Source organism: Nelumbo lutea, chromosome 3 (assembly GCF_056320005.1).
Source record: "Nelumbo lutea isolate HS-2025 chromosome 3, American lotus-T2T, whole genome shotgun sequence".
Lineage (NCBI taxonomy): Eukaryota > Viridiplantae > Streptophyta > Magnoliopsida > Proteales > Nelumbonaceae > Nelumbo > Nelumbo lutea.
In genome coordinates this window covers 30,756,005-30,881,046 of record NC_142686.1, presented here as the reverse complement: position 1 = coordinate 30,881,046, position 125,042 = coordinate 30,756,005, and the positions used below count along the sequence as shown (strand labels likewise).

Here is a 125,042-nt window from a genome sequence, read left to right as displayed (position 1 = left end):
TTGAATTATCTATCTCCTCTACTGATCATGGTGCAGCATCTGGAATGGATGCCTATTGGGGATCAGACCACCTTCTTATGTAAATCCCATGTGTGTACATGTGCATAAGCTCTCCAGTAGGCCTGTTTATAGGCCGGATTTCGGAGCTGACTTACACTCTATTAGGCTCGGACTTTGGGATGGGCCCATTTAAAAGTTGGTAAAAGTCAAGCCCAAGCCCAGCCCATGAACAGAATTACTCTCCGATTATAGTAACTTCCTCTCTATTTGGGACTTTCCTCTTGGTAGAATGTTTTAGATGAGAGAAGTTGATGAGTGGTTTGCAAGTTGTTTGTGTATATATATATATATATATATCCCACGATTCCATCCATTATGGCGAGTGCTCGGATAGATGAGAAATTGTTGCTTCTTGTTGTTGTGAGTAAGGGTGGCTAATTATTCATATTATTTATCAAATCATAGAATTAATCTGCCATAAACCACATCCTGCCCGTGAATTTAACATCAATTCACGGACTGGATTCAGTCAGTCCTTAGAAATCCTAGCTCCACCTAAAGTTGGACTGAACGAATAAAACCCCTATTTTTTTCACTTTGGCCCCATATTCCGAAACAACCAAATCATATGTCTGGTTTGATATAAAACAAGAGACAAAAGTTAGGGAAATTCTAATGAATGTTCAATCACAAAGTTAACTTCTTTAGCCATGTAAACTAGATATATTATGGATTAGAATGCACCATAGGGCTACTCTACTTTGATTACGGATCAAGTGGCTGAATTGAATGTCTTAATAATTTGGATGAAATATTCATTTTAACAAAGTATTTAGGGACATAGCAATCAACCCAACATGTCATTCATCCATGAAGGAGCTCATATATAATCTCTTAATAACTTTTACTAAAAGACAAATGAATGAATCATTCAATTGCATTCAGCTCAATTTTGTATTGTATTTTGATAGAGGATCAGTGATTAAGTTGAGCTCCAAGGTTTTTCATTTGGGTTCATGAATTTCTTTTGTAGCAAAGGAAAACAAATAAAAAATAAACCATTCCAAGCCAAAGAAGCTATGTCTTTAGAATTATTTTTATTTTTTATTTTGGTTGGAGTTATTCAACCTAGAATGACAACTGCAGTATGTAACCAAACGCGCTCTAACAGAAGAAGGGAATAACTACCTGATGATATATAATCCCATCAAGCCCGGCCCAAGCATCATCACAAACACTCTCTTTGCACAGAAGGTTGTGTGGGGAATGAAGCCTGGTCCGAGAATCCGTCCGTAATTATTCTACTACGCAGCTTCTCGAGCCAGACAACACTCCCCACACACCTTAATTGATATCAACAGATTAGGCCGGAGTCTTGCCGGAAACTCGAACTTGCCGGAGAGTTTTAACCTTGGAGATCATGGAATCATCGGAAAATGACGCCCTTGCTTTCTCGGAGGTCATCGGAGAATGACATCCTCGAATTCTTGGAATCTCATGTTCTTTGTTTCGGTCTAAGAAGTCACGGGCAAAGGCTTTTTATGGGTTCTCGTCTCATATGATCATGCTACCCTAGTTTATTGACGTCTTGGCTTCTGAACTTGCCACGTGGCATCTGGCTGTCTTTATCGTTAAGGCTTGGATTTGTCTTTCACGGAATTCTCACGTTATTTGCTATACAGCCACCGAATTTAACCTATTAGAAGATCCAACCTTGATTCTGTAGAAATTAATCATTAGGAATCTGAAATGACCGCGAGTCACCGAGTCAGAGAGGCCATTCTTTTATCCTACTGAAGGCTTGATGGGAGAGCGAGAGGGCTTGTGACTTGATAATATATATGTACAGACCCAACTCGGCTTGATACTTATTCTAACTAAGGCTGGTGAGTCTGGGAAAAATCGTCCCATTAATGGACATTCCTTGTTCTACCACAAGAATATATATGCCTGTTGGATTCACTTGAGGAGGTCGATTTGCAGATAATCAATTCACATAAGCTGTATTTGTTTTGTTAGTATGTGTGATAATCAAAGTGATCTGATTTCTTCTTCTTCTTCTTTACATCAAAACATGCTATATATAAAAAAAAGGAGAAAAACAAAATTTGAACTGTAAATAAAAGGGCAGAAAAAATAGCTAAAATATATATTTCATTTTGAGAAGTTTTAAACCCATTTTAAGGAGGAAAAAATGCAGCTAGTCTTAGGAATCTTTTCCTTTCTATTTATTTTTTCTTTTTCTGTTTTTTCATTTACCCTTATTAGTAAATTTCCTCTATTATTTTTATTAATTGTTTCTGCATTGATTCGGAGTTAACTCAGACAAGTAAACTATCTGCCCAACTCAGTCTAAGTCAATTTACTTAAAGTAATGACTCTGTTTGTCTGAATCAAGATAACACCCACAGCGTAAAATTGCTGCTGACAAAGGTCAAGAATCAAGATTCATGAATCCACCCAAGCGTGAAGGCTTTGCTTTGGAGCAAAGTTGAAATGATGGGAACCAAAATTTTACCAAGTGAGTGAAGCCCTGCTGGACGGGTCCCACACCAGAAGCCAACATGAATCTAGGGTTGCACTTACACATACATCTTCCAGAAGTAACAAATTTGGTGAAACAATTTTAACCCAGGATGGTGGGGGCGACCACATTATATTGGATGATGTCATCACAGATTCATAGATGATGTAAAGGGGTATGATTCTTCAAAATCATTTGAGTGTTTGCTTGAGAATTTTGAAATATGTGAGAAATGAAAACACTTCAAAATCTTCATTGAAAAACAGCCAAAACAAGGAGCAATGAAAATCTTAGAATGAGCTCCTCTGTGTACTATATATTTGTGTTTATTTGGGGTTGTGACTGTAAATGGTTTTGGAATCTTGCTAACCACTTGAGCTGTTGGATGAATTGGAGATTGGAGTTTTGTTGGACTAATGAACTGAATGTGATTATAATTAGGAGTCAAAAACTGGGCTTTAAATGGACTAGTTTTTCCAAAGTTTTAATTGTTTTGAACAAAAAAAAAAAACCCAAAAAGCAATGTTTTATAGAGATAAAGATGCTTTGAAGCATCTCAAACTCCTCCAACTTCTCAATTCTTTTTGTCTGGTTGGAGTGGGGGTTGTTCTTTCTTTGTGGCAAGGAACCCTCACGTGCCTTTAGTCCAAGAGCAACCTCAAAGCACAGCAGCTTGATTATTGTATCTAGACCCTCATTAATCCTCTTTTAATGAGTGTAAAATGATTAACTTTATCTTTTTAAGCTTTCGCCATTTATGGTAGACAAAAGATTTTAATACTTGAATTTTAAGCTTAGAAAATGTTTATAAACAAAAATGAACTATGAGAGCAAGACAATCGGATGACTTTGATATATATCTCTCTAGAAGCCCTTATTTTCAGGCTAGTCTCAAATCCAAACTTTCACTCTTTTAGAGATGAAACCCAGAAAAAAAAATGTCAGTGTAGAAAGATCAAGGGCATGTTTGATGAAATTTTCTTTTTCTTTTTTGAGAAAATGCTTGATGAGATTCATCGTGGGGGTACTTCGATCCAGTTCTTGCTCATGAAGAATTTGAGAAAAAATACTTTGAAAATTTTAATTTCTTTTGGAATATATCAAAGAAAGTAATGATGAGGTTGTTTGGTTTATGTGAGACTCAAAGGATTCCCTAATTGATTGTACTATAGAATCACTATACATATACAGCTCTATGAAGGTAGAAGATTTCTGTATGATTGTAGTAGTACCAGAAATGTTTGAAGCCACTTTCATCTCAGTTTCAAGGGCCAAAGGTTTCATCTGAAATGCAACATACCAATTAAATGTTTGTGTATTAATCTTTCCACATAAATGTATACCTAGGGAAAAACTTATTCTCTTTAGGCATAAATGTATGTCTCAAAACCATTTTGAAAATAATTTCAAAATACATGATATATACATATATATGATACAGTTTCCAAATCAAATTGATTAACTATTTTATTAATCATCCACTAATAAGAACTTTATATTCATTTGATTGAAGACGTTTCAAAACATTCTCTCCAACTCTTAAGGGCGGATCCCTTCATAATAATAATCACCATCTATCCATTATTAAATAATAAAATTATTACTATTTTAATAATAAATGTTATTATTTCAATAAATAAAAACATATTTTTATACTATTTTATTTGTATTTAAATAATATTTAACATTATTATTTATAAAGTTTTATATAGTAACAGTATGTTACTTAAAATAAATAGTGAATAAAATGAGTGAAGGATATTTGAGGGACAAATAATAAAAATGTCAGGCCTGATGTTTGAAGTATGAAAAATATGAGGTATTATTAAAACAAAAACGTTATGTCTAAAAAGTTTTGTTTTTAAGACTTTAGAGGCCGAAACCAAACCAAATTAAAAAGAACAAGGCCCAAATAAATTGGACCTTGTGCATGTCACAACTTTCACTAAGGCCACAACCATTCAATCCAAGCCAGCCTAACTGCCATTTCCCTCCTTTTTATTCTTTTTTTTTTTTTCTTTTTCAACCTCTTCTCCTTTTTTTTTTCCTTCACTCACTCACTCACTTTATCTCTCTTCCCACTTTCTTCTGCAAACCCCCCTCTTCTTTCTTCATTTCTCCATTCAACTAACATTCAACGAGAAATTATGAAGTTCGATTTATTTATGGTTAAATTAAACCTGAACTCGCGTAGTCATTGGTAGGCGTTTATCTCTATGGCTGCAAGTGCTAGGATCCCCCATCCCAACCTAAACCAATATCATATGCTTCTTATTGATTAAAATTAAGCTATGGACCGTGTGGATTTAAAGGCTGGGATTCTGATGTTCTTTGTTTCAGAAAGAACCTTGGCCTGTGTGCTTGTGCGTGTGTGATGGGTTTAGAGACCTGCTTTCTCAAGTGGGTGAAGACGACTATTAAAATTAGTTTTCTTTAGACCTCGCTGTTTTCAATGATCAGTCCATTGTGTGCGCAGTTAAATTAAATGGGTTGTTTCACACCCGTTTTTAGTAAACCGTGTAGAATACGATACTCACTTACAAGTTAAACCGTGTCTTGTACAGGTTTCAAACAATATTAAATATTAGTTGTTGATAATAATTATATAAACTCCACATAATTAATATTAATTAATAACATTAGGACTTGATATAATAATTAATTATAATATTATTAATAAATTTTAAATCAAATAGAACTTGGGTAAATCAACTAATATTAAATTATTAATTAACACATTTTAAAATTAATTAAATTTTGATTTTTTTATAGTCACATTTTAGAATTTGGATCGAAGGTAGAGTTTCCTCTCTTTTCTTATTTTTTATCATTGAGTGATGACACCAAAGAGTCTCTATTGATGTGAACGTAGTTTTTTTTTCTTTTTCTTTTTCCTTTTTTTTTCTTTGAAAGGGGTGGGGTATTGAGCAAAAACAAGAGAAGATTATATTAAAATAGAGAAAGTATTTACATCTAGACCCTCAGAAGGGAGTTGGAAAAACAAGTCAACTCCCTTCTTGCATGCTGTGGTAGCTAAACTATGAGCTATATCATTATATACTGTCTTTTTACATAGCATATTTGACATATATCAAAACACAAAGGTAAGCCTATAATCATATCCCTGTACATCTTTTCAATCCAGTTGGATTTTGTATCAAGGTTGTTTATACTATTAACAATAATTAGAGCATCACAAATACAGTAGTTTTCTTGATATTCAACTTCCTTACTTCCTCTAGTCCCAAAATGATAGCTTTCCATTTTGCTTCGGGTTGTTGCACTTGTATCATATTGATGTAGGTACATTTGGTCAACTTACCAGACCCTGACACATGGCATCGGTCGGGTACGGGTACTTCCATCAGTTGGCAATCCACCAAAGGGTAGCGGGGTATTCCTGCCTTGACTGGTTGCAAAGAATTTAATGCGGGTGTACGGTCCTGGCACATTTACTTCTGGGTTGTTAATTAAGGGATTGTGGTCGGCCGATGCCTCTCTAGCTCCCCCTACATGATTGCAAAGGTAAGACACACATACTTGAGTTGTGGTGACCTTAGCTTACTCTGAGCCCTTGGCTAACTTGACCGTCGGAATCCTTGCTCCTAGAAACACTCCCGGATCTCTAACATATTTTCACTCTTAGCAGGTGAGACCCACAGCCCTCGGACATCGAAAATTACCTCACTACCCTCAGCTCCAGATTTGGCAGCAACACCTATGGCCTGCTGCTGCAATCACCTTGCATCGGTGTTTTTGGGTATTTGTCTTAATCACAATGTGTGTACCTGCGAACAGCCCTTTTTGTGCTTGGTGTAGAAGGGACTGGAAGGTCCGAGTGGGCTATTGTTGAAGCCGTGCGACTCTTGTTGTAGTTAGTTACAGCATAGTTGGTGTGCTTAAGAACCGTTATTGGTTCAGGTTTAGCATTCAGGGTGAACAAGAATTAATTTTTTGGTGGTGTTTCTAATTGGTACTTCAGTTTAGTAGTGGTGTAGCCTTGTTTCTTGGTGAGAAGGTGCTGCAAATGAAGAGGTATCTCGGCTGTTGTGACAAACCTATTAAGCTTCCATTTTTGTGACTTGGCCGCCTTGTGTATGGTGTGGTTTGCCCTTGAAGATTCATGCAAATGTTGATTTAAGTGTTTTAGAGTTTTGTTGGGCTGTTGGGTTAGTTTATTGGTGCTGTCTTGCCTTTGTGAAGTGGTTTGATGGCTAATAAAGATTTAGCCTCTTTAGCTCTCCAGATGGTTTAAACCACCTTGAATGGCCCAAGAGCGTGCAGTTATTTGTTAGTGGATAGGGAAAAACAGGTTATCTAACTAGTAGTCCTGAACCTTAGGTGAAGGCGTTTGCTTATGATAAAATCAGACTAAAACAAAACTGCATGGTGCTGTCTTGGCTTATATCATTGATACATCCCTTCCTCAGGAAGAACTTTATGTGGACTGAAATTGCCAAAGAAGTATGGGATCAAGCTATGGCTACCTACTCTAAACAGCAACGTTATGCTAGGGTGTATTAGTTACAGGTGGAATCATTTCCTTGTAAAAGGGATAAGAGTTTGTCAACCTGCTAGTTTGCTTTAACTTCCATGATGAAGGAGCTTGACTATCATCAGTCTATAGATTGGAAGGACAAAGAGGATGCAAAAGCTTATAAGAAGCTTCTTTCCCAATAGTGTGTTTTTTCTTTCCTTGTTGGAATTAATCCTATATATTAACCTATTAGAGTTAACATATTGGGTAGTAAGAATTTACCTAACTTGCAGAAGGTGTATACTCTCATTCAATCAGATGAGAGTGGAAGGCAGGCCATGAATCTTTCAAAGGGAGAGCAGATTACCTTGGTGGGAAGGGGAGTTATGAAAAAAGGTGATCAATCTAAGAGGTTGAGGTGAACGATAAGGAGTTATGGTAGACAAAGACATACTGGGGAGAATTTCTGGGACTTGGTGGATAAGCCCAAGAAATTCCAGAAGAAGTCAGAAAAAAAAAAAAAGAAAATCGTAGACAAAGACATACTGAAGAGAATTTCTGGGACTTGGTGGATAAGCCCAAGAAATTCCAGAAGAAGTCAGAAAAAAAAAAAAAAGAAAATCGTAGACAAAGACATACTGAAGAGAATTTCTGGGACTTGGTGGATAAGCCCAAGAAATTCCAGAAGTCAGGGAGAAAAACACTTCAGCTAACCTACTCAGAATGATCAATTAGAGTAGTTTGAGGTTGGCTACCATAACAGGACTACTACCATAACTCCTTATCCTCCACCTCAATCTAAGGGAGAGCAGATTACCTTGGCGGGAAGGGGAGTTACGGTAGACAGACATACTGAGTAGAATTTCTGGGACCTGGTGGAAAAGCCCAAGAAATTCCAGGAGAAGTCAGAAAGAAAGGAAAAAAAACACTTTGGCTAATGTTACGACTAGTAGTCCTGTTCATGATGATCAAACTATTCAAACTCTTATATTACCTATTCAGGATGATTAATTAGAGTAGTTTGGTGGGGCTCTTAATCATTTAGAGGGAAGTTCTAGTGGTCCATGTACTTCATTTGTAGCCAACTTAGGTAACTAGGCTATTGCTTTTCATGCTACCTCTTTTCCTAATGATTCTTGGGTTATTGACTTCAGGGCTTCCAACCATATGATTGGAAAGCCTATTCCTTCTTCATACCAGTTTTTCTTTGGAAGGGATAAGGTGAGACTATCATATGGTTCATTCTCCTCTATTATGAGTCAAGGAACCATATCCCTTCCTGTTGGCATTGTTCTATCTCATGTTCGCCATGTCTCTAAATTATCCATTAATTTGCTTTTTATCAGTAGTCTTATAAAACTCCTGAATTTTCATGTATTTTTTATTCCCAATTCTTGACTATGAGGACGATTGATAAGGGGGTCACATGGTCAATGGCCTTTATATCTTAAACGGCGGTGCTTGTCTAAAGGCTCCTTCCTCGATTGTTTACATGAAGCATGATGAAGGTCATGTTGAGAGCTAGATCTATTTGTGGCATTATCATTTGGGTCATTCATTTTTTGATGAATTAAAGTGCCTTTTTCCTTGTTTAAGTTTATGTCTATGCCATACAATGTCCTATATGTCAATTTAGAGGTGCTCAAGGTTTGGTTGGGCTATTTTTTGAAACTGAACCAGTACTACCAGTTTTTCCAATTCCCCAAACCGGTATCACTGGTTAATCAGTTGACCAGTTTGGTTCTTTGGTTTTTATATTTATAGCACATATTATTAATATGCATATCATATTATAAATACTATAAATATATAATATATAATATACAATATATTACATACTATAAATAGATAACTATAAATATATGTTTATATAATGCTAGATATTTATATATTATATATAGATAATATGTGTCATTAAAATATGGATGCTCATAAAACTTATTTTTTGAGTCTCAGTCCTATTTCCCCACCTCTCCTTAAGGGGAGACATGTAATGATGAGAGGCAAGTTTGGACAGGGCTGTCACTGGGTCGGTTCTACCCAATTGCCTGAACCATTTATGTCAATTCTGGTTCCTTGATTTTGTCCTGATTAATGATCAGGTCAGTTCTAATTCTTGCTTGTCCCAAATCGATTAGGACCCGAACCAATTACTTTATTAAACAATATAACATTTCCCTAATTTCATTATAATTTTCATTCTATTTTATGTTTGAAATGGTACATTTGATAGATAATATGTGATAATATTAGTTAAAAATATTTAGTTTATTAACATATAAACAATTTAGTATTTTACTATCATTTTTATTAAGATTATATTACCAAAAATGAATGTTTTAAGTTATTATTTTAAAAAATAAATAAATTTTCCAGAATAATCAGATCTATCGGGTAAGACCCAATAAGACCCGACTATTAATCAGGATGGTTCTAAGTTCACTATTTTGTCCCAATTAATAATCAATTTGGGATTGGTTCTACCTAGACCCAACCCAAACCCGACACGTTAACAAACCTAAGTTGAGCTTCCTTTGTCTCTTTTGGTCTTTAAGCCTCTACAAGTTTCTTCTTGCTTCTCTTGCCACCACCAAAAGGTCCAACATGCATCTCAAGGTGTGTGTAGCAACCAAAAGTTGTACAATCTATGCGAACAAACTCTTAGGAGCCAGGTCCAAATTTCAGTCCACCTTCTCAATTAGCTTCTATTTCTTTGCCTACTCCCTTTGCAATTAATGACCTTGTTATGCCTATTTCCCATCATAAAGGGTGTTGGATCTTGCACCACTAAGCACCCTATTGCTCGTTATACTTCATGTGATTCATTGTCTCCTATATGTCGTGCTTTCTTTTCTATTGTTTCTGGTGTTTCTATTCCTAAAACTCTTATAGAAGCCTTGGAATCTTCTAAGTAGACCAATGCTATGCTAAAAGAGATCAATGCCCACATAAAATTAGCATGTGGGAACTGGTTGATCTTCTTGAAGGGAATGGACTTGTTGAATGTAAGTGAATGCTCTCTGTGAAGCATACAGTTGATAGATCTATGTAGGGAAGGCTGGTTTCCAAAGGTTTCACTCAAATGCATGGTGTGGATTATATGGAGACCATTGTTCATGTAACCAAAATGAACTACATATGGGTTCTATTTATCTTAGCAACTAATTTGGGATAGCATCTTCATCAACTTGATGTGAAGAATGCCCTTCTGGAATAAAGACTTGGACGAAGAGGTGTATAAGAAGCCAACTAGATTTCATGCAAAAAGAAGTGAAAGTAAAGTTTTTCCACCTTAAGAAATCTCTGTACAGGATGAAAGAATTACCAAGGGCTTGGTTTGTAGGTTTAACAAGATTGTCCAATAAATAGGGTTCAAACAATGCTAGTCTAATCACACCATGTTTGTGAAGAGGGAGAGGAAGAAATTGATTGTTCCTATCATCTATATAGATGACAATGTTATAATAGGGGACTGGGAAATAGAGATTCAATAGCTAAAAGAGTATCTTGCTTCTGAATTCAAGGTGAAAGATCTAGGCCCATTTAAGTACTTTGGATCAAGGTTGCTAGGTCCAAGAAAAGCATCTTCATTTCCCAAAGAAAATACATCCTAAATCTCTTACAGGATATTAGCAAGCTAGGGTGCAAACTAGATGACACTCAAATTGACCCTAACCATAGGTTGGGTGATTATAATGGAGAAACTGTTGGTTTTGTAAAATAGTTCCAAAGACTAGTGGGTGGTTGCTTTACTTGTCTATTACCAGACCAAACATCACTTTTTCTGCAAGTGTTCTTAGTTAGCACATGCATACACCCAAAGCTATTCATGTTTCAAGTGTACTTGAAGAGATATCCTGGAGGCATCTCGTTTGCTAATAATGGGCATTTGAAGGTTAGAACCTATAACAATGCCAATTAGACTGAATCTGTAACAAATAAGACTACAAGAGGTAAACCTCTAGTTACTGTACTTTTGTGGGAGGTAATCTTGTCACATGTAGAAGCAAAAAACAATCTGTAGTTGTCCAATCAAATACAGAAACTAAATATTGTGCCATGGATCATAATGTTACTAAGATGTTGTGGGTGAAGAATTTGCTTTTTAAGTTTGGCTTTCTTGTAACCAGACCCATATCTCTCTCTATCGTAATAACAAGATAATGATAATCATCAACACTGCACATAACCCCATTCTTCATGATAGGACAAAGCACATCGAAATGGACAAAATTTTCATTAGATAGAAGTTGGAAGTGGGTGATATATGTACTTCCTATGCTAGTTCTTTAAATCAGTTGGTCAACATTCTTTCTAAGGAGTAACTACTCCACATCATATTGAGTTGTGTAACAAGTTGGAAATGATTGACATTTATGACCCAACTTGGGGAAAATGTTATCTATGTAATGTTTTTTTGTATATGTAATGTCTTACCGGTAGTTTTGTCCTTCCACTTGTAATTATGTTCTGGCTAATATAACAAGGCTTGAGCCTCCAAATATTCTGTCTTCTCTCTCTCTTCTCCCAAGGAACTTACTTTCAGAGAATATCCTTCAATACTTCCCATTCATTTGCCAAAATAACTACTTCGGTTAAGAATGTTTTCTAATATTTTATGCTACTTTTAATACCATAATATTTTCTAATGGGTGAAGTGGCAAAATAAATTTCTTCATTCTGACCTTATGCTTGGGGAATTAATTCTGACTATTCATGCAGCCTGAGGAACACTTTTCCTGATTCCAATCTGGTTTTGGGTTATTAATCTTTCCCAAGAAGAAATGGCATTATCATTAGTTTGGTGCTGAGCTGTATGTACAAGTATTGAAACGGATTTTTCCCGTAAATTAGGCAACTCTAATAATTTCTGACACTGCTGCTCAGAGGACAAAATAAAATATACATGTTTTATGTGCGCATGGAAGGAAAGATTTCACTTTTTTACCCCCAAAGAGCGATATTCCTTTTTACTTTAGATTCTTGTGCTGTGCAAGAAAATGTACCAATAATATATTTAGCCATGCATTTAGAAATATGTGTTTTAGTATGAGCCAAGAAATGCAGAAAAACGACATTTTCTGAAGCATGTAAGATCAATGATGTAGGAGATTATACAACAGGAAACACACTGGCCTAAAAAGTAAATTACGGAGGACATATTTATTATGTTATTTGTTTTTCTTCTCAGTAAAAAACATTGGTCTTTGACATACAAAATACAGCTTCTGACCATCATATATCATGTCTATATCATGTACTTTACCTGCATCTTCTGTTAAAAAGCAAGAGCCATCAGAGCATTTTAGCTGCTCTGCTGCTGTCTTGCTGAGCTCTTCCATGGTGTGGGGGACCCACAAGACCACTCCCTCCCTTCTGTTGTCCTGTGGATCCCATGGGTGGAAAGGGAACACCGTGCATTTCCTTCTGTGCATTTTATCTGTGTTTTTTTTCAAGCAACATAAACACCCGTCAACAACTTTCTCAAACAGATGGTTGGAACAAGAAAGATAATTACCAATAACTGTGGTACTATTTTACAAAGAAAATTTCTAGAAATACAATACCACCTTTGTTAGGATTGTAAGATGATGATGATAAAGATGATCATGATGATGATGGTCAAATCCTTTCTGGTGGTCTTTTCTTTTTGTTTTTATTTTCCTTTTTACTGTTTATGTGCCACTTTAAATGACCCTCAAAATATTGCCTACCAAAAACTTTCGGAAATATGAAAAACTTAATACCTCGGATTTCATGGGAGTAACCATGGAACTCGGACAACTGAGCAGCCTTTGCATCTTCCAGTAGATTAATCAAATTCTTATTTCCACAGATATGGCTCTCATCTAGTGGTGTATTTCCCCATCTGCGAAGTTCATATGACCCAACAATGATATTATTGGCAAAATTATTTAGCAAAATGAGCTATGTTGGAAATTTAATAGTTGAAAATACAAACACCAAGAATACTGAATGATAATGGTCAATAAATGAGGATCTTTCTGGCAAAAGTTATGTTACCTGGATGCCTAACATTCCTACCAAGTGGAGTTGGACAGAATACTTGCCAATATGAACAACTCTATAGCATCGACACTTTTAAAATTATGCTTAAAAAAATCAGTGTATCTTCAAATATTTTATTATTTTATTAATTCATCCACTAAAATACAAAGCAATATGCCATTCAGTCCAGCCACTTCAGCCATTATCAAATAGCCCCTTAGTTTCAAAAGTTAGATAAAAAGTATGATATAAGCATATTAAATGGGATGCTATGCCAGTAATTAGTCCAGGGTCTTAGGAGTCATATCCCCATTCCATTTATGTGTCAGAATCCATGAGCAAAAGAATAAGTAGTAACAACAAAAAGTGCATGCACAAGAAAGATGCATGTATTCTATATTGAAGTACATAGATACATGCACCAGAATATCGAGATCAACATTTGCCTTTTTATACATGCAAAACCAACATACAGACCTCAGAAAAAACAATTAAAGAATAACCATATTTAGGAAAACCTTTTCATCAATATGCAAAATCAAATATAATCTCAAAGTTGAAAAAAGAACATATTTAACCTATCTTGCTTCTATAATATTTAAAATGAGCATAATTCAGAAATGTGAAATTGAAACAAAGCCAAAACACGACTTTGAGAACGACTCCTTCTGTCTATATAACCTATGTAAAACAAGGGTTAGCTCACCTACCACCTTTCATAATGTTCTGCCAAACAGTCCTTTTTCTTGTAACAAAATAATATAATTCTAATTACATCCTCACAACTTATGAAACAATGTATGAATGTAATTTCAATTTTAACCTCCCAACATCAAGCTTTTATCTGATTACGTTTCCTTCTTTTTCCATTTTAAAGACCACACTGTCAGTATCAAACTAAAAAAAAACTGAAATGTATCACGATCCTCAACACCTGTTTTCATATGAACACCAAGTTACAAACGTTGTTTGTGAAGATTAAAGAGAAAGAAGGGAGATAAATAGGAAATAAGAGAGTTAGATTTAAGGTGAAAGTATTGAGTTGGTTAGTATACCCGCTCAATCATATTTTTAGGTTGGTAAAACATGCATATCAAGGAAATTACATAAATACTCATTGAAACAACCCACACCCACTAAATTACAAGGAAAATTACCAAAAAGGTATGATTTCAATTTCCTACACTAGCGATAGTGAACTCTTTGCACTAATTTCACATGCTTCTGAAGCTATGCTCACTAAGTCCTTAATCTAGTACAAATCCATTTTTGTGCTCAATATTTTATTAATTATGAAAAAAATAAAAAGAACATACATTTATATTCTTTCTCCCTGTTTGTTAGAAATAAAGCCTAATCTTTAGAATTATATCATTACATGTTGTCCATAACACAAACAGGTAATAATTAATTAAATAAAATAAACAAAATATAAAAATAAAAAATTATATTTCTAGTTACATTAAAAAGAGAAATATGAAGGAAAATAAAACAAAAACTATTTAATTTTTTTTGTTAAGTTCTCCTAAACAATAATAACAATCAAAAGTGTTGGTTCGGCTGTTATTAGTGTTTAAGTTAGTCTTCTTTGTGTCTTATGTTCTTAGTTATTGGGCCCAAACATGTTTAATGTTTTAATTGTTTTATTTGTCTAGGTGTCCCATCACTAATCAAGGGCATTCTAGTCTGTTCATGTAATTATTTTATAATCATCTATATAAACTTGTTAGATCAGCTGAAGAGTTTAAGCCGCCTCTCTCAGATCTTCTTCTCTTCTTCTTCTTCTCCCTCTTCTTCAACTGCTGTAATCCAACAAACACGGTATCAGAGCCAGGTTCGTTTGTCTGATTACAGCAGCAACCTTTTGACCCTCCTTTTCTTCCTTCTTTTCCTTTCTCTTTTCTGTCTTGGTCGCTGTGAAGAAACCCTAGGGCTGACCGTAGAGCACAGCAAGGTCTGTATCTAGGGTTTCCCTTGGTTGTAGAGCCCAAGGGGAGTTTGCTCCAGAAATCGATGCCCTACTAGACACCTTACAGCAGGTAGTAACCATTCGGCTGCTAAGAGAGATCTATGTGGGACAGGTCTAGGTGGAAGGGCTGACTTCGACAGTCCTAGTTCGGTTCGTACAGTTGGTCACAGTCTACTACAGCAGAAATCAAAGTCCAGTCCAGTCCAGAAGAGTTCAGCACTGTACAGAAGTGGAGTGTTCTTGGTTTCAGTTCTGTTACAAGGGTTTTTCAGGCCTGCAACAGCTTCGGTAAGTCTAAAATTGTGCTCTTTGTACTGAGTTTTTCAATTGTAACCACTGTAAGAGGAAGGAGATGTCTTCAATATCGAGAGAAGTGTCTTCTAGGGATAATAGACCTGGTGGGAGGTCTCCTAATCTGGAAAATCCAAATCTGCATAGCTTGCAGATTACCAGTGTGCTGTTAGATGAATATAATTTCAGAGAATGGTCTGTTTCAGCCATGCTCTTCATTACTTCCTGGGATCTTACGGGTTATCTAGATGGACAGAAGAAGGAACTTGCAGTGGGTAGTGCGGAGTATGCAGTGTGGCGTAGGGAAAATGCTACTGTTATGTCCTGGCTGCTTGCTTCGATGACTTCAAGAGTGGCCAAGACTGTTCAACACTTTCCGACTGCTGCTAAGATTTGGGAGAAAGTCTGCAAAACTTATGGACAGAGAAAAAACAATGCCAGAATTTATAGGCTGAACCAAGACATTGCTGCATTGAGACAAATAGACATGACAGTTGCAACATATTTTGCAACCCTAGAAGGATTATGGGAAGAACTCGATCACCATCTTATTCTTGATTGGGAAAATGCAAAAGACAAGGAGAGGCATGATAAACAGATTGAGGAGGGTAGAGCCTTTAAGTTCTTGGTTGGCTTAGACCCAATGTTTGAGAGCATAAGATCTCAAATTTTGGGAAGGGATGAACTGCCAGATTTACATCATGTCTATTACCTAGTAAGGAATGAAGAGGTTAGGAGGAAAGAGATGCAAGTTGACACTCAAACACAGCCAACAAAACAGCCTGTTGAACATTCAGCCCTAATTTCTTCAAACCAAAAGGAGAGCAAGCATTCAAACAAGAGGCATCTTATGTGCTCTCATTGTGGTGGTGAAAGGCATGTAAAAGATACTTGTTGGGTTTTTCATCCCCATCTGAAACCAGCTGCTTTAAGGAAAGACAAGAAGCCCCAGAAGAATCAAACAGCAAGTGGGAATCATGTTACTAGTCACAGTGGTGATGGCTCGAAGAACACATCTATAGTTGCATCTTCTCCCATGGGACAGACAGTTAATTTCCCCACATCCGAATCATTGGGTTTCACTACTGATGAGGTAGAGGTTCTTAGCCGGGCCTTAACCCATCTAAGGACTAATTCTCTTGCTTCCACCTCTCTTGCCAAATCAGGTATTGTCTCTGCTTATAGTACAACTAGTTCTATTGACTCTACTTCTTGGATTATTGATTCTGGTGCCACTGACCACATGACACACATGTCCTCTTTATTTTCTTCTTACCAATTGATGTCTGGCCAAGATAAGATGAGGGTTGCTGACGGTTCCCTCTCCACCATCTCGGGGAAAGGGGGAGTTGACCTAAGCAAGAACCTCTCTTAAATTTGTTCTACATGTTCCAAATCTTACTTCCAATCTCTTATTTGTTTCGAAGCTTACTAAGAATTTAAACTGTAGTGTAACTTTCTTTCCTACTCATTGTGTCTTTTAGAACAAATTGACGAAGAGAACGATTGGGAGTGGTCATGAGTGTGGAGTTCTCTACCATTTTGATGCAGACATAAGTTCGGCCTTACAATCATCTGCAACCAGTAGTCATAATAATGTGGAGTCGATAGCTAGGTTACACTTGTGGCATGCTAGGCTAGGTCATTTACCTTTTTGTTTCCTGAATTATTTAAGGGTATTTCGAGTCAAAGTTTAGTTTGTGAAGTGTGTCAGTTGTCAAAACAATGTAAAACCCTTTATCCAATTTCTAGTAATGAAATTCAAGCTCCTTTTGATTTGGTCCATTCTGATATTCGGGGCCCTTCACCCCTTGTTTCTGTGGATGGCTTTCATTACTTTATCAGTTTTATTGATCATAATTCACGATGCACATGGATCTACTTGTTAAAAGAACGTGATGAAGTGCCACGTATAACCATGGCATTTTGTAAAATGATTGAGACTCAATTTGACAAGAAGATTAAGCAATTTCATTCAGACAATGCTGCGGAATATTTTGAAAGATCCTTGAACCTATTCATGGAGGATGTTGGCATGATACATCAGTCGTCTTGTGCTAGTACCCCTCAATAGAATGGGGTTGTTGAGCGCAAAAATCGACACTTATTGGAGACCAATCGAGCTTTATTATTTCAGCACAAAGTGCCCAAGCACTACTAGTCTCAAGCTGTCCTTACCGCATCATATCTGATAAATCGGATGCCATCCAAGGTGGTGGGGATGAAAACTCCTTTCTCTGTCCTTTGCCCTAATCTTCCAAATTTTCCTCTTCCACCTAGAGTCTTTGGTTGTGTATGCTTTATACATGTTAAGGATCCGAAGATGTCCAAGTTGGATCCTAGGGCTACGAAAGGAATCTTTCTTGGGTACTCTCCTACCCAGAAAGGTAACAAGTGTAATGATCCCATCACCAAGAAGAAGTATGTCACAAAAGATGTGATATTTTTTGAATCTCACTCCTATTTTCATTCTTCCCAGAATCCTCTTCAGGGGGAGACTAGTGGGATGGAAGAGGGTTCTTCTTTGGATTCTCCTTCCCCCTCCTGTTCTGTGCCTCTCTACCTCGGGTCTTCCATCCTCTCCTCCTGAACCTCTAGTTGTAGCATCCCGGGTGAACCTAGTGAGGCTCCCATTCCTCCTGTTACCACTCTTGATGTTGCAGATGTAACTGGAGACACCAGTAAGCAACAGAAAGATATAAGAATCACCTACAACAGAAGGAACAAAGACCCTCTAACTCATGGCAGCAATCAATCAGACTCGGATCAATCTGCCTCAACAACTTCAGGTAACCCCATTCCTCATACTTCTGATTTGGATCTCTTTATTGCTCTTCGTAAGTCTACCCGCTCTTGTACTATTCGACACCCCATTGCTGAATTTGTCTCTTACTCATGTTTATCTCCTCGTTACTATTCCTTTGTGTCTGCTCTCTCCTCAGTGCATGTTCCTACTAGGTACTCAAAAGCAGTGTCTGATCCAAGATGGAAAGAGGCTATGAATGAGGAAATGAAAGCCCTAATGAAAGCAAAGACTTGGGAATTAGTGGATCTACCAGAAGGGAAGTGCACTGTAGGATGCAAGTGGGTGTTCACTGTAAAGCATAGGGAGGATGGATCCATTGAAAGATTAAAGGCCAGACTTGTGGCAAAGAGGTTTACTCAAAAGGAAGGGATTGACTACAAAGAGACCTTTGCTCCGATCGCGAAGCTCAACACAATCCGGGTCTTGTTGTCATTGGCTGCAAATTTCTCATGGGAGTTACATCAGTTGGATGTAAAAAATTCTTTTCTAAATGGTGATCTACGTGAAGAAGTATTTATGGATCCTCCACCAGGTTATGGCTTTGATGGGAAAGTATGTAAACTGAGGAAAGCATTATATGGCCTTAAGTAGTCTCCTCGGGCTTGGTTTCAGAGACTTTGTGGGGCCATGAAATGAGTGGGATACACTCAAAGTGGAGTAGATCATACTTTGTTCATGAGGAAACAAAATAGCCGACTTACAGTGTTAATCGTCTATGTGGATGATATGGTGATTACAGGGGATGATCTGGAAGAGATAAAAAGATTAAAGGAATTCTTGGCTTCTGAATTTGAGATCAAAGACTTGGGCCATATGAGATACTTCCTTGGAATTGAAGTTGCTAGATCAAAAGAGGGCATCTATATATGTCAGTGGAAGTATGTCCTTGACCTACTAGGAGACACAAGTATGATGGGGTGTAGACCAGCAGATACTCCAATAGAGCAAAACCATGGTCTACAGGAATCAGTTGGAGAGGACTACATTGATAGAGAAAGATACCAAAAACTGGTAGGCAAGCTGATATGTTTGTCTCTCACTCGACCAGATATTGCTTATGTTGTACATGTAGTCAGCCAGTTCATGCACTCTCCAAAGATTCCTCATATGAGAGCAGTGGAAAGAATTCTTAGGTACATGAAGACTTGCCTAGGAAAATGAATTCTGTTCAAAAAACACAACAAAATTGAAATTGAAGCATATACTGATGCTGATTGGGCTGGCTCTATTGGGGACATGAAGTCTATTTCTGGGTATTGCACGTTTGTTGGAGGGAATCTGGTCACATGGCGAAGTAAAAAGCAGAATGTGGTTGCCAGATCGAGTGCAGAGGCTGAATATCGGGCTATGGCCCATGGTGTTGCAGAACTACTGTGGCTTAGAACCCTTCTTGGTGAGCTTGGGGTAAAAGTCGAGTGTCCTCTCAGGCTGTACTTTGACAACAAGGCTGCCATCAACATTGCAAATAATCCAGTACAAAATGATAGGACGAAGCACATTGAGATTGACCGGCACTTCGTTAGAGAAAGAATTGTCTCAGGAGAACTCTGCATTCCTTATACTCCTTCCGAGATGCAGATTGCAGACGTATTAACTAAAGGACTAGCTTCAACGAAGTTCTCAGACTTACTTGGCAAGCTAAACATGATTGACATCCATGCTTAGCTTGAGGGGGAGTGTTGGTCCGGCTGTTATTAGTGTTTAAGTTAGTCTTATTTGTGTCTTATGTTCTTAGTTATTGGGCCTTTAATTATTGGGCCCAAACATGGTTAATGTTTTAATTGTTTTATTTGTCTAGGTGTCCCATCACTAATCAGGGGCATTCTAGTATATTCATGTAATTATTTTATAATCATCTATATAAACTTGTTAGGTCGGCTGAAGAGTTTAAGCCGCCTTTCTTAGATCTTCTTCTCTTCTTCTTCTTCTCCCTCTTCTTCGACTATTGTAATCCAACAAACAAAAAGAATGCCACTGCATGTCTAAAAAGCCCTTTTAGGAATAAATGGGACCTAGATTTATATTTCTCTATACTCCCCTCAAGTGGAGCATAGATATTGATCATGCTCAACCTCCCATGAATTTCAACTAATTATTCTTTTACAACTCATTTTGTTTAGAAATCAGCAAGCAAGTTATTAGCCTTTATAAAAGGTAGACAAACTTCTTGAACCTCAACTTTCTATTTGATAAAATGTCAATCCACTTCAATATGCTTGGTTCTATCATGTTGAACTTGCAATATTAATTGTTGATTCTTTTTTTTGGAAAGTAAGACTTTGTATTAAAAAAACGACAATATTAATTGCTGCTTTATTATCAAATATAATCTCATAGGATGAATAGTATAGTTGATTCGTAAAATAGATAATAATAAAAGAAAAAATAGCAAGAATTAAGAGTATGAATTTAACAAGAATATGAGAAGGGAGAGAAAGAATGAAAGAATAATGGGTGGCTCAAAAAGTGTAACTGTTGCTCTCTTCATCTCTATTTATATCAAAGGCCACTATCAAGTACTATGACTATAATACCCTTGTCTACCCAAACAATAAAAGATAAGGAAAAGAGCTGCCTAGAAAATAAATGCAGCAACCATAAACTAACAAAATAAATAAAGAAAAGTGAGAATGATATGAACCACATGCCACATACTGACAGCCCAAGCCCATTCCAGGTGCTCGCCAAGCCCAGACCTCCCATCGAGTTAGTCTATGGACGTAAGAAGAAGAGGATGGGGCATCCGCATGCATCTGTTATCAATCAAGCCACATCAGCCATGCCCAACACCTAAGGGGAGCAGCTCGTACCAATAGTCCGTTAGAATATTTGATCCTGAAATAGTTAGTTAGAATAATCTATAAAAGCTGCCACCCTCTCTCTCTCTCTTAGGAGGTTGAGCCCCTCGAAGATGCTCCTGAGATGAGCAGAACTCGCCATTTTTGGTATTAGAGCCTTCAAGGTCCTCGTTGAAGATGCCTAACACCCATTCCGCCGCCATGGGTGAGAGGGTGGATAGGCTAGAGATCGGACTACACCAAGTAGCCACGGATATGAAGGAGGTGAAGGAGGCGTTGACCGTCCTATCCCAGAGGGACCGTTCGATTAAAGGTGAGAAGGATGAAGACCAGGAGGAGTCCAGTTAAGGCGGTCAGCGACAGGGAAGACCATGGCTAGGATGGACAACTAAGATCGATTTCCTTTCTTATGTAGGAGCGAACCCGATTCCTTGAATATTCAAGGACGAATAGTACTTTGAATACCACGAGGTCCCTAGTCACCAGAGAGTCGTTGTAGCCTCCATCCACTTGGATGGGGATGCCATACTCTGGTATCAGTGGTTCTGGTAGACTCACTCACAAGTTGCATGGTCAGACTTCATTTATGCCCTATGTGTTCGCTTTGGACCAACTAGGTATGAAAATTACGATGAAATCCTTTCCAAGCTTAAGTGGACAGAGGTGGTGCAAGAGTACTAGGCAGAGTTTGAGAAGCTAGCAACCCGGGTTCATGCATGGCCAGATAACGCTCTGGTCGACAGCTTCAACAGGGGTTTGCGGGATGACATTCGCTTGGAGGTCAAGGCACTATGTCCCATGACCCTGTTAGCGGCAATAGGATTGACCACTCCTAAAGACCCCTCCCCAAACTGATGGGTTATTACCTCAACCCATTGGGGAGGAAAGCACCAATCGGCCCACGAAAGGTATAGGAAGAAATTCGACCACCAAAAGCATTGTCCCCTTCAAACATCTCTCCTGGGCTTAGATACAAGCCCAACGAGAGAAGGGGTTATGCTACAATTGTGACGAGAAGTTCAGGTCGGGCCACCGATGTAAAGCACAACAGTTCATCCTATTGCACACAGATGAGACAGAAGGGAAGCTAGAAGAGGTGGATATAGCAGGAGCGGTTCAAGGTGATGGTGAGGCTGAAGACGAAGCTCCGAAGATATCCTTACAGACCCTCACCAATAAAGCCTCGGTTCATTCCATGAAAGTCACCAGGAAGCTTCGGAGAAGAATCATATCCATCCTCATCGACAATGGCAGCTCCCTCAACTTCATCACTCAGGTGCTCTTTCGTCAGCTAGGGGTGTCCACAATTCGGTTAACCGAACCATGGGCAATTTTTGCAAACCGAACCAGTGGTACCAGTTTTTCCATTTCTCCAAACCAAAACCAAAACAGTACCACCGATTAACTGGTCCGCCGGTTTCAGTTCTTTGATTTTTCAGTTTTTTATATTTATAATATATATTATATAAATATATGTATAATATTATATTATAAATAGTAAATTATATGTAATATATTATAAATATTTTTTAAATATATAATATATATAATATATTTATAAATAGATTATTATAAATATAATATAAGTATATATTTATATATAATATATAGAAAGTATGTGACATATTAAAAATATATATAAAATATACATATAAATATATACCAATCGGTTCGGTTAACCACCAGTCTTTTTGTAGGTTAACCGAAAATCGAACCAGCCCTTCGGTTTTTCAAAAAATCCAAACCGAAACTGAACCGATCGGTTTGGTTAACTACATTTTGCAGTTCGGTTTTCTCAGTTCGGTTCGGTTTTTGGTTTTTTAGATTTTCATGGACACCCCTATCGCCATCTAGGTATGGCCATTCAATACACCCACCCCTTTGATGTCCATGTGGCAAATGGTAAAAAAATCAACTATGAAGGAGTTTGCAAGAATGAGACCTTACACATACAAGGACACAACTTCATCTTGGACCTTCACCCCTTGGATTTTAGTGGGGCCGATGTAGGCCTTAGAATCCAATGGCTACGACAATTGGGCCCCGCCCTATGTGATTGGATGACTATGACCATGGATTTCCATGTGGACAAAAAGTTGTGCCACTTGCAAGGAAACAATCCCAACGGGCCTACATACAAAGGAGTTTAGGCATTTCTGAAGTTGTGTGACCCCACGACTCACCCCATATTGCTACAAATGGGCCTAGAACCCATACACCCCACCCTCACAAGCAGCGAGGACTAGCAACCCAGCGCAGGCCCTTAACAAGATTTTGGACCAGTACTCCATGGTCTTTGGTGAACCTCAGCAGTTGCCCCCAAACCGAAGCCAAGAACATCGCATTCCCTTGTTACTCGGGTCTGACCCTACCAACGTTCAACCCTACCGTTACCCTCATTACTAGAAGACGGAAATAGACAAAATAGTGGGGGAGCTTTTGGGGGAAAGGACTCATTCAGCCCAACACCAATCCATTCTCTTCCCCAATCCTCTTGATTAAAAAGAAATATGGGTCTTGGAGATTTTTTGTGGACTATCAGGCTTTAAATCAAATCACTGTCAAGGACTAATTCCCCATTCCGATGATTGATGAATTGCTGGATGAGTTGGTCCATGCCAGAATATTTTCCAAAATGGACCTAATATCCGGATATCACTAGATACGGGTCCATAGGGATGATGTGCACAAGAACGCTTTCCGAACCCATGACATGCACTATGAGTTCACTATCATGCCATTCGAGTTATCCAAGCCATCATGAACGACCCCTTTTGTCCCTATTTGCGACGATTCATTCTGGTTTTCTTCAACAACATATTTGTTTACAGTTAGAACTGGGATTCTCACCTTAATCACCTAATGATAACACTAAAATCTTGAGGGTCAACCAATTTTTTGCAAAACGATCTAAATGCACTTTTGGGCAGACCAAGATCCATTATTTGGGCATGTAGTTTCAGCTGGACTGATTAAAGTAGACCCAGACAAGATCAAAAGTATGCAAGACTGGCCCACCCCAAGTTCAATGCAAGCTCTAAGGGGATTTTTGGGCCTAACAAACTATTACCGGAGATTTATAGTAGGATACGGGTTGCTGGCAACCCCCTAATCCAACAGTTGGAGTCATTCTTTTGGACCCCGGAAGCCCAACAGGCCTTTTGAGGCCCTTAAACAAGTCATGTCCACTGCCCCAATTCTAGCCTTACCCAACTTCAATGGCATCTTCATACTTGAGTATAACGCTTCTGGTACCGGGTTGGATGTTGTCCTGATGCAGAAGGGGCAACCTATCTCTTATTTTAGCAAAGCCTTGTCGGCACATGCCCAAGCCCAGTCCACTTATATTAAGGAGCTCATGGCTATTGTATTTGCAGTTCAAAAATGGTGGGCCTATCTTCTAGGCCGACAATTTATAATCAAAATGTACCAATGTATCCTGAAGTATCTTCTAGAGCAGCGAGTCCGCACAATTGATCAGCAAAAATGGATCTCCAAGTTATTGGGCTATGATTACATCATAGAATATAAACCGGGCCCAACAAACAAGGCCGCAGATGCTTTGTCTAGGGTGGCGGAACTAAACTAGTTGGTAAGCTCCCAACCCAATTACCCCCTCTTTGAAGCAATCTGACAAGAAGCTCATGAATCTAAATGGTTGGAACCCCCAAGGGAGAAATGTCATCAGGACCCTACCTCAGTTAAAGAGTATACAGTGCACAGCCCAACCTTATTCTACAAGGGACGGTTTGTTCAACCGGCTTCTTCGACCCACATCCCTGCCTTACTCTAGCTCTTCCATGACTCAGCCCAGGGCGGGCACTCAGGGGTGCTGTGAACCTACAAAATGTTGGCAGCCCACTACTACTGGACTGGCATGAAGGAGAGGGTTTGACAACATGTAGCCTCTTGCTCAGTCTATCAACAACACAAGTACGATTCTCAAGCACCACTAAGGTTGATGCAGCCACTGAAGATCCTAGAGCTGGTCTAGGAGGAAGCCTCCATGGACTTTATCACCGATTTTCCGAAATCCGGGAGGAAATCAGTCATCATGGTCGTGGTGGACCAGCTAAGCAAATACGGACATTTTTCGACATTTCCCCACCCATATACCGCAGAAATGGTAGCCGATTTGTTTGTTAGGGATGTACCTAAACTTCGCAGAACACCCAAAGCTATCGTCTCTGACCGTGACCCAACTTTCTTAAGCAAGTTTTGGAAGGAGTATTTCCACCTCCAAGGATCAAAATTAAGCCACTCCACAAGCTATCACCCCCAGTTCGACATCCAGATAGAGGTAGTGAACAGATGTCTCGAGGCCTACTTGCGGTGCTTCGCCAACAACAAACCCAAGCAATGGCCCAAATGGCTTCTATGGGCCAAGTATTGGTATAATTCTACCTTCCGACCAACTGCTAGAATGTCCCCCTTCAAGGCTTTGTATGGTTGGGAACCACCATCCATATTTCTGTACGAACCCGGCTCCACCATTGTACTAGCGATCAAAGCTCAGTTGACAGCCAGGGATGACATATTAAAGCTACTACAGGAGAACCTTCATCGAGCCCAACAAAGGATGAAAAGGCACTATGACAAGAAGCACGATTCGTGGAATACCAAGTAGGAGATTTTGTCTATCTTAAGATACAGCCCTACCGATAGGTGACCCTGGCCCAAACTCTCTCCCAGGTATTTCGGACCCTACAAAATACTGGAAAGAATCGGCCCTCTCGCCTACCGTTTGGATTTGCCCACTTCCACCTAACTGCACCTAGTGTTCCACGTGCAATGCTCTAAAGGTCTGTCAGATCTGACGCCATCACCAGCCCCAGCTTACCAGAGTTCATAGAAGATGGCAGCCTAGTCACCGAACATCTGCTCATCATCGATTCAGATGGGTAAAGACGAGAAAGAGGTTCACCCAACAAGCACTGGTCTAGTGGGCTGGCCTGCCCGTGGAGGATGCTACTTGGGAGCCCTATTGGCAGCTCCAGAACCAGTTTCCTAATCTCCTAGGCTCATTCCAAGTGCTCACCAAGCCCAGACCTCCCATCGAGTTAGTCTATGAACATAAGAAGAAGAGGATGGGACGTTTGCATGCATCTGTTATCAATCAAGACATGCCATGCCCAACACCTGAAGGGAGCAGCTCGTACCGGTAATCCGTTAGAATATTCGATCCTGAAATAGTTAGTAAGAATAATCTGTAAAAGCTGCCACCCACTCTATAAAAAGGGGGGAGCTCGATGGTTTTAGGGCATGAATGAGAATTCTCTCTCTCGCTCTCTCTCTCTCAGCTGCCACCCACTAGAGAACAAGTTAGGACACCATTGGATGGAGGATCAAGAGACAAATCGATCATATAGAAAGTTTATTCTAGATGGAAAAAAGACAGCCACATCAGCATATGCTAGTTAGCAAGTTAACAAGTTCTCAAGAGTCGGTTAAGAAAGTTAACAAGGAAATTGAAGAATTTGTTGAGATTACAACTAATCAAGAATGAACTCTATTGTAACCAATCAAGAGTCAAGTCGATATAAGTGAAAGATAGAAGAAATAAGATCCAAATTCATGCATCATCATCTTCACTTTCAGCCATCTTCTTCTTGCCCTATCTTGAATCCTCTCTGTAACATACCTATTCTCAGAACCTGGACAAGTCTAACAAAAGTGGTATTAGAGCTTGACTGCAACAAGCTTTGCTGATCAGAATGCCTAGCACGAGGTCAAAGATGGTGGACAAATGGATCAATCGACTAGAAGTAGGGCAACATAAAGTTTCAAATGACATTCAGGAGTTAAAGGAAACCTTGTCAATGGTAGTGGTGCAGTTGCAAAAGGGGGTGACAACCAGTAATCGTGATGGTGAACAAGAAGGAACTAGTGGAGATGGTGGTTGTGAAGGCAATACTAGAAGAAACAAACCATTTATAGCGCAACTGGAGTTCCCAACTTTGATCGGCAGCGATCCCATTTCGTGGATTTTTAAAGCTAAGAGATATTTTGAATTCCACGATACTCCCAATAATCAAAGAGTCCTTATTGCTTTGTTTCACTTAAGAGGGGAAAGCCATTTTATGGTTCCAATGGTTCCAACAATCCCACCCCCAAGTAGATTGGGCTGATTTGACTAAAGCCCTATGTGTTCATTTTGAGTCATCGGGATTTGAGGATTTTGACGAAGCCCTATCGGAATTCCAGCAATAGGGCTCAGTCAGGGATTATTATCTGGGATTTGAAACACTGGTGACTAAGGTGCAAGGGTGGCAGGAAAAAAACTCTATTAGGATGCTTTATCAAAGGGCTTAGGGACGAAATTTGTGTGAAGATGAAGGCAATGTAGCCTACCTCCATGTTAGCTGTTGTGGGTCTCGCACGGTTACAAGAACAGTTCAGTCATTTAAGAAGGGTAAGGTTTTACAGAATTGAACCCACAACCTTCTGGTTGAACCACTGGCACCCAAGATTGAACCTCTCCCAAGCCCAATTTTAAAACACCACCAAGAATTGAGGTAGAGTCACCTAAGAACCCAACTAATACCACACAGGCCATAATAACCTATGAACAACTTTCGTGGGCTGAGATACAGGCTCAATGAGATTACAGGTTGTGTTATAACTATGATGAACGATTTGGACCAGGCCATCGCTGTAAGACCCAACAAATCTTCTTGTTATGGGCGGAGGATGGAATAGATGCAAAACCCTCTAGTCTTGTATTAAAGGGTTATGAAGGAGAAAACCTCATGGAGTTATCGATCCCAAAGGTATCCTTACAAGTCGTAGGAGGTCAAGGGTCATCCCAAACCATGTGAGTAGCTGTGCTGCTAATGGGCCAGCAAGTTTCTATATTAGTGGAAGTGGCAGTACTTTAAATTTTGTGACCCTAGCCCTTACCAAGTAGTTGGGCCTTGAACCACATTCTTTCTCTTCATTCAAAGTACATGTAGTAGATGGAAACCACCTGAGGTGTGAAGAAGTCTGCAAGATGTTGCAAAAATGTACCAATTCAAATTCAGGACTACATGGTGAGAGCCGACTTATACCCCTTCCAAATTAGTGGTGTGGATATTGTACTGGGGGTGCATTTGTTCAAACAATTGGGCCCAATACTATGTGACTAGCAAAAACAAAAATGACAATGGAATTCTCCTTGGGAGGGAATAGTATCATATACAAGGGTTGCAACCAGCTCCAATGCAAGCCCAAGGCCTGAAAACAATCATGAGAAGCCTACATAAAGCTTAGCCAAATGTATTCATGCAGATGGGGCTTGAGCCACTAGCCTAGTTCTTAGATCCAATCACCCAAAACTCATACTTGACTTCGGCCAGCAACAGTGGAAGTAAGTGTTAGCTGAATTTGCTGATGTGTTTGAGGAACCACAACAGCTTCCTCCACACAGGGTGAAGGACCATCACATAGAAATTATGTTGGGTGCAGCTCCAGCAAATGTCAGACCTTACCATTACCCTCACTCACAAAAAAACTGAAATCGAGAAAGAAGTCCAGAGAATCCTCCAAAAGCAGTTCATTTGACCTAGCTCCAGCCCTTTTTCTTCACCGGTGCTCCTCATTGAGAAAAAAGGTGGCACATGGAGATTTTGCATCAATTATAGAGCGCTCAACAAAATAACAGTTAAAGATCACTTTCCAATTCCACTCATTGTTGAGCTATTTGGTGAGTTGCAATTGGCCACTATATTCTCAATGTTAGACCTAAGGTCCAGATATCATCAAGTTCACATGAACCCAGCTGATGGTCATTATGAATTTCTGGTCATGAGTGGATGCATTTGAAAGAGGCTTAAATTGGCAGTATAGACGAACAAAAATGGGTATACAAAATAATGGGATTTGATTATGTCATTAAATACAAGCCCTTAGATTCTGATAGAGTGGTTCATGCTCTCTCTCGGGTCCATGAACTTCACATGACCACCATATCCAAACTAGTCTATTCCCTAGTGGAGCTTATAAAACATGAAGCCTCAGCTGATTCCAAGTTACAGACCATTTGTGACAAATAGGCTCCACAACTGTCAAGGTGATGCCTAGGTGGGTGCCTAGGCAACAAGGCGCCCTTTGACTTCGCCTAATCACCAAGCAGTTTTGTACTATGTATTATAAAATACTTCTTTATTCTTTATTTTTTGACATTATAGTTATAAAATAGGCACTATTAAACTAAAATATTCATTTTGTGTGTTTATATACTAATTTCTTTTTATTATTATCTTATTTGTTAGGGTTTAATCAATACAGACATTGCTAAATGTTGTATTGAACCCTCAAAGACTTTAAAACCTGAACCAATCGGCATCTGTATAAGCCTCTAACTTCAAATGTCCATGATCAACAAACAATATGCCTCTACCTGGGCGTCCCTTCAAATAGGTAAGTATCCTGTCAATAGCCTCCCAATGCTGAACTTGTGGAACATGCATGTATTAACTCACCACACTCACTGCATAAGAGATATTGGGTCGTGTCAGGCATAAGTACAGCAACCAGCCCACCAATTTCCGGTACCTTCCAGCATCCTTTACTAGCTCACCGTCTAAAGCATTCATTCTGTGATTCAGATCAATAGGAGTATCAGCTGCCCTCACCCCTAGTTTCATGTCTCCCATAGTAAGTCCAAAACATACTTCCTCTATGAAATGAAGATCCCATGCTTGGACCTTGCCACCTCAATGCCCAAGAAATACTTCAGCTCCCCAAGGTCTTTGATCTCAAACTCCTCGTCCGGGTTCCACTTCAAGGTATCAATCTTACTCGGATCATTTCCTATGACTACAATGTAATCCACATACACTATCAACATGGACACCAATGATCCCCTCCATTTCACAAGTAGAGTATGATCAAATTGAGTTTGAGTATAGCCAAATACAGTTAATGCACTTCTAAACCTGTCAAACCAAGCTCTACGTGACTGCTTCTAACCATGTAAAGTCTTCTTTAATCTACATACCATTCCTTTAGCTACATCATTATAAAAACCAGCTGGAAGATCCATGTACACCTCCTCTTGCAGGTCTCCATTAAAAAAAGCACTCTTCACATCAAGTTGGAAGAAGAGCCAAGAGTAGATAGCTACTAGTGATGGGAAAATCTGAACTGAACTCATCGTTGCCACTAGTGCAAAAGTCTAGAAGTAATCTATCCCATAAGTCTAAGTGCACCCTTTTGCAACCAGCCTCGCCTTGTACCTTTCTATGATTTCATTAGCCTTGTACTTCTTTATCTTTTACCAATAACAGTGCATTTTATTAAATATTTTTTTGATGAATTGCATTTTATTAAATATTGAGAAATTACATAGCAAAGGAGCTAAAAAATCTCAACTCCCTAATACATCAATGCACACCCAAACCGTAAACTAATTACAAAACAGCTCATTGGCCCTGTACTTCACTGTATAAACCCATCTACATCCAATTGTCTCATTGCCATCAGGTAAATCCACAATCTCCCATGTCTCATTTTTAATTAATGCTTTCATTTCCTCCTGCATAGTTGTCTTCCACTCAGGTTTGGAGAGAACCTCACTAACACTCCTGAGTATAAACACAGTCAAGGGAAGAAAGGAAGGCCCGATAGGAGGGAGATAATCCACTGTAGGAAAGATAGTGCGAGATGCAATGAGCAATACACTTCCAGGAGGAAGATAACCCAATGTATAAACAGGGCAATACATTGGCTAAAGACCTTGGAAATCTTTCATCAATTCTCCTTTAATGACATTTGGAGAAATTGGTCAGCAGTAGCAAGGTGTTCATCTTTAAAGGCCAAATCAATTACAAGCTGGTCTCCTCCACCCGAAGGTTCAATTAAGTTGAACTTTGATAGAAGCAGCATGGGTAATCCAGGATTATCCAGAGTGGAGGGTGCTTTGAGAAATGAGAAGGGAGAGATTTTGTTGCTCTACTCAGGTTCTTTGGGAATTGGGAAGTCCATCAGGGCAGAACTTTTAGCTGCTGTACAAGGGATCCAATTTGCAAACCAGTTGGGGGTACAACACCTAATAATCGAGGGGGATTCCAAAGTGGTGGTGGGTTGGTTGAAAAATTCTGAAGAGGCTATGTGGCGATACAAGAATGAAATGAAGAAATTTAGTTGGTTGACAAGGAATATGTTGGTCACTGTACAGTGTGTGGGGAGATCAGCAAATACCTTGTCAGATGTGTTAGCTAAGCAAGGGGTAAATAGGGAAGAATTATTTTGGGCTCAGTTGTGATTCTTGTTTTTCTTTCCTAGTTTACTTGTAAGTTTCAAGGAGGGGCTGCAGCTCGCGCCTCTCACTGGGATGATGTATGAACTCACTCTAATTTGCTTCTGAATCAATAAACTTATTATTATTCATCAAAAAAAAATACACTTCCTCTTCCCTTTCCGGAGTGCAATAGGAAGATTTAAGTCATATGCAACAATGTTAGGAACAAGGGTGGTAGTATCAACAGGAACTAAACCAATAGAGGAAACAAGTGGTATTGGTTTGTGTCAATCAATCCTAGAATCTCCAATGAGCCGATAAGTAGACATGTTCATGGGTCGGGTACCCCGAACAGGCTTGAGCATGTGTTTTAGCCCGCGGGCTTGACCTCAGGCCTAAAAGCCCGAGCCCGACTATTTTACGGGCCGAGCTCGGGATTTGTTAAAAAAGCCCGGCCCGAGCCCAACTCGGCCCAACTTTTCCTAAACTGCCTAACCCTAACCCTAAATACTTAAAAATTTTCTTTTCATTCTACTTTCTCACTCTCACTCTCAAAAGCGACTCTCATTTCTCCCTCTCAACTCTCAAAACCGGCGAACCCAGCTGCACCTGCGAACTCAGTCACCGACGGCCAACACCACCAGAAGTAATCTCTCTCTTCGGCGGTGATCTCTCTCTCTCTCCAACCAGCACCGTTTTCATCTTCTTCTCATTCTCAGTTCTCTCTCTTCTTAGAACTAGATCTTCTATCTTCTCAGTTCTCTCTCCAACTGGCGCCACCAGAACCCAGGAGCACCGTTTTCATTCTGCGAACTAAGGCACCGGCGGCTAGCACCACCAAATCTAGATCGTCTCTCTCTCTCGAGCGGTGAGTTCTCTTTTTCTCTCTCTCTCTGGCCGGCATTGTTGTCATCTTCTATCTTCTCACTTTCTCAGTTTCTATTCTCACTCTCGGACTCCCAGGAATCGGCGAACTCAGCAGGCACCATTCTCTCAATCCTCAGAGGGCATTGGCGCTCAGACTCCCAGGTCGGGCTTCGGGATTTTTATGAGGGCCGGGCTTGGGCTCGGACCTGAAAAATTTATGTTAATAAAGAGCAAAAACCCGGCCCGGCCTAGCCCATGAACAGGTCTACCGATAAGGAATGACATGGGTTCCTTTGTTGTGGAATCAACCTCCCTATGTTGTCATATGCACTGTCATGTAAGACACAGAGAGACCAGACGCAATGGAGGTGGCAAAGTGGGTGGTGTAGGTGAGTCTGACACTAGAGTGGGCAAAGGAGCTGGAACAGGAAGTGGTATAGATTGCTCACTTCCTTCCCCAAAATATTCCCCCTAAGAAAAACCTCCCAAGAAAAAATATGTGAACCCAAAAAAAATTGACACCCATAGTAACATACCGACTCCCTAAAATTTGATCATAACAACAATTCCCCTTATAATTTCCTACATACCCAAGGAAGACACGTTTCTTCGCCTTAGGGTCCAACTTTGAGCGGTGAGGGCCAAGAATATGGACAAAGAATGCACATCCAAACACCCTTAAAGGAACATGGAACATCTCCCCTTCAGGAAAACAAAGGCTAAATGAAGTACTATATCCAAGAACACGAGAGGGTACCCTGGTTAATCAAGAAAACTGTTGTAAGGACTACGTCACCCCAAAAACAAACTAGAACTGTAGAGCTCACCATCATACCTCTTGCTACTTTTTTTTGATAAATCATACTTCTTGCTACTTCCACAATATGTTTGTTCTTCCTTTCTGCTACATCAATCTATTGTGGAATGTACATACAACTGCTCTAGTGGACTACTCCATGCTCCAACAAGTATGATGCCAGGTTTTTCTCAAAGTATTCCTTGGCATTGTCTGATTTAAACAATTTCACACGTACCCCAAACTGCGTCAATACCATCTGATGGAACTGTTGTACCAAAGAACATACCTCATCACAGGATGTCATCAAATATATCCAAGAGTATCAAGAATAATCATCTATAAACAAAAGAAAATACCAATAGAGACCTATAGAAGAGATATGATATGTTCATCACTCATCAGCATGAACAATATCTAAAAACGAAGAACATCCTTTCTTACTTGCTTTAAATGAATGTCTACAACGCTTTCCAAGTTGGCAACCCTCACACTCTAAGCTGGACAAACTGACAGACTCCGACTCATTATCCCTACTGACACGATGACTCTGATGACTAGGAAGCACATCAAGAAGATAGATTCCATTCACCATACAACCACTCTCAATCGTCCTCTTTGATTCTAGATCCTACAAAACACAATGACTAGGAGAAAAAATCACTGAACAATTCAAATTCTTTGTTAAACTACTAACAGATAAAAGATTAGTGCTCAGTCTAGGGACATGAAGTACAGAAGGCAAAGTAATTGTATCGGTTATCTTGATAGACCATTTCCCAGCAATGGGAACATGTGATGCATCAACTATGGAAACTCTATCTCTACTAGAGCAGAAGTGGTATGAGGAGAAGATAATTAAAACATTGGTCATATGTTATGATGCTCCTCAGTCTATAATCCAAGGAAGTCCCCCCCTTCCTTGTAGTGGATGCATAATTTGCAATGGCATGTGAACTACCTATATGTGCAAACGAGGTAGAATAACTACCTCCTGATCCACCTACACCTTGTTGTCCACCTAATGATGAGCTGGAGCTGGTTGTATCCCCGACTCAAAAACTGCTCATATCTCTCTAACTTGGCCCTAACTGCAATTGCTGCAACAAACTCTAGAGAAGTTGTAGTAGGTGGTCCCAATAAATCACTAGTCACTACCATATTAACATTTCCCTTCTTGTTTCTGAGCCGGCTCGATATAAGGTATGGGTAAAGTTTCTACCAGGTGTCTCTAGTATGCTTAGGTTTTTTTTACAGTAGTCATAAATCAAGTCCTTCTTGTCCTCCTTCCTAGATTCATTGCCAACCTTATCCCCACTCGACTTAGACTTCACTATGCTAACTATGGCCGATTGCTCAACGCCTGGGTTTCTCATAACCACATTCTTCTTGCTTTCCTCTCCAGACACAAAGGCAAATGCTTGATAGAGTGTTACACTGTCTCGAGAAAGAATATGTTGTTGTGCAATGTCATATTCAGGTTTGAGTCCTGCTAGAAACGCAAATACCCTATTCTTCTCTACTAACTTCAATAAGTTGGTGCATCTTTGCTACTCTCCCAAACCACAGTCTCCAAATGATCTATCTCCTACCATAAGGTTTTGAGGCATGAAAAATAAACTGCAATAGACTTATCTCCCTGCCTAGTAGCAATCAACTGATTTCTCATCTAATAGCCTCTAGCAACATTCTCACTCTGTGACCAAGCTGGTAATGGGGTGGATACAAGCTGGAAACCTGAGAGTGTAGTCTCTTAGACAGCCTCTAAGAGAGATTATTAGCTTAGGAAGGGAGATTGGGGTGCATTTTAAATGGGTAAGAAGGTCAGAAAATGGAATGGCCGACACTAGCTAAGCAAGGAGTTACTAGGGAGGCATTGTTTTGGGCCTGTTTATAAGTTTTTGTTTTTCTTTTTCCATCCATTTTGTGGGTGGTAAGCCTGTAATCTTTTCAATTCTCTAATGAAAGTTACCGTTTCCTATCAAAAATAAAGAAAAAAACATTTTCACTCTATGACTGTGAATAAATTTCTGCTACTTGTATGGGGTAACACGAAATTGCACAACCAAGTCATCACCATGTAGTTCTCCTGTACCCACCGGGAGTAGTTAGTCAGATTTCTTCTCTTCACCGATGACACCCCAATTTCCCACAAGCTCCAATGGCCATCTTTGCATATTGTGATCATTCTAAGTAGTTTGTACCATCCAACTTGACTACAGTGATGGTCCCTGCCCCGAAGGGGTCACTAGCACCACTTCCACCTGGTTTCATTTCACCTGTAGATTTATATTCAACATCACAACCCTCCATAACTCCCAAAACAGATTAGGAAATCAATTGGATATGAAAAAAGAAAAAAAATATATCCCCTTTAGAAGCCTCAAACACGAAGATTCCCTTCTTCGTGGGAGTAGGTAAAGAGAAGAGGCTGTCACTCCCTCTAGAGACCTCCAAAAATCTTGGGACTTGAACCACCCTCAGAAAACACCTAGAAACCTAAAAAACTGGTGTGTCACTTCCTAGGTCAAAATTGAAGAGTACTACTGCAATCAGGATTCTTCTCCTTTATCCAGTTCTTCCTGATTTTGGTGACAAACCCTAGACCTGCTACAAGGGATTGTAGATCCACCAAAAAATCCAAAAATCAGGCACTCTTGAAGTCCTCTATCAGCTCTTTAACTCATCATGCAATCGACTGATCTAGAGCTGCATGATGGAACAGCTCAAAAAATTACTAAAGTTGCTCTGATACCGAGTTGAAAGTACAATAAATCTGATCTGGTTTGAAGTCTGTGAAAAAAAAACAAGAAAAGGAAAATTTGTGAAGAGAAGAGAAGAAGAGAATGGGGAGAAACCAAAAAAAAAAAAAAAAAATCATTTGGCCACCCCTTTCATATCTTATATACTCATAATTAAAAATGAATAGAATGACAAGTACCCTTAGTAAATCAGCTATTACTAAAGACACAAGTAAACACTCTTAACTAAACATAAACTAATAGGCCTTAGGTCCAATAACTCTAGCTAAACTTTAAAAATAAAAAACAAATATTATCAGCCCAATCTCAAGGTGATATGCCAAAGGAGTATACAAAGCTACGGCATACAATGTTGCAGATTTATTATGGATGAAAATTCTAAGTGAATTAGGTACCATGTTTAAGGATCTTTGGCTGTATTTGTTAAATTGGGAAACAATTAATATTATCTCAAAATACAGTATAATATTAAAGAACCAAGCATATCAATGTGGATCAGCATTTCATTCAGGAAAAAGATTCTAATAGAGAAGTCTGCCTACTTTTTGAGAAATCCAAAAAACAGCTGACTGATAATTTCTTAAAGGAGTTGCTAAACCTTGGTTTGATGATAATCTCAGCCAGTTGAGCATGATTAGCATCTACACTCAACTTGAGGGGGACTGTATAGAATAAATTAGTTACTCTTCAATTTCTGATACTGATTTGGTAGTATGGTATTTTACCTTTCTTTTATCCGGCATATAAGTCATTTCTTAGTAAGATTAGTTAGGGCTTTTGTTATGTGTCAATGAAGGGAAGACTAGTAATTCTATCGGTGATTGTAACCACACATATGATTATGAATAAAAGAAAGAGGATAGTCAATAACTGTCTGAATGTTCTCTTTTTGACTCACAAACCTCTCTCCCTTCTTTATATTTTCTCTCATTCATTTTTTTCCTAGGGTTTTCTCTCATTTATTATTCTTCCTCTAATATCGGTTTTCTGCTTAGTACTTCAAAATTTAATTGAGTAGATTAAACAAGAGATGCTTAGGCTAAGAGTTTGAAACCCAAGTCAAAGAAATAAAATAAATGAGAATCCTAGCAACAAATAGAAGATCAGATATATTTAGAATGAGTATTCCAATATGTAAATGAATGGAGGTAGATAATAGAGTAGTTTAACTATTTGAAACCATCATCTCTAGCCTATTATGCTTTTAAATGGCATGCTAAAATAAGGTGCATATAAACATGGGTTTTTCATGTCTTAATGGTTGGATATGTCAATAATACCTGTCCTTGGAGAAAACACTTGCCCCAGCCTCTATCAATATTTTTGCCATCGAATATAATCCCTCTGCAGCAGCTACATGAAGTGGTGTTCGATGATCATAATCTTTGGAGTTTGGATCGAGGCCATTGGATAAAACTCTTTTCAGGAAATCTGAGTCCCCTCTTATAACTGCCTGACAGAGATAACTACTAGCATCAGCAATATTTAGTGATGCCCCTTCCTTGACAAGTAAAGAAGCCACTCGATCATGTCCATTCTTGATGGCTTCTAGTAAGGGCGTAATTCCAAATTTATCTATTTGACAATGATTTTCATAAAATATATTGGTAAGACAAAATGCCAAAGAGAATATAAAAAAGCCAAGGCAGTGCAAGAATGTAAAGCATAAGAAGGATACCTGAATTGTTGATGTTGACCCCTTTTTGAATAAGGAAAAATGTAATATCTTCATATCCTCTTGATGCTGCAAGATGCTGTCAAAAGAAGCCCTTTCGAATCAAGAAAATGAATATTTCTTTGGTTATGTATGAAACACTTAACAAATTTAATACAGAACCTTTCCAATATATGATGCATAAATAATCATTATTTAAGGCCCCATTTGTTTTTTCAGATTCTAAAGGGGGGAGTCAGTCAATGGGATTGTGCTTCTCATTGACAGCTTTTCCCAAATTTGTCTTTCATGTTCATGTAGGACTCAAGGAAAAATCACTTTTCCTAGGTATCACTTACCCAGGTAGGTGATACCCATCTCCCAGGTGGGGTAAGTAACTTTCCCACCTAAGGGAAAAGTTGACACAATATTCTGAGACAATTTTTCCCATTCTGACAATGACTTTTTATGGATAAAAGAGTCATTTTATAATTTTAATTTACCTGAGAACCAAAAGAACACAGGTAAGTTCACTTACCTGGGTATGTGAACTTACCCAAGTAAATAGCTTTTCGAAAAACAAACAAGGCCTAACAGTTTCAAACTTCTAGAGTAACGACCATATAAACCTACACAAGAACTACAATAATGTTTATGTCCATATATAAAATGCTACAATATTTCACTTCCTCTTTGGTGAACGAACCATGATCTCATGGTTGCCAAGCAAGAGTTTCAATTGAGTTACAAGGTCAACCCAAAAAAAAACATGTTAAAAGTCTTAGAAAAATGAAAAAGAAGAATGAGGAGATAATTTATAGTCTTAATCAATAATTAAGACAAGATTAAATATATCTTACATGTAATGTCATATATACTAATGCTACCATGACAGTAAAAGGGCTAACCTAGTGATACAGTCTAATATGCACAAACCAAAGAATGTTCAAAACTTTATAGACAAGGACAAAGCTACACGGTTGCTATTTCTTCAAAATGAAGTAATAGAGGACCTATATATAATGAAGAAGAAAATATCTACAACACAACAATAGCTTCAGCAACAGGTATTAACAAACAAATAAAGAAGAGAAAATAAAGAGGTATCAAGAATAACTTCTACCATAGCTATTGGCTATGGTAAAAACAGGAAATTAAGTCGTTCTTCACTCCTTAGCAAGACCAATAAGATGGAATTGAACAGAATACAATGCTCTCTACAATACCTGCTGACACTCTTTTCTAGACCAGAAAACAACTACTTTCAACTTGCACTTAGATTCAAACTTCAGAATAAGTAGAAACTTCTTTTTCAAACTATGACACTTAATTTTTTATTTCTAATAAAAGAAAATTTATATAAAGAACCAGGATTTACAAAAAATAGTAATTCTGAAACTTACCATAAATCACAACCATGGAAATTATTATAAATGCCAGTAGGTCCACAGGTCAACATGTTGACTTTGATGTTGACCACAGCTTGAAGAATCCAAAAATCAGTCATCTTGAAGCCTTTAGTTAGGACACTTCCACATGCTAGATTGAACTGAAAATCTACAGTATTTGAGCACTATAAGGGTACTTTGCCACCGACAATTCAACCAAACTAAACAAGGTTTGACCCTTCTTCAATCAGTCTACTCTTTCTGGTTGACATTCTGCAGGTCTAATATCTGACCCTTTTTCTTCAATTTCTTTCTTTGAGACTTGCTCAAAATTATCTTTATAGTCACTTGTATCAATATACCTCTTGCAATAGTACCTTGAAATGGATCCTCAGACAGCTAAGTGGGGCACCACAAAAGGATTCATGGTCTACATAAATAAATGTGAACTTTAAAATAACTGCCTGTGGATGGAATAGCAACTTAATATATTAGCAAGATACCAATATTTCTATCTGCTATTATAATTGAAAGCTGAGAAAAAATTGTATAATATAGATAATATAGCCAAACTCCTAGTATATCTCCATAGATTCAATTAGAATGTGTGTGTTTGCCTATATATACACATACATATATATATTGCTGTGGTTTGTTCTGAGACATGGGGTTCAATTCCCAGATTGTACCAACTTGGCTAGCTGGGACACTCATCAAAAAAGGAACAATAGAAATACTAAACTGAATGTACTTCAGGTGGGACAACCAAGGCATATCTTATTTTCCTTTGAGAAGTAAAGAAGAGGAAAGTGGTAAGTCAGATAATCACCTCTTCATCTATTACACATTCAGTAGTGAGATCTGATAAGCAACTTCAAACCCGTCTCCAAGCATACAGAAAGTATTTAGAATAAAAAATAAGAAGAATTCAGTCACTTACATCTGGCCATGACTGCGAGAATGACCGGTATGTATGTAAGTGTATGGCCTTCATCAACAAGTTGTCCAACAGAAATCAGATTAGCAGTAAGATTAGGAACAAAAAAGGTTTCAGAAAGGGGAAAGGAAGCATTAGGTGAAAGCTCAAGGAACAGGTCATTACAACCAATGATATTCAATTTTTCACCATTAGCCATAATGATGTCTATGGTTGGTCATAGAAGTGTTATTTGGGGGTTTAAGGTAGGCACCAATCATAGGATTAGTTGTTCCTGCAAAAATGATCCAAATATGAAACTGAGAATAACAGTAACCAGAAAACTCACCAGACAAGCCGATAGCAGAAAAGGCAAAGGAAATAATAGTGGATACCAGTTATCGAATTTTTTCCTCATCCATGGATGTAGACGGTTCACCCTTAGTAAAAGAGATGTCAGTGGTTTGCCCCTCAGGTTCTTGATATGCACGTGGCTGGTTCTTTTTCTAAATACCCTTAGATGGCCTAACCGGGCAGTTCGGAATTATGTGACCATGTTGTTTGCAATAGGTGCAAACATTCCTCTTGTTGCAATGAGAAGCAATGTGTCCAAATCCTTTACATTCGTAACACTGAGTTTTTGAAAGGTCCTTAACACCAGATTTCTTACTCCCTTGCAGTAGTAAGTAGCTGAGTCTCTTCCCTCAAAAGTTCACCCATCACTGAATCTAAATCTAGAAGAGTTCCTCTACTCAATTTGTTAGACCTGATTATTCAGGTCTCAATCTCATAAGAAAGTGGTTCACCTTCCTTTTCTAAAATTGCTTTTGAAGATACTTGACATTTTCTGCGGAGTCTAAGGATTCTATGTGGACAACTTCATATTCTGCCCACAAGTCAAGGAAACCAGCATAATATTCTTGGATCTTCCTACCTCCTTGACAATAAGCGAAAATCTCAGACTCAATCTGATATTGTCTTGGCATATTGGATTGATAATACACTTTCTCCAAGTATGCATACATCTTTTAGGCAGTATGCATTCTTCTCATGGGTACTGCAATATGAGATACTATCAAACTGAGTATCCAAGAGACAGTTTTCCCATTATCAAGCTTCCACTGTGAATAGGCCTCCACATCTGCCTCACCTGGCATAGTGACCTTACGATTCAAATATCCCCCCAAACCTTTTCCCTCAACAAAGAAATCGAAATGGAACTTCCACATGTTGCAGTTAGTTCTATCAAACTTTATGGGAATAATATCAGCCTTCTCAGCCATTCCAGATTACAACCACAGTTCAAAACAAGTTTCACAGTACTGAAATCGATACTAAATAGAAAACCTAGTAATTAATCACCCAAATAAACTCAGATATTGTTCAAAACAATTGCTGAAGAAATATCTCACAAAACAAATTGTGATTACACTGCAGAAATCCTACTAAGGAGAGTTTAAGTCAAAGACAGTCCAGAAAAGGAATGTTTCAGGACTGTTACACACCAGATGGGATCAAAACCCTAGCAAAAACAACTCAGACTTCAAATCAGATAAAACCCACAATGAGAGATGTCTAGGGTGACACTAACTATAGAGTCTTGGGCTGATAGAACCAGCCAATTTGAAGAAATCAAATAAACACTGACCTATTGGGCGTCTTTTCCAGAGAAAACTTATCACCTTCGGCTGATTAGAATAGTCCTCAAACAATCTCCAAAGTCCAAACTGAGTTCAATAAAGGCCAAACAATCGTCAAATATCCAGGAAATAAAACATGTCCACAACTGGTAGGCACGACCTGCTCTGATGCCATGTCACCAAACCAGTCCGAAGGAGAAGAGCAAGAGTTTTCAAGGGTGTCTAAACAGGTTACTTGACCCCTACCTCAAAGAGCCATATATATTAAGTAATATCAAGAATTACATGAGAGTCCTTGGAGGACTAAAAGATAAAAAGAAGAAAATACAAAAGAGCCCTTAGAGGGGCTGAAATAGAAATACAAAGAATATGAAAAGGACAAGACTATGTACAGCAGGGACTACAGTAATACAATACATTAGGATTCTTCACAATGATAGGCCGTTGATGTTGTATTGTGATAATCAGGCTGCCATCATTGATCATAACCCGATTCAGCATGACAAAACCAAACACATTAAGGTCAACAGACACTTCATACAAGAGAGAGTGGCCTCAAGGGAAGTGTACCCCCCTTTCATCTCTTTAGAGGAACAACTAGAAGACATCTTGACCAAGGGAGTACCTAAGGTAAAGCTCCAACACTATGTAAGCAAGCTGGGCATGATTAACATCTATGCCCAACATGAGGGGGAGTGTAGAGAGATTAGGCCGAATGGGCCTTAGTTTGGTTCAGTTATTTACTGTTTTATTTCTGCTGTAATGGGCTATCTCGATAGGCCCTTAACATCTTTATTTCTTATGGTTTTTGGGTTAGCACCTAACCAGGGGCACCCATGTAATTTCTCTTATACTTATTCCAGCACATATATAAAGGGATTAAGGAAGTGAGAGATACAATTTCTTCTCTCCTCTTCTTTTCTTCCAATTTCTTCTTCTTTCTCCTGAACAGCTCTTTCCCTCTTCTTCTTCCTTATTTTTCTTATTATACAATTAAGAAATTGTTGGACTCGTTTTCTTCTTATATAAAACAAAAGGATGCTTCAGTTTTCATTTTCAATTGCACAATGAAAAAAAAAATACTAAATGGATGAATTATTAAGAATATCCATAGATGAAATTCTTACCAAAGGTGACCTTCCATCATAATCTGTCTTATTGGGATTTGCTCCTGCATGGATTAAACTCCTCAGCTGGTACAAGTCTCCATGATAAACAGCATTATTCACCCTCAAAGCAAGCTCAGCTTCTTGCCTTCCAATGTGAAATGTTATGTCAGATTTAATTTGCTTCATCCGAAGATTGGATTCTTTTCCCTATCAATTGACATGCTGTTAGAAATATAATATATAGTTACTTCTATCAATGAGAATATTATAAATGAAAAAAATCTTATTTGCAATAAAAATAATTCTGTAAATAAATAATAAACAGATAGAATAGATTTAACAATGCATTACATATATATTGCCAAATGCATTGTATGCATTTCTAAGAACTTCAACTACATAGGAAGTGCTAAAAAGTACTAAAAGGAAAATGGGATTAACTACAATTATACATGGCTAACCTCAACAAGGTTGTTCAAAATTGTCCGCCCGTCAAAAAAGTATATCTGTAGAATATTCATGAATGATTGTTTATCAAGTCGCAGGAGCCTACAGAGTTCACACACTCTAACTATGTAAGGCTGAGGAATGTTGCAAAGAATCGAAACCTCCCCAAATGTGCTATTAGGTTTTAGAATCGAAATGGTGTCTTCTGTTCCATTTTCCCCTATGCCTACCTCCTCCTGTACATGGAAACATCTTGCATCAGTACAAACTGTTGAAAAATGCAGAAACGCATATACAGTGAGGTTGACAAATGGAGATAAATCACAAATATACTGTGAACAGAATAGATATAGTGAAAAAATGTCCTCATATATGATCATTTATTCTATGATACCAAGATACCAGTACATGCCAAGCGTACTGGTGTTGGACATGACATACCCCATACAACAACAGGTATCACATGGTCATTTCTAGGTATATTTTGTAGCGTTGATGCTTTTAAAATGCGTAAAACATCTGTTTTAACAAATCATACTAAAATGGAATCTATATAGGTTAAAATTTTAATTAAATATGGAAAGACCTGAGTTTTGAGAAGAAAAGACCAAGTTCAAAAAACCGGACCGGACATAGAACCGGAAGGGAGAGGTTCACAGGTCAGAGGTTCAACTGGGGTCGAACCGTGATGATGTAGCATATATGTTTATATACTACAGGTCAAATAAATACAATATATAATATATTTTACAACTTTTATTATACTTAAATATGATGGATGGATAGCAAGTTTCTTAATTTTTAATGCAAATGACCAGGGTTCAAGTCTCTTACTTTACATTTTTTTAAAATACATATATAATAGAGTAATATATATACAATAAAGTGTCATTAATTAACACAAAGTGGTGGACTAATGATAAATTAAGCAAAACATGAAAAGAGGTCATGGGTTCAAGTCTTGTTGCACATTTTAAAATTTCAATAACTCAATCACCCAGACAGTTTAATGAAACCAGGACCAGTTCACCAGTTTTCTAGTTAAATCGGTTGGTCAGTGATATGACCCAGAAATTTGACACGCAGTTCACAGACTTACAGCAGCGTTCACACACTCGAACATCAACAAAAGAAACTAGTATTCATTCAGCAGAAAACATTAACAGTTGGTCGGTTCTTCGAGAGACCGTCGGCTCTCCCAAACACTCACAATATTCTTTACTCAAAGAAAACATACCCCCCCTATCCCCCAAAGCCACTTCTTATACTCTTCTGATAGCATAACTGACTCCCTCTATAAATGCCCACCTGGCCTAGTTGTAAATGCCCAAAACTCTTCTTTTTTCATAATTGACATAGCTATAAATGCCCCAAGACTCTCCTTATTCCCTCCAACTATAATTGCCCTCATGTGATTAATTGTTCAATTATTCCCCCCCCCCTTAGCTGATTGTTGACCTTTCCTCTTCCTGGCATACGTAAGGTAAATTGGGGCCTATCATTACCCGCCGCCAAAGTCTAACCTTGTCCTCAAGGTTAAAATGAAGAAACTGGTCTCGAAGCAAATCAAAAGGCTCCCAAGAATCTTCAACATCAGGCAGGTCCTGCCAATGAATAAGCACTTCCAACCAGTTGAAGAATGGTAGAATCCATCTTATGGACGCCAAAAAGATAGCGGAATGGGTGGGCGAATTTCAAAAATTTTCCTACCTTCTCCCAACTGAGAATCGCATTCCCTAAATTTAGAATACAATTTTCAATGATCCTACTTGAACCATAATCGAGCCAGATCTGAACCAAAAGGAAAATGGAGGATTATACCTGATCCGGAGAAGCAATATCTCCCAAAGTTAGTTTCACGCCCAAAGAGGACACCAAGATCCGCTCCTGTTGAAGATGACACAGTTGTGGGTGGAACGGAACCAGCAGAGTGCGTCCTACACACTGGATCCTTCTCAAGAACCCTCTGGAAACTCTGAGCACCAAATCTTTTTTAGTCTTTTCTGCAAAACTGATGTCAAGAAATGATTTCTTGATTTCTTTCTTCTGCAAAGATCAAATCTTGCAAGAAGTAATGGCGGCGGCTGAAAGAGAACTCCTGGGACAAAGATGGCTGAATTGCTTCTCTTCTCTTTGGAGTGTGAATGAGATCTAATCTCAATTCGCAGGATGCTTTCTTGCTTACAACCCTTGGTTCGAAATCTGATATTTTTCCCCTAGGGTTTTTCCTCTTTTCTTCTTGATTAAGAAACCTCCTAATTAGGAGTTATCCCAATCCAAATCAGTATTTGGATAGGGGATGATCTTAATCCTATCTGCAGATTAAGTTAGCTTACTCCTAATCTTATCAGGAGTTTACCAGATTCAAATCTGATTTGAATTTGGTCTCCCAGAGTGGATAAGGTTAAAGGCCCAATCCTTTTGCTAACATTAATCTCAGATTCGCCCCATAGATGGGTGATCATATAAGCCCAACTTGAAATGGGCTTTTGGCCCATTAAATGTTCAGTGCTTTAACTAGTTTCCAATCTGCTGCCCAGTTGGGCTTCTTTGTATGGCGTGGGACCCAAGCACTGATCTACACACCAGCCATATGGGTTCGGCCCAGCGTTTACAAGGCCCAGCCGAATTCACTGAAAAAGCTCAGTGAACCCCTGAGCCCATCACATGGACCCTATGGGCCCAACACTTACATTAGGTGGTCCCTAAGCCAAGTCATCTTATAAAAACCCAGGGACTGTGTGCAGGTGCAAGATTAGCCCATCAGGTACTATCCTAAATGGTCTTACACTTAACCTCTCAACCCTTAATGATCAAGCACTGCCCGACAAGAGAGGACCTCTCCCTCGGCTGCAAGGAACATGTCGCACTCTCCACTCACATGGATCCCATGAATTAAAACCATTTGCAAACACTTTGAAACCGTACAAATATATATGTATATATTAATTTTGCAAAACAAAATTCCAACGATTGAAATCAACTGCCGGCAATTTGGTTTCCATCAGAGAGAGTGCATTCCCGATCATTACCTTTGTCCGACAAAGGGGTTGATCCTGTCACTATGATCACTCACTCAGATGAATTCTCAGACTGTCCCAACATACCCAAGTTTTGATCCCCGTTGAGGATCTCACTAATTGGCATATCAAAGATAGCCCGATCCGACACCTAGTGGTGTCATAATCGAGTCTAGGGGTCAAGTGAAACTTTCCAATTTTGTCCATTTGTCTCCAAGGTACAGGGCAATACTGGAAATCTGGTCTGGTTCAAGGATTCGAATAATCCCATACTGCATGTGACTTGGGTCTTACCCTGGTGGCCGAGACAGGCCATCCCAACACTTGGTGGCACACCAATATCAACCTTGGCAGGATAAATCTCCCCAAACTTATCCAATCGGCTGTGAACATTTAAAACTAGCACGAGTCTCTCTAAGTGTCCAGTTTTAGGGTCTTACACAGAATTATACCAAACAACATGAATCAAACATTCACTTTATTTATTTACACTAAATAACAAAAGTACATCAAATCGGATTGAAGCTAAGGGCATACAAAACTGTCTAACACCAGTAACTCCAGGCATAGTGGATGGACGCACACCGCGCACGACAGCAGGATAATGGAGCTTTGCAACTCTTCCAGTCTCTAAATAAAATTCCTTCTTTCTTTGAAAGCTAGACCTTTTCAATCTCTTGACTGCTACCCTTGTTCCATCAGGTAAAAGCCCTCTATATGTGCCACCAATCTTGGCATTTCCAACAAGACGGTTACCTTCACTGAAATTCTTTGTAATTGGCATCAGCTCCTCATTGCTGAAGACTTTCCATGATGGGGTAACTGATGCAGATGTTGATGGATTAGATGCTTTGCGAGACCTTCTGCGCCTCTTGCTCCTCCTGTATGCAAGCAACCAAATTACAACAGCCAAAGTTGTGCAAAGGATCATCCCACTAACAGTTGCTAGGATGATAAGATACTCCTTGTGGCGGCGTAGGTGGTAGCATTTGTTCTCTATATCAAGCATACAAATGAACTCATGAGAGTTGTTGCATCTCTCACCCACAAGGGTTGGCTGGCCATTAGTCACCGATGTACAGGTATTGATTAGATTAATGCCTTTGCATGATGAATTGGAGCCATTGGAGTGAAATGGTGCCCCAGGGAGATGGACTCATTCCCATGTGTTGCATTGTTAGACCACTTCCAACTAAAACCACCTATAGAATTGAAGCCTCTTCCTCCAACCCAACAGCCTCTTGCTGTATTAGTGAATAGTTTTCCAGCAAAACTTAGTTCCTTGGCTGATGTCAGTGCTGCCAAGTGCCCATTATAATCCCTACATCAGGACTCTGATTCATCCCAATAACTGGAGTTTTCTATCAGCCCAAAACACTTGCTCTCATTCGGACTGATTACCGGCAGGTCTCATAGGGGAGCAGAGAGCACCTCGAATTGGCAACGATATTCCTTAACAATAGAAGACTGATGTAACGAGAAGAGATGCTCCTATAAATTACCCTCCTGAGTCGATCGAAAGCGTTCAAGGAGGAGCTCTTTGAATTCTGTCCAACCACGAAAAGGTCGCCGACCATCTTCCTAGTAATACCATGCCAATGCATCGCCCTCTAAACAGACAACTGCAGCTCACAGTCGCTCTACCGGAAGCAAGCCAATACTCTCAAAATAGCATTCCACGCGGAAAAACCAACCGTCAGGATTTTCCCCATCAAAGATAGGTAACTCCAACTTCCGAGGAAGTGAAGCAGAAGTATGTTCCGGGACTGACATTGAAGAAGACGTCCGGAAAGCTGCACTCTTCCCTTTGTCAGCCGCACGACTCGATGCGACTAAAGGAGAAGCCATGTCAGTTGTAGACAAAGGAGCTGAATAGGCCTATTGCTGAAGCAACAAATCAAATCGTCTCACCAGATCTTGAACACCTCTTTCCAAAGATTGTATCGAGTTCTCTAGGGACGAGATCTTCGAAAGTCCAGTAGCTACCTTATCTGGATCGAGTCATTGAAACTCATTGCATAATCCATCCATCTCCAAACGAAATCCAGAATGCAGAGAAGACAGGCGTTCTTCGAAACCCTCCACCTGCGATGTCACTTCCTTAGCTGTCACCATGGCCGAGGAAAGACGTGCTCTGATACCATTGATATGACCCAGAAATTTGACATGCAGTTCACAAACTTACAGCAGCGCTCACACACTCGAACATCAACAAAAGAAACTAGTATTCATTCAGCAGAAAACATTAACAGTTGGCCGGTTCTTCGAGAGACCGTCGGCTCTCCCAAACACTCACAGTATTCTTTACTCGAAGAAAAACATAACCCCCCTATCCCCCAAAGCCCCTTCTTATACTCTTCTGATAGCATAACTGACTCCCTCTATAAATGCCCAGCTGGCCTAGTTATAAATGCCCAAAAACTCTTCTTTTTTCATAACTGACATAACTATAAATGCCCCAAGACTCTCCTTATTCCCTCCAGCTATAATTGCCCTCATGTGATTAATTGTTCAATTATTCCCCCCCCCCCTTAGCTGATTGTTGACCTTTCGTAAGGTTAATTGGGGCCTATCAGTCAGCTGGTTTTCATGGGGTTTTTAACAATTAGATTTCTTGGTGTGTGTGACTGAACCAGCCAAGGCCCCAGTCATGGTTCAACTGGTTCAACCACCCAGTCCAGTTTCCAAAACATTGGAAAAGGCTCAAATTTTGTTTGATATGAACATCCATTTTACATAATTTTGCATGTGCAAATGATGAAATAATTTTGTTTATTTATACTATTGAGGGTGATTCTAGGTAAAAGATATGCCATATAACTTATGGAAGACAGACATCATCCAGTTGTTTATAAAACAACCAAAAAAAGCTGAACATAAATGAATGAATTTTAAGACTTGAGCTGTTGGTTACGTAAAATGATAAATGTAGCAGTTGTTATAAGATAGTGATTTATACCAGCACACCATGGCAGACAAAATAAAGTTGATCTACTACATTTCCTTGATCCAAAATGACTTCTCCTGGAAGAAAGAACTCCTCATGAAGCTTGGTTACCTGTTACAGAAGAAATTTAAACTCTAAAAACTGGAACTTAGGCTGCTTATTCTACCATATCTATGAGTATACCGTAAGTAGAAGTGGTGTGAAAATATAGGCTTGAAATCAAAATTTTCAGAATCAGATAGATGGTCAGCCATCTCATACAAGTGATCAGTAAACCAACTCAAGATGGAAAATGAGACAAGTTATGCACACTAAAAGCACCTATTCTACTATTCAAATTACATTTCATGAAAAGGAAGCAGCATTAAAATTATCATAAAATTTCATAAGACCACTAGACATCAGTGCCTAGAACCCTGGGGGGTTGTTTTACTCAAGTAACAATTCAAGCCATTCCAACATGGAATTGAATTTGAAGTTGAATCATGATTCAAGCAATCTCTCTTTCTCCACCCTTCTATAGTTAATTACCCATTCCACTTCTTCCACCTCTGTCATGTCAATAAATTCACATAGAATGGATGTCTTCACCTTTGAATTGCAACCCAAGAGATTCTATTGTTGAGAGAGCAGTTACTTCTGTTTTCTTTTTCTTTATTTTTTTTTTGATGAATTTTTTTATTTTATTTACACCAAGGCAACTCTCAGCTTCATCAGAAGAATCATCATCTTCCTAGGTTTTTCTTCCTCAATAAAGGTCATGTTCGATAAGGTCTCTTCCTTTAGTAAACCTTGGAAGAAGAGATACCCATCCTTTCTCTCCACCCCAATCTACAAGTTCAGGGCTAAACATCACAGAGTGAAACCCCTCATCTAATTTTCCCTCTGTCCTTTCTGAGCTTGAGGGGTGGAGCCCCTCTTCTATTCTTCCCCCATCATCATCAGGAATCAAAGCTAGAGTCTGGCCTGTACACAACGTCATGGTAAGAGCATCCCCCGACTTCTTCGATTGTTTATTCTCAAAACTCTTCCCCTTATCAAACTCTGAGAACAAGAAGGAATCGGTGAAGCCTACCTCCATCATAGCGGACTGGTATTCTGAGGTACTATGGTTGAAGGATATGTCATCAATAAGCTCTTTCTCTACCCCTAAACACAAAATCAAAACTTCCTCAACCTTACCAAGATGAGAATAGGAGGAAACAGCTCTTAGACTTTCATTAGTTCTAGGGTCTACACTCAATTTCTCCAGAATCGAATGAGCTCTTAGATTTTCTTGGATAGAATCATGTCAGATCCCAAATCCCAAAACACTCCCCATTAGCATAGGTGTATTTTGTTATGTATCGTTTGTACTCACCCCTCCCAAAAACATTTGTAGTCTTTCCCAGGAATCGTTTTGAACCTTCTTCAGCATCCTCTGAAATTTTTAACACCTTGCTTGAAGCATAAGTAACTCCATTCATAAGGTCAAATTTCTTAAAGTACCCCTATGGTTTAGGAAATTGACTAACTCTATCCTTACTGTTTTTTTATCAGCAAAATGAGTTATTTATTAATGCTTGAAAAAAGTTTACAGATCCTTGCTACACAGTATCCCAAATACAGCATGTTGTGAAGCTTATTTATTTGTTACTCTGCAGTTGTTGTTAGTATGCTGTCAGCTAGTTTCTTTTCTTTCTTTTTTATTTGTTTGTTATTAGGAGTGCCGCCAGGGGCATACTTGTAACTTCTTATCCTTTTATATTAAGTGAATATAAATAACAAGCTGGGTGCCGCCAGCTATAGTTTTTGACCCCCAATTGGATCTCTCTCTCCCTTCTCTTCTCCTCTCTCTTCTCTTCTCTCTCATCTCTCTCTCTCTCCAGGAGAGAATATGGTATCAGAGCATAATTCTGGTCTAGAAAGGACCTTTTTTTATATAAATAACACCAATTCCATTAAAATAATGAATAGAAACAAGAAGATCCCCTTAGAGGCGCAAGAAGCAGCCTCTCCAAACAGCAAATACACAAACTACAACAGAGAAAAGATGAATGTTGAAATTAAAACAATAGTTACAATTGTGCCCAGAACAATGTTTCCCTATTTATCCCTTGTTTTGCCAAGACATCAGTAAAAGCATTAACTGATCTCCCAACCCATTGTACTGTTATAGACATATTTCTTGTCAGTCATTTGAATTTCTGTAACTCATTTTTGTAGCCCCAAGTGACATCCTTCGGATTATTTAACCAGTCCACCACTGTCTTAGAGTCTCCTTCAATCAGAAGCTGCTCCACGCCCACTTCTTTTGCAAGAAGTATTCCTTGTATTGCAGCTAGCAGTTCTGCCCGGGTAGAGTTCCCAACTCCTAAAGGGCCAGAGTAGATTAAGACAACCCCTCCAGCCTCGTTCCTCAGTACACCTCCCATCCCAGAGGGACCCGGGTTACCCTGGCTACTCCCATCAAAATTCAGCTTCAAAGAACCAAGAGGAGGGGGGACCCAGCTAGTCACTGCCCTTCCCTTGTAGGAGGAACAGCTTGCTACCAACTTCCAATCCTTCCAACAATCAGCAAAAGTAAAATGGTTAAATAATTCTAGAGTCTTTAACCAATGTAAAGACCTGGACAAAATGCAGTCCTTTAAGGTTTGACTGCTTCTTCTTTTTTCTTGGAAGATTCTGGCATTCCTTTCTTCCCATACTGTCCATAATAATGCTGCTCGTGAGCATCTCCACTTTTTCCTTCCTCTTTTATGGGGCCAAGAGAAGAAAGAAGGGTTAAAGATTGTGCTTACTTCTGCTGGCATATCCCAACTAGACCCAAACAAAGATAGAAGCCAAGCCCAGAGCTCTGCAGTGACACTACAAGATAAAAATAGATGATTACAATCCTCACCATGAGATCTGCAAAGAATGCACCAGTTTGGTGAAATACAAAGGACGGGTCTTCTCTTTTGTATGTTGTCCATCGTGTTTACTTTACCATGCCACACTTCCCAACACAAAGCCATAACCTTGGGGGGACCGGCCTACACCAGACTTCTTTGAAAGGGAAACTCTGATGAGAGGCATAGAAGAGTAGACAAACACTCAATTCCCTCATCCCTTAATCCTCTACAGAAACCAAAATCCCAAGACAAAGTTGGTAAGGATAAATTCGACGGAAAGAATTTTGAGATCACCTCATTTTTATACAAGGAAACAGAGTACAATGAAGGAAAAAGGTCTTTCAAAGGGAGATCTCCAACCCAAATGTCCTCCCAAAACCGAATAGAATTACCTAAACAAGCATCATACCTGACACAGTTAAGGAACTGCGGAAGAACTTTGTGAATTGCTTTCCAAGGTGTGGCTAGGTTAGCCCTCCTTGATGCACCAGCATCCCAACCACTCTCTGAACATCCATGAATACTCTTCACTACTTCGTGCCAGAGTCTATCCCACTCCAAACGCCATCTCCACAACCACTTCCCTAACAAAGCTGAGTTCTTTTTAAGCACATTCCTGAGCCCTAATCCTCCCTCCTCTTTGCTTCTACCCACAACCCCCCACTTAATTAAATGGTCTTTTTTACCTTCTCCCGGTTCCCACAGAAAATTTCTCATCAATTTTTCCAACTTCTTCGCTTCCCTAGACAGTATCCTAAAGACAGAGAGATAATAGGTAGGTAGATTCATAAGGGTAGCTTTTATCAAAGTGATCCCCCCACCCAAAGAGATAATTTTTCTCCCAAACAGCTAGTCTCTTTTCTAGCTTCTCCAAGACTGGGGTCCAGAACCTACTCTCCCTAGGGTTTTCTCCCAACGGAAGCCCTAAGTAAGACAAAGGCCAAGAGGAAATGGAGCACTCAAGACGGCCTATAATCGCCTCAACCTCCTCAAAAACTAAATTTACTCTGGCTATGCAGCTTTTTCCTAGATTGATTTTCAAATTAGAAACTCCTTCAAAAACTGTGATCAATTCTTTCAAATTTTCCACCTTCTCACCGAAAACTCCCTCACAGAAGATCATCAAGTCATCTGCAAACTAAAGGTGAGTGACTGGAATTTGGTTTGTGCCTACTCTCCAAACCCATATCACATTTTCCCTATCATCCCTAGTGATAATTCAACTAAACACATCAGCTACCAAGGTAAAGAGGAAGGGTGAAAGTGGGTTCCCCTGAATGATTCCCCTACTAGTTGAAAAAAAAATCCCTCACCACCCCGTTTACTAGGATGGAATAGTGACAAGAGCTAACACAACCAATCATCCAACTACACCATCTTTCCCCAAACCCACACTTCCTCAAAACCTCTAGTAGGAACTGCCAGTCCACCAAAGGCATTATGCCAAGATTTACCAGTTGCAAGCTGAATCCTCAACCTGTAAACAGGGGAATCGTAGTTTGTCTGCCTATTACTCAGCCCTTACTTCAGTATGGAAAGAATTGGATCACTATCAGGCTATAGAATGGAAACATGATGATGATGCTAAGGCCTATAAGAAGTTAGTTTCTCAGCAATAGGTTATTGCATTCTTGTTGAGACTAAACCCTGCTTATGAACCATTGAGAGTTCAGACCTTAGGAAGCAAAGAGTGTCCTTCGGTTAAAGAGGTATATGCCATTGTTCAATCTGAAGAAAGTAGGCAGAGTGTGACGGTTACAACTAAGGGGGAAAAATAGGTGGCATTGGCTGCAATGGGTAGTAACAATATGGGAAAGAAAAGTGACTCCAAGAAGGTTGATGATAAAGACAAGTTGTTTTGTACCCACTGTTGGCGCACGAGACATACACATGTTGGGACATTCACGAGAAGCCCAAGTGGGCAGTGAAGAACCAAGAACAAGGTAAAGTGCAAGGTCAGAAGAAGTCGAATACAGCACATGTGGCAACCCAAGATACTCAGTTTGTTGGTACTACACGTGACCACTTTACTAGTTCTGACCCCAAGGAAGATATCATGAATTCCTTCAGAGATCACTTGGAGTCATATGGTAGGACTTTGCGACAGATGGATAGTTCAGTTACTAGTACTACTTCATTTGCATCTACATTAAGTAATGCGGCTCTACATTCCATGTCACCACTACCACTGATTCCCCTTAGATCATTGACTCAGGGGCCTCTAACCACATGACCGGTGAGCCAAACTTGTCTCAAACTTAGAGCCTTTTGTTAAGAAGGGATAAAGTGAGGCTTGCAGATGAATCATTCTCCTCCATTGTAGGCCAAGAATCAATATCCCTTCCCCATGGCCTTAACTTGAATAGTATGTTGCATGTCCCCCAACTTCCTATAAATTTGCTTTCAATCAATAGTATTACAAACTCTTTAAACTATAGTGTAACATTTTTTCCTGGTTCATGTGTTTTTCAGGATCTAATTTCTGGAAGGACAATTGGTAGAGGAATCCTAGAGGATGGTCTCTACATTCTCGACAATAAAGATGGTCTCTCGGTGTCGTCCTCGAATTCATATAGTCAGTCAAATAAGAGTCAAATTTTTTGTGGCATAGTAGGTTAGGTCATGTTTCATTTGAAATAGTGAAGTCTTTGTTTCCGATTTTATTTAAGTCATGTTCAGTGTCAGATTTCCAGTGTCAAACATGTCAATTGAGCAAACAATGTAAAACAACTTTTCATTCAAGTAATAAAAGATCCAGTTTTCCTTTTCATATTGTGTATTTTGATGTATGGGGGGCCTACTATTATAATCTCTAAGGGCGGGTATAAGTACTTGATCACATTGATCGATGATTTCTCCCGCTATACATGGGTATTCCCCATGCGTAGCAAAGATGAAGTTCCAAAGATTGTGAATGACTTCCAGAGGATGGTGTTTACACAGTTCCATGTTGAAATACAGATCTTTCAATCAAATAATGCGAAGGAATATTTCCATGGTGAGCTCAATGAGTTCTTTGCCTCCAATAGATCTATTCAATGAGTTCTTTGCCTCCAATCAGAAAGAAAAAACAGACACCTCCTTGAGGTAACTTGAGGGATGATGTTACACATGAATGTTCCAAAAATGATTTGGATGGATGCTATACTTGGAATTGCTTATGTCATCAATCACATGCCCTCTAGAGTGCTGAACTACATGGCCCCTCATCAGTTGTTGCTCCCTCAGTCCCCTTTATTTTCCATTCCCTTGAGAGTCTTTGGTTTTTGTGCCTTTGTCAATGATTTGTCTTCATCTCGGGGTAAGTTAGACCCTTGGTCCATTCCTTGTATCTTTCTAGGGTATCCCTCCTCTCAAAAGGGGTACCGGTGCTTTGATCCCGTTAATCATAAGTTTTTTGTCTCTATGGATGTGTCCTTCTTTGAGTCTGAACCGTTCTTTCTTGCTTCTCCTCAGGGGGAGAGTAGTGTGGAAGAGGATAAGCAAGTTCAAGTCCTCCAAGTCTCTCTTCCTTCTATTCCAGACCTTTCCCCCTTTCGTGTCTTCCAACATACACGTCGTAGAAATCAGCAATGTGACAGAGATGTGGAGCTACCAAACATTGAGCATCCGACACCGTCAGACTCCCAAGAGGTAAGTCCAAACCCTATTGCACCTATTGATACCCTTGTTCCTATTGTGGATGACCTTGACATTCCTATTGCTCAAAGAAAGGGAGTCAGGTCAAGCACTACCAAACACCCTATTACCCATTATGCTTCCTATGATCACATTTCCCCCTCATACCGAACCTTCCTATCTGTAGTTGATTGCATCCCTATACCCAGAAATGTTGCAGAAACCTTAAAATACCCTGAATGAACAGATGCTATGAAGGAGGAGATTAATGCCCTCCATAAAAATCAAACTTGGGAATTGGTGGATCTTCTAAGGGGGAAAGACCCAATGGGGTGTAAGTGGGTGTTTACAGTTAAACACAAGGCGGACGGGATACCTGAAAGGTACAAAGCAAGATTAGTATCCAAGGGGTACAATCAAGTTGACGGGGTTGACTATGATGAGACATTTGCTCCAATAGCTAAGATGAACTCGATTCAAGTTCTTCTATCATTAGCTGCTAACCTTGACTGGGAATTGCATCAATTGGACATTAAGAATGCCTTTTTAAATGGTGACCAAGAGGAGGAAGTGTACATGGTTCAACTCCAGGGATTTTATGCCAAGGGAAGTGAAAATAAGGTGTGCAAGCTGAGAAAGTCTCTTTATGGTTTAAAACAATCTCCTAGAGATTGGTTCAGTAAGTTTCATATGGCAGTTCAGCAAGTAGGGTTCAAGCAATGTTAGTCCGATCACACACTCTTTGTGAAGAGATGTCAGGAACAAGTTGTTGTTTTGATAGTGTATGTGGATGATATCATCATTACAGGAAATTAGAGTTCAGAAATACAATAGTTGAAACAATTCCTTGCATCTAAATTTCAAGTGAAAGATCTAGGCCCTCTAAAGTATGTTCTTGGAATTGAAGTTGCCTGCTCAAAAAGAGGCATCTTCATTTCTCAAAGGAAGTACACCATTGATCTGTTACAAGACACAGGCAAGTTAGGTGCAAGGCCAACAAATATTCCTATGGATGTTGATCATAAATTGGTAACTATGATAGTGAACCTCTGAAAGATGTGAAACAATTCCAAAGGTTAGTGGGGAAGTTGATTTATTTGTCCATGACCCATCCAAACATTGCCTATTCAACTGGGGTCCTGAGCCAATTCATGCACTCTCCTAAGAAACCTCACATGGAGGCAGCAGAAAGAGTTCTTAGATACTTAAAAAAGTATAAAGGAATAGGTCTACTATTCAGTAAATATAATCATCTAAAGGTGGAAGTCTTTACAGATGCTGATTGGGCAAGTGTTGTGGATGACAGAAAATCCACAAGTGGGTATTGCACATCTATGGGAGGAAACCTAGTGACCTGGAAAAGCAAAAAACAAAGTGTGGTATCAAGGTAAGTGTTGAAGCGGAATACAAAGCTATGGCACATGGGGTGGTTGAAGTTCTTTGGCTAAAAAACCTTCTAGGGGAGCTTGAAATTGTTGTTCATAATCCTATGTCTCTTTACTGTGACAACAAGGCAGCCATAAACATCGCCAGCAATCATGTCCTACATGAGAGGACCAAGCACACTGAAGTGGACAAACACTTCATAAGGGAAAAATTGGAAAAAAGAGAAATTTGCATCCCTTATGTCAACTCCAAGGAATAACTTGTTGATGTCCTCACAAAAGGACTTCCATACTAGTGGCACAATGAGTTGTGTGACAAGTTGGGCATGATAGACATATACAGCCCAACTTGAAGGGGAGTGTTGTGAAGCTTATTTATTTGCTACTCTGCAGTTATTGTTAGTATGTTGTCAGCTAGTTTCTTTTCTTTCTTTTTTATTTCTTTGTTATTAGGAAGTGCCACCAGGGCATACTTGTAACTTCTTATCCTTTTATATTAAGTGAATATAAATAACAAGTTGGGTGCCGCCAGCTATAGTTTTTGACCCTCAATCAGATCTCTCTCCTTTCTCTTCTCCTCTCTCTTCTCTTCTCTCTCGTCTCTCTCTCTCCAGGAGAGAATACACAGCAGAAACCAGATTGGCTGCCCTAATTACCATGCCCCCTTTTTACTATTACACATTACAACATTGCCCAAAATAGAGTAGATCTGTCCACTCCCTATTTTGCGAGAACATATGCCAATCCATTTGTTGTTCATTTTACCCATCCAAAGCTAGTGTTACAACTTTTTGCAAGGTAGTCAATTTCCCTTAAGGATAATTTATATTTCTAAGGAGCTGAAATAAATTGTTTTGCCCAAGAAATAACCAACACGGAAACTCCTTCCACTTCAAGCTCTCTAACACCCATCTGTGTTGCCAGTTTTAGTCCTTGTAAGAGAGCCATTGTCTCAGCCTTAACCGAGTCGCCAAATCCAATTGGCCCAAAGAATAAGGCCACAACTGCACTTTGATGGTTTCTGAAAACTCCCCCTATACCCGCCCTCCCCAGATTACCAAAGGAGCTCCCATCAAAATTTAATTTCAGTTTGTTTGGCCTTGGAGGTTTCCATTCCATTATCATTGTTCTTTGTGTATATTAGACCTGTTCATGGGCCGGGTAGCCCAACCCAACAGGCCGGGCCGGCCCAATCTAAGTCGGGCTTGGACAAGATTTCAAGCATGCAGGCTTGGGCCCCACTTCTTTCGGGTCGGGCTTGGGCTTTCTCAAAAAAGCCCGGCCCGAGTCCGACTTAATAATGTATTATATTAATAAAAATATATTTTATATAATAAAAAAGCATATATATAATATTTTTCTTCTCTTTTTTCAAGTAATAATGAGACTTTTCATTACTTTTTAGGTTTTGAGGTCTTTTAGTATAAATAAAACAGCTTTTAATTGAATTAAAAAGGAAAAAATCTTTTTTTTCCAAATTTCTAACCAGGCTCAGGTTCGGGCCCGGGCTTCGAGCTTTATATGAGGGTCAAGCTTGGGCTCGGGCTCAAGACCTAGGCCTGATGGTCGGGTTGGGCTCAAGCTCAGGCCTAAACTTATTTGTTAATGTAGAGGCAAAGCCCAGCTCGAACCCGACCCGGCCCGGCCCGTGAATAGGTATAGTGTATATCTGTTTGTACCACGTTAGGCCATTTCATAATAAGTCATTTGTGGAAACATCTTTGAACAACTCCAATGTTTAAGCCCAATGTGCAGATCTGATCCTTATGTATCCAATCACTTCCTCCATTGACCTACTCTTTTCTTTTAAGATTCTTTGGTTTCACTCCTCTCAAATGGTCCATACCAAGGTTGCTCTTGTGATTTTCCATAGACATCCTCCGCTTTTCTTCTGTTGCCTTAAGAAACTGGAGTTAAATAAGCTAGCTACATCCTAAGGGGGTACCCATCTGCAACCAAAAAGAGAGCAGCAGTAGTCCCAAATACAAGTTAAAAACAAACAAGAAAGTAGTAAAAGAGGAAGGGTCTCACCACTGGCCTTGCAAAGGAGACACGCATGAGGAGAGAGGCAATTATTTGGCCTTCTTTTCTGTAGCACGTCACAGGTGTTTAACTTCTTGAGGAAACTTTCCCAACATAGAGCCTATACCTTAGGGGGTATGGGTTTGTACCAAATTTCTCTCACCGGGAGATTTACCAAGGGTTCTGAACTACTAAGGAGGTTAAAGAAAGAAGCATAGGAGAAGTCACCATCAGGGGAGGGGTACCAAACTCTACCACCCAAGAGATTTTGATCAAAGAGAGAGAGAGAGAGTAAGAGGATAAGGGATTCACACTCATTGTCCCTCAACCCCCTTCTAAACCCGAAGTCCCAATTTAAACCGCGTGATGAAGGCCTGCTGATCCTAGAGATTGGTTCGTTCTTGAGGTTTGTTAGAGAGTATGGTACAAGGAATTGTTGTTTGAGTGGTAGATCACCAAGCCAAAAGTCTTCCCAAAATACGACTTTGTTCCCACATCCCAATCATAACGGATAGAATTTAAAAAGGTAGGTAGTACCTCAGAGATTGCCTTCCAAGGGGAAATTGCAGAAGTGTGAGGCGCCAGTTTTGCATCCCAGCCATTCTCCACAATACCATGAAAGCTTTTAATGATCTTATGCCACAATTTGTCTTCCTCTAAGGGAAATCTCAATAACCACTTTCCTAAGAGAGCTGTATTCCTCTTAATTAGGTTTCCAATTCTCGAGCCTCCTTGCTCCTTTAGTTTACACACCTGTTCCCACTTCACCAAATGATCTTTCTTTTCATCCCATGGCTCCCATAAATAATCCCTCATCAACTTTTCTAATTGCTTTGCGATTTTCACTAGGATTCTAAAGGTGGAAAGGTAATAGGTGGGCAGATTAGCTAAGATGGATTTGATCAACGTAACTCTACCCTTACTGTTTACATATTGTCTTAAAGTACCCTTAAGTTTTCTGACAATTGTCTAAAATATCCCTTGCCATTAACTTTCCATCACACTCCATTCACATGTGACATCACGTGACTGATATTTTTAAAAATTCCTAAAATACCCTCTACCTATGTCTCAAAGGATATTTCCTTGTTCTAAAAAATGCACGCATTCCTTTCTTCCTACATGCCCCATAATACTGCATGCATAACAGAGCAATGGAGTCTTTTACTGTAGTATTGTAACGAATGTCAAAAGAAAAAAAGAATGTTTCAATGACTCAGCATTCATGTCTCTACAACTGCAAGCGAACCGACTATAGAGTCTTGATAGTCGTTTTCCTCTCTCTCTCTCTCTCTCTCTCGAGCGGTGGAATCTTTTGCCATCGTGTTACTTTCTTTCATGTCCACGACTCCACGTTGTTGCTATGTTGCTCATTAACAGTAAAGTTACACTTTTCCTTTTATGTCCTACGAAAAACAGACACTTCATATGTACAAAAGCACCCCTCTCCCTACTTCTCTATCTGGCCCAAACATTCTTTAGAGCACTCTTTTGCTTTCGGTCACTTACAAATGGCAAAAGAAGTAAAAACAGAAGTTACAGAGATGAGGCTTTATATGTGTACATATTAGACGCTAAGGATTTTCCTATGAAGGATTCCGTAGAGACCTTCTATGTCAAGCTTTGGATTGGCAAGTATAAGTCCCGGACTAGAGTCGTGAATAAAGCCCTAAACCCTGTCCGGAACAAGGAGTTCATAATCAGTGTCCATGACCTGGATGAAGAGATTACCATCTCCCTCTTCCACCCTAACGATTACCGTGGATTCTTCAATGCCTCCAGCAATTTAATCGGTCGTGTTCGGATTCTGCTTTGGTCCATCCTTGCCGAGGAGAACACCTCAACACCCTACCTCCAACTTGGTTTTATCTCAAAAAATTAAAGTCCGCTAAAGCCGTAGATAAGGATTGTGGTAAATTTTGTTAGTATTCTCGTTACTGATGGAATTTACATGTTTGTGATGCTCCCTGCAACCCATCCTGTATACAAGCATTACGAATAATATTTTTCTTGAATGGGCAATTTCCCAGCTAAAAGATTAAATTGTTCCATTGAATCTCTATTGTGTCTTTAGCTCAAGTCTGAACAGATTCCTTGGTGCATTTAATGCATGAAAATCCATGCATAGATGCACATGTGTAAGAGGTTTTCTAGAATTATAGTGGGAAGATGTTACCTCATCAAAACATGATGTGAATAAGCATTAACTTCCATGGTTTTCATGTTATGGTTATCCTCTCTTCAGAGGAGAATGGCTTCTTGAATTAGTTTTTCGCATGTCCTCCTCGGCTAACACTGGTTGGTTTTCATGTTAAAGATTTCAGTTGTGCACCTCACATCTGTGAAGCTTGGAACCTTTGCTAAGCTCACCCACCCCAAACCGATAATTGTGCGTCAACTTCTCTCACATGGTGGTTTTGCTTCTGGACAGCCTTACCAACCTTCTCCTCCACATAGCTCTTGACAGTATCTGTTAACTGCAATACCAATAATTAAAACAACTTTCATCCCAAAATAAAAAAAAAAATAGTGTGGATGGAAAACCTCAATATTTTTGCTTTAAAGGATCAATTTGACAGAGAAGAAAGGACCGTCCTGGGACATGCAAATGACAAGGGACCTATTCTTTTGTGGAGCCACCACATTTGATTTGATCGTGGAAGAGAGGGAAAGAGAGAGGATTTTAAGAAAATGGAATGGTGAGAAGACAATGTGGCAAACGACCTAGACTTTCTAGTACTGATGAAGGTTCTGCAAGTGGTGGCGAGACATTGATTCAAAACTAAAGAAGAAGAAGAAGAAGAAGAAGAAAAAGAAGAAGAAGAAGAAGAAGATTGATAGAGGAAAGTAGTTGTCAGAAAACTTGAGGAATGGTGGAGGGAAAATTCAACATTTCGTTTTATTTTGAAATTTTGGGGAATATTGGGGGCAAATTTGACATTTTGTTTTTTCGTTAGTGCTTAACGACGATATCAATTGAGAAAATCTAGGGGTACTTTAAGACAACATATAAGCATAAGGATAGAGTTAGCCAATTTCCTAAACCATAGGGGTACTTTAAGAAATTTGCCCTAGAAGAAAAGAGTCTGGTCGCTATTGAGTCGAACTGGCCAAAAAGTTGTTTGGCCCAACCCCAATTGACCCAACACTTATCTTTTAAACTAGACCCACTTGGACCACCATTTAAAACTTTCTTTTCTTTTCAATCTAGGGGCTTGGAAATTTTCAAATTCACACTACAAGCCCCTGACCTTTCACCTTTGAAATCCCCTTTCGCTACATCTTTCCTAGGATAGTGTGATTCTATAAATTATCTGCTTTGCGAGCCTCTCTTGCTACCTCCTGGTCTTTCAAGCAAAAACATGGGTCTTCACCTACTATTATGATCCTGAGTTTTGAAGACTTCTTCAAGATAGAATAAATTGAGGAGAGTTGGAATCGATCTCACATCCTCAGTCTCAACTAAAATTCTTGCAAACTGAATATTTTCCCACTTTCCATTTCTAAAATCAAACATTTTAAAACTTCCAACAGCATTTCCAATGGCCCTAAAACCTTTGTGCTCCAAGCAAGTAGCGATATCCCATAGACATTTTTTTTTATAAATAACATCATCTTCATTAAATTAAGAGGAGAGAGAAAAGAATACAAAAGGAGATAAAATAACTTAGCTCCCAAAAAACAGAAAACACGAGGAATGCAAAGAAAAATTAAAAACTAGCCCAAAAAACAACCTCCCTATTCACTCCTTGCTTGGCCAACCCATCCGCAAATGAGTTGGCACTCCTCTTCACCCAGCTGTACTAAATCTCAATGTCCCTACCCAGCCATAAGAATTGTTTTTTCTCATTGTTAAAGTTCCACAAACCATTGTCCTCTGTCTTCAACCAATTAACCACCACCTTCGAATCACCTTCCAGAATCAAGCGGCTAACATCTAATTCTTTTGCTCTTCGAATTCCTTCAAGCGCTACAAGTATCTCAGCCCTAAGAGAGTCACCTTCTCCAATAGGGCTAGAGAATAAAGCAGTAACAATCCCTTCCTCATTCCTGAAGACTCCTCCAATCCCAGAGGGCCCTGGATTCCTTACACTACTACCATCAAAATTCAGCTTTATAAAGCCCGAGGGGGGAGGGGACTAGAACAGACAAAGAGTCCTCTTGCATCTAGCAGTGGAAGCAATCTCTTTCCAGTTTCTTAGAAAGTCATCCATAGGACAATCTGAAAACAACTCCAAAGATTTTAGCAAGTGGATAGCTCTTAAAAGGATTCGATCTAACAAATCTTCCAAAGTTTTTTCCTTGTCAGAAAAAATGCGTGAGTTTCTTTCTTCCCACAAAGACCAGCATACCGCTGCCCTAATACACCTCTACATAGCCTTCCCTCGCTTCTTAGGCCAACTGAAAAAAGAAGGAGAAAACAAACCTTGGACAGTCTCTGAAGGATACCAAGAACACCCAAAACGAGAGAAAACCCACTCCCAAACAGTTTTAGCAACCTTACAAGAGACCATGAGGTGGTAGCAAGATTCCCCATCAGCTTTACAAAGAGCACATCTATTAGGAAGTAGACAATAGTTGGGTCTCTTTCTTTGAAGTAAGTCTAAAGTGTTGATTCTTTCCAGGAAAATTTTCCAACAAAAAAAACCCACCCGAGGAGGAATAAGTCTGCTCCAAATTTCCTTAACTGGAAAGGACAACCCCAGGGGAGTAGGAGGCTGAGTTAAGGTTTCAAAGAAAGAAGCACAAGAAAAGGTACCAGAGCTAGAAAGGGTCCAAAATCCGGTGTCTTCCTTAGCAGGGTTTAGGAAGACACCCTCAAAGGAGGCTAGCAGAGCTACCAAGCTATCCAAGTCTGTATCCCTAATTGATATCCCATAGACATTAATCCAAGCAAATCTCATTTTCTCTACATCCATTACAAGGAACGTGGACTATCGGCTGAAAAAACTTCGGGATCTCTTTTTCTCCCATTCCATTTCCTTGCTACTTCTTCCATATCTTCTTTCCACCTAAAACTGAACAGAAATAGTGGCACCCCCAATCTTCGAACATAGGAAAAGCTCAGGTTTCCCCACTCTTGGCTCGTCCAAATCTCCACATCTCTGATACAAGAGTCCATGTGAACAAATCTACCTACTAAACATCTATTTAGGAACTCCAATCTCTCTCAACCTTGTCTCCTTCCCTAATAGACACACCTTTCGTAGTAAACATTGTAGACATCTGCCGCATTTCACGATAATATTTTACCCCTTTGTAGGTGGAGGAAGTCATGAACAAGAAGAATATCTACAATTATAAATTGAAAACTGAACACAAGAATTATTTTTTCACTCCAATTCTTGTCTCTTCTACATATTTTTTCTATTTATTCTTCTATTGAAGACATATTACAGGTCAAATAGGTCAAATATTGATGTTATCAAAGAAAAAAAAAAACATATGACATCACAAAGTTATCCTATTTGCCATGCATTCCTCCATTACATTGGAATGACTTAAGCACAGAAAATAATAGAAACTTTCAACACAAAGGACTGTACATGCAAGATTGTTCATTCACATTTGATTGTGAAGATATAAATTTCATGAAGTATACGATGAAATGACTTACAATCTGATTGATGAATTCTGGAGAACATCCTTTAAAGAGAGAAACCTGTTCAATGAATGGTTTATATATTCTTTGTGAAATCTGCAAATAGGAAAAATTAAGAAACAACGAAAGCATAAGAAAATAAACATAAACTAAAACAAAAAGTAAAGCAAAAGAAAAGATCAGAACAGATATATCATAGGTATAAGAATCAGCCCAGAAAAGGGGCTAGAAGAGCTTGGGGTAGACCAAAAAAAAACATTGGTACAAGTAGTAAGAAATGATTTAAGAACTAACAACTTAGCAGTGGATATGGCTTTAAATAGAACAGATTGACGAAACAGGGTTCAATGTAGCCGACCCCATATAGTTGGGATAACGCATGGAAGATGATGATGATTTTTCAGCCCAGCCAAGAATGCTTTTTATTCAGGAAATGATGATAGCAGATAAGTGAAGACAAATGCAACATTATTTATGAAATAGACAGATGCAGCATGACCTAGTTACATAATCTAGGATATGCATGTAAATGGAGGATGTGCCACGAACCCCTTTTGACCATGCCACCATGGTAGTCTTTTATTTATCTAGCTATATCTAATTACCTTTGTACAAAAAGCAACAGAAAGCAAGTGGTTGGTTCATGATTTCTCAAGGACAACTGTGTCCATCCAAACCGTTTTTGCCTACAGGTCACGGGTCACCAGTCCAGCCGTCAGGTCAAACGGGTCAGACTGTGCCATGCCAGCACTCTACATGTTAAGTATATATATATATATATGTTCTACATGTGACAAATGTATTATTTTATATACAATTTATGTTTTTAACTCAGTTTCTAATTCTTATTTGTAAAAAATATTAGAAAATGCAACTTCAGGACAAAAGGGGTTTTTTTTACCTCCAAAGGTTTGCATACATATTTAGTGTGCAGCCTATGACCTGGTCATTGGGTACGGGCCAACGATCCAACCACCCAATTCGGACAGTTTCTGACCAATTTTTGGGTTTTACTAGAACTGGACCTGGAATCATGATCGGATGACGGTTCAAATGGTTCAACCAGTTGAGTCAAGGGCGGGTTGAAAACACTGAATTAACCAAATAAGCCAATTCAGTTCAGTTTGAGAAAACTTTTCAGTTGAACCAATCCAAAAACCCAATTAACCAAAGCAAATACATATATTTACATTTTAATTATAATATTAATATTAATTTTAACATTAATATATATTAATATTAATACATAATATGTATTTTAATTATAAATATTGATATATTTTAATAATAAATATTAGTAGAATTTTATAAATATAACATACATTTATACTTTAATTAACTGAATTAACCGATTTAAAACCAAACCAAACCAAAAATGGCCTAAGCAAAATGTCCATTAGGTAATTTCGGATCCATTTCCGAACCAAACCGACTGAATGAACAACCCTACCTTGGGGTAGGTTTGCTTCAGTGTAAAATAGACAGTAAATTTTTCAAGCAGAAATATATAAGCTTTAACTTTGCCCACTTTTGAAAACTTTATTTTCCTAGCTACTTACTTCAAAATAAACTAGAATGTGCAAAGTGAAATGTTCACTCTAAAAGAGATGGAAATAATAACTCAAGTATTTAAGTCTGAAATTTACTACATCAATTTTATGGAGAACTGTAAACAACCTTAAGAAATAGTATACTAAGTACCACCTTATTTATTAATGTAATAAGTGATTCTCCTCATAAACTTAAGCTGCAATTTTGCCCTTAAAAGTAAATATCAAATTCAATGATCTCATTTATAGCATGTTTCTCATCTCTATTCTCTTGAAATACAAAGATCTACCCCTCTCTATTCTGTTTATAGTGGATAACTACAATTCAGTGCTTAAATCTTCAAAAATAGCAAAAAAAAAATTAAGAGGCTCTCCACATGGGTGTTCTAAATACTACTTGTTAGCTTATAAAATCTACATCACAGAAATACACATACACATGAATATCTATGAGGGGGGAGAGGAGAGAGAGAGAGAGAGAGAAAGTGATGGATCCAAGGGTGGAAAACCATAAACTTATATTGTATATTTATTTTCCTAGCAAAAAAAATATTGTATATTTATTCATGTCTTCCACTGTTCAGTAGTTTGATGTCCATGGATTGATGGAATTTTATATGCCAAAAAAAGATGTACAAGGACCGATGCATCAATGAACTAAGTTATATGAATTGCTGGTACAGACTTCTGTGAACTAGATTAAATAATTCTCATAGGTTCCATAGCACAATGCTGTTGAGCTACAACAATTATTTTCACCCTAAAACTAACAAAAACAGTCCCCCAAGAGGATCATATATTCACCTTAACAAGATGCATATGAACCATTTTCTAGCTAGTGAAGTTAAGGACAAGAACTAGGTCAGTTATGTTACTTATTTAACTGTATTTATATGAGCCATTATGTAATTTTCTACCTTGGAACGAATTGATACAGGAACATCTTTAAGAACAGCAGTATCAGTATAACTGCTCTCATATTGTAACCTCAAGTGGCCTTTGATCTGGTTCCGGATGTCCTTTCCAAGTCTGTTTCTATTCATATATTTCATCAGATCTGCCATTTTGTCCCTAAATCTTTCAGTCTTTGATCCCTTTACAATTAGAGCTGTCATGTTACCAATAAGATATGCACTGAGGACCATGTCAAATGAGACAAAGATCATGATGAATATCATTTCTCTGACGTTGACTGCATGTATATCTCCATAACCTGTATCATAAATAGCTAAATCATTCATATAATTTTGCCATATTTTGAACTTTACAGCATAAGTAATCCATGATGCAAAGAGATGTAATCCCTCTCTTGAGTAATTTAAGTGATCTTTCCTTCTTAGCGTCTTGTATGCTTACACTGTACCTGCATTGCCTTCAGTGTGCCTAAGTGTGCTTTGTGAATCAAGTGCTTACTTGTTCCTAAGAGCCAGAAGCAGAAGGGTGTTCTACAGTGAAATCATTGTAGTATAAGAAAGGTCGACATGGACTGCTAGCACAAGCTCGACATGGATACACTAGGAAGCATCAAGAGAGGGAAAGATAAAATTTGGTCTCATGGAGAAAGAGATGAGCAAGGGAGAAATCATTGTCAGAATGATCATTAAGTTATGGAGTATAAGAAAGTTTCTTCTTGCTTTTGTGAAAGAAAAGATCAGCAATAATGAAATCAAATGAAAAATACTATCAATAAATTAGAGATTATCTCAGGCACTCATTCATTATAGAGAGAAAGAGGGGAAGCAATGTAGAGTGTAGGCCCTCACAAGTTGGATTAAGACATTTTATTCTACAGACTTTGGGATCAAATGTAAGAACTACTAATTATACCATCATCATATCTATGCAAATGGTCTTTGCTTAGGTTCTAAAATTCTCACTTAATCTTGGTTTGCTCTAAAAATCCTATTAGAATGATATCTATCCAATGGTTTTCTTCCATTTTGTTATTCTTATTTATCCAAGTTAGACACCAAGACCAGCAGAGAGAAAGGAAAAAAAACATGAATTCAAAATGTTCACTGCTATTTTTTGTAAAATATTAGAAATAACAAACTTACCAACAGTTGCCATGGTTATGATGGCAAAATAAAGTGATGTCCAGTATCGCGTTGAAAGATCAAGTTCTCTGAAACTTGAGTAGCTAAAGTCACCCATCTTTAAACTCCCTATCCATGTATACCCCTCATGAGATTCAGGCAGGGTGGTAGCAAGATAGTAAAAGATACAGGCAGCAGTATGAGTGCAATAGAGCTCAACAAAAATAAGTTTCCCAATTCGGGTAAGCAAGTAATTAACCCGTATGTCCTTCTCCATCTTCCGGAAAAAATCTATTACTTTTTGTGCTCGACTCAACCTAATCCATAGAAGATACCTGATGATTTCTTTCCGTCCACAGGCCTGGTTACACCATATTGTCTCAGAATAATAACAGAAAGTATCTTTCTAAACATATATCCTAGAGAATGTTTAACTTCTTTGAGAACTTGTGAAAAATACAAGTTTCATAAAGTGGAATAAACACATAGAATAATCATTCCACTTCAGTTTTTATTGACATTTGAATGCATAAGTTCATCAGAGGAGATAATCCTTTGTTTGGGTTTTACAAAAAAAGTTAGAGATGAGATATTTGAATCTTCTTTTTTATTTATGGACATATAGTTAATCCATATTAGATGATGAAATTAAGCTCCTATATGTTAATAGAATCCTCAAATGAAATGTTTCATTCCACATGGTCTCGAAATGCCCCAATAAGTATATAAAATGCATGCAAGTGTAGAACCCTTTCTTTAAGGAAAGGAACAATGTATAAAATGCATGCAAGTGTAGAACTCTTTCTTTAAGGAAAGGAACAATGTATACATGAATATATGTAAGTGTTAAAAAGCTGCACAGATGCACCACCAGCACTTTCAGATCTTATGGATTCTTTCTGTAATCAGTTGAATGAATAATAGATGTTAAGAGAAATCTACATAGTCTCAAAATGCTTCGAGAAGAAAATAAAATACATACATCTGAATCTTAAAATGTAGAACCCTTTCTTTACAGGAAAAAAGAGCAACGTGTACAGGAATACAAGTTTTCACAAGAAGCTGCACAGATGCACCACCATCCCTTAGAGATCATATGGATTCTTTCTGTGATTGTTTAAATGAATAGTAGATATTGAGCATCATCTTTACCCATCAGCTCACTATCATGGCTAACATAAATGCCAGTGATTCTACATGCTTCGAGATGTAGCTATCCTGTTCTTTTGGTCAAGAGACTAGGAAGATCCATCCAACCCCATTTACCCGTTAAAAATAGGCAAAAGGGTATAATTCATTTAATGAGTACTCAGTATTAAGCAACACAAAAACATTAGAATACAGGAATGCACCAGAAATCCATTAATTGCAGAATAATTAACAAACATGAGAAACAGATATTACCATTAAACGAACAGAAAACCCAGAAAAAGAATGTAAGGGAAAACGAATATTACATGGTAGATGACATCCCAAGGCAGACAAGCCAGAAAATCGATCACAAATTGTGACCTCAAGTACCTGTTATAAGAGGAGATAACATCAGCAAACGCAGCTGAGCATGAAGTTCAGCTTATGGTTGTTATTACTTTAATGGAAGAAAAAGATGTAATATTGTCTAAATTGTTCCAAGAAAGTAAGAGGAAACCGACCGAATAGCAATGGTAGTGCGCTTGTAGACCATCTGGTAGGTCTGATCATCTCTGTAAGCAACGAAGAACTGGAGGACGATGTCCACAAGGAAAGCTAACTGTCCCGTAATGTCGAGGAAAAATAGGTTTCTGGGCAATCCATTATTGAAGAATCCGAACTCGAAAGGGGTGAAGAATGACGAATAGATGGCCCATATCAATATGAAATGCACCCAGAGTTCGTATAACCTGCATTTTCTTCTTTATCAGTAACTAATAATGCCGTATTAACTGAACCGGGAGAAAAAAAAAAAAAAACAAAGGGAGAATCACTGATCAGCCCAGTTCAGAATTCTTAAGCCCCACCGTACGGGAGATGAATCCCGACCGTGGATTGATGTAAAATCTTACTGTACGAGAGATGAATCTCGACCGTGGATTCATGTAAAATCCATGGGCAGGATGTAGTTTTCAGAGTAAAATACTTAAATCTACCCAGAAGTTGTGAATAAATACTTATACTTCTCCTTAGTGGATTTAGGCCCTATTTGAGAACATTTTTAATAAGTACTTCTTTTAATACATGGGAGATGGGACCAAACATTAAGTGGTGGTTTTTAAGTACTTGTGGGTGTTTGGTAAAAAAGTACTTATTTGAAAAAGTGACTTCAAGTTGACTTTTTTTAAATACTTCTTGAAGAATTACTCTAAAATATTAGGATGAATTAGTCCTTGACAAAAATTGTATAATGACTAAAATACCCTCACGAGGTTATACCTCCCCCTTCTCTACTCATTTGATCCTCAAACCCTAGCAGCAACAACGCACCAGTTGCAGGTCCACCGACGACGATCGGCATTGAGGAACCGTGGCCGATGGACCTGCCATTTGGCCTCTTTCCTCTATGCTTTGAAGTCAGATCTCTGAAACATAGCTCGTGGCTCAATCTCAAATCTCATAAACAAAGCTTGTAGCTTGATCTCAGATCTCTGAAACAGAGTTTGATCTAGTCGTCGCCGCCATTCGGGTGTTGAAGAACTAAAAGAGAGACCTTCAGCCACCATTGGTTCTCTTTTGGAGAGGAAGATGAACAGTGCCTTGTTCATGGTTCAGTGGTTATAGAAGAACAAAAACAAAAGAGAAGAAGAAGAAAAGAAGAGAGAGAGAGAGAGAAAGAGAGAGTGGAGGGAGAGAGAAAGACTAAGGAGAGGTTGTCAATGCTCTCTGTCGCTCGAAGGGAGAATAGGGGAGTTGCAGCGACGACAACCTCCCCCCTGTTCATCATATTATTTTATTATTATTATTATTATTATTATTATTATTATTATTATCGAAAAGTATTTTATATATGTATGAGAGAAGTGATGACTAAAATTGTTATTTGAATAAATATAAGCACTTATGGGGAAAGTAGCTTACCAAACATTCCCACCCCAATAAGTATTTAAAAACATAATAATTGATTTGAAAAAGTGGGTTACCAAACAGTCAAAAGGGTTGTTAAAACAAGTACTTTTAAGAAATAAGAAGTACTTGTGAAAGAAATACTTCTTTTAACAAGTACTTAATCATCAAATAGGGCCTTAAACCTCCCCGCTAAAATAATACTCTATTTTATTTGACATAACTAATACAATGAATACTTTACTCTTTGAGTTAACCACTAATGAAAACTAGACGTACAGTCAAGTGTTTGCTACAGACTAAAGACTTAATTCAAAGCTCAGACCTCCCATATCTAAAAAAACAAAACAATAGCATCGTAAACCCAGCTTTGGTTGTTCAGGAAACTTCACTTCAACTACCATATTCTTATTTTCCATGGAAACTCCTAAACCCCACTTCGTATTATCAATGAAAACTCCCAAAACCCCAATTCAAATTATCCAAGGTAGGGACGTTAGGTAACTCCAACCACAAGAGCTCGTCGTTTGCTTTTCACCCCTCTCTTCATCCTCCTTCCAGATTCTTCAAAGGGTGATAACAAAAATCCATCAAGATGGTGAAGTTTACAGTGCAGGAGCTTCACACGATTATGGACCTGAAAGGCTGAAACACAACATCCCTAATGTGTCTGTGATTGCTCATGTTATTCATGGGAAGTCTCCACTCACCAATTCACTTGTGGTTGTAGCTAGTATCATTGCTCAGGAAGTTGCAGGAGATGTTTGGATGACAAATACACGCAAAGAAGCAGAGCGTATCATTACTATTAAAGCTATTGGTATTTCTCTGTATTATTCGATGACTGATGAACCTCTGAAGAACTACAAGGGTGAAAAGACAAGGGAATGAGTACCTTATAAACCTCATTGATTCCCCTAGGCATGTTGATTTTTCATCTGAGGTCACTACTGTTCTCCGTATTATTGATGGTGCGCTGGTGGTGGTTGAATGTGTTGAGTGTGCATGTGTCCAGATCGAAACTGTACTCCAACATACCCTTGGTGAGAGGATTAGACCTGTTTTGATGTAAACAAGATGGACAAGTGCTTCTTTGACGTGGAAGAGACTTATCAGACTTCTCAAAAGAGTGATTGAGAATGCCAAATTGATTATGGCTACATATGAAGATCCTCTCCTTGGCAGTGTTTAGGTTTACCAAGAGAAAGGAACAATTGCATTTTTCTGCTGCTCTGCACGACTGGGCTTTTACACTTACCAACTAAGATGTATGCTTCCAAGTTTGGTGTAGAGATTGGTATCTCAGGAGGAAGAAACTCGAGAGATAAAAACCAATATAATCTGAAGGGGCAAATTTGGGATAAAAAAAAATCGCCCACCGATGATGTCATATGCAAATGGTTCTTTATAAATTGCCAACAAAGGGAAGGTGCTTGTCCGATCATGTCATTTTACGAGGGAAGTCGTAGTCTATGTTAAAAATGAGGGGATCGAGGTATCAACATTTAGGACAAATTTGAAGAGAGGTTTCTTTTCTTTTTAACAGTGGCCACATCAAATGCATGTCTCACCAAATTTAGAGACATAAGCCTCAGACCTGTAGTTTATTTAACAAATAATAAAGGATTAATTGCTGATTAGAATCTTGCATTTTGCAATAGCCTCATTTTAATACTTGAACTTATGCCGCTGAAACCTCTCCTGAAATTTGGTACTTGCAATCATCTATCCGGAACTTTCTAATACAATTATTGCCAATAGGCCACCTTTGTTAGAATGCTCAAAAAAGAAGCATGAAAATGTCTAAAATGCCCATACAATTTATATTGAAGTTGGTTTCTACATAAAAAACAATACAAACTTTATAAATAATAAAAACCAGAGAATTTAAATTTATAGTTTTAACTTTTAGCAATTGATATGAAAGACAAATTTGGAAAAAACAATTTTAAGAAATAGATTGGAAGGGTTTGATCTAGAATTATTGTGGAGAGAAAATTTGGAAAATAAAACATTTTGGTCTATAGACATTTTGGACATTTTAATGTTTCTTTTTAGAGGATTCTAATAAAAGGGGTCTACTTGAAATATATTATGAAGTTAAGGGGATATCATTAAAATTACAAAACTTGAGGGAGATTACAGCAATTAATTTACCCTAAATAATAATAGACAAATGCTACCTTGCATTTTGCCACGACGGCACGACCGTTGAAATTCAAATTAAGACCACGAGAGAGAGAGAGAGAGAGAGGGAGAGGGAGGGAGGGAGGGAGTGGTACCTATCATCGGGTAGAATAACGAAGGTACTGAAGCTATCTCGAACGCAGCTTCGCCGAGTCGCATCTAGTCCAAGCTCCTTCTTCAGCAAATGAAACCTACAATTCCCCCTGCGTGACTGGAGCCTATCTTCAATTTCCTCCGCCTCGAACTCTGGTTCCTCTGAGGAATCATTCTCTTCTCTCTCTTTTCGTGCCATCCTACACAAACCAATTTTCAATTTCGATCAAAACACCCTAAAGTTCCAACGTTTCGACGTTGATTAGCGGTCGAAATCCTCGAATCAGGTTCTGGTAAGATAAATTCATGAAAAAGTTCATTTGTTTACGAGCTTGAAATCAACCGATCCATTAAAAGAAATTTCAGATTAGATATCAGAAGGAAGACGATTAGGTTATAAAGAAAACAGAAAAGAGAATTTTCTACAATTTTTCTTGGTTGTGATTAATGAGAGGAAGCTCAGGAAGACGCGTGAGGAGGACTTACAAGAAGAGGAGAACCAGAGACCGCTTTCTCCAATTTTCTGGAAAATGAAGTAAGGGCTGGATTTGGATATTAATTTATACTATTGTGCGCATTTTAGGGGAGGAGACTTCCGCTCAGACTTCAACATTGAAGATGGCGTTGGCTTGTTCGGCTGGTGGTGGCTGATGATTAACCAATGAGCTAGACGACGGCATTGTTTAAAATACGCCCCTGGTTTTTCGAAAATTTGAAGCTTGGGTTCCAAAGAAAGAGAGAGAGACGCCTTACGTAGTTACCTTGGAATTTGCATGAACGCCCCACAACACGTCCCAACCGTATATTGGAAATATCTCCTATGGGAAATATTCTTAATGCACGTTGAGATGTGTATGTGGGACGCGGGTGGGGCGCCAATTTGGACTCGTTACGTTGTAGAGAGAGACGCCTTATAGTTACGTTGGAATTTGCATGGACGCCCCACAGCACGTCCCAATTGTGTATTGGGAATATCTCCTCACGATAAGTATGGGAGATATTCTTAATGCACGTTGAGATGCGCGGGTAGGGCGCCAATTTGGACTCGTTACGTTGTGGATTTGTGGGTTGTTATTCAATTCCATGATTAACGGCTGATAATACGATTTGCCTCTGGTGTGATTGAGAATTAGATGCCATTGAAGGATAGGAACGAGGCACGAATCTGCCGACCAAAGAATGGATCCTGGCCATCGAATTTATGGGTCAAAAAGATAGAATCAGATGCCATTAATAACGTGAGGTTATGGAAATTTGAGGGATTGGGTCTCACTTTAGAAAGATTTTCTTTGACGATGTCAGCCCTAATGCCACGTTGCAATGACCCAATATAAGTGTTTTTGTGGTAAAATAATTAGGAAATTTTCTTATACTATTCCTAACGTTTAGCAAATTGACTAATTCTATTCTTATTCTTTCAGTATTGTCTTAAAATACTCGTATTGTTACTACAATTACTATCATGAAAAGTTGTTTTAACTGTTGATAAGGGCAAGCCCTAATATCAATAAAAGCAATATTTTTAATAAAATTTCAAAAATATGTTAACTTTTTAAAAATAATATCAAATAAGGGCAAAAATAACATTCACTGATGGAGGGTGATTTAACCCGACCTCCTAACCAGGGGACACGTGGATATGACTCGACGTAAATGACAGCTCAGCATGACAGTTTGGCAACAACTCAGCGTAACGAGCTCGCTGAAATCCCAGCAGAACAGCCCGCCACAAAATAGCTCGCTACAAAACGGCTTGTTGCAAAGCAGCTCGCTATTGGAGCTCGCTACGAAGGAGTTCGCTATGAGGGAGCTTGCTAGAAAGGAACTCGCTATTGAGTAACCCAGGATCTTTGGGAAACTTCTTATTCGACAAGACCGTGCCTGTCAGACTGCTCCCACGTCTCTTGTCTAGCGGTGCAGCACCTGCCAGTCCAGAGGATTGCACCCACGTCTCATGTCAGGCGGCGTCGTGCACGCCAGCTCTGCATAACGTCTCTCGACTGATAGGATCGTACTCTGCGACGGATACCTGCACCAATCAAATCAGCTAGGCAAATAACGGATGTAGTAGAAAATCAGAGGCGGTTACACCCGATTTGACAGAGCATCAGTATATAAAGGACCCGATTTACAAGGGGCAAAGGTAATCGAAAACTGCGCATCTTCACTCTTAGCATTTATTTCTTCACAACTCTCAAAGCTCTCCACCGAGTTCTAACTTAAGCATCATAGTGTTCCCACCGGGCGAGCTCCCTAGGAATCCTTTGTCTTCTTCACCTTCTCAGGTGTTGTCCGTTGCTAGATAGGAGCAAGGCTCCTGCCAGCTAGGAGTGACCAGATCGCGCTACATCATTTGGCACCGTTTGTGGGAAAAGCTTCAAAAAGCCTCTCACCAAGCAACTTCAGTAAGACTTCAATGGCTTCCTCCAGCAACGCTGGACGAAGTGCCAACCAAAACACCTTTGATGAATGACCTCAGCTCCTTACCGTCTGCATTGGCCAGTTCACTGTACCCCTCTCCACAGATAGAGTCCCTACCCTGAGTGCGCCTCGTCATGGCACCAGTAAATGATCCACTCCCATCGCCGGTAGAGGTGACCTTTGTAGAACCATCAATTCTCCCGGTGGTCGAACAGAACCAGCTAGAAAACCGGGTACACTGCGTACGATCTATGCAAGCTCAAATGCAGCAAGTCCACCAGTTTCAGTTGCACTAGCAGCAAATGCCCCACCACGTCTACCAACAGCAGTACCAACAGCAGTTTCCACTGCTGCCTCAACATCAACAGTAGGTTCCACCTCAACATCCCGCTACGCAGCAGGCCCAGCCCCGCCGTCATAGCAAGTGTCTCCCCCGCCGAGGAGAGACCTCCCAAACTCAGAACCCTCTCGGAAGCTAGGTCTCATCCCATGGCAGGAGGGAAAGACAAGTTACTCCCCCCACCTTGTAGTCTGTAGTCAGGTTGGGGGCCTCTCATCCAGTCAGACTCGCATCACCTCGGCCTTCACAACTCGAGCTCCCGCTCGCCGAGAACCAGTTCGAGGTCCTACCCGTGGACTGTAGATAAGGCCCTTCAGTTCACATCCATCAGCAGCAATCTGAGCCCCACCTTGGGCCCATCAACCTCGGCAACACAAAAGCAAGCAGTACTAATGCCGAGCCAACGAAGTAGCAGAGACGCCGTCGAGCTCGCCGAACCACCACTCACAACCTACCCGAGCTCAAGGGTAAGGAAGAGGTGATCTCGGATGAAGTGAAAGCCACTCCGCTCCTCTCAGTGTCGTCCCCCTTGTCTCTAGAACTTCTAGCCGTCCCTATGCCGAAGGACTTCAAGCTTCCTCCCTTGGACAAGTATGATGGATTGTTCAATCCGAATGACCACGTCGACGCCATCCAGTCGTAGATGCACTTACCAAAGGCCAGTGAGTCCTGCATGTGCGTGGCCTTCTCCACCACCTTCAAAGGAGTAGCCCGCACATGGTACAGGAACCTCGCGCCCGGGTTAATAAGAAGTTGGGCGCAGTTCGTGCAAATCTTCACCTTCCATTTCGTCACCAGCAAGCGGTGCTTGAGAACCCAGGAGAGCCTCCTCGGCATAGTCCATGGAGAAGGGGAGCCTATCCGCAGCCACATCAAGCGGTTCAATGACGCTTGTTTGCAGATACCCGACTGGGACCCCGTAGTGCGGCTAACAGTAACCAAGAGAGGCATCACACACAAAGAGTTCAAGTGGCATGTGATGGTCAATCGGCCCAAGACTGTAATCGAGTTCCTCAAACTTGCGGACCAATTCATAGGAATGGAGGAGGAGATCAACTAGAAAAATGAAAGTGTGCCCGAGAAAAGGAAAAGGGAAGGTGAGTCCTCAATCCAAGGGGACAACAATAAGAAAAAAGACCCAGCTCGAGGGGCAATGCCAAGACAGCCTTTTCGAGCTCCTCCAGCAGAAAGGACTGATTACACCCCCCTGAACGCGAAGCGGGCTGAGATCCTTAGGGCGATCAAAGATGCCCCGTATGTGAAGTGTCCACCCTGGCTTAAAGGGGACCCCAATGTAAGAAATAAGAATTAGTATTGTAGTTTTCATAAAGATCACAACCACAGTAAATAAAGTTGTAAGAACCTCCGCGACGAGATAGAAGAGCTCATCCGCCGTGGATACTTAAGGAATTTTGTACAAAATAATAATAATAATAAGGCAGGTCGGCAAGGGGAGCAGGGTAGAGATGCTCCCGAGCCCAATAGCAGGCAAGCAGAGCAGCCGCAACGGCAGCCCCCTGAAAAGAGGCCAGTTTGGGGGACCATTCATGTGATCATCAGAGGATCGATCGTCGTAGGCTGCACCTCAGCGGCAGCTTGGACATTAGCCCGTGAGGTCGGGAGGATGATGCGCGCGGGGTCGACTACCCCCACTGCCTTAAGTTGACAATATTTCATGCCCGAGGTACTTGTTTCCCTTCTAGGGTTTCGAGCTCATATGTTTCTTCATCAAGGACGATGCGTGCGGGGTCCACTAGCCCCACGATGACGAGCTCGTCGTGAAAATAAGGATTAACGACTTCAAAGTCAAGCGTGTCCTCGTCGACTCTGGCAGCTCGGCAGACATTCTTTTCAAGGCAGCATTCGACAAACTTCACCTCCAAGAGAGTGACCTCAAGCCCGCAGGTACTCCCTTGGTAGGCTTCAGCGGAGAGGAAATCAAGCCCTTTGGGAGAATCACAGTACCTGTGAAAGTAGGCACCCGACCAAACATAGTGAGGCTTAACCACGACTTCTTGGTGGTCACAACTCTCTCCCCATACAACGCCATAATAGGTCAGCCTATCACCCATGCTCTTCGTGCGGTGGTCTCCACCTATTATTTGGCGATGAAGTTCCTCACGGACTTCGGAGTTGGGGTACCGCGAGGCAATCAACTCGAGTCTCGCAAGTGCTACGTCGCCATCCTCAAAGGGAAAGCGAAGGTGGCCGACGACCTCGAGCTGGAGCGACCTACGGAGCAATGCGAAGAGTGAAATTGAAGGAGGTTTAGAGGTTGAATGGCCGAATAGCCACCCTGAGCCGCTTCATGTCCAAATCAGCAGATTGTTGTCTACCTTTCTTTAAGGCAATTAAAAGCTTTGAATGGACTCAAGAGTGCTAGCTCGCATTCGACGAGCTCAAAAGGTACCTCACCAGTATCCCAGTCTTAACCCAACCCAAGGAGGGTGATGTTTTGGAGCGGTACCTCCCGGCAAGTGACGAGGTGGTCAGGTCGGTACTGATAAGAGAAGTAGATCAAGTCCAACGACCTATCTACTATGTTAGCAAAGTGTTGCAGGGTGTAGAGACAAGGCATCCAGAGATCAAAAAGTTGGCATATGTGCTAGTCATCGCATCTCGGAAGCTTCATCTGTACTTCCAAGCTCATATTGTCATCGTCCTCACCAACAAGTCTTTGAGGCAAGTCTTGCTCAAGCCCGAGGTCTCTGGTAGGTTGACAAAGTGGGTCATCGAGCTCAGCGAATATGACATCCAGTACAAGTCGTGAACTGCTATTAAGGCCCAAGCCTTAGCTGACTTTATCGCGGAATGCACTTTCAGCACCGAAGTCCCCAGACTGGTCGAGCCCGAGGCCCCTAGCTCGGATGAGCCCGAGGTTCCCAGGCCGGTTGAGCTTGAGCATCGTGAGGTAGCAACCAGTGCGGCTTCTCTCCTAGTTATATCGAATCCCAGCTGGGATGAGGAACCCTGGATCCTTCATGTGGATGGCTCGTCCAATTAGTAGGGCAGCGGAGCTGGATTTGTTCTGTATGGGCGAAGCGGGGTCAAACTGGAGTATGCTTTTCGCTTTGAGTTTGCGGTGTCCAACAATGAATTGAAGTACGAGGTGTTAATAGTCGAGATGGCTTGAACAAATGAAGTAAAAGCCAAGCACATCGTCATCTACAGTGATTCTCAGCTCGTGGTCAACCAAGTTACACGTGAATATGAAGCTCGCGAACCAACCAAGATCGCCTACTTAGCCAAAGTAAGAGAGGCTCGGCTCAACTTCCAGTCTCACTTCATCAAGCAAATCCCGAGATTTGAGAATATTGAGGCCGACACCATGTCCCGGTTAGCCAGCATTCTCGGGGGGGCGGGGGGGCAGGGGGCCGCACCTATCGAACAAGCAGAGCCGAGCTGGATCAACCTGCTTGCGAGCTTCCTGCTGCACGAGACCCTCCCTGCAGATCATAATGCCGCCAAAAGGGTAGAGCATCAGGTGGCCAAATACGTCATGATAGACGAACGGATGTACCGATGGTCTTACACGCTCCCCAATCTGCGCTGCTTGCGACCTTCCGAGACCGAGCTCATGCTCCGCGATACTCATGAGGGCTTGTGCGGCGGACACTTGCGGGGCAGGGCTCTCGCCCAGAAAGCACTACGATAGGGATACTATTGGCCAATGATGAAGGCTGATGCGATCGAGCTCATCAGAAAATGTGACAAGTGCCAGAAGCACGCCAACATCCACCACCAGCCCGCCGCCGACCTGAAGTACCTCACCAACCCGTGACCTTTCGCACAGTGGGGGATCGATATACTCGGACCATTTCTGCCAGCGACAGGGCAGAGGAGGTTCTTAGTGGTGGCAGTTGATTATTTTACTAAGTGGGTAGAAGCCGAACCTCTCACAACGATCACAATGCGGAATGTGCATAACTTCTTCTGGAAGAATATAGTGTGTCATTTCGGACTACCGCGAGTATTGATCTCTGACAATGGTAAGCAGTTCGATGATATTAAATTCCAGTACTGGTGCAAAGATATGGGAATTCAAGAAAACTTCACCTCGATGGCGCACCCTCAAGCAAACGGCCAAGCAGAGGTCACGAACAGAGCCATTCTCTACGGACTGAAGGCACAACTCGACCGAGCTAAGGGACTATGGGTAGACGAGCTACCCAGTGTACTATGGGCTTATCGGACCACGGTAAAGACCGCAACAAGCGAAACCCCCTTCAACTTCACTTATGACACTGAACCAGTCATCCCAGCCGAGATCAAGGTTCCCACGTTACACCTAAAAGTGTACGATGACAAAGCAAATGAAGACAAGGTATGCACCAACCTTGACCTACTTGATGAGGTACGGGACCTCACATACATTAGGACCCCGACCTACCAACGGAGAGTAGCTCGGAAATATAATGCCAGGGTCAAGAAGCGGAACCTCCGCGTTGAAGACCTAGTCCTTCATAAAGTTATGGTGCCTGAGTCCGGTGTTGGTAAGCTCAGGCCAAATTGGGAAGGACCCTACCGAGTAAAGCTGGTGCTCGGGGAAGGAGCGTATGAGCTCAAAACCCTAGAAGGAAAACAAGTACCTTGGGCATCGAATATGGTCAACTTAAGGTAGCATTACCTGTAATCACCGAGCAGACTGGACAACAAATCACTCTCCGAGCCTAAGGTCCAAAATGCTGAGCTAACAAAGACCACGACAATATAAGACCCAGTCGCCTCTTCTGCATGGGCGAACTCCGGAAGGGGGTGGACCGTAGTCGCTCCCAGAGCCTAAGGGCCAAAATGCTGAGCTAACACAGACCCTGGCACGATAAGACCCAATCGCCTCTTCGGCATGGGCGAACTCCAAATGGGGGTGGATCGTAGTCGCTCCCATAGCATAAGGGCCATTACGCCGAGCTACAAAAAGACATCGACATTATAAGACCCAGTCGCTTCTTCGGCAAGGGAAAACTCTAGGAGAGTGGACTATAAGTCACTCCCCCAGCCTAAGGGCTAAAACACCAAGCAAACGAAACCTCGGTGCCTTAAGTAGCTCGCATAATTTGAAACGATTCCAGTTACCCTCCCTTGTTGCCAGCTCGACAGCTCGAGTAGCCTATCTACATGCTTGGATCTAAAAAGGAACCATTCTAAGCGAAAAACAAACATTACCAAGGTCCTTATAAAAACAAACAAAATAATAAAAAATCGAGCCTACTAGCTCGGGAAAGTACATCAAGGCAAAAGAAAAAGAGAACCGGGCTCAGCTGCCCTGGAACAACCACTTGAAAAGATTCATTAAGAAGAAGAAAAAAAGAGCAACCAGCCTCAGAGTCCCACCACCTCTACGTCCTCATTGCTCTCCTCCATGGAGTCGGGCTCCTCCTCCTCCACAGCGTCTGTCGTCTCCGGGGCCAGGTCCTTCATTGTCACGCCTTCAAGGTTAAGGCCGGAGAACTTCTTTCGGACCAGCCATCGACAAAGATTGAACCCCGAATGGTAGGACTTCAAGCCGTACTCAACATGGAGGTCATGGAACTGTTGGGACTCTTTAAAGTCCTCCACTGCCTTAGCCCGCTCTTCCTCCACCGCGGCGTCGAAGTTACGGGTCCGCTCATGGAGCGTGGACTCCAAGCTCAGGACCTGCTGATGAAGAATCTCCCTCTCCACCGCCACCCTCAAAGACTCCTCCCTGTAACGGGCGCTCTCCTCAAACACCCGAGAGATCCACGCTTCTTGGTCCCTAACGAGCAGCTCCTGGCCCTCACTCCCCTTCTAAGCCTGGAGGACCTCACCCTGGGCCTGGTCGAGCTCGTGTTGGAACCTCCGCACTTCCGACCTCTGTTTGATGGCGTTCTGGGAGTGAATAGCAGTCTGACAGGCCATGACATGGATGGCGGAGTTCAGTTGCCAATAGAAAGCCGGGGTAAGTAAAAAAAAAAAAGAGAAAGGGGGAGAAAATGGGAAGAGACTGGCACTTACCACCATGCAGTGAACCGAGGCCAGCTTGGAGAGCTGCCTAGGGTGCATCCTGGCCCATTCCGCGATCTCCTCATGACCGACCGCCTGCCGGCTCCTCCGCGAGGCCACAAGGAAGTTGGTGACGCTTTCATCCCTCCCCTCGGAAGGAAACCACGGGAAGACATTGGGGCTAGACCGCACGGCCGGAGGGTACTGCTCCTGGGGTGGGACCTCTTCTTCTTTGCTGCCTTCCGCAACTTCTCCCTCGAATGGCACAAGTGGGACCTCCGGTGGCGGAACAAAGGTTGGGTCCGCAGCCTCGAACTCGACAACCACAGAAGTGGACACTTGGTTGGGGCGCGACCTCTTCACCCTACGCTTCCTGGTTGCTTGACAACACGTAATGTGCATCCACACTAGACATGTTGGCTGTAAGAATCACAAGGCAATAGCCCAGCTCGCAAAAAAAGAAAAAAAGGCGACCTAAAGGTAACCTACCGGGATCAGGCCGGCCTGCACGATCTTGTTCTCAGTCAGGTAATCCGAAAAGAGAAAGCCGACTCCCGCCCAGGACTGCAGCGTTTTCCGAACCTTCGGGTCCAAGTCAATGCTCGGATCCTGAATGACGGCCCTCCAGTGGGTCGGAAAGGGCCACCCCTCGGGGTTGTGAACTACAAAATAACCCCGCTTCCAGGCTAGGATCCTGTTAGGCAGCTCGTGGAGGAGCTTAAAGCCCGAACGGGGGGAAAAGTAATAAGAGCACCTTTCTGGAGGGGCTCCGGGGGAGGCATTCTTAATTGATAAGATAGTGGTAAAAGGTATCAAGGGAAAGAGGAAGACAATACTCAACGAACAGGGAGATAGTCCCCACCAAGCTCCGAACAAAGTTCGGGTGGAGTTGGTCTATGGTAACATTCAAATGGGTAAGAACCTCCACTATCAAAGGGTGTAGAGGGAGTCGGAGACCAGCCACGAAATGCTCCTCAAAGATCACGATCTCATCGTGGTCATGCTCCCAGGGATAGTTGCCAGACGGGAGGCTGTAAATGAGATCCCTGGGGAGGTTATAATGAAAGACTAGGGCTTGAAGTCTCTCCATAGACATGGAGGAAGGGCCGAAGCTATCCGGCTCCCGACCCTGGGAAGTGGAAGCCAAGTTACCGGAGGCTTTCCGAGCCTCCAAAGACCGCCCTTCGGGTAAACCCCAAGCTCCCCCGAGCTCGAGGGGGCCTCACCCTGGTTACCGTCCCACGGGTACCCAGACATTGTTGAACAAGACAGAGGACTCACCAGAAAAAGTGAACTGAGAAAGCGACGAACGGGGAGAGCTCGAGCAAATAAGGCGAAGGCGCGACCTCAAAAACTGAAAGCAAGGCAAGTTGGCGTAAAAAAAAAGAGGCTTGGGGCCCTCCTATTTAAAGCCATTGTGCTCGAAAGCCAACGGTCTCGATCAAAGTGAATCCAATGGCTCATAATTAAACCGGTTGCACATCTTTCGAGGCTGAAATAAAGTCGATTGCACGTCTTCCGAAACTGAAGGCTGCTAGGCACGCTTTTTGGCGCCCAAAAAATCTAGAAATCGCCTGATATCCGCGCGTATACTTCATGCAGTCGGTCAACCTAGTTTGAATTATAGGTCAAATCCACCCGTCATTTCATGAAATCCCCGCACTAAAGCATGACCCTTAGCTCGAGGAGTGGGGGGCAATTGATGGAGGGTGATTTGACCCGACCTCCTAACCAGGGGACACGTGGATATGACTCGACGTAAATGACAGCTCAACATGACAGCTTGGCCACAACTTGGTGTAATGAGCTCACTGAAATCCCAGCAGAACAGCTCATCATAAGACAACTCGCTACAGAATGGCTTGCTGCAAGGCCGCTTGCTATTGGAGCTTGCTACAAAGGAGTTCGCTACAAGGGAGCTCGCTACAAAAGAGCTCGCTATTGAGTAACCTGGGGTCTTCGGGAAAACTTCTTATTCGACAAAACCATGCCTGTTAGACTGCTCCCACGTCTCTTGTCTGGTGACGCAGCACCTGCCAGTCCAGAGGACTACGCCCATGTCTCACGTTAGGCAGCGTCGTGCACGCCAGAAAATAATGGCTATAACAGAGAATCAAAGACAGTTACACCCGATTTGATAGAGCATTAGTATATAAAGGCCGCGATTTCCAAGGGGCAAAGGTAATCGAAAATTGCGCATCTTCACTCTTAGCATTTATTTTTTCAGAACTCTCTAAGCTCTCCACCGAGTTCTAACTTAAGCATCGGAGTGTACCCACCGGGCGAGCTCCCCGGGAATCCTTCGTCTTCTTCTCCTTCTCAGGTGTTGTCCGTTGCCAGATAAGAGCGAGGCCCCTGCCAGTTAGGAGTGACCAGATCGCGCTACATCATTCACCTTCTTCCTTTTACATATTATTCATCAGCATCGCCGCCTCCGTCTAACTTCAGCAACGCCTCCACCTTCGAAGGTTCTTAGAGGAATGCTGCAGAAGTCCTCAATCAATGACAAGGTCCTAGTACGTGCTTTCCCGCTACTGAAAAGACAAGGTCCCAATATTTTAATCTTTTTTTTAAGAAATTTACTACAATTCCAATTCCCATATGAAATTTTGTCGTAGCTATGTCATCCTTTGGTCTAAAACATGTTTGATGATCTAGAATTTTTCTCCAATTCATGAAAATATGAAGATATAGTAGTAGTGATAGGCTCAAAATATCGAATCAGAAACCATTTTCGCTGTTGAAATGGTTGATTAAATCCTGGTGGTGAGCCATTTCCGTTGCTGAAATGGCTGAAGTCGTCACCGCCAGGTTAATGTGCTTGATAAAATCCTGGCAGTGATGACTTTTGCCATTTCAGCAACATGAAGCATATAATGGGACATTGTCATTGACTAGGGGCTTTTGCAGCGTCACTCTAAGAACCTCTAGAGGCGGAGGTGGAGATGGCGGTGTTGGGCAAAGGTAGAGGCGAAGGTGGACGGAGGCGGCAGAGGTAGGCGAAGGCATTGTCTGAGATTGCCGGAAGCGGTGGTGGGTGGCAGCATTGATGAACGATCTAAAAAAATATTAATATTGTTTTGCCCTTATTTGATTTTATTTTTAAAAGGTCGATCTATTTTTAAGTTTTTACTAAAAATATTACTTTTATTGATATTAGTGCTCAAATTTGCCCTTATAAGCTATAATCCCTCGTTTTAACCTTACATTAACAAAGGATACTAAATAGTAAATTACTATTTTAACTCTATAATTAACAGGTGTCTTTTGAATCATTCTAATCGAAAATGACAACACCGGCCAGGTCATGTAGTTTTGGTGCTTGCTCGATTCTATGGTTTTTCATCAGTCATGAGTACTGGCAGCACCAGCCGAGTCAGAATCTATGCTTGCTTGACTCCTGCAATTCCAATTTCACCTAGTCAACACCGGCGACATCAACAAAAGTCACCCCAATCTCCAGAAGAACATTGCTGCTGAAACTGTGGCATTTGATTTCTTTTTTTTTTAAGCCCTGAAGAAGCTAAAGCCCTAATTTATGAATCTGTCCAGAATTATGACCTAAGGCTCGGTTTGGAAAGAGTACAAATACAAATACAAATATGTATAATACAAATACATGCAAAATAATATAAAATACAAGGCTTTACAGTCTGCATATTTGCATTTGTAATCCTTCCAAATTGAGCCTAAAGAAGTAGAAATCTATGCCATTGCATTTTCCTGGGCAACAATGGAGGAGGAATAGAGGGATGGTCCTGGGCAAGGATGGAGGAGGAATAGAGGGTTTGTTTCTACACCAGAGACCTTATGTTCGAAACACCAAAGACCTTACCGTTTAGGTGCTAGGCGCTAGTTCGAGGCAGCGGTGGAGGAGGAATAGAAGGTTTGCCTTTACACTATAGACCTAACTGTTTGAAACACCACCTTACTGTTCATGTGCTAGGCACTAGTTTGGGTTTTAGATGGCCTAGTGTTTTCAGTGATGGTCCATTCGGCTTTTCTTCCGATCGACAAGGGTGTAGAAACAAAAAAGACCTTACCGTTCAGGTGCAACCTCCTCTTCTTGTTCTTCTATGCAGCTTGCAACATAGAGAAGAGGTTTTCTTTTTCTTCACACAGCCACAAACTTACTGCTATAGAGGTTTTTGTGTACCCTGCAGAAATTGGAGACCTTCATTGGTGTTTAGAAGAAGCTCTCTCTCTCTCTCTTTCTCTCCTGTTCTCTCTCTCTCTCACCTCCCCTAAGGATGCATTGGCGTCAATGGCTTTGTTGACAGTCCACTGTGTGTGAAAGAGGTGAGGAGAGAGTGTGTGTGAGAAAGCTAAAGGGTATCTTTGGAATTTTTGAAAAAAAAAACCGATCACATGATGTTATGTATGAACTAGTGTGACGGACAGTTAACAGTAGGGGAGGTTTTAAACAATTGCCAGAAACAGTAGGGATACTTTAATACAATACTGAAACAGTAGGGTAGAGTTAGTCAATTTCCTAAACCTTATGAATAGTTTAAAAAATTTGCACAAAACTTAAACATAGGTTAGGCTTATTAAATGTTTTCTTTTTCGAAAGCTTTATAAATGGATTTAAATATACCTTTGTGCAACGTGAATCTGACTGACCAATTAGATACCTTGTTGTCCTGACTTGCCATCCCCTCAATCTTTTTATGAAGACATTATTGGAGCTGAATGTTAACCTTGAGACTGATTATCACCAAATGGGGTGCTCCTGCAGCTTGCCACCCTTGGAAAATTTCCAAATTGTTATAAAATGTGATGGTAGAGTAATCCAGGGGTGGGGTATTTCTTGTGGATTATGTGATTTTAACATTACAAAATCTTCTCTTTGCTGCAGGTAGTAAGTTTGTGGGTCCAAGTTGAAAACGGAGTTTTTGTTATACATACAGCCTTGGAAGTGGCTAAGTCTAATGCCTGGACCTCTTTAACAGGGCTACTCATAGTCTAGTTCAGTAAATGAAGTTATCATCCTGTATAAGTCTTTTTTGGAGCAGCCCCCTTCTAGCATTGTAGAATTTGTTTCGAGTTTCTGTGGATACATCCTTTGTTTTTCGAGCAAAAAATATAACCTTGTGTTTTTCAATTAGATTTAAACATATTATGTGATTATTTTACACTTTATTTTCTTTCAAAATCTCAAGAAAAGACAAATTCATGCTTACGGGCCTCCCATCTTTATCAATCCATGACAACCTTGAGGGTAATGTTGCAAAACCTCTTGAATCTCTTCAAATTTAAATTCTTCCTATATGATATTAATTTCATATTCTCTTCTCTAATGAAGCATTTCTTTCAACATTTGTATTGTTTTCTCAATGTTAACCTAACTTGTTTTCAAGAATCTCAATAACAAAGGGGCCATTTGGCAAGTTTTTTGGGAAGATCTTCTGGTAGCTCGGATAGTCAAAAGATGCATTGACCTTTTGTATGAAGATCTGAGCAGTCCAAAGCTATTTTGGCTACTGTGCATCTTTTCGTGCGAGAATAAATCAATAATTAAAGTACGAATGGCATATTTCCCCATCCCCGAAGGGTACTCGTCTTCCCCGACCCCATCAGGTCGGGGATGGGGATTAATAGGAATCCCCGATCGGGGTCATTGTCATGGGTGGGGATTGCGGGGATTCGGGTCATCTTTGAACTTTGGAGTTCTCCAAACAGCATCTCCTTTCTTATATTTAATTATGTGCATCATTTCCTGGTAGGTTGGAGGACATTTATGTTGAAAACAATAAAAAAAAAAAAAGACAGAAAAAAGAAGAAGATATTTGGCCTCAAGTTCTAAAGAAAAAAATCAAAATCATAGCCCTTTGAAATCTAAATTGTTTCCTTGCTAATTGAAGTCAAATGATGATAAGCCAATAAGATTTACATGGGAGGTTCTTTCCCTTTTCCCCTTTCATGGCTTTCCTTTTGGCAAAGGATAATAGGAGATGAAGAGATGAACTTCCTTCTCTCATACCTTTGGTTTTTCATAATCGTCTGAGAGGGATCATTTGAGTGGTCCATTTCGATGTGTCAAATTAGATGAGATGAAATGGGAGATTTTAGTTCATGTAATCCATGTTGTGTAAATGACCAAAATTCTCATTTGTTAAAGGGTAAAGTAGATTTAAAACAAAATTTAATGCCATGCTTCAATAACGGAGGATGTGCTCAAGTTCAAATCAACCCACAAGTTTAAGTCAATTTATGAAAAGTAGGGGTAGAAATGAATCAAACTTTTCCTGAGCTACTTAAGCATGAATCGTGAAAAACTTGATTCAGCTCGATTTAAATTAAGCTTCAAGCTGAGTTCGAGCTTGATATATAGGCTCATTTGCTAATCAATCCGAACTCGAGCCTAGTAAAGCTTAACTCATAAGGCTCACGAGCCTAATTTTTATTTTTTGTATGTAAAATAAAAATAGTTTGTATATGTATATTTTCTTTATTTTTTATATGTATAATAATAAATATTATATATAATATTTTTATTTTTTATATATATGATAACAAATATTTTTTATAATTCTTAATTTTTTTAATGTAAAATTAAAATTTTTATATGTATAATTTTTATTTTTTATAGGAAGCTTGGCTCGCAAGCCGAATTTGAGCTTGAACCTAGCATTGTTTTGATGAACCGAACTCAAATAGACAGATATTCAGCTTAGTTCGACTCCAATCCACCCCTAATGAAAACCCATGGTATATTCAAATCTTTTTCCCTTTGTTCATTCAAAAGATTAATAGTAGCAACTAGCAACTACAAACTACTACAATTAGGATTCTGTTTGGTACTCTCACTATTTGAAATTACTTTCATCGAGGCAAAAACTGAAACACAACTACAATCATTTTATTTAAAACAGTTCGACCAAACAAAATATAACATTAGGTAAGGCTTAAACAGCTATATATTTATACTACTATTTTACTTTCTACAATATTAATTAACCCAGACAACCCCTTCCTAGATCCCCGATAGATGGGATCAACATTGGGTAATGGCAATTAACCCAACCTCACACATGCATGTACATGCATATCTATACTATATTATTTAATGTGAATGTTACCTTAATTTCCATGCATGTCATAAAAGTCAAATAAAAGTATGATATCATATAATACCAATACTTTTATCTTTACTTGTACACATGTATTGGCATATGCCCTTACACTAGAATATGTAAAACGGACCATGTAATCCAAATGAAAGAGAGAATGTACTACACATAATAAAAGGACATTTGAACCTAATCGAGCCTTAGACCTTACCAAAACTGTGCAAACTCTAGTCTAACATGATTTTTGTTGGATCCTATTGGGCGAGATTCCTAGGAGATTCTCTTCACCTACTTTAGGCAAGAAATTTCATAGGAAATTTGTATCATTTCTGTACAGATTCTTAGCAATTTTTTTAGGAAGCTTTGTTTTTAGAAGTTTTGTTTAGCAGCTTTATTTTTTTTAGGAAGATATTCTGTATGTTTTCTGTACATATTCTTTTTGGATAGTTAGCAGTTTTAGGAAGTCTTTTTGGTTATAGAAAGTTGCTTTTAAGAAGTTTTTGATTTAGAAAGTTTTTGTATGAAATTAGGAGCAAGAGACTCCACCAAACTTGTATGTATACCACAAAATAACACTGAAAAGAGTGAACTTTTTGGCTCTCAAAATTTTTTCATGGTATCAGAGCTGAACCTGGAGATCTACCCAACCTCAGACAAATCTTGCTGATCGGTCACCATGGCTGCCGACAACGACAAGAACAGTGAGAGCTCGAGTAAGTTTATTGGACCATCCTCTCCTTTCTATTTGCATCCTTCAAATAATCCTGAAATTATTATCAGTCCAGTGGTCTTGAGAGGAGATAACTACGACGAATGGGCAAAGGCGATGAGAACTACTTTTCGTGCCAAAAACAAGATCAGTTTCATTGAAGGCAAGGTCACAAAGCCGGAGAACGACACTTCGGAAATGGATCTTTGGTGGATTGTGAACTCAATGTTGGTGGCTTGGGTTTTCAATACCGTCGATCCATCACTGCGTTCAACTATCACATATATGGAGACGGTAAAAGAACTTTGGGATGATTTGAAGGAATGATTCTCAATCGGCAACGGACCACGGATTTATCAGATTAAATCTGAGCTTGCTAACTGCAAGCAACATGGACAGACTATGGTTGCATATTACGAAAAATTGAAGGTAATGTGGTACGAATTAGGAAGCTACTCTAAGGTGCCTGTGTGTACTTGCGGGTGCAAGGGTGGAGCGGCAGCTGAGTTAGTAAAAGAAAGAGAAGAAGAGAAAATCCATCAATTTTTATGGATTTAGACAATGATATATTTGGAACTGTGCGTTTCAACATATTGAGTATGGAGCCAATTCCAAATATGAACAAATTTTACTCAATGATCATACAAGAAGATCGACACTGATCGTTGGCAAGAGGTAAGGATGAATGGGCAGATGCTGTTGGTTTTGCAGCACAAGCATCGGAGACATCGCGGGACAGTAAAGCCGCTTCAAATGACAAATCAATTGTGTGTAACAATTGTGGTCGATCTGGCCATGAAGTAAAGAATTGCTTCCAATTGATTGGATACCCTGAGTGGTGGGGAGACAGACCCCGCGATACGTTAGCCGGGCGTGGAGCGGGACGAGGAAGAGGGGGAGGATCCTCTGGTGGACGTGGCCGAGGCACGACAAAAGATCATGCTGCTCAGTCATCAACGAGGTGTGAGATGGCTACTAATGCTGTTGTGACTGATGGAGATCAAACTAGACTGAACGGGCTTATGGACGAGCAATGGCAGACTCTTGTAAACAAGCTTAATGCTTACAAAACCGGGACTAATGAAAAACTCTCTGGTAAGAAATACTCCACTTAATGGATTATTGACTCTGGAACGTCACATCACATGACGGGGAATTTAAATATGCTTGTTGACACCTATGACGTTGCACCTTGTCCTGTTGGGTTACCCAACGGTGCGCACACTGAGGCCATGAAAAAGGACACTGTTGTACTTGGAGATAATTTTAAATTGTTGCATGTATTATATGTCCCAAAACTCAATTGTAATTTGTTGTCAGTGGGTCGGTTACTTCATGACACAGATTGTATTGTGACATTTACTAATAAGTTGTGTGTGATACAAGACCGCATCTCGAGGACTCTAATTGGTACGGGTGAACAGCTTGATGGGGTCTATGTCTTCAAGGGTGTGGCGCCAATTCGTGCTTACAAGATAGATGGAGTTGGGTCATATGATTTATGTGGAGATTGGGACACCTTTCTTATCAAACGGTTAGCTTGCTTCTTAATAACATTAATACTAATAAGAATAAAGTCTGTGATGTTTGTTTGAAAGCAAAGCAAATTAGAGATGTTTTTATTCAAAGTGGCAATAAAGTGACTGATTGTTTTGCATTGATTCATTGTGAATTATGGGGTGCTTATAAAGTACCTGCATCCTGTGGTGATGTATATTTTTTGACAATTATTGACGATTTTTCTTAAGCGGTTTCTATATATTTGTTGGCTGAAAAGAGTGAAGTTGGTCGAACACTCAAAAATTTTTGTGCAATGATTGAACAACAATTTGATAAGAAGGTTAAGGTGGTCAGGAATGATAATGGAACAGAGTTTAAATCCTCGAAGTCATATTTTGACGAGCAAGGAATTTTATTTCAAATTTCTTGTGTTGGAACACCACAACAAAATGGTCGTGTAGAGAGAAAACATCGTCATATCTTGAATGTGGCCAGAACACTCAAGCTTCAAGCACATCTTTCTATCAATTTCTGGGGTGAGTGTGTTTTGACTGCAGGGTACTTGATTAACCGGACACTTTCGACCCTTCTTGGTGGTAAAACACCTTACGAGATGCTGTTTGGACAAAGTCTGTCTTATAAACATCTCAGAGTTTTTGTTTGTTTGTGTTTCTTGCATACTCGAAACCATGACTAACCCGGGGTGGCTAACCCGACGAGGTCGCTCCGATGCTTAAGTTAGTAATCTAATGCGAGCTAAAGAGCTTTGAGAGTTTAGAGAGCTAGAGATCAGAAAAATCACGTGTACCTTGCGCCATTGGGGTTGGTGCCTTTATATACTGGAGTAGTCATGGGGCACACGAAAGAGCTCCAGGATATCTGGGGTGTGGAGATAGAGTCCGCTTCCGAAGGAGCAGTATATAGGTAAGGCTTATCTTATTCCACTTTCGATTCCGACGGAGTCAAGATAAGTCCTTATCGTGATTCGGGAAAAGTCAGGATCTGTTAAATCATCATGATCTCGAGAGATTCGGGACCCATTGAAGAGACCTTTGGTGTCGGTTACGTGGGAATTCGTTATGTGGCGATTCGAGTTGTTGGTTCCGAACTGGTACTTTGGTTTTTTAGTTCCGAACTGGCTTGAATACCGAAGTGCCTCGATGCAGAGGTGAGATTGCGCCGATGTGGCCCTACATCAAGGTGAGCCTTAAGCCGGGGTGGCCCTTGTGTCGAGGTGACTGAATACCCGAACTCAATTGTTGCGAACTAAACTTGTCAAACTGAGTTGTCATCTCTTGGTCAGACCGTATCCACATGTTCCCTTTTTGCTAGGTCGGGCCAAATCACCCTTCATTACCATGAGATGATGACAAAATTTAAAAATTAGAGTATTTTATTCAAACAAAAGTTCAATACTTTCATTCAAACTTTTAATAGTAATATAGATATATATTTACCCAAAAATACCACCAACAATAAAGTAGTATTTAGTTGGTTAGAAGGCTTATATTGTAAGTAACTTATCAAAAAAAGTAGCTTATCACATTATTGATCTCAGGTAAGTGTTTTGTCTAGCCTAATTTACACATTTTAGGCTCCATTTGGATAATCTTTTGATTTTAAAATTTGGGATTTGGATAACAAAAATGAGTGAGAAATGTTTTATGCACTTGGTACAAGTTTCTATTTAAAACATAATTAATAATTTAAGGTCAAAAACTATTAAGTCCAAAATTGGGGATTTATGCTTTTAGGCTTTAGGAGCACAAACCCTAAAGATTATCCAAACAAAACCTTATTTATCAAAGTTGTTTTATAGATGAAAAACCAAACTTCTTTGTCACATTTCTCCTGAAGTTTTTTTTTTCTTTTTTTATCTCTAGCAAACCAAACTTTTGTGTGTAAACATCTATATCTATACTATTTTAAAACGTGTGATAGTCTCAATAATATTTTTGGATTTTTCTATAGACAAAATTTATCCTTCTATGTTTAAATTTATTGATAAAAAATGAGGGCAAATAGGGAAATCAGTTATTGATATTAAATGAGTTAAAAATAGGTAATTTTAAGATAATCAATGCATTCAACTCTCTCTCATTAAATCACAACATTTAAGGTATTAACTTGCATTCATCTTCATTGAATCACATATTTAAGGTATTTTTTGTTTCTTCTCATCATTAAATTCTATTAATTAAATTCATACATAATAAATTAATAATTCCAATAACATAAAAACATACTTTTAAAAATCTACCTAAAAAAATAGTGTTTTCATCTAGGCGGTCATATGAAATTAAACCATTTTGGGTCAAATTGGTCAATTCATGCTGCCACAATTAAATAATAAAATAAAAAATAGATAAAATGAAAAAAAATATATAGAAATTAAAAAAGGAACATTTTTAACATCGTATTGACATATTAAACAATAATAAGTATGATAAGTAAGAAATGTTTTTATTAACGATGAAAATGGAATGTAAGATTTTAGACCAATTGGAAATAAAACTATTTCCCTATTCTCTCATTAAATCTCATATCTAAGGTATATTCCCTTGTTAAATCCTATATTTAAGATATAATGTTATCATCATTAAATTCTATTAATTAAATCCACAAAATTAATTTTAATAGTATAAATATAAATATTTTGAAAAGTAGTTCAAAAATAAAACCATTTTCTTTCCTCTTGGTGGCGGGTAAGCAATTTAACCATATCAGGTCAAATTGGTTAATAAATAATTCCATGATAAAATTATAAAAAATTAAAATAAATAAAATATATGATACAAAAAAAAATTGATTATTTCAAACAAAAATTAAGTGTAATAAGTAAAAAATCTTTATCAATTGTAGATGAAATATATAATTTAAAACTAGTCCCAAAGAAAATTAATCTATTTTCTTATCTAGATGGTGGGTCAACGATCCAAATTTTCAAAGAAACTCATGATATCATAATTGAAATAAACTTTTTGGAACATTTCTAGTGTTGCATCATATTAAACAAAAATGCTTGTTAAATTAAAAAAATATTTTTATTTATGATAGGTTGATAGCAATGAAAAAAAAATAATAATAATAATGATGATGATAATAATAATAATAATAATAATAATAATAATTCTTATTCTTATTCTTATTATTATTATCATCATTATCATCATCATTATTATTATTATTATTATTATTATTATTATTATTTATAATTTAAAACTTTCACGTGCAATGTATGTACACATTTACTACGAGCATTTAAGTTTATTTTTAATTATATTGTTACTTTTATTAATTTTCAATTTTTATCGTAAGTTCGTAACTATGATATATCTAAAATTCAAGTAACTAATATGAATAAAAATTTCTCATGTGCAACGTATATGCCAAATTACTAGTATTCTAAAGAGCAGATATGTAACTAAAAGATGAACCTTATTATGTTCCATCGAAAAAAAAAAGATGAACCTTAGGTCATAGTTTCATGAACAAAATGTGAAGAAAAAATAACATGTATGAAACATTAACCTATGACAATTTATTAAAAAACACAACATTAAAACCAACTTAAAGAATACAATATAAATTTTTAAAGCTGCATTTGGCATTCCTTATATTTTTAAAGACTTGTCTCCTTTTTGTAGTTAAAATGCCCCTATGAACATTTGATTTTTAATTACAAATAAGAGATAAGTCCTTAAAATAAGAAATGCCAAGTGCAACCTAAGTATATATGAGCATATATATTTAAATCGAATTGAATTATGTCCAAACCCGATTCGTTTTCCAATTATAAATGGATCGAATTGAAATCATCCTTAATATAATCTAATTCAAGTTTAGACTTGGACAAGCAAATATGGTTTATTGCCCTAAGCTTTTCATTGTAGACATAATGCAACCCATGAAAAACCATACGTTGGTAGAAATTGAGGCCATGTTTGGGAGTGCTTAAAAATAGGTGTTTATTTGGGCTGGGACCACACCATTAAGGATTTATTGGTGTTTGGGAAATAAGCCTGAAATAAGTGTGTAGTTTAAAAATAAGGGCTTTTTTTAGCCTAAATTTCCAGCTTTTTTTAAATGCTTATACAATAAGCACTTATTCAATTTTTTTTCTTCCAAAGTTATCTCCAATTGACTTTTAAAATACCACTTATAAAATTATCCCTAGTTGAATTTTATAAAAGTACTTTCGTAAAAGTATTTTTATAAAAGTATTTCTGTAAAATTATTTTCATAAAAGTGCTTTTATTAAAGTGCTATCATAAAAATGATATTGCAAAAGTATTTTTAAATTTTATAAAAATGTTTTCATATAAAAGTACTTTTATAAAAGTGTATTATAAAAGTTATTTAATAAAAGTATTTTCATAAGGGTATATTTTGAAAATTTAAAAGCAAATGAAGGACAAACTAGTCACAAATACTTATTGAAAAAAACTACCAAACGCTCAATATGAAGTAAGCACTTATTTTTTAAAATAAGTATGTTGGATACCAAATGCAATTAAGTGCTTATTGGAATAAGCACTTAGTTTTTAAAATAACCAGTTCTCTCAAACATGACCTAAATCTGGAGATGTTTTTTCATAGGTCACAAATTTGCATGCCAAAGGCGATGCTTGGTATTAACAGTTGCTTAAGAAAACAAGTTGGTCCAACTTACATCAGCTAGTGGGGTCTCTCCTGCTGTTGATGCTTATCAAAAGCATGAGTGGGAGGTTGATTGGTTTGGACCTTTGGAAGCACGGCAGGAAGGATCATTCGGTGACGATGGTGCTTGTAACTGTCATAGATTTTTATTCTTTTGACGGGCGTTCTTTTATGGCAACCAAACTGTTAGGAGATTTTGGCACTTTCCTACTGCTTATGGACAAGAGACTGGCGTCACTCATGATTCATAAAGCATAAACATCAAATCCTCCATAAATTTATTCTGTATGGTTCATTATAAATACAAATAAATACAAAAATATATGTTTGGCATCGATGCTGCAGAACAGCATTGCTGAAGTGTGTCTTTATTTTTTGTTTGGAACTTTTGCTGTCAAGTAGGACGTTTTTTGGAGCAACAGCCGCTTTTCTGTTTGTTATTAATGCTCCAAGAAACATTTTATGCACTGGTACCTAATATCCAATGCTTCTACTATGTAAATATTATCTTACATCCAACGGTGGAAAAAATACCTATTTCATCCTATGGTCCCAATTGTTGAATAAACTATAAAAAAAAGGAAATTCAGGAAATCATGAGGGAAATGGAAAATAAATCTGAAAATTACATGGAAAAAAGCTAAAAAAATCATACATTAATATAAATATATAGTTATATAAATATAAATATAAATTCTAGACAAATGTAAAAATATAGAACAAAGTATGAAAATCAGCAAAATCAAATGAAATTGCATAGAAAAAACAGAATATATATATATATATATATATATATATATATTTATATATTTATAAATATAAATATAAATTCTAGACAAATGTATAAATATAGAACAAAGCATTAAAATCAGCAAAATTGAATGAATTGCATGGAAAAAACAGACATATATATATAAGTATAAATATATATTTATATTTATATAAACATAAACATAAACATAAACAAAAATATAAAGATAAATATAAATTCTAGACAAATGTAAACATATAGAACAACGTATGAAAATCAGAAAAATTGAATGAATTGCATGGAAAAAAAGAATATACGTATAAATATAAATATATATTATATATATAAAATATATATAAACATAAATATAAATATATAATTATATAAATATAAATATAAATTCTAGAAAAATGTAAAAATATAAACCTTGAATTTTTATTAACTTTATCACAGGTAGTTAAATTTCAGTATTATTTTCAGACCCAGCTTTATGAGATGTGGTAGCTTCTATTTAACATTCTCTCATTAGATTTCAGTCTTTTATAGAGGAAGATAAGTGGATTTTGACTTTTGACTCAAGTAAGCTGTTAGGATGGAGAGAGCTAGCCCTCAAACAGGTTGTTGCCTTCTGAAGTTAAAAAGCCATGAAACCATGGGATTTATGTAGAGGTCCATTGCTTGAATTAATTCGTATATACTAGCATTGAAATCAAAGTCATGAAACCATTAATTTGTTGCTTCTTCTCTGCCATCATTTTTTTCTTGGGTAAGGTCCATTGCTTAGTTGATCAGGAGTATATGAAAGGATGAGAAGAATAGTTATCCTTCCTATCCGTGCACATGGGATTTATGTAGAGGAATCTGAATCAGGTTTTAACCTGGGAGAAGACCAGACCCATTGTTTGGATGAGCATTTGGGGTATGAAGATTTTAACAGTTCCACATCCTCTGTTCAAAACTGAGACTGGTATCTCCACCAAAATAGAACAAACATCACACTACTCAACCAAAACAAAAAAGAACAGAATGCTTGAAGAAAACGGTAAACAGAGCAAACATCACACTATTCGACCAAAACAAAAAAGAAACAGAAAAAAAAAAAAAACTCAGAATGCTTGAAGAATACAGACCTGGTATCTCCGACGACCGAACAGACGATGACTGAAAAAAGGAGACTACAGGTGACCTCGGTGACTACTTGCACACGAGGTACCAGGTGACCAAACAGCGAATGCCTATTCCTTGCCCCTTCCTTGAAAATTTTATTCATCATCTCCTCTATGTTGTTTGCTGCCCAGGAAGATCTATTGTAAGTCATAGCTCATAATAAACTATAGTTATTTCTAACACTTGTTTTTCTGAATTGTGTACCAAAAAAGAAAAACGTCAACAAACAAATGCTATTGAAACATAAGATTAATATATGTAGTGAAAGTTGAGTTAAGATCTAAAATCGATAAATTTATGAGGTTTTAAGGGATGGGAAGAAAGTTGGGTTGGGTTGTTCAAGTGAAGGTTGGGTTGAGTTCAGGTTAGGGTTAGGGTTTAGAACTTAGGGTTGGGCTAAGGTTGGCCTCAACCCTACCTAACCCAGCCTGACTTGCAGCTTTAATTTTACACTCTACATTAGATTCAATTTAGAAGGCGTACAAATACAAAGAGTACAAAATCTTGTATTTTGTATTAGTTTGTATGTATTTACACTGCATATATTTGTATTTGTATACTCTTTTCAAAATGAATTCATAACCAGAATTGGAATCAAAATCCTTTGAAATTGGAATCGGAATTGTCTATTCCCATAATATGTTTGGTTCAGATAAGAATAAGAATAGGAATTTGAATCAAGAGGAATGAGATTTCATTCCCAAGGAAGGGGCAAGGAATAGCCATTCGCTCAAATGGATAAATGCCATTCTAGCAGAAATAGTGATGATGGCAGGTTTATCCCTCCAATGACATTGTGACATGTGGCTTCGCACAACCGCCAAATGACAACTCAACATCATGTAAGCATACTTCGGAAGCACGATAAGCACCCTGCCCTTGTTGCGAACTCCTCAGCTTCACCTCGATAGGGTGACCTATAGATAAACCGGATTGCGTCAAGTCGGCATAAGAGGTGATCTGCCTCCGCCAACCTAGTAATTACTTAATTATTGGCTTGCGTGATACGACCAACAAGCTCCTCTTCGAATGAATTGTCGCCCCCGACTTTCCTAGGATCACAACACCATGTTAAAAGAGGTGATTATCACCCCACCCATTTCGGCATAACTGAATAAACTACCCATTTATTCGGAGTCCTCCGGGCACAAAACCACCTCCAAACAAGATGAGCTGGAAATCTCAAACGTTCTTCATGAAATCCATGCCTGAACAATCTAATTACAACTCGACCATACATCCTAACTGTCCACAAATAGGAACCCCCCCCCCCTCCCTCCTCCCTCATGCCTATATGATACGTTATACATTAATGAATCCTATATGTCCGTTTACGGCCCAACCCATCTATACTAATAAGTTAGGACCCCATGCGACAAGATGCACTGAAAAGATACCCTCACATGAGGGGCCCCGTAGCAGCCCAATTATAAAGAGCCCCATATGATTTGGGATGCATTGAAAAGTTGCCCGGCCTATTATTTAATGGCGACATCCCACTTTTTGCGATGTCCTCAACGGTACCTGTCTCTCTCCCTCTCTCTCTAATGCCTCCAATCATTATTCTCCTAAAGTTAAGTCATGCCTTGGGTTAGGTTTCATTTTTCATAATTGTGATTAGAAAATAAGTTGTTAGGTTCATGACAAGGAAATGCAAAAAGCTTGTGGATTTGGGACGATTACTAGGGACGGCTAACGGGTAACCTATATCAGACCCCAAAACTTATATATCTGTCAATTTGGATGATCGGACCCATCATTCAATCGGGTCCCATCCTGAATATCAATTGAACCAATATTCAGATCTGAGTACTATCCAATATTGCCCAGAAGCTTCATTTGAACTCTTAATTTTTTGATGTAGGCCTCCTAGCAGGTGAAACCCATCTCATTAATGGATCCTTCTGATGGACTTGATCTTCTGAAAACTTGCCACGTGGTACTTATGTTTGATGTGCGTCATCGTACATTTAGGAGTACAGGGTCTATCCCAGTAATGGAATAGACCTCCGGTACTGTAGGCCTCCGGTAGGTGGAATCTATCCCAGTAATGGGTCTTGATTTTCTAAAAATTTGCCTATGTCTGAGGTGAGCGGTGGGCTCTCCCAGACCCGTCCAATTCCATAAATGTTTACAGTTTGAATTTGGAAAGACTACAAATATAAATAATATACATTATAAATACATACAAAATAATATAAAATATATAATTTTGCACTTTATATATTTATATTTGTATTATTCCAAACAGAGCCTAACGTTTCATTAAAGAGTAAAAATATAAATATGTATATAAAATAATACAAGTTTTGCACTCCACATATTTGCATTTAGGAGTACAAATGCAAATATGTATAGTATAAATCAAGGTTCAAAGTTGCCACAGGCTGATATACCGATAGGGCGTAATCGCCTGTATTAGTACTTTTTTTTAGGTTTTATTTAGTTTTTTGAAACTGGTTCAAAGAGATCGGTTTAAGGCCCAATTATCCTCTGAACCAATGTCTAACTCAATACAACCTATAAAAGGGCACTTCAAAAAATCATCGATATTATACATATCAATACTTTGAACCTTAACATAAATACATACAAAATAAAAAATTTTACACTTTATATTTGTATTTATGCTCCTTCCAAACTCAGCCTAATGAGCGAAAAGGGACGTTATTGTGGCATTTTCTAACCGACGTCAGTGATGAAATTAAATTGGTTTTTTATCACTTTGCTTTGGCTTGGGTACGAAGGATAGAAGGAAGGGTCGTCCATGGAAATGAAAAGGATTTTAATGGGCCACGTGCTAGTGAGCTTGGCACCTTCCTGCTGCTGAAGGATAAGTGGACAACCAAGCGGACGTCACTCATGAGAGCCGCCTTCATCGTCAATTCGTCATCCATGGCCCAGTAGCCCATCTCACGCTTGTCTCTGTTGAGTGCAGCATTCTGACTCCTCCCTACGATACACTTCCTCTTGCTAAAAAACCAGTCACGGACTCACGGCTTATTAATACTTCTCACCTCTCCCGTGGAAAATGGAGAGAAATAATGAAAAATATGAGCTTCTAAGTTTTAACATCACGTGCAAAATAAATATAATTGCTTAACTTAAATATTATTTCCATTGGTTTATTTGTGGGAGATGGGCTTCCATCAGGGCAAACCCGTGCCCACACCGTTATTCTCAAATCTCAATGCAAGACAGCCGCTTGAACGGCCCTGATCGAAGCCGAACTCTGTTTGTGGGGAATCGAGTATTTTGGCCACTAGCAGGTAGCAATGGTCAGGTTGGATCCGGGTCCAGTCAAGTCAAGCTTGAGGGGTAGAAATTAGCTGACCCACACTAGTGAAGCTGTGAAGGGCTACACCGGGTTGAGGTGACCTTGTGTTGGGGTGCAAAGTATGCAATTGAGGCTGCGTTTGAAAACATGCAAAAGGAGTGTAAATTAGGAATGACAATGACAATGGGGTGGGATCATATTCCTCGTGGGAGATAAACTTGTCCTCCGTCTCCAATTCCTGATAGGGATGTGCTCCTTTTAGACCCAAATTCCTAATTTTTTTTATTTAATGGTATTTATTTGAAAAATAAATTTATTTAAAATAAATAAAAATATTAAATTATAAATAATTTTTAAATATGCTTTGATATATATAATATAAATAACATATATATACACAATTTGGGTTGGGGCGGGATGGGAACCTCAATCCACATGATCTTACCTGATATGTTAGAATGGGTATTGGGTTCGAACTCTAATCAAGCTCAAGCTCGAACTCAAACTCAAACTCGAATATGACATTCTTTTTATAGCGAACAAAGCTTGAATAACCAGGTATTGGGTTCGTGCTCAAATCCTCCCCTAAAGATGAATATAGGCCACCAATAACAAGCATCCCATAAAACTTGTTAAACAATGAAAAAACTCATAGTGATGGTGGCCTATGAATGAACACGTTAGGTAAGCATAATGAGTGAGTCCCAATTCCCAATATGTTTAAATTTTTTTTATTGTTTTTATTTTTAAATATTTTAATAAAAATAATGAATATTTTCTATGTAACAGAAAATATTATGTGTTTGCTTATTGTAATTATCTAACGTGCATACTACATCACTATGTGATGTAATTATCTAACGTGCATACTCCATTAATATTAACAGAAAATATTAATAGAGATACATGTCATACAACTATTATGTGCTTGCTTATTGTAATTATCTAACGTGCATACTACATCCGGACCCGTTGGAGGCGAGGTGCTTGGTTCAGCCGTTATCCTTGAGCACCCATGTTTCGGAGAAGCTAGCTGTATTAGCTTCCTATTTTAACTGCATTTCTTGCATTTAGAACACGATAATAGGCTTTCCGGATTTTTATCAAATACAGTTTCTGACATTCTTGTATGGGGCCCAGTTCGAAAGGCCAGAAGCTGCAATCTCAGAGGTCTGCTTAAAGTGAATTACCCGGAGAGCTACGTGTCTACCCGCCATTCCGTCAATTTCCTGTCCAAATGGGGTCCGTGGAATTGGCAGCCCGGAGTCCCCTAATTTGTTGGTATGGGGCAAAAATTCGACCCCTCATGAGGGGCATTTTGATAATTCCCAGCCCCAAGTGAATTCAAATTTTAAAGATCCATGAAGCAAAATCTTTGGGTGGAGATTTTACAATCGTAATCCAGCGAGAATAACTTTAAGTGGTTATGATAAGGCGGTTACTCATAAGATTGTGGATAACACAGGTTGGAGATGGAGGCAAATATGTCAACTTATAATTGATGCAGACTTGTTGCTGAAGCAACGTCCATTATGTCTGTGGTCCCTCCCAGTCCACGTAAGCTGGTGCTTGAAGATGATGCTGGACCATCTAAAAAGAAGACCCATTTAATGTGGTAATTGCAAACGGTCTGGATCATGGCTTAAACCGGAAGAAATGGTTCAACGAGCTGAAGCCAAATCAGTCTGCATAAAGACAACATTACCACCACTGAAATGGCCGAGGTGGTACGCCAGGAAATGCTACCACTACAGCATTGATCACCCTATCTTGGAATTGCTGGCTAGGAGTCGAAATTGTCTATAATTATTTTGTAGTTAATAGTTTCATTATCTGCTGGAATTTTAGTTCTGGACTTCATTGTTACAAGAGTTTTTGCCAGATGAGATATGGTCTCTATAAAAGGTATTTGTGCTTTGCTGTTGGTGTTTATTGATGTTTTGACCTTGTTATTAGAGGTCTCACAAGATTAGAAAAGTAATTTAAATTTAATGGATTATGTGAAATCTCTAATACCCAATTGGATTTTCTGATGCCGTATACATGCATAAAAAATCAACATGCTTCCTAACCCACTTATTCCACAATCGATTGTGTGCAGTGTACTTACTCAATGTGCTACTTCACCAAGTGTGCCTATCGGATCATAACTCTAATTGCTTTTATGGGGCACTAATAATAGTATAGTAGATTAGTAGTAGTAGTAGTTATACACCGATAATTTCTAAATTAGTCACCAAATGCGATTAGTACTCTAGACAACAAGACAACGAGAATTATTTTCTTTCTCCTTTTTTTTATCTTTATCTTATTTCCTCTTTAATGTTGCCTAATTTTAGTCCAATTTCTTCAGGTTAGTGGTAAACTGTTAATCAAATTAAACCTGCCTGCCTTATAACACCAGAATCTTTCAGTTACACCTCCAACCATAAAATCAAATAGCTACCAGAAAAAACATAAAATCAAATAAATAATAGAAAATTATAGAACAAGCATTGGTTCATTAATCTATCATTATTTACATTTCCTAAAATCCTAGAACATTAGACAAAATGGTCTTCTTTGGATTGACTCTCAAGCATCCCATCAACTCTGTTGAATCAAAAGGTGGTGAATTCATCGCTACCAAAGAGTTCACATCTGCGCCCCATAAGGGGACGCCCCACAATATTCCACAGCGCATCCAAATCTAATGATATCATCATGGGGAGATATTCCATCTCAACTCCATCCCGACCCATCTCATCTACAATTTTATTTAATTTCGAAGTCTGGAATTATCCGTAAAATGAGAAAACTAGCCTGATATGGAATTATGGATACCAGCCTATTGCAGACAGCTGTCAAAGGCGTTTCTAACTTTCCACCTAGACGTCCACGTGGCAACAAACCGATCTCAAAGAAAAGACAAGTCCCCATACCAATGGTTTACTCTCAGTCTTGTTGGTAGAAGATCCCGACCCATCCCGGGATCGTTCATCCTAGAAAAGTAGATTACCACTTACTTTAGCAATTGGGACCCATCTCACTTTCTATCCTACCTTCCTTAACTCAGCACGTTTTTTCACTCCCCAAAAGCTACACCTATATATATAAGCACCCTCCGCCATTTGTTTACCCCATCCCATCATTGATCATTCCACTCTCACACCTCAGATAGCAGATAACAACATTCTCGTCGCATGGCACTTGTCCGAGAACGCCGACAATTGAATCTCCGCCTCCCCTTACCGGATTCCGCCGATCGCCGCCCTCGCCTCCCCCTCCCCCTCCCTCCTTCCTTCCTCTCCGCCCCCACCGCTCCCACCACCCAGGATATCGATCGCCTCTCCGACCTCGAGAAGCTTGAGGTCCTCGGCCACGGCAACGGCGGCACAGTCTACAAAGTCTGCCACAAGCGAACCTCCGCCATCTACGCCCTCAAGGCCGTCCACGGCGACTGCGACACCACCGTCCGCCGCCAGATCTTCCGGGAGATAGAAATCCTCCGCCGCACGGACTCTCCCTACGTCGTACGCTGCCACGGAATCTTCGAGAAGCCGAACGGCGACATCGCCTTCCTGATGGAGTACATGGACGCCGGCACCCTCGACAGCCTCCTCAAATCGAAGGGAACCTTCGGTGAATCCTCTCTTTCGAGCGTCGCTCGTCAAGTTCTCAACGGTCTTAACTACCTGCACACCCAGAAGATCGTCCACCGCGACATCAAGCCGTCCAATTTACTCGTCAACAAGAAGATGGAGGTCAAGATTGCTGACTTCGGAGTCAGCAAGATCATGTGCCGTACCCTTGATCCCTGCGATTCTTACGTGGGTACGTGCGCTTATATGAGCCCAGAGCGGTTTGATCCGGACACGTACGGCGCGAACTACAACGGCTACGCCGGAGACGTCTGGAGTTTGGGGCTGACACTGCTGGAGCTCTACATGGGTCATTTTCCATTTTTACCCCCTGGTCAGAGACCAGACTGGGCAACGCTAATGTGCGCCATATGCTTTGGAGAGCAACCTAGCCTGCCGGAGAGTGCTTCAGAGGAATTCAGGAGCTTCATCCACTGTTGCTTGCAGAAGGAATCGAGCAAAAGATGGACTGTATCACAGCTGTTATCGCACCCTTTCGTCGCCAATGATCGGAATTGAACGCTAGTTTCATAGAACATCCAATGAGATCCGCCGGTGTTTTTCTTTTCCGATGCCGGAATCTCATCCCCCGGAGTTTGTACATAACATAAGACGACGGGCTCCTTTTTTTTCTTTTATTTATTTTTTCCCTTCGGAATCTTCTATAGAGGATCTTGTATCCTTTTCACGGTAAATTGGCCGATGAAAAAAGAGATAATTACTTGAGATGATTAGTTATTTACAAATTATTATGTCATTGTTTATCACTTTATCTATTAAGCCCTCCGATGGAGCACGAACTGCATGCTCCCTTCTAGAGGATGACCTAGGGCTTCGGTGTGGGGCCAGTTGGTTGTTCTGTTGAATAAAAGGTCGTTCAATAATTACTGAATTAGCTGAATTAAGTTATTAATATATTCCAATCTTGTGATTGGTGAATGGTGGCCAATGCATTGTGTTTCTGACATTTCGTGGAAGTTCGGATTAGAGGAGTCCCAGTGAACAACTGGTGGTCGTGTACTCGTATACCATGCGCATGTTAGACCTAGGACGAGTTGTCTTTGTCTTATATGATGCAAGTTGTATCCTATCGGCTATCGTAGAGATGGAATCTCTTATAGACTATCTAAAGATAAGATACGAAGGAAGGCAACCAGAAGATTCATGGGCTAGATCTGGTCGTTGAATGTGTTACTGATCATAACGATCTATGGTTCGTAGGAAAGTCGAGTAATTGGACGGCTAAGACCTAAGAGCACCTGTTACATTGAAAACTCTCTGATCGCTATCACCACTCACCAGTAACGTACACGGAAATGATGATGGCCTCGAAGGCTCCAATCAATGTGACTGGACATCCGCATGAAGCCAGCGGATGCATAAACATAAACCACTAGAACCACTAGGAGGTACTTGTCACGTTCACAGTTTCACTTTATGTAGATTTGGGCTTTGTGACAAACCTTAATGGGTCCCCCATATTCACTCATATTGACATGCAATTTTTTTTTGTGCTGACGAATGGTGACGATCAGAAGAGGACGTTTGGGTGTTTCATTTTAACTTTTTAAATTGTGGGCCTTTATGTTGGGTCGTGTTGCTGTGAACCCAGATAAAGAAAAATACATCTATATCTTCATTAAAGCCAGCCTGAGACCATTGGATCGGTACCTTGAGAGGGTCGTCATTGATAATTAGTTAGTAGTCGCATCACTATCTTTGCATCAAAAGAGCAAAAGTTATCTATTAAGCCCATTTATGGAGAAAGCAAAGGCATTGGTAGACAAATAAAAAAAAAAAAAAAGCACTGGTAGTGGTAGACCACTAATCTTCAATATAGAGATTTTTTTTTTCAAAATGAAATCATGCTCTCCGCATATAACAAGATTACGACCACCAATCTTCAATACCTGTTAAAATTTATGTTAAATAAAATGTTCTAAAATGAATCTACAGTGCAAAAGCAAATAGCCCTCAAAATGGCAGAAAAAAACTCTAAAGAGAATAGAGGTGGGTAAGGTCGGCTGTACCTCAACTCTGTCTGTGCCCTACACTGATTAATGCCCTAAAATAGTAGACAACATAAATAAATCAATAGTGCAAAAGTGAAGAAGAAGAAGGTAGAATATGAGAGAGGGGGAGATAGTGATTTATCTTGCCACACCGTTGCGACCATTTTTTGTGCTGCGTAGAGAGAGATAGAATTGAAGGTCAAAGAAAAAAAAAAAAGGATAAGTGTACAGTGATCCATCTCAGAAATCTTAATTGCAGCCCTCTCCTATTCATTCCACCCATAGAAATCTTATGTCCACCTAAAGGGTAGACTGAACTATAAAAACCCAAAATAAAATGGCTAGTGTGGGGTAGGGGTGTCCATGAAAACCGAAAAACCGAACTGCTTAATATATGTTACATATTTTCTATATATTATATAGAAAAATATATTCATTTTATATATAAATATATACTTATATTATATTTATATAATATATTATAAATATATAAAACCAAAACACCAAACCGGTTAATAACCGAAACTGGCATACCAGTTAACTGGTGGTACTGGTTTGCAATTGGAAAAATGAAAAAACCAGTACCACCGGTTCAGTACTTCGGTTTGCAAAATATGCCCATTATTCGGTTAACCGAACTGTGAACACCCCTAGTGTGGGGCACTAATATTTTTAGTTCTGCAAGCTACATACATTTTATTTTTCTGCCATGGACCCAACTTTCATTTTGAAAAGAATGAAGCTCATGGTAAGAAATTTTTACCCAAACACTATCGTCATTATTATTCTCAACTTTTTAAAATAGCTTCTTAAGGTACTCGCTAAGCCTATAGACCCAAAAGGATGAACCTTCAACTGCATTAAGACATTTCAATTAGGGTGCAACTTGTACGGGTTCAGATTGATAAGTTTTAAAATTGGGAGTAAATTGCATATTAATATCCTGTACTCTGAGGGTAGTCTCAGTTTAATACTCAAACTTTAAAATGTGTCCCTTCAGTGCCTAATTTTTAAAAACTATCAATTTAGTCTCTGCCATAACGGAAAAACTCAGTGAGGTTTCACCAAGTTCATGCCTCTCGCCACCTTCAACGACATTTTCAATGGATACCTCATCGATGATGCATGTGTGCTTGGTACAGAATTGCTCATCTGTAGAAAAGGAGTGCAGAAAAGGTGAGTGTTTCTTGTTGACAGGATAGTCTGCATCTTATACCCATACTTGGAAGATCTCCAAGTTTTCTGAGTTGAAGGGCCCGGTTCATTCTTCTTAAGTATTCACAGCAGGAAACTGCAAATGGAGGATTGGTCTCTTCCTAGAGGCAAATCCTTGACTCTGTTTCTCTCTGTGGCTGAAAAGCTCTATTTGGGTAAGATGTATGTAGAACACGTTTTAAGGATGTTGGATAAAAAACAACAACAAAAATATAGAATTAAAAAGCTGGAGTTAGTTTAGTAACTCATCCCACCATCCGGGGTTTTCCCAAGGCATCAAATGGGTTTTCAGTATTCTCAGAAGACTACTGTAAATTTTGCAATCACCACCATGAGTTTGGTTTAGCTCTGGTTTTGGATTCATTTTTTGTTTTATATGCACCTTTCTAAAGCTTTTAATGACTAATTTCTTTTCTTTTAAATGGCTTTTGTGTCCGGGACTGGTGAGGGTTGTTTGGTAATAGCTGAAGTAGCTGAATCCAATCATTTCTTGTAGTGAATATAATCGTTTCCGTCTTCAATCTCAAGATAAAAGATAATGAACAACATTTCTTTGAAGGGTTGTGATGAAGGGTGATTTGGTCCGACCTAGAAAAAAGGGGACACGTGGACACGACCAGACCAAGGGATGACAATTCAGCCTGACAAGTTCAGTTCGTAACAAATGGAACTCGCGTATTCAGTCACCTAGGCACAAAGGCAGTGGCTTAAGGATCACCTCGGAGCAAAGCCACCTCGATGCAAGTCTCACCTCGGCATAGAGGCACTTCGGTATTCAAGTCAGTTCAGAACTAAAAGGCCAAAGTACCAGCTCGGAACCAACAACCCGAATCGACACGTAACCGACTCTCGAATCCCTCGAGAACACGATAAGTTAACAAACCCCGTCCTTTCCGGGATCACAATAAGCACTTATCCTCACTCTATTGGAATCGGAGGAGGAATGAGATAAGCATTACCTGTATGTTGTTCCTTCAAAAGCGGAGCGAACTCCATCTCCACATCCCGGATATCCCGGAACTCTTTTGTGTGCCCCATGAATACTCAACTATATAAAGGCTCCAACCCCGATGGCATGAGGTACACGTGATTTCTCTGCTCTCTAGCTCTCCAGCTCTCTACATTCTCAAAGCTATTTCAGCTCGCAAATAGCTTACTAACTTAAGCATCGGCGCAACCTCGTCGGGCTAGCCACCCCGTGTTCTCGTCTCATTTTGCAAATTTACCAAGCTCGCCGTCCGATTGGAAGCCAAATCATCCTCCAGCAGGGAGCAGTCAGATCGTGCAACATCAATTGGCATCGTCAGTGGGAACCGCTACAAAAGCCTTCTCCACAATTGATAGCTCATCTGAAATATCTGAAATCAATGCCATCCTCCAGTCACGCCGGATAGAGCACTGAAATGAATGTCTCTAGGGGGCAACCTCAGTTGCCATTAGTGTGCATTGGTCAGTTCACCATATCGCTTACTGGGGCTGGGATGCCAACATTGACTGTGCCACAAAGCACTACATAGGTAAACACTTCGCTCCCTTAAGTCCTAGGCGTGACCTTCGCTGAACCGTCAGTGGTTCCCCCTGGAGTCGGGCAATCCCAGTTCGACGACCTGGTACACTGCGTGCGGGCCATTCAGGTCCAAATGCAACAGGTCCAACAATTCCAGAGACAAATGTTCTACCAGTTCTACCAGCACCAGTTCCCTCCATTGTCGCAAAGCTAGTAGCCAATTCCATCTCGGCACCCAGCATCTCAGCAAATCCAACCTCACGTGTAGGACATCACTCGATCTCCCCACCGAGGCAAGGAGATTTCACAGGTCCCAGTCCCACCCCGGAGCCAAATCTCACCTCGTGGGAGGAGAGACAGACACATCACTCCGCCTGTTCTGCAAGACAACCTCAAAAATAGGTCCGGAGACACACAGCCCATTAGAGCCATTCTTCCTCGGCGTTCAGGTCAAGAAGGTGGTTCGCTCACAGGTAACCGGTTCGGGGTTCTGCCCACGAACTCAAGGCAAGGCCCTTCCATCCATGGCAGTCAGCCTCAACATCCAAGGAACCAAGAGCTACCTCGTGACAGAACATTACTAGACCATACAAAGGTTAACAGCACCAATGCAGAGCCGACGAAGAAGCAATGGCAAAGGTGTCACAAGTTACACCGAACTTCAGCTCAGAACAGCCAGCTCGCGAGGCCAAACCAACAAGAACAGATTAAAGCTAAAGAAGATGCAAGCTCAATAGCCACAAAGACCGTTCCTCTTCTCTCTGGGTTGTCCCCTCTGTCCTCTGAGTTGTAGGTGACCCCGATGCCCAAAGACTTCAAATGCCTCCCCTCGACAAGTATGATGGATCTTTTAATCCTAACGACCATGTACACTCATTTGAGTCCCAGATGCACCTAGCTGGGGCTGACGAGTCCTGTATGTGCGTGGCTTTCTCCGCCACATTCAAAGGAGTAGCTCGCACATTGTACCGGAACCTCGCGGTAGGAACAATCAAGAATTGGGCACAGTTCATGGAGTTGTTCACCTCGCACTTCATTACCAGCAAGAAGTGCCCGAGGTCCCAAGAAAGCCTCCTCAATGTAGTTCAAAGAGAAGGGGAGTCCATTAAAAGCTACATCAAGTGCTTCAATGACACATGTTTGCAGATCACCGACCTAGACTCAGTGGTGAGGTTCACGGCAGTAAAGAAGGACATAACTCACAGGGAATTCAAGTGGCATGTGGTGGCCAACAAGTCGAAAGACATCACAGAGTTCCTCAAGCTTGCCGATCAGTTCATCGGGACTGAGGAAGAGATGAATTAGAGGGCCAATAATCCAGTAGAAAAGAGAAAAAGAGAAGGTGACAACACAAGTAATGACGAGAGCAAGTGAAGAAAGAGTAAATCCCCGACCAGGGGAGGAAACAAGTTCGAGAGACAATCTCATTCGCGATCTCACAAGTCAGGTCGACGTTCCAGAACTCTGCATGTTGAAAGGACGAGCTATACACCCCTCAACACGAAGCGAGGAGAAATCTTGATCAATCAAAGACTCCTCCTATGTCAAGTAGCCACCTCGGTTGAGGGGAGATCCCGCCATAAGGAACAGAAACGTTTACTGTCACTTCCACAAAGACCACGGATATAGTACAGAGAAATGTATGAACCTCTGCGATGAGATCAAGGAACTCATCCGCCGTGGGAATCTAAAAAAATTATACAAAGAAAAGAAAGAAACCAAGCAGATTGGCAAACAGGCCGGCAGGGGGACTAGAGAAGAAACACTCTAGAGTCCAGTAACAGACAGAACGAGCAGCAACCATGGCAGCTGCCCATAAGGAGACCAATCCGCGGAGTAATCAATATGATTATTGGCGGGTCCATCATCACGGGCCGCACTTCGGCAGCAAGTCGAACTTCAGTTCGCGAATTAGAAAATGAGGAACAGAACCCGCTGAACCGACCTAGACTTGAAGACCCTATCTACTTCATAGAGGATGATGCGCGTGGCATCCAATATCCTCACGATGATCAAAGCACCGATCTGGAAGGTCTTAGCTGGATCATCTGTTGAGACCGGGATGTGAACCGTCTCCTCGGTCAGTGTAACTCGCTCCTCGGCATACTCCGTAGGTCGCTCGAGCTCGATGTTAGCCACTAGCTTGGCTTTCCCATTGAGGGCGGCGACGTAGCATTTGTGAGATTCGAGCAGGTCGCCTCGCACAACCCCTACTCCATACTTTGTAGGGAACTTCATTGCCAAGTAGTAGGTGGATACTATTGCACGTAGTGCGTACGCAATGGGCCGACCTACTATGTCATTGTACGGGGAGGGAGTTGCGACCACTAAGAATGTGTGCTCGAACCTTACAATATATGGCCACGTGCCGACCTCTACGGGTACTAAGACTCGCCCTAGAGGTTTGACTTCCTCGCCGCTGAAGCCTACTAGGGGGTATCCGTTTGCTTATGATCGCTTTCCTGGAGCTGGAGCTTGTCGAAGACGTCCTTGAACAGAATGTCGGCCGAGCTACCCGAGTCCGTTAGGACGTGCCTGACTTCGAAATCATTTGTCCTAAGCTTTATTGCCAGGGCGTCGAGGAACCGCTTCGCTCTCAGCTGGTAAGTTTTTTACTTAAAAATTTAGATGTATTTGCTTGGTCTATAGCAGAAATGCCCGGAATAGATTCTAAAGTTCTAACTTACAAACTAAATATTAATCCCTTAGTTAGGCCCGTTAGACAAAAAAAATGCAACCTCACCCCGGAGCGTTGGAGAATAGTCGATGAAGAGGTTAGGAAGTTCTTCGCGGTAGACTTCATCAGGGAGGTCCATTACCCGAGCTCGGTAGCTAACTCAGTTTTGGTAAAAAATGCCAACTTAAGCATCAGAGCGACCTCATCCGGCTAGTCACCCCGAATTTTCGTCTCGTTTTACAGATTTACCTAGCTAGTTGTCTGATTGGAAGCTAGATCATCCTCTAGCAGGGATTGTTTTGATATTTTCAAAATTGAAAGACTATTAAAAGAGGGACTAAATTGAGGTTTTTAAAGGTTTTGGTATTGCAAGTTGCAATTGCCCCAAGAAATAGCCCTTCTAACTTTGTCTTTCTTATTTTTATTTTAGTATCAGAACTAAGAGTCTCTTATCCAGCATGTCCGACATAGAGATTACTCCAGTAGTGTTACTATTACCATGTGTGAGTTGTAAATTCAACAATCGCCTTTTTTATGTGTTCAATTATAATATTTATAATGGAGATGTTTCCAATGCACGGTGGATGTGCGTTAATGGCGCCCATTTGTGAGGAGCAGATCCCGTCACCATTCTTTTGGAGTTCAGCTTTAGTCCAGTAGATTCTATCAAGGCACCCTTCGCGCAAACATGCGTCCTTCACCACGTGTAAAATGTTTGAAGCATGCGGGGGAGTTTAACGAGTTTAGCGCCGTTAGCTTGCTTTTTCCAATTCGATCTTCTCCTCTTCTTTTCTCTTCTTTCCTCTCCTTTCGCTAGAGTGTCTTCTCTTCTCCAATGGCATTGTCTACTGAAGCCACCGATGCTAATCAGCCGTGTCTCGTTGAAGTTTTCCGTAGCTGCCTTTATCTCAACTAACGAGAAGCTGCGGCAGCAGCCGATATCAGATGGAAGAGGTGGAGTGTTTGCAATATAAAATGGGCTTCGTTGACCAAGTAAAGGAATAAAAATTTGCTCACCTCTTACATAAAGATCATCGGGCATGGAAAGAATCTCAATTCCATTCACAAAACCATACGTCTCAAAGGTATTAGGAGTTGGCGTGAATATGATTTCTAATAAGCTCAAGTTCTTTGTATTGATAGAGAATTCTTTGACCAAGGAAGCTGTTTGAGAGCCTCCGCTGTAAGGAAGGCACTGAAATTACGTAGTAGAGTGTAAGGACCTGCGGAGACGTCAAAGAAAGCTTTAGTTTTGTCGAGACCAGAATAGGAAACTAGATAGAAGTAGAGACGAATAAATTTGGGACCGGTGGCAACCGGAATGTGTAGGTGAAAGGTGTACATACTGGATTTGGGGCACGCTGGAGTCTTGATACAAAGCTAAAGCTGTGGAGATTATTGATGTATTGAAACATGTAGAGGTTGCGAAACCAGAACCTACATCTCCGGTCCAATTCAGTCCATCTGGCGATGGCTCTGCCTTTAGAATGGAACGGCAATCAAGGAGAATTTGTTCATTAGGAGTATAAGAAAAGACACAGATGATCGAAATTATTAGAGTGATGATGAAGAGAGGTGTGAGCAGGGATGGTACAGAGTCGATTTCCATGGAAGCAAAACACATAGAAGAGAAAAAGTGACCACCATGAATCATGACAGATACTTCATGCATTTCCACATTGTTGGTATGCTCGAAGTTCACGTTGACTTCGCTGATGACCCAATAATTAACAGTTTTTGTTTTTTTGAATAATTCACAATTCATCTGTTTAGATACTTCCCACGTCGTCGGGTTCCACCCGCCAATCGCCATCAGATTCCGTCCAACCCCAGCGCACTGGGAGAACAACGGCAAACCGTGGGGAAACCCAGGGGCCCGCGGCAGGCTACTCCATGAGCCAGTGGTAGGCCCAAAAAGCAAAGCTGGTAGGCAGGTGTCGCAGGGTACTTTAATTTAGCGCAGGGGACGCCCGGTTCTGTTCAGCTTGCGTAAGGGCAACGATGGCTTGGCGCAATTCTCCAGCCTTCCTCTGCTGGTGAAACTGCACCGACTCCACCTCTTCTTTCCAACCTTTGCAGACAGCCGAGACAGTGGAGAACTGGTTGTAAGGAACGCGTATTAAGCATTCACGGGCAATGTCATTGGGAAGACATGGAACTAGATTCATCTTGATATAACAGAAACACAGAAGAAAACCAGGATTAAATCGGACAACTATGACAGAGTAGTAAGAAGAGAAGTAGTTTGTAATTTTAATGAGGAAAATGAGAGAGAAAGAGAGGAGAATCTCTTGTTTACAAATTGACGAGAGTGGAGGATGCGTGTAAAATGGTTTTCGGTTGCCATCCAAACCTGTCGTCACTGATAATGGGTGTAGAGAGAAGAAAACCTGCGACACTCGAGCGAAAAGAGAGGAGAGGATCGGATTCGAAAAAGTGAATTTTGTTTGCAAGCTAACGGCGTTAAACTCATTAAACTCCTCCGCATGCTCCAAAAAATTTACATAAAGTGGAGGACGTATGGCGCGTCCTCTTTTGTCCTCCTTTTGCACGAATGGTGCCATGACAGAAGCTGTAAGCGAGACTCGGTATCAAAATATAAATATATTCAGTGCAAAACTTTAGGCTCAGTTTGGAAAGGGTACTATGTATAATATAAATACATATAAAATAATATAAAATACAAAATTTTATATTCTACGTAAACCTTGTATTTACACTGTGCATGACTTAGTCCAAACTTCATTTGACTGTAGTGCAATTGTATTTGCACTAATAAAAATACAAATGCATGGATGAAATGAAAATAATACAAATTCTGGTTTAATTTAATTTGGGGTTTTACTTTAATAAAAGAGTTAAATCTGAAACAAAAATAAATAACAATTTATTCTCAAATCATATACCATGATTTTGCATAGAAAAATGAGGGATGGATAGAGAAATGTCGGAACATGAAACGAAGCCGTACGAGAGAACGCTTTGCTAAGTTTGTCGATATAAAACTTACAAAATTGCTAAGCATCCAGCACTGCTAAAGAAAGATTAAGGCTGCATTTGACATTTTTTATTTTAAGGACTGATTCGCAGGCACTTTGTTAAACAAAACCAAAGTTGAAGGATCCATATGCTATTTTCAATTGAGTAAAGCCAAACTAAATCCAATTCAAATATTATTTTTTGGTTATGGTCAGTTAACTTTGTTTATCCTAAATTGAATTAGAATGAATTTTATTTTTATTAATTTTTATTATTTGTGTTAAACAAACTTTGTTTCAAAATACCGAGAGCCCTTCCACGTTGTTCCAAATGGAGTAGGTTTTCTCCAATCTTAAACAGGGTTAGGGCGAGGATGGGGTTTGAATATAATTTCTCAAATCAAACGGTAAATTATTAGAACACCTTCAAGTTTAACATTAATTTCTAAAAAGCCCCCAAAATATGATATATTTTTGGAGGTTGCCTCGGGAAAAGGAAAATTTGGAGATTCCCCATTCCAAATGGAGAGGGTGTGCTCGCCCTGAACCCGACCTACCACCAAGGATGGAACAGGGATGGGGAGAGGATAAGCCGCCCCAAATCTGCCCTGATACCATTCCTAGGAATTTAAATATAGGTTGTACCAAACAAATAATAATTTCAAATTAAATGGATAATTTAAGACATCTAATGAAATATTATGCATGTATACTTAGTTGCTTATTAAATACTTGTAGACTTGTTTAAGTATTATTTATTAGGGTAAATTGCTTAAACCTCCCCTTAAGCTTTTGATCATTGCAAAAAACTCCCTTGAAGTTTGGTATTTGAAATCACCTCCCCTGAACTTTTTGACATAGTCGCAAATAGACCCCCTTTGTCATAATCTTTATTTATTTGTACTCATTTACCCTTATTTATTAGTATTCATTTTAATTTTCCTAATTTATCATTATAACTACTTACAATAATTTAAATTGCTGAAACCTTTTTGAAGTTTTTTGTTGTTTCTCAAACCTCCCATGAACTTTCTGGCATAGTTGTAAGTGCTAAGGTGGCTTCTTGAGAGAGCAAAGGATGATATAAACAAAGGAGAGTTGAGAGCTCTTGTTTGGGGCAATGGTGCAAGGAGAGGCCATCTGAAATGACCAGCCTTGTTATAACCATTAAAAGAAGCCCTTAAAATTAGGAATGTCAAATGTAGCCTAAAATGTTTTGTTTGAGTGGGGAACGTCCAATATATTATTATTATTATTTTTTTATTTTTCTAGTTTGTTTGTTTCAACTAAAAGTCTTTTTTTTTTAATATGGTGTAATAATCATATAAGAGAAAGACTTACTATTTGGACAATCACCTGACCTACCCTTTATCTTAGGGTAAATTTCTTAAATTACCCTTAATGTTAGCTAATTGACAAATTGTACCCTTACTATTTAACTATTGTCTTGAACCATCCTTACTGTTTCAGACAATTGACTAACTCTACCTCATTGTTAGTATCCGTTAATATTCCGTTAAAATCCGTAAACATATGACAACTCTTGATGTTTAACAATTTTTTAAAACCCAATATTACCCTCCTCCAATTTCTCTCTCCCCTCTATCTTTCTCTTTCTTGAATTCCTTTTCTCTTCCTCCTCCAAGTAGTAGCAACCTAGTAACTCATTCATCTAGACTTCAAATCATCCGCGATTACATTAAGAATCATCTCGTCTTCTCCTCTGTCAGAAACGATGATGAGAACCCAGCAGTAGAAGCAACCCACCACGTTTTTGCATTCCGTGGACCCCAGAGAATGAAATTGGTAATGTTCCACACTTCCATGGGACCCTAGCACCGATGACATCAACAAAAGTCACCCCAGAAAGGGAGAAGTCGGTGTGAGTGGAAAGAAACCTTGAAGTAAACAATCACTGAAAGAGTGCACCGGTTCTATTAAGCGAAGTGTTAACAGCAGGATGTTTGGATCTGAAAATGATCTACTTCAGTTGGTCCAGCGTCCAGCCTTTTGGTATCGTCACCAAGCTTGTGATGCTACGTGCTAAAAACCAGGCTCTTCTCAAGATGCTTGATGTTGCTTCAACTGTCAATGCACTGCATTACTATGCAAATGTTCAGCCAAGCGTTAGGGGGTGGAATGTGTACATTCAGTTCTCTTCGCACCAAGAATCAACGAGAATGGATCAAAATGCTCAAAGACGATAAGGAGACCAGGATACACAGCCAATCGAATTCTCTTAGTTACAGTCCATCACCTGCTCTATCCTATAAGTTTTTTCTCATGGATTTGTCGAGAAGATCGTCACATTTCAGAAGCCACCTGGTTTTTAAGCACTTATTCAGTATCAATCACGCCAGAGTGTTGTTTCAGCAAGAACTACTCTTCAAGGTCGTAATATTTATGATGGTTGCTGTTAAGCACTTATACAATCTGTTGGGGAAGATGGGGTCATTGTAATTTTGGAGGAGAAGCTCTGAGGTGCGTCTGAAAACACTGTCTTTAGAACGTTATTTGCCCCCACTCAATTTTACTGAGTTTGTTGTTGGGTTACAGGCAAATTCGTTCCCATGATACAACAGAGCCTTGGACGAGAATCTGCAACCAGCAAAGTTGAAGAGTCTCCAAAGAAACCTTCTGTGAGACTGTAGCAGACCGGACTGAGAGAGATAGTGAATTTCAAAAATGTGTGTTTTAGAATCTGATTCATGCTCCTTAAATAATTTGTGAAGAGGTATGAGGAAAATGTAGGTGTTGGTTTAGAAAAGGCACCTTGAACAGTCACAATTTCAAACATTGTGACTGTTTAAAAAGTTGTTAACAGTTGGTGACTGTTAACTTTGAATTGTGCCTCTTGATCACACCCGATCGAATCGTGACCATTGATCTCATCAACGGTCATCAACACACCAAAACTAGAGCTGCCCATCACGAGCCACGCGGGTGCGAGCAAAGTGCGCCTCTAAAGCGCCTCATTGCGCCACACACATGCGTGCGCACGCGTTGCGCGGTATCGAATCCCCATACTCTCCTCTACTAATTCTAAGGAGTGTAAATCAACTCCTATTGAAATACTGAAAGCAAACCTTGTAATTAGCCAATGTGGGACAAATTCAAAACTGGGTTTTTTTTTGTAAGAGAAAATTGATTTTTCAACGAAGTGTGCATGTGCAATTTCTCATGTAATTGACCAATCAAACCCATTGGATTTAATCTCTTATGAGATTAAAATCCAACACAAGGGGTAGGGGGACCATCGTCTTTGTTGTTCAATATTTGAAGCTGGGTCTGGAGGAACTGGTCGACTAACAGAGGTCGATCTGAGCTCTGAAATGAAACTCCAACTCTTCACAATACTTGACTCGGGGTGGTGATTGTACCATTGAATATCAGCCCATTACAAACTTTCCAAATCTCCCAACAGAAAACCGAAAAGGCTTGTAACCAATCTTGGTTATCTGGCATTTCATGCTACTCACTCTACCTTCCAAGAAATTTGGGATCCACACATCATTCCAAATATCAATATTTTTTCCATTGCCAATCCACCAGATTAAACCCTTACTCAATAAATCTCTACCATCTAACAAACTCCTCCAAGCCCAGGATGGCTTGGACCCTAGAGAAGCCTCAAGAAACCTGGACTGGGGGTAATATATTTGTTTTAAGATTCTACCCCACAGGGTATTGGAATTTTGAGTCAATCTCCATGCTGCATTTGCTAGAAGGGTAAGATTAAAACACTTGATGTTTCGGAAGCCCAAACCACCCTTCATCTTGCTGTTGCACATTCTATTCCATGCCACCCACTTAATTTTCTTTTCATTACTTCTCTGCCCCCAGATAAAATTGAATAGAAGCCCATTTATCTTCCTGCAAATTCCTTTCAGAATCCTGAAATGGCTCATATAATGAATGGCCGATGGGGTAGCAATAGTTTTGACTAGAACTTCTTTCCCAACTTGCGTGAGGGGACCTCCTTTCCAGCCTTGAACTTTTGACTGGGTTCTGTTCACCACCGCATCAAAGATCCTTGATTTGTTTGCCCCAATAGAGCTCGGTAGGCCCAAATATCTTCTTGGTTGGCCCTTGCTTTCCTTGATCCCCAAAATTCTTATGATGATTTTCCTAAATTTGATAGGGGTATTTCGGCTGAAACTCACATCTGACTTGTTCAGGTTAATAAGTTGCCCCGAAACTTTGGAGTATTCTTGTAGGACTTTTTTTAATCTGAAGAGCATTCTGAATATCAGTCTTTAAAAATAAGAGGCAGTCATCAGCGTAAAATAGATGTGAGATACTCACTCCTGATCTCTTGAACTTCAAAGGGTGCAAACTCCCTTTCTGAATTGCATCTTGGATTTGTAGAGAGAGGGCTTGAACAGCCAGAATGAAAATGTATGGGGACAAGGGATCCCCTTGCCTGATTCTGCGAGATGGCTTCGCCTTTCCTCTCTGGGTGCCATTTATCTTGAAGGTAAACTCCACTGAACTTATACAGCTCTGAACTAGGTCCCGCCAATGAGAATTGAAACCCAATTTATCCAATACTTTAACAATATACGACTATTCTAATCGATCATAAGCCTTATTAAGATCTGTAAGGATTTAAACTCTGAATTACCGATTAATTAGTATGACAAACAAGAAAATAATTGAGAAATATGTGAATTATAAAGCAAATAATAAGAGCAAAAGAAAGGTAAAGATGGCACCAGATTTATGTGGTTCGGTCAAATAGACCTACGTCCGGGAGAAGAAAGAAAACTTGTTTATTCATGTCCTTGATGAGAGAACTGCAAACTGACCACCTTACTAATGCCGAAATGCCTTTAACAAAGCCTTGAAGCACTCAAAAGCATAGATGACTACTGATCTAGTGTGAGAGAACCCTTAATGGCAGCAGTGAAGAAGAAAACCGATCCCAAACAGAATAGGAGCAGATCTTGCCGGAAGATGGTGATGGAGTTTTTCCAATCTCTTCAGCTTTCTAATGCTCTCACTCCATGCACACACTACCCCCAAGAAGCACCCCTTTTATAGAAGAAAAAATGGAACATGCCCCCTAGAATTCTGGAGGAAAGATGGAGAGGCAGAATTTGAGGAGTCGAATTAAATGGACAGTTTTGGTGGAATCGAAATGGTAGAGCATTTATTGTGGCTGTTGAAATCTCAGCAGCCACACCAAACGACGTCATTTATTGTGGCTGTTGAATTTCGCAACCACACCAAACGTCAACTAATGGCCATGTAGAAGGCCTTACTCGACTTGTGGTTTTTAAGAAAATGATAAGCCTCATGTGCTATTCTTACATTATCCGAAATCATCCTGTTCTTCACAAAAGCACATTGGGAATCATCTACTAGAAAGGGGAGGACTTGTTGAAGCCGATGCACCAAAAAAATTTCTATATACCACATTTGTCAAACTTATCGACATGAACTGATTTATCTCTTGAGGGCAGCGACTCTTTGGAATGAGACAAATGCTCGTGAAGTTATAACTATCTGAGGCTGTTCCTATTCTAAACCAGTCCTGCAAGGTTGTAATAAGGTCAGCACCAAGGCTATAAAACCACTGCATCAGATAAGCCCTTATTGGGATGCGATGGAATCATCAATCATGGCCATAAAATGATTAAGATCGAAGGGCAGAGACCCATTTGGCAAAACCTAATAAACCTACGCATCCAGGGAATCAAACCCCGGTCAGTACCATGGGAGGGTACTATGATACCACTACACCAGATGCGCCCTTAATTGGGATGTGATGGAACAGTGGAAAGAAAGATCTCTCTTAATATAATTTGCCAGTTTGCCTGGCCATAAAACTATTAGGATCGAAAGGCAGAGGCCCATTTGGCAAAATCTAATAAACCTGCGCATTCGGGGAATCGAATCCCGGTCAGTACCGTGGGAGGGTACTATGATACCACTACACCAGATGCGCCCTTAATTGGGATGTGATGGAACAGTGGAAAGAAAGATCTCTCTTAGTATAATTTGCCAGTTGGCCTGGCCATAAAACTATTAGGATCGAAAGGCAGAGACCCATTTGGCAAAATGTAATAAACCTGCGCATCCGGGGATTCGAACCCCGGTCAGTACCGTGGGAGGGTACTATGATACCACTACACCAGATGCGCCCTTAATTGGGATGTGATAGAATTACGAAAGTAAATACCTCTCTATATAATGTGCCGGCCTGGCCATAAAGGAAAAACTTTGGATGTCTAAATATCTCCCGTGAACAATAACCAATAACTACAGGAGATGTTTCCAATGCATGATAGGCATGGTTTAAAGTATCGATCAGACGTATCATATCATATCTTTTAAAAAAGACATGGTCCGAAACGCTTGTCCCCAAGTTTTTTTTTAATAATAAAAAACATGTTTTAAAATTCCCAAAAAATCAAAATTTGAAAAAAAAATAAAAACAAAGTGTTTCGGCTGTTTCTAAGTATCAATATGATACAGACGATATGCATATCGTATCGATACTTTGAACGTTGATGATAGGATGTGTGTGTAAGGCGCCTGTGAGACACCAGGTGTAAGGAACAAATCCGGTCTCTTTGTAAAAAAACAGTTTGGAAGCCTGCATGAATGACATCTCATAATTAGTGTGGGTAAAATAGTATTTACACTCAATACCTTTTTAGTTGAAAAAACAAATGACGACTTGAATTAACTAAAGCATCATGTGTAAATGCTCCCAAAACAGCCTAAACTATTTTTTCCAAACAACCAAAGTGATTTCAGCCATAAAAACAATTAAGATCGAATTGCAAAGGCCCACATGGAAATATTTAATAAATCTACGCACCCGGGAAATCGAACCCCGACCAATACCATGGCAGGTTACTACTAGACCTGTTCATGGGCCGGGCTGGGCCGGGCTTTTACTCTTCATTAATGGAAAAATGTTAGGCCTGAGCCCGAGCCTGGCCTGACCAACGGGCCTACAACTTGGGCCCGAAGCCCAAGCCCAAAGCCCGACCCAATAAAAGAAATTAGAAATTGCAATGGAATTCCCATAGAGGAAAATTATTGCCATTAATTTATAGTTTAGTGGGTCAGAAGTGAGAATAGCCATTTCAAAAACTAGAAAAGGTACACCTCTAGTTTTTAATCTTGACCTTTTTGCAGTGGAATTTGGCGATACAAACTAACTTTGGTTGTTTTGCCATTTGATTCTCTTTGCGGTTTAGGTCTTTGAGTACGTCTGTATTTTGACATGTAGGAGTGGATTTGGCAACCCTAGAACGAAACCTTGCTATGCAGCAACTTTCAATTCAAGAGTAATCTGCAGTATGCTGGCATTCGAATTCTGTAATTCTCTTTAATGCAACTCACAGACACTGAACAATAGGAGCACTAGACAAGAACATGAATTGGGGTATTGGGGTTTGACTGATTTTAACAATGTGAAAGTCAGCCTTTGGATTTGTTGCAAGTTATGTGCTAAAGTCTGAAATCGTGGTAGTTTAGAAAAGCTACCAAGAAAGAAAAAACTGCATTCAAAACAATACAATAGCATTCAAGCAAGATGATCAAGGCGATTCTGTAACACCAATAGAACAAGCTTAGTTTGTTTACTCTTTTCTACAGCTTCCTCAATTTCTACACATAGAAGCAAAACAATAGACATGAAAATTAACTACATCAAATAGAAAGGCCCAAATAATAGAATAAAATGGTAAAGAGGACTCACCGCCAACACCGGTGATTGTATTCGCCGGAGAGTTCACGGTGAGTCGGTGACTGTGGTCTGTGAGCTGCGAGCCTGACTTGTGATTTTAACAATGATCAGTTCGTGTATGAGAAAGAGAGAGAGAGAGAGAGAGAGAGAGAGAGAGAGAGAGAGAGAGAGAGAGAGAGAGAGAGAGAGAGAGAGAGAGAGAGAGAGAGATCACCGCCGCCACCGGAGTTGTTGCGCCGGTGAACGTTCGTCGTCTTGCCGGTTGTGGCTGCCTGAGAGTGAGGATGAGAACTGTGGAGTGTGGAGGATGTGAAGATTGGAGAAGAAGGGTTCGACTGGAAAAAAGAAGGGAAAGAGGTGAAAAAAATGGGGTACTCGACTAGGGTTTTTACTTTGGTTTAATTATAGGTCGGGCCGAGCCGGGCTATTTTGGCAAATCCCGAGCCTGGCTTGAATTTATTGCGGGCTGGACTTTTTGGCCCGAGGTTAAGTCCGCGGGCCCATATACTTGATCAAGCACGTATGGGGGCCGGGCCAGCCCGTCGAGCCACCCGACCCTTGAACAGGTCTAGTTACTACCACTACACCAGATGCACCTTTGATAGTCACACTATCTAATAATATTTCACGGGGCGGGCATTGGCGCATAAGGTGGGGGTAATTGATATTTTGAAATGTTGTAGGTCTACAGTGGAAAATAGAATTCTGTAGTGGGCCTGTCCATACTTTTCCGTAAGATATATAGGTTTTAGAGTATACATACAAAAGGGTTATTATTATTATTATTATTATTATTGTTGTTGTTGTTGTTGTTGTTGTTGTTGTTGTTGTTGTTGTTATTGTTATTATTATTATTATTATTATTATTATTATTATTATTATTATTATTATTATACCCGTCCATTGGTGCCAAGTTTTTTATGGTATTGTAAAGTTTCAATGCAATTGCAACGTCAACTTTTTCATCCCTTTAGGCCTCATTTGTGTCTTGGTAAATGTTCGTATCTGTATATGAGCAATTACCGATATTTCTTTATTCCCCAAGTAAAAGTGTATAATGATTATTTTATTCAAAAAACTAATATTATTGAAGGATTAATATTGTCTCATCACATATTAACGATTTTTGACATGTACGGCTAAATAATTTACCCAAGTCTAAAGAAAGTATTACTTCGTCAGGTAAATGAGTCGCTCAAAAATTGCTCTTTTCCATGTGGCATATTAATATTGAAAAATGAACATAGGTTTATTTATGTTGTGTGGAACCTACCGGTTTAGGTGGAGTCCGTTAGTGTGTTCATCTCGTGGATTGACCATTTCGGTCCACGCCACGGGGTGAACTCACTGTTTTGTTGGTCGTGGATGGAGATGATGATCCACAATATTGTGGATCGTCGTCTCCGTCCACAACCCAAAATCTCGGGTACACTTATATCTCGTGGATGTGGCCAGTCCACAACATTTCCACATTATATTTTGATACAATACATTTCTTCTACATAGTTTTCTTTTTTTAATTTTTTAATTTTAAAATAATAATTTTTAATATATTTATCAATAAAATAATATTTTTAATGTTAACTCTAACACAAGCCTAATGGTGCTCCTTTTCACTCTTTTTTAATTTATTTAAATATTATTATTTTAGTTTTTACCAATAAAATAATATTTTTAATATTTAATTTATTTTGTTATTAAAAATAATATTTATTGATTAAAATTAATTTATCAATGCCTTTTTTTTAATATATTTATCATATAAAATGCGGAAATTAGACATTTATGATCGACTGTGTAAATCATTCATAAAATGTATATGAGATACATGGAATAAAAAAGTGTGGCACCACACCTACAGAACATCCCTGTGGGTGTGGATTAGTCCAATTCACATAGTCTGTCCATAGTTTCTGAACAACTATGGATTGTGGTGTGGTACGTGTGGATTGGTCTCTGCCACAAGGTGTGTTGTGGATTAGTCCACACTCGCCAATTTCTCATCTATACTATAGAACACCCCCGTATCTGCCCCTACTTCCCAAAAAACTAACAAAGCCTTAAGTTCAAATTTCTTCCATTTTATCTTCACAAATAACCAAGGGAATGTTTGACTGCTTCAATTAGAGGTGTAAAACAGCCTGTGTTGGGTTGGCATGGCATGCCTCCCTCCTTCCCCTGGGATATTTTGGGGGTTGGCTTGGAACAGCCCACAGCTCGAGCCCATGTGGGCCCATTCCGTGCTACGGGCCAGGTTGGTCCATGGGTCGAGCCTTAGGCCTGGTCGGGTTTTGGACAGGGCTAAAGCTATTTATTTAAAAATAATTGAAAAAAATCTTAATTTTTTATTTTATATGAATTTTAATGTATACAATTGTTTATATATACAATAATTAAATAAAATTGAAAACAATTGTTTATTTTAT

The 125,042-nt window shown here is 39.7% G+C and overlaps 2 protein-coding genes, 1 long non-coding RNA gene, 1 other non-coding gene and 1 pseudogene across 7 annotated transcripts; 2 read left to right on the top strand and 3 right to left on the bottom strand.

Annotated features, from left to right (window-relative positions):
- Nucleotides 1–12,063: 12,063 nt before the first annotated feature.
- LOC148864001 (potassium channel SKOR-like) lies at nt 12,064–73,785 on the bottom strand. 3 transcript variants are annotated; one of them, XM_088981474.1, is made up of 14 exons: nt 73,531–73,785; nt 73,047–73,244; nt 69,381–69,608; nt 69,186–69,249; nt 67,750–68,089; nt 66,610–66,905; nt 64,158–64,238; nt 48,655–48,753; nt 42,690–42,911; nt 42,247–42,435; nt 37,200–37,275; nt 36,802–37,096; nt 12,749–12,870; nt 12,064–12,441 (listed from the first exon to the last, which is right to left on the bottom strand). In XM_088981474.1, exons 2-14 carry the CDS (start codon nt 73,241–73,243, stop codon nt 12,173–12,175), a joined length of 2,478 nt encoding a protein of 825 aa, XP_088837600.1. In that variant the 5' UTR covers nt 73,244; nt 73,531–73,785; the 3' UTR covers nt 12,064–12,172. The 3 variants fall into 3 exon arrangements, with proteins under 3 accessions (XP_088837600.1, XP_088837602.1, XP_088837603.1); XM_088981476.1 differs by having other exon boundaries at nt 36,802–36,970; nt 73,531–73,702; XM_088981477.1 differs by lacking the exon at nt 42,690–42,911 and having other exon boundaries at nt 73,531–73,702.
- Nucleotides 73,786–89,515: 15,730 nt separating this feature from the next.
- Nucleotides 89,516–89,875, top strand: LOC148864000 (uncharacterized). The gene has a single exon (XM_088976297.1). The coding sequence runs from the start codon at nt 89,516–89,518 to the stop codon at nt 89,873–89,875; it is 360 nt and encodes a 119-aa protein (XP_088832423.1).
- A 14,133-nt stretch (nt 89,876–104,008) lies between these two features.
- LOC148863999 (mitogen-activated protein kinase kinase 9 pseudogene) lies at nt 104,009–105,268 on the top strand (annotated as a pseudogene). Its single transcript, XR_016110252.1, has one exon. The product of XR_016110252.1 is annotated as a mitogen-activated protein kinase kinase 9 pseudogene (transcript).
- Nucleotides 105,269–118,392: 13,124 nt separating this feature from the next.
- LOC148863998 (uncharacterized) lies at nt 118,393–119,881 on the bottom strand. Its single transcript, XR_016109007.1, has 3 exons — nt 119,627–119,881; nt 119,217–119,526; nt 118,393–119,141 (listed from the first exon to the last, which is right to left on the bottom strand). It is a non-coding gene; the product is annotated as an uncharacterized LOC148863998 (long non-coding RNA).
- A 1,105-nt stretch (nt 119,882–120,986) lies between these two features.
- On the bottom strand, nt 120,987–121,057 carry TRNAG-CCC (transfer RNA glycine (anticodon CCC)). Its single transcript has one exon. It is a non-coding gene; the product is annotated as a tRNA-Gly (tRNA).
- Between the last annotated feature and the right edge of the window lie 3,985 nt (nt 121,058–125,042).

Bases quoted from the DNA above. Each gene is read 5' to 3' on its own strand.
- LOC148864001 (XM_088981474.1), bottom strand. From the start codon at position 73,243: ATGGCACGAAAAGAGAGAGAAGAGAATGATTCCTCAGAGGAACCAGAG. The intron at 69,250-69,380 runs GTCGGTTTCCTC...CTCTTATAACAG, and splicing joins CGCACTACCATTGCTATTCG to GTACTTGAGGTCACAATTTG. The intron at 42,912-48,654 runs GTATAAATCACT...TTCCATGTACAG, and splicing joins TTGTCTGCCATGGTGTGCTG to GAGGAGGTAGGCATAGGGGA.
- LOC148864000 (XM_088976297.1), top strand. From the start codon at position 89,516: ATGGCTGCCGACAACGACAAGAACAGTGAGAGCTCGAGTAAGTTTATT.